At 44.8% G+C, this 136,666-nt stretch overlaps 1 protein-coding gene across 2 annotated transcripts; it reads right to left on the bottom strand.

Annotated features, from left to right (window-relative positions):
• Positions 1-27,535: 27,535 nt before the first annotated feature.
• Positions 27,536-117,380, bottom strand: LOC138851408 (uncharacterized). Of its 2 annotated transcripts, none has more exons than XM_070080499.1 (3): positions 114,437-117,380; positions 96,155-96,315; positions 27,536-27,831 (listed from the first exon to the last, which is right to left on the bottom strand). In XM_070080499.1, exons 1-3 carry the CDS (start codon positions 116,815-116,817, stop codon positions 27,680-27,682), a joined length of 2,694 nt encoding a protein of 897 aa, XP_069936600.1. In that variant the 5' UTR covers positions 116,818-117,380; the 3' UTR covers positions 27,536-27,679. The 2 variants fall into 2 exon arrangements, with proteins under 2 accessions (XP_069936600.1, XP_069936601.1); XM_070080500.1 differs by lacking the exon at positions 27,536-27,831 and adding an exon at positions 39,543-40,109.
• Positions 117,381-136,666: the final 19,286 nt, after the last annotated feature.

A 136,666-nucleotide genomic window follows, 5' to 3' on the forward strand; every position in this document is an offset into this window, starting at 1 on the left:
GCAGCTATGTGACAGGTGTGGCTAGCAGTGATGTGTGTCAGGTGTGGCTAGCAGTGATGGGTGGAAGGTGAGGGAAGCAATGATGTGCCTGGTGTGGTTTACAGTGATGTGTGGCTAACAGTGATGAGTGACAGATGTGGCTAGTACTGATGTGTATCAGGGGTTGCTAACAGTAATGAGTGTCAGGTGTGGCGAGCAGTGATGCTAGGCAGGTGTGGGTAGCAGTTATGTGTCAGATGTGGCAAGCACTGATGAGAATCAGGTGTGGTGTGGTTAGCAGTGATAAATGACAAGTGTGGCTAGCAGTGATGTGTGACAGGTGTTGTTAGCAGTGATGTGTGTCAGGTGTTGCTAGCAGTGATGTTTGTCAGGTGTAGCTAGCAGTAATGTGTATCAGGTGTGGCTAGCAGTGATGTGTGTCAAGTGTGGCTAGCAGTGATATATAACCGTTGCAAGGTGGCACCAGCAGTGATGTGATGAGATTAGGACCAGCAGTGATGTGCTGAGGTTATCACCAGGAATAATGTGATGAGATTATCACTAGCAATGATGTGATAAAGTTATCGCCAGAAATGCTGTGATGTAATCACTAGCAATGATGCTAAGAGGATATGATCAGCAGTGATGCGATGAGGTTATCACCAACAGTGATGTGATGAGGTTATCACCAGCAGTGATGTGATGAGGTTATCACCAGCAGTGATGTGATGAGGTTATCACCAGCAGTGATGTGATGAGGTTATCACCAGCAGTGATGTGATGAGGTTATCACCAGCAGTGATGTGATGAGGTTATCACAAACAGTGATGTGATGAGGTTATCACTATCAATGATGTTAAGAGGCTAGGACCAGCAGTGATGTGATGAGATTATCAACAGCAGTGATGTGATAGGTTATCAACAAGAATGATGTGATGAGGTTAGCACCAGCAATGATGTGATGAGGTTATTCCAAAAATTACTGTGATGAGGTTATCACCAGCAGTGATGTGATGAGGTTATCACCACTAGTGATGTGATGAGGATAGCACCAGCAGTGATATGATGAGGTTATCACCACTAGTGATGTGATGAGGTGAGCACCAACAGTAATGTGATGAGGTTATCAAAGCAGTGATGTGATGAGGTTAGTACCAGCATTGATGTGAGGAGGTTAGCACAAGCAGTGATGTGATGAGGTTATCAAAAGCAGTGATGTGATGAGGTTGGCACCAGGAGGGATGTGATGAAGTTATCAAAAGCAGTGATGTGATGATGTTAGCACCAGCAGGGATGTGATGAGGTTAGCACCAGCAGTGATGTGATGAGGTTAGCATCAGCAGTGATGTGATGAGGTTAGCATCAGCAGTGATGTGATGAGGTTATCAAAAGCAGTGATGTGATGAGGTTGGCACCAGCAGGGATGTGATGAGGTTAACACCAGCAGTGATATGATGAGGTTAGCACCAGCAGTGATGTGATGAGGTTAGCATCAGCAGTGATATGATGAGGTTAGCACCAGCAGTGATGTGATGAGGTTAGCATCAGCAGTGATGTGATGAGGTTAGCATCAGCAGTGATGTGATGAGGTTGTCACCAGCAGTGATGTGATGAGGTTATCATAAGCAATGATGACGTTACCACCAGCAGTTGAGGTTAAACAAAATGCAAATGTAGTATATGCAGACTCTGCAAAAGCTTTTGGCAAGTGTGACCATGGTGTAATAGAACACAAAATGTGAGATAAAGGAATAACGGGAAAAGTTGGTAGATGGATCTATAACTTCCTGACAAATAGAACACAAAGAGTAATAGTAAACATAGTAAAGTCCCAGGCAGCCACGGTAAAATACTCTGTTCCACAAGGCCTGGTCACAGACCGGGCCGCGGGGGCGTTGACCCCCGGAACTCTCTCCAGGTCTCCAGGTAAACAGTACTCGCTCCCATTCTATTACTCATCCTCTTTTCTGACATAGACAGAGATGTAAGCCATAGCTTCATGTCTTCCTTTGTGGATGACACCCGGATCACCATGGCAGTCACCTCCATCGAAGACACCGCGAGACTCCAAGCGGACATTAACCAAATCTTCAGATGGGCAACTCAAAGCATTATGAAGTTCAATGAGGAGAAATTTCAACTACTCAGATATGGAAAACTTAAAGAAATTAAAATGTGTCAAGGTATACCACAAATTCTAACCATACAATAGAGCGGAAAAGTAATGTGAAGGACCTGGGAGTGATAATGTCAGAGGATCTCGCCTTCAGAGACCACAACAATGTATCTATGTGGCATGCAAAGAGTACATAACCTTTATTCGGCGTATGTACACACCCTCATTTACAGGCTATCTCCTCCAACCAGCGAACCAGGGGACTAAGGGTTGGCGATGGGGCCCCGTCGTTCAACCAGTACCCAGGTTCCAGCCAATGAGAAGATGGTTTTGGCAATAGCGGAGGTTATGTGGGTACCACTCTCCTGTCTGCCCTTGGTTGAAGCATGGTCTGCTCTCTAGTGGCTTCTATTCTGCCTTGCTTACCGTGGAGTGCACTAATACCTATTATTGTACATAGTGTATATAGTTTACCTGGAGTTTACCTGGAGAGAGTTCCGGGGGTCAACGCCCCCGCGGCCCGGTCTGTGACCAGGCCTCCTGGTGGATCAGAGCCTGATCAACCAGGCTGTTGCTGCTGGCTGCACGTAAACCAACGTACGAGCCACAGCCCGGCTGATCCGGAACTGACTTTAGGTGCTTGTCCAGTGCCAGCTTGAAGACTGCCAGGGGTCTGTTGGTAATCCCCCTTATGTGTGCTGGGAGGCAGTTGAACAGTCTCGGGCCCCTGACACTTATTGTATGGTCTCTTAACGTGCTAGTGACACCCCTGCTTTTCATTGGGGGGATGGTGCATCGTCTGCCAAGTCTTTTGTTTTCGTAGTGAGTGATTTTCGTGTGCAAGTTCGGTACTAGTCCCTCTAGGATTTTCCAGGTGTATATAATCATGTATCTCTCCCTCCTGCGTTCCAGGGAATACAGGTTTAGGAACCTCAAGTGCTCCCAATAATTGAGGTGTTTTATCTCCGTTATGCGCGCCGTGAAAGTTCTCTGTACATTTTCTAGGTCGGCAATTTCACCTGCCTTGAAAGGTGCTGTTAGTGTGCAGCAATATTCCAGCCTAGTGTACATACTTCTGTTCTAAATTGGTGAAGGATAATATAAGTCAAAAGTTTTTCTGCTGTGTTTATTTTGCTCCATTTACACCCATGATAACAGGCCTTTGGGACTCCTGGGTTGTAATATGGGTAGCCTGTCCGAGAGCTGGAGCTGGACTTAGAGAAACAGTTGAGCTTAGGGTGAATCTGGAAGCAGGAACATTGTGTAGCTTGCTGTCTGGCATTGCATTAGCTTTGCCAATGCTTTACAAACTTTGCGTGTCAATTGCTTTGCTATGGTCAGCCTCGCTATTGTGTGATCGTTCAACAGCTCGCTACTAGCTTGTTCGGTGTGAAGATTTTGCAGTGAGCTTTGCTACTGCATATCCACCTTGTAAGCATATGGGTATTCTGCAATCATACTGTGCATAGCAAATAACTTATACATTTGGGTATGCCACCTAGACGAGTCAGACGTCTGGTGTCGGCATATACCTTGTTTAACTTGCCTAAATTGTCTCTACAGCGTTGTTGGCAAATTGCTCGTTCCTTTGGCATTGATTACGAACGCACTCTCACAGTTGCGCAACTGCGTTCACTGATCACCGACAAACTTCAGGAAGAAGAGATGGCACATCAGACTCCTCCCTCTGCGGGAGCTAGGAATAAAATCCTATGTTCATGCAGGAGGAAGATGATATATCAATGGAGCAAAATCGTCAGTCTCGTGCAGCAGGGTTGTCTGGAGGCGAATCAGCGGCGTTGGCACTTGAATTGGCGAAAATCAATCTTGAGCAGACTAGGGAACAGAGAGCATTTGCAAAAGAAGAGTTTGATAGGGAAAAAGAAAGAAGGCAGTTTTTGCAAGTTGTAAATGACTTTAGTTTGCAGAAAGCAGTACAGCTTGTTCCCCGTTTCAATGAGGCAGAACCAGAACAATTTTTCGAAGCTTTCGAAAATCAGGCTCGAGCCTTGAGGTGGCCAGAACAGAATTGGGCATCGTTGGTTCACACAGCATTGTTTGGTAAGACACAGGAATTTACATCGGTGTTAAATGACACTGAATTTTCCAATTATAAAGTGGTGAAGACCACAGCTTTGAGAGCATATACTTGTATCCCAGCTAAGTATAGGAAAAATTTAAAGTTAGGCAGATGACAGCCTGGCCAATCCATGGTTGATTTTGTGCAACAGCAGACTAAAGCTTTTACCAGCTGGTATAAAGCAAGTGGTGTTGCTACCTTCGATGATCTTGTGCAGCTTATTCTGCTGGAGTCTGTGGGACCAGAGGTTCGAGTCTTTCTGCAGGATCATGACTTAACCACTGCATTGGAGGCAGCCAGGTTGGCTGATACCTTTGAAACTAACCGCTCCTTGTCAGAGCTGTCCCATCTCTCTTTTCAACAGCCTACCATGAGCAGAGATTGTCAACCTTGGAGGATGAAGTGCCAGCCGGAGGGAGAACATCTACGTCAGCCAACTAAGTCACCTGGTGAGCTACGCTTCTAAACTTATGGTCCACCTGGTGAGAGACAAACTGCTCAAGATGGTGGAACTCGACAACAGTATCCAGAGAGACACCAGCCATAGTGACACCAGTTGCAACGTCAGCAGGGAGTTAAGGGCAAGCCTGTCGTCTGCTACCTGTGCAATAAAGTAGGTCACATCCGTCCCAACTGCCCCCACAAACCCCAACCCATTGGGAAAATCTCTAATATCCCTAGTAACATGTCCCTGAGAGAAGTAGAAAAAGGGATGGCCCCTTATTATTGTAAGAGTCTTATTTCCCTTCAGGAAAACTCCAAAACAACTGAAGTCAAAACCTTTAGAGATACTGGAGCATATTGCTCACTTATAAGAGAGGGAATATTACCCCTTTCAAAGAACACCTTAAATTCCTCTGTTTTGTTGGAAGCATTTGCATAAAATTTATGTACAGTGCAATATTACAGTGGGTACTTGACTGGGTGTATCCAAGGGATTCCCCATGAAAGATGTCATGTTATTTGTTGGTAATACCACTGCTAGTGTATGTCCTGAACCCATAATGATTAATTCTTCTCCGGTACACAGTCTCCGGTGTTGGCCATAACTCGGGCAACATCCCAAGGGTTGTCTGGCGAGAATATTGACCTATCCTTGGACGACGCCGATCTCGGAATAGCTACTTTGTTTTACGAGGAAAACTGACCAGGGCCTCGTAGATCAAGTGAACAGACCCAGATCAAGCCTTCCTATTCCATGGTTACAGAATTGCCAGATATCTCTGTTTCCATGCCCGAGGGACTGTCCTTCCAGGAGGAATGACGAAAGGATCCTTCTTTAAATTTCACTTTTCAGGCAGCCATGGGTAAATCCTCTTTGGATCATCCGGTCAAGTATAAACTTAAAAACGACTATTTGATCCGCACTGAGACTGGCAAGGAGATAGAGGGCCAGCAGTTGTCTGACAGGTTAGTGGTTCCAACAAAGTTTACACCTCAACTATTGAATATAGCTCATAATACGTCATTAGGGGGTCATTTAGGAATTACTAAAATATTATATAGAATCACAAAAGAATTTTATTGGCCAAAATTAAGGCAGGATGTGAAGAATCATATCTGGTGCTGCCGAGAATGTCAGCAAGTAGGGAAACCTGGACATTCATTAAACCTGTACCTCTCCACCCTATACCTGCTTATGGAGAACCTTTTGCAGAATTAATCATAGACTGTGTAGGTCCACTACCTAGGTCAAAGTCGGGAAATCAGTATTTATTTACCATTATGGATAGAGTAACTAGATACCCTGAAGCACTTCCCATGCGCAGTATTAATACTAAAGCTATTCTCAAAGCTTTAACCAGATTTATTTCTTGTTTTTTCATTCCTAAAACTACTCAAAGTGATCAAGGTACTAACTTCACTGCCAAAGCATTTAGGGAAGCTTTAACTATCATCCTCGGTCCCAAACTGCCTTGGAAAGATTCCATCAGACGTTAAAAACCATGATGAGAACTTTTTGCATGCATTTTCCTACAGACTGGGATGACTCACTACCTTTGTTGCTGTTCTCAGTATGAGAAACGGTGCAAGAGTCTACTGGGTATAGTCCGTTTGAGCTGATCTTTGGGCACAATGTACGAGGTCCTCTTCGGGTGCTCAAAGAAGGATGGATGGGAGAAGACGTTAGCTCAACACTCTACAACCCGTCTTCAAGGTTGCAGGTGGCACGTCAGTTAGCCAAGGCTAACCTAAAGGCAGCTCAAAATAAGATGAAACAGAGGTATGACAGAAATGCACAATTCCGCTCCTTCCATCCAGGAGACAAGGTGTTGGTGCAGGAACCTATACCTGGCCACACCTTGAAAGCTAGATTTACGGGACCTCTGCAGATTGTAAGTAAATTATCTGATATAAATTATGTGGTAGCTCCCCTTGATAAGACCTCAAAAACTTACCACATTAATCAATTAAAATCTTTTCATACACCAGATAAAGTCCCAGTAACGACTCTGTCTTCTATCTCTGAGGACGACTCTGACTCTTTGCACTCTATTTCTGAAATTAATATCAAACTTCCAAACTCTGTCCTCCTCAAGGACCCTAGCCCTTTAATGGTGGGGCTATCTGAAATTCAAGCAACAAGTTTAACTGCACTTCTACAGTCATACCCTGGTATTTTTTCGGATGTGCCGAAAAAATGTACGTTAGGTTATCATGATGTAGATGTGGGAAACTCTAAACCTATTAAACTCGCCCCCCTACAGAGCTAATCCTGAAAAGCAGAGGCTACTTCAGCAGGAGGTAGAATTTCTGTTAGAGCATGGGTTAGTGGAGAAGTCATCTAGTCCATGGGATTCACCGTGCATCCTTGTTAAAAAAGCTGATGGAGGTTTTCGTATGTGTACAGACTACCGTAAGGTGAATGAGGTCACAATCACAGATGCTTATCCTCTTCCTTGTCTGGATGACGTAATCGACTTTGTGGGTAAGGCTACTTTTGTGTCCAAGTTAGATCTCCTTAAAGGTTACTATCAGGTAACTTTGATGGATAAGGCGAAGAAAATCTCTGCCTTTGTAATTCCAGGAGGTCATTATCAATATACAGTTATTCCCTTTGGAATGAAAAACTTCCCCTCTGCATTCCAGAAACTTATCCATCAGGCTATTAAAGGACTTAAAGGCACGGCAGCATACCTGGATGATATTGTTGTGGTGTCTGATACTTGGGATCAACACCTATTTAGACTAAAGGCTATTTTTGAAACCTTTCAGTGTTCCATTTAACTGTTAATTTTTCTAAGTCTTCCTTTGGCCAGGCCACTGTTACTTTTCTAGGCCATGAAGTAGGTAGTGGTAAAGTTGCACCTAAATTTGCTAAAGTTCTTGCCATTAAAGATTATCCAGTTCCACATGATAGGAAATCTCTTCAACGTTTCCTAGGCATGATAGGATTTTACAGAAGATTCTGTAAGAATTTTTCAGATATTGTAGCCCCTCTTACCTCTCTTACCAGTCACAAAGTTCCCTTTATTTGGACTTCAGTTTCTCAAGCTGCTTTTGATAAAGCAAAAAAATTATAATGTACTGCACCCATTCTTTTGTCTCCAGACTTCTCCAAACCTTTCTCATTATAGGTTGATGCTTGTGAATCTGGGGTTGGGGCAGTACTGTTGCAAAACGGGGACGAGGAGTTGCAGCCTGTAGCCTTCTCTGCCAAGTTCCAGCCGCATCAGAGGGCTTACTCTACCATTGAAAAAGAAGCCCTCGCGCTGGTACTGGCTTTGGAGCATTTTGATGTTTATGTGGGCCAGACTTTGCAAGTGGTCACTGTCTACAGTGATCACAATCCTCTAGTATATCTCCAAGCTATGAAGAACCACAATACAAGGCTCATGAGGTGGAGTCTAAGACTGCAACCCTACTCTCTCAGAATTTTACATATTGCCGGCAAAGAAAATATGTTGGCAGACTCTTTATCTTGAGTCTAACAATGTTACCATATTATAATTATAATTGTATATTAGGTTAGGATGTGTTAAGTTACTTGTGGTAACCCCTTTCAAGCTCCTTTTTTATGTCTCCTTTTGCGTTTTTTTTTTTTATTTAGGGGACGTGGGTTACAGTCTGCCCATGTCTTGGCCCTAAGTTAGCCCGACTGTCTGCTGTCTCACTCTGAGTTTAGGGTTTGGCTTTTTGTCACGAGAAAAGTTGAGCTCTAAGAGTTGGATGGTTGAGAGGAAAGGCAGTCCCATTATTTTGTGCCATGGCATCACGGTTACCACTGGGAGGTGGGAGCCTAATCTTGAGCCTTCTCGGGGTGGGGATGTGGCATGCAAAGAGTACATAACCTTTATTCAGCGCATCTCCCCCAACCAGCAAACCAGGGGACTAAGGGTTGGCGATGGGGCCCCGTTGTTCAACCAGTACCCAGGTTCCAGCCAATGAGAAGATGGTTTTGGCAATTGCAGAGGTTATGTGGGTACCACTCTCCTGTCTGCCCTTGTCGTTCCCATTCTAGAGCTGGTTGAAGCACGGTCTGCTCTCTAGTGGCTTCTATTCTGCCTTGCTTACCGTGGAGTGCGCTAATACCTATTGTTGTACATAGTGTATATAGTGCGCATACTTCTGTTCTAAATTGGTGAAGGATAATATAAGTCAAAAGTTTTTCTGCTCTGTTTATTTTGCTCCCTTAACACCCAGGATAACAGGCCTTTGGGACTCCTGGGTTGTAACAATCTACCTCATCTCCTAGGAAAATGGTAGGATGGATAATGAGAACCTTTAAAATTAGTGAATACAAATCCATGATGATTCTCTTCAAATCGCTTGTTCACTCTAGGCTGGAGTACTACTGTACACTAACTGCCCCTTTCAAGGCTGGCGACATTGCAGACCTGGAAAGTATACAAATAACTTTCACGGCACATATAAACATGATACAGTACCTATATTACTGGGAACGGTTGAAGGTCCTTGATCTGTATTCCCTGGAATGCAGGCGAGAGAGATACATGATAATATACACTTGGAAGGTCCTGGAAGGATTGGTACCAAACCTGCACACGAAAATCACTCCATATGAAAGCAAAAACTAGGCAGGAGATGCATCACAAGTACATTGAGAGACAACACAATAAGTGCCTGGGGCGCAAGACTGTTCAACTGCCTCCCGACACTGGACAGGCACCTAAAGTCAATATCTGACCAATCGGGCTGTGGTTCGTACGTCAGTTTCTTGCGGCCAGCAGTAACAGCCTGGTTGATCAGACCCTGATCCACCATGAAGCCTTGACTCAGACCGAGTCGTGGTGTTGACCCCCGAAACCCTCTCCAGGTAAACTCCAGGTAACAATGACGTGATGAGGATATGACCAGCAGTGTTGTGGTGAGATTGTCACCAGCACTGATGTTATGACGTTATCACCAGTAGTGATGTGCTGAGGTTATCCCCAGGAATGGTGTGATAAGGGTATCACCAGCAGTGATGTGACGAGGTTATCACTAGCAATGAAGTGATGAAGTTATTACCAACACTGATGTGATGAGATCATCACCAGCATGATGTGATGAGGTTATTACCAGCAGTGATGTGATGAAGTTATCAGCAACAATGATGTAACGGCAGCGGCAAGCGGCAACAGGAACCTTGTCCTCTATTTTTACTTCTACCTGAGGTTTCCAGCAGCCATGTGATGGCCTAATAAAGACCCACATAACACTAACATGTGTGGATACCCAGAATGATATATATCAAATGCAGATATCACCAAAAAGTACACAAATTACCAACTAATAGGACTCGTATTACCACCTCCTACCCCACTGCCACTGAAGTGATACTCCACAACATTCACCCATCGCCTACTATTTATCCGAAGCAGCAGCCAATGGACAAGGGTCAGAGCATTAAAAGAAGATCCAGTAACCAGCTAAGGAGCCCTAACATCAAAGGTGAGACCAGTAATATCACAAGGAAAGCTTTTTGTACTGCCAGCCAGGACACGACTCTCATCACCCACCTGCATCACCACAACACACGACAGACAACAATAAACATGGCCACCACCACAGTCCAAGATAACTCCTTCCTTGGATTTTATGTGAAGAAAATTACCGACCCAGAAATAACTAAACTCCTTATGATTCAGAACCACACACTCACCAAACTAACCCAGGAAATCCAGGAACTAAAAGCTTCCAATGCTCAGCACCTCAGCAAGATCACTGCTCTAGAACATAAATTGTTATATCTTCGAAAATGGTCATCCTGTGTTATTTAACTATTGTTAGACAATATGTTCATCACTTAATATTATAGCGCGAAAGTCCCCGTTTATAGCTAAAATGGAGACTTTCGGCGTTACATTATTATCTGTTAATATATGAAAAATACCATGGTATTATCACTATTATCACTATTATCACTATTTTGTTATTATCACTATTTTATTATCACTATTATTTTACTATTATTGTTAGGTAGGATTTCTTGTGTATATAGAGTTTAAGTCTCGGAACCATCCGGTGAATTGTTCAATTGTTTATGTCCGGCTGGCTGACGTGGCTCAGCTGATCCAACCTGACGACACGTCAACAGACTGGCAAGTAGTCAGTCTGCTCCCTGCTCTAGCCCTGACAACTGATCGTATATTGGCTCTTACGGTGTACAGTTGAATGGTTTTGAGAATTGGACTCTAGAGCTGACTCACTTTGTTCCTCATTACTCTGAAAGATTCTTTTGATATTTATATTCTTGGTCAGTTCAGTAATCCATAGAGATACTTTACGGCCAGATTCAAAGGTCTTGTTAAATCTTGTACCTTTTGTATTTTGAGTTTACAGTCTTGTTAAGAAAGAGACGTAAATATTAATGAGGACTTAATTACAGGAAGAATAATTAAACTTCCTTATTAATATGACATTTCCATGATTTGGAACTAAATGTATATGGTAAATTTATTGCACAAAGTATTAAGTTACATTAACTACAAAGAGAAGATAAAGTATTGTATTTAAATACTTTAATAAATTTGAATATTATTCTATGGAGTTTCCCAGTTGAAATTATTTCCCCTAGACTCTAAAATACCTTTAAATAACTCGGATCCAAAAATCTTGTTGCATAAGAAATAAATGGTAACAGGCCACATTCTGAAGTTCTTTAAAAAATTTCTTATTCGCAACAAATGGGGTACCCGTCCGGGATCTCTGTTGTTCTAAGACATTGATCAAAAGAACAATATTAAAGTTATATACTGGGAATTTATCTTTAGTTAATTTCAAAATATTGATCATGGAAGATCACATTAAAGAGTTATTTGAAGATTTAACATTGTCAAAGCTGGACTCCTTGAAACTTCAAACGTGCTGGCAGATAGCCCGTAAATTGGGAGTACCATACGATAGATATTACACAGCCAATACCGTAAGGGCAATAATTAGAAACAAATTGTTTCCAGGGGCCTCTAACCATCATGTAGCAGGAGATTCTGACTCTGAAAGTTTAGTTTCTCAAGTAAGCTACCAGTCGAGATTCGAAGTATTAGAAGAACAATTTCAAAGAGTTGATCTTGAAATTGAATCAGATAGATTAGGTCCCGCTTTGGCCTCTAGTAAAGTAGATGAAGTATTGCAGGGTGCAGCCGCTGTTCGGCATTCGCCCGTTACTGAAGGAATTCCTATTAATGGTCAGCCTGGCCCTCACCAAGGTGCACGTCCAAAGGAATATCCACATACCGCCAGTTCAATTCCCTCATTTTCGATACCATCGGGGCATATTTCTCAAAGTCAGTTTGAGAAATTAGAGAGACTATTTATTTTACAGACTGCTCAAATTGAGGCTCAGCGTAAATTAAATGAAGAAGACTTTCAAAGGGAAACGCTCCGCTATATAAGACAACAACAACAAGGTAATGTGAGTGAAAGATGTACTGAATCCTCAAATGATTCTTTCAATATACAAAAAGCTGCATCTATGGTTCCAAGGTTTAATGAAGGAGATTTAGATACTTATTTTGAAGTCTTTGAGAATCAAGCACGTGCTATGCGCTGGCCCCGACAACACTGGGCAACCTTATTACATACTTCGTTGTCTGGTAAAGCTCAAAGTTGTACGGCTACGTTACCTTTTGAGAAATATGTGGATTATGATTCCGTTAAGAAGGCTATCCTAGAGGCTTATGATCTCCTCCCAGTAAGTTATCAAAAAACCTTTAGAGCATTAAAACGCCAGCCAACTCAGTCGTATGTAGATTTTGCACGTGAAAAGAAAATCGCTTTTGAGAGATGGTGTAGAGCTTCTAACTGTAAATCTATGGAAAGTCTTTCCCAATTGATCCTGCATGAGGATTTCTATAATAATTTACCAGAAGACTTGCATAGGTATTTGATTAGTTGCCCCATAGTAAATATACTAGAAACAGCCTCGCTCGCCGATAATTATGAAATATCTCAACAATTGATTGGCGAAACAAAAAGTAAGGAAACAGTGACTAAATATGCCCCTAAGAAAGGACGATCCAATCTTACAGAGATGCGTCGCATACAGAATCCTTGCCCGACCTCCTATGATGCCTCCACGCCCATTAATAATAAATTTAGATCTAACTCTAGGAAAAGTTCAAAACCACTAAGGCATAACAGTGAGTTGAACTGCACTTATTGTAATAAGAAAGGGCATTTAAGGAAACACTGTTATTGGCTAGAGAGGGATACCAGGAACGAGCGACTTCGTTTCCCAACTCAGGTAATATCTTCATCGACAACTCAAAAGAAACTGAACCCTAGTACCGAACAAGGTTCACAAGAACGAATCAGTAGTCATTCTAGATGACTCAATACTAAGTTTCAAAAAGATATTCACTCAGCTATGAGTCCCTACTTTGCTAAAGTGAAAGTTGGAATAGACGAGACTCAATTAGTTGAAATTAATTCCTTCCGTGATACTGGAAGTTATTTAACATTGTTGAAGCAGGACATACTTCCCGTAAGTGATATGACTCGCACAAAGCTAGATGTCTTATTAGAAGCCTATGGAGGCGCCATTATAAGAGTGCCTCTTCACAGGATATACATCCAAACACCAACCTATACTGGCTTTGTGTCGGTAGGTATATCCAGTGAAACTTTTCCTATTCAGGGCGTTGACTTACTCATAGGCAATGATCTAGACTATCCGGGTATAAGCCGAGAGCCTCTAGTTATTGATAATTCTACTGACATTAACTATGCCATAGAAGCTCGAAAAGAGGCTCCTACCTTATTTCCTCTCAATGTTATAACTAGAGCAATGTCTAGAGCGCCTCAAAATCCTTTATCAACTGAAGTCCTAAGTGAAGGCGAAGATTTAGGTCTCGATTTATTGTTCAGCCGATCCTTACAACCCGGATCTTCAAATCTGAAATATTCTATGATCGGCCCTTTTCAAGATTCTGATATTAAAATGCTATCGAAAGAAGATTTAATAAGGGATCAGTTCCTTGATCCATCCCTAGAGAAATTACGAGAGATAGCTATTACAGAAGACGACGCCCAAGACCTGGACAATTGTTACTATCTTGCTAATGGTATATTAATGAGAAAGGAAAAGTCTCTTTTGTCTTCCGACGATCATCTGGCTACCAGCAAACATCTAGTAGTGCTACCTAGCACCTTTAGAGAATTGGCTATTAGTTTCGCCCACCATAGTCCCATGGGAGGACATTTGGGAGTAAAGAAAACGCTGGGCAAAATAGCCAAGCATTTTCATTGGCCCAGAATGAAGGAGACTGTGGAAAGCTATCTAAAAGGTTGTCAAGTCTGCCAAGTGACCGGCAAACCTTCGCACACACCTCCACCAGTTCCCCTCATTCCGATTCCCGTCAGTGGTGAGCCCTTCTCACGCCTGATAATAGATTGTGTTGGTCCGTTACCCAGGACTAAACAAGGGAATCAATATCTGTTTACCATTATGGATGTCGTTACTCGATATCCAGAGGCTATCCCTTTGAGAAAAATTAATTCTCGCATCATTGTTCGAGCTTTGCAAAAATTTTTCTCACAGGTGGGGATTCCCCGAATAATTCAATCCGATCAAGGTTCAAATTTTACCTCTAAGATGTTTCGTGATGCCTTATCTCGCCTCGGAATTAAGTCCGTATTTTCTGTTGCTTATCACCCTCAGTCGCAAGGAGCCCTCGAACGATTTCATCAAACATTAAAATCAATGATGAGAGCGTACTGCGAGCAGTTTTCCAGAGATTGGGACGAAGGAATACCATTCCTCTTGTTCGCCTTAAGGGAAAGCGAACAAGAAAGCACTGGGTTTAGTCCATTTGAATTAATTTACGGACACCAAGTACGCGGCCCCCTCGCCGTACTAAAAGATTCATGGACCGGAAAATCAGAACCCTCGCTTAAAACAACTCCAACTCTAATGCAAAAGCGTTTGTCACAACTGAGGGAATTAGCCTCAAAAAACTTAGCTAAGGCCCAATCCAAGATGAAGCATTGTTATGACAAACACACACGCTCTCGTTTCTTCAAACCAGGTGACAGTGTGATGGCACAGAAATTCTTACCTGGACACGCTCTGCAACCTAGATACGAAGGTCCTTTGGAAGTGATTGAGCGGCTCAATGAGGTAAATTATGTACTACAAACTCCAGGAAAGAGAAAAGCAAAACGTACTTATCACATAAACCAACTTAAGGCTTACCACCCTAGTATCGTACCAGTTTCGACAGTTCTTCCTTTAGCTGAAACTGAAAATGTAAGTCTGCCCAGCATCTCTAAAGCGATAGAAGTACGTTTAAAAAATTCAGAGACATTGCAATCTCTTGATACCTTTCTTATGGACCTTGATTTGAAGAAAGCAAAAGATATCAAAGACTTGATATTACGTTATGAGGTTTTATTCGATGACGTCCCTAGGTGTTGTACATTGGGAATTCACGACATAGATGTACAAGGAGCAAAGCCTTGCAAACAGTCACCTTATAGGGCAAGTCCACTCAAACAAGAAACATTAAACAAAGAAGTAGAATTTTTGTTGTCCCATGGACTCATAGAACGGAGTAAAAGTCCGTGGGCCTCGCCCTGTATATTAGTTCCCAAGCCTGATGGAACTTCTAGAATGTGCACTGATTATCGTAAGGTTAATGCTCTCACGGTACCAGATGGTTTCCCACTACCCCGTATTGATGATCTAATAGACAGAGTATCAGGAGCCGCCTATGTCACCCGCCTGGATTTATTAAGGGGCTATTACCAAGTGCCGCTTACCCAGCGAGCCCAAGAAATATCCGCATTTACTATACAAGGCGGATTATTCAATTATCGTGTTATGCCCTTCGGGTTGTGTAACGCGGCCTCTACCTTTCAGCGCCTGATGAACCTGCTGACCAATGATTTAGAAGGAGTGGATGCATATCTAGATGATCTTGTTATATATAGCAATGAGTGGGAGCAACATTTAATTCGCCTGGAAACCTTATTTAAGAAGTTAGAAAAGTACAACTTCACCATAAATTTAGCCAAGTGTCAGTTTGGACAAGCCAAGATTAAATACCTCGGTTTTTGTATAGGTCAGGGTGAGGTACGTCCTGTTGATGTAAAAGTTAGGGCCATTGCCGAGTTTCCTATCCCTCAAGATAGAAAGTCTATACAGAGGTTCCTTGGAATGACTGGTTATTATCGACGTTTCTGTCCTAATTTTTCTCAGGTTGCATCTCCTCTTACTGAGTTAACCAGTAGTAAGATGAAGTTTTGCTGGACGAAAGATTGTGAGATAGCTTTTAATCGGTTGAAGCGGTTGCTTTCTTCGTCACCCGTATTGAAAAGTCCTGACTTTAATCAACCCTTCTATTTACACATCGATGCCAGCGGTTATGCTGTGGGGGCGGTGTTACTTCAGAAATCCCCCTCTACTGATATTTTGCATCCTATATCTTATTTTTCTTCAAAGTTGAAACGTCACCAAAAGAATTACGCCACTGTAGAGAAAGAAGCTCTTGCCCTAGTAATATCTTTGGAACATTTTGACATTTATCTGGGAACCTCCCCCCATAAAATTATGGTATTTTCTGATCACAACCCTTTAATTTATATTAATTCTATGAAATCAAAGAACACCCGGATCCTCAGGTGGGCTCTGAGGATCCAACCTTATCTGATTAGTATTCAACACTTAAGTGGATCCCTTAACATAATTGCTGATGCCCTTTCTCGCCCCTGAAAAAAAAAATGTATACCTTAAAATGTAAAGTTAAGAAATGAGTACTCTTAGAGCCTAATTTATATATATATTATATATTTTTGTTAATGATTTTCTTTTATATTGACAGTATGACTATGAAAGCCGTTTCGTTGATGGGACGAAGTATTAAGTCCACATGGATGACCCTGACAGTCATGTCCGAGACTCCTATTCTCGAATTGTGATGGAAGCCACTCCAGATAGTTCTTCCGGCCATTGTTCCAAAAGCTCATCCTCTGGCAAATAACCATGCTGATCGAGTTCTTTCTTCTCCATTCTTCCGTCGTACTACATGCCTTATTTACCAAGAGGACGCTTATTGTAAAGGAGATATTACCAAGGACGCTTGCAAACTCCCTACTGCGACCTATTGTCGTACTGGGGGGGGGGTGTTATATCTTCGAAATTGGTCATCCTGTGTTATTTAAATATTGTAAGAGCATATGTTCATCACTTAATATTATAGCGCGAAAGTCCCCGTTTATAGCTAAAATAGAGACTTTCGGCGTTATATTATTATCTGTTAATATATGAAAAATACCATGGTATTATCACTATTATTGTTATTATCACTATTATCGTTATTATCACTATTTTGTAATTATCACTATTATTTTACTATTATGGTTAGGTAGGATTTCTTGTGTATATAGAGTTTAAGTCTCGGAACCATCCGGTGAATTGTTCAATTGTTTATGTCCGGCTGGCTGACGTGGCTCAGCTGATCCAACCTGACGACACGTCAACAGACTGGCAAGTAGTCAGTCTGCTCCCAGCTCTAGCCCTGACAACTGATCGTATATTGGCTCTTACGGTGTACAGTTGAATGGTTTTGAGAATTGGACTCTAGAGCTGACTCACTTTGTTCCTCATTACTCTGAAAGACTCTTTTGATATTTATATTCTTGGTCAGTTCAGTAATCCATAGAGATACTTTACGGCCAGATTCAAAGGTCTTGTTAAATCTTGTACCTTTTGTATTTTGAGTTTACAGTCTTGTTAAGAAAGAGACGTAAATATTAATGAGGACTTAGATACAGGAAGAATAATTAAACTTCCTTATTAATATGACATTTCCATGATTTTGAACTAAATGTATATGGTAATTTTATTGTACAAAGTATTAAGTTAAATTAACTACAAAGAGAAGATAAAGTATTGTATTTAAATACTTTAATAAATTTGAATATTATTCTATGGAGTTTCCCAGTTGAAATTATTTCCCCTAGACTCTAACTTACCTTTAAATAACTCGGATCCAAAAATCTTGTTGCATAAGTAACATTATAAATAAATGGTAACAGGCCACATTCTGAAGTATCATATTATAACCAAGTCATTGCCATTTTTTATTTTTTTATATTATTTTTTATTTTCTTTTGCTACTTTAACTTGTGTATTTTTTGACCTTAGTGCAATTACAAGTGAGTCTGGTGCTATTTTTAATTTGTATTTTTATATTTTTAGTTTATACCTAGTTGTACTTTAGCTCATTCCAGCACAACACATAGACAACATCAACTTCATTATGTTTATTAGTGACTATACTCTATATGACCAAAGTGCTTTAGCTATATACTTGTCCAAACTTCCCACTACTACAGATATCAGTACTAGAACTCAACACACAATTCAGGATATAAATAGCCATAATTTAAACATAGAAGATGATTGATCACGTCGACCCTGATCTAAACCTCCATAATCTAACACCCAATCAAAACCTACTGGAAAGTAGCTGCCTTTAACACACAGCATCACAAGCCAGCACTATCCTAAGCAGTGCTAAAAGTCTATCAGTTCTTAACGACAACATCAGGTCCTTAAGCAAACACTATGATGACCTCCTGGCACTCCTTGAGTCGCTAAAGACACCTTTCTTCTGCATTATTCTTACTGAGACCTGGCTTAAGCAGGACACAATAGATATCTATCCTCTACCAGGATACACAGCAATCAACAACTGCAGACCATACCAAGTTGGGAGTGGTATTGCAATCTATTACTCTAACCAATTATCTTGTCTTAGCACCACTTGCTTTAGTGATGAATATGGGGAATACATTTTTGCTAATTTTACTGTAAAAAACCTTAAGACGCCTATAACAATCGGTGCCATTTACCGGATACCCCACACAAACATCCCAAATTTCAGTGAGAAATTAAAGGCACTAATAACAAACAGACAAATGAACAAGCACCACCTTATCTTAGCTGGAGACTTTAATATCAACCTTTGCCTACTAGATGATCAGCCTGTAACTGATTTCATCAACAATATGAACAACACACTTCTCATACCAACAATAACTAAACCATCCAGGCTCCTGATACAAGTGCAATCATAACAGACCACATATGGACCAATATACTAGCCCCCCTTAAATCAGGGATAATCACAGACAGCACTACAGACCACTACCCTACCTTCCTCTTAACAAACAATAGTAAACCACCACTAGAATACAACAAAGTTTCATTTAGACTCCATGATGAGGCCTCAATAAGGAAGTTCACAGCAGACCTAGAGGCTGTTGACTGGCCTACAGAATTCTCCAAGGCCAATGGTATTTGTGGAAATTACTGTATAAATTTTCCAGAAATATGGTAATTTATAGACAAATAGACGGCCTATACTGTATTTAATAATATTTGTCATAGAAAACGGAAAGCCTGCGTCTGGACAGGAGACTCGCCATCTTGGTTTTGAAATTTGTTCAAACGTTGGTGTAATGGGAAGAATTTTTCGTGCTCCAAAGGTTAAAATTGTGTTGACACCTCTCAAATAGGAGGCGAAATTGGTGGATGTGAATTCCTGCATAACTTGAGATATCAGACGACTGGACAAGACAGCTTCAGGAACCTCAGATAAGCTCTCTAGATTTGTGTGTAATTCTGGCCAGCATTATTTTCATAGATTTAGTTAGAGTGAGGTTTTCTGAGTATGATATACATTAATCTCCAGTCAAATTGGTGAGTGACATTTAAGATATATTTTCCTTCTGTTATGTAATTGTGTATATATATAACCATTTATTATTTTTAATATACAGTCCACAAATTTATATATTTACCAACATTCCTGGTGATGTATATTTCATTTAATAATAGGTCCAGAGCAACTTGTGGATATGACAGTGGTAGGTATCGAAGGGGGACACTTTTTGCGACCTAGGTGTCCCAAATTCCTACTTGTCTAACTGATAATAATTATCTTTGTTCATTTACTGTTATGTATATGATACATTCAGCTAAATGCAATTTTCCACAGTATTGACGATTGGACAGACATTTTTCTTAACAAATTACTTAGACTATACAACAAACATTGTCCTATAAAAACGAAACAGATCACGAATAAACGGCTAAGTTGCCCACGGCTAACCAGCAGCATTCTGAAATCCATTTATAAGAAACACCAATATGAAAAGCAATATAGACAAGGCTTAATACACAAAGATATTCTTAAACACTATTCATCAGTTTCCACCAAAGTAATAAAGAAAGCCAAACAACTGTATTACTCCAGCAGATTCACTGACACAATAGGAGATATAAAAAAGACCCGGAAAACACTCTCTCAGATTCTGGGCATCCACAAACTGAAAAAAAAAAAAACAAGAATATTGTCCTAACTAAACCTAATGAAACACCACTTCATCCCACTGAAACAGCTAATAAGATAAACGACTTCTTCTCAACCAGTAAAATCCCACGTACCAACGCCCATGCAAGGGACTGTCTAGATGGGAATTTCCCAAATTCCTTCTATCTTGTACCAACTGAGCCTACCAAAGTCACTGAGATTATAAAGTCACTTAAAAATAACTCAGGGAACCTGTTTCATGTCCCACCATTATTGTACAAGTGAGCAGCCCATGTCCTTTTGCATGCTAATTCATTACTAGCACCTTCCCGAAACTACTCAAGACAGCAAGGGTTGCACCAATACATAAAGGTGGTGACCCTACAGATGTAAACAACTATAGGCCAATATCAAACTTACCATTGCTATCCAAAATCTTCGAGAAACTCGTGCACAGGAGACTGTATTCATTTATAACGGGACAAAACATACTCATCCCCTGCCAATTTGGATTCAGGAAAAATAAAAGCACTAATGATGAAATTGTAAAAATGCTAGATCTGCTTTACACAGCATTGCAAAATAAGGAATATCCGCTAGGAATTTTTATTGACCTAAGAAAAGCTTTTGACACAGTAGACCACGGCATCCTACTCCACAAACTTGATCATTATGGTATAAGAGGTCATGCACTGGCATATTTCAAATCCTACCTTACTAATAGGTATCAGTACGTCACCATTAAAGACACAGCATCAACAACACGGCCACTTGCTACTGGAATTCCGCAGGGAAGTGTCCTTGGACCCCTGCTCTTCCTCATTTACATCAGTGATCTTCCAAACATATCCCAACACCTGAAACCCATTCTCTTTGCTAATGACACGACTTATGTCATATCTCACCCTAATCTTGCCACCCTCAACACCATTGTTAACGAGGAGCTGCTCAAAATATCAACTTGGATGACAGCCAATAAACTTACACTTAACACTGGCAAAACCTACTATATTATGTTTGGTAGCAGAGCAGGTGCTGCACAACTTAACATTAAGATCGACAGCACTCTAATTGCCAGACATAATGAGGGCAAATTTCTAGGCCTATACCTCGACAGCAACCCGAATTACAGCACCCATATCCAACACATATCAAAAAAAGTATCCAAAACAGTTGGGATCCTCTCCAAGAAACGATATTATGTGCTGCAAAATGCCCTTCTCACACTATACCATTCACTTATATATCCATACCTCACCTATGCTATTTGTGCTTGGGGATCAACTGTAGCAACACACCTAAAGCCAATAATAACTCAACAAAAAGCCGCAGTAAGAATAATCACTAAATCCCATCTCTGGCAACACTCCCCCCCTCTGTTCAGAACATCCACACTTACTACTGTGCAATCTACATATACAGGACCTTAATTCCAATATTAACCTTGACCTAAAATGCTTTCTTGATAGTTGTGACAGGACCCACAGGCATAACACCAGACACAAACATCTCTACGACATTCCCCGTGCCCGACTAAACCTTTACAAAAATTCAATGTATGTCAAAGGCCCTAAAATCTGGAACACCCTACCTGAAAACTCTAGAACTGCAGACACATTCATCACCTTCAAAACCACAGTTAGAAAACATCTTATCTCCCTGATACACCCCGTCAACTAACTACATAAAAACCACCTGGTGGTTCACACTTACACTCATTCACTCACCCATTTGACTATAAGCACAGAAATACGTATCTTAATCTTAAAATAATGATTCCTAACTAGTCATAAGTTTGCCTGTGATACTCCAATATAGAAACTAAGTATTGTGCCAAAACAAAAGCATTCACATTACTAAACTCACAAACTAGTATTTAGTCACACCAGCATTATTTACACAAACATTACTCACATCATTATCGACAGAGAACCAGATGATGCCATATATTCTTTATTACCACAGGCGGAGACTCGGAGTGCACTAAAATATATGTATATATGAAAAGGGAAGCAAGTGAAAAGAGGAAATAACTAAAATTTGAGAGAAAAGATAAACAGGGTTCAATTCTGTCAATGAAGAAAATATGTTGCCACCACCTGGTGTTCTAGCAGTCACATGTGAAAGGTGATAAAGTTCCAGTAGAAGAGGGAGACATGGAATTTGGGTTGGAGTAATAAATACTCAGTAGGAATAATACATAAAGTAAAAGGACACAAGTGCAACTAATATACTAAGCAACACAGACCCCAACTTATGCCTAGAACAGATTAACTCGGTAGCACTCGATGTATGCACAAGGCTTATTCCTCTAAGAAAAAGGAGGAGTAGATGTAAAACAGAAAGAGACAGGCGCTCCCTTTACAGGCGACGGAAAAGAATAACAGAGCGGCTAAAAGAGGTCAATATATCTGAAATGCGTAGGGAGACACTGGTCAGAGAAATAGCAAGCATCGAACTTAAGCTAAAAGAATCCTTTAGGAGTCAGGAATCGCGGGAAGAACTAAAAGCCATAAATGAAATCGAAAGAAACCCAAAGTATTTCTTCTCCTATGCCAAATCAAAATCGAGAACAACGTCCAGTATTGGGCCCCTACTTAAACAAGATGGGTCCTACACAGATGACAACAAGGAAATGAGTGAGCTACTCAAGTCCCAATATGACTCAGTTTTTAGTAAGCCGCTAACCAGACTGAGAGTCGAAGATCAAAATGAATTTTTTATGAGAGAGCCACAAAATTTGATTAACACAAGCCTATCCGATGTTATCCTGACGCCAAATGACTTCGAACAGGCGATAAATGACATGCCCATGCACTCTGCCCCAGGGCCAGACTCATGGAACTCTGTGTTCATCAAGAACTGCAAGAAGCCCCTATCACGAGCCTTTTCCATCCTATGGAGAGGGAGCATGGACACGGGGGTCGTCCCACAGTTACTAAAAACAACAGACATAGCCCCACTCCACAAAGGGGGCAGTAAAGCAACAGCAAAGAACTACAGACCAATAGCACTAACATCCCATATCATAAAAATCTTTGAAAGGGTCCTAAGAAGCAAGATCACCACGCATCTAGAAACCCATCAGTTACACAACCCAGGGCAACATGGGTTTAGAACAGGTCGCTCCTGTCTGTCTCAACTATTGGACCACTACGACAAGGTCCTAAATGCACTAGAAGACAAAAAGAATGCAGATGTAATATATACAGACTTTGCAAAAGCCTTCGACAAGTGTGACCATGGCGTAATAGCGCACAAAATGCGTGCTAAAGGAATAACAGGAAAAGTCGGTCGATGGATCTATAATTTCCTCACTAACAGAACACAGAGAGTAGTCGTCAACAGAGTAAAGTCCGAGGCAGCTACGGTGAAAAGCTCTGTTCCACAAGGCACAGTACTCGCTCCCATCTTGTTCCTCATCCTTATATCCGACATAGACAAGGATGTCAGCCACAGCACCGTGTCTTCCTTTGCAGATGACACCCGAATCTGCATGACAGTGTCTTCCATTGCAGACACTGCAAAGCTCCAGGCAGACATCAACCAAATCTTTCAGTGGGCTGCAGAAAACAATATGAAGTTCAACGATGAGAAATTTCAATTACTCAGATATGGTAAACATGAGGAAATTAAATCTTCATCAGAGTACAAAACAAATTCTGGCCACAAAATAGAGCGAAACACCAACGTCAAAGACCTGGGAGTGATCATGTCGGAGGATCTCACCTTCAAGGACCATAACATTGTATCAATCGCATCTGCTAGAAAAATGACAGGATGGATAATGAGAACCTTCAAAACTAGGGAGGCCAAGCCCATGATGACACTCTTCAGGTCACTTGTTCTATCTAGGCTGGAATATTGCTGCACACTAACAGCACCTTTCAAGGCAGGTGAAATTGCCGACCTAGAAAATGTACAGAGAACTTTCACGGCGCGCATAACGGAGATAAAACACCTCAATTATTGGGAGCGCTTGAGGTTCCTAAACCTGTATTCCCTGGAACGCAGGAGGGAGAGATACATGATTATATACACCTGGAAAATCCTAGAGGGACTAGTACCGAACTTGCACACGAAAATCACTCACTACGAAAGCAAAAGACTTGGCAGACGATGCACCATCCCCCCAATGAAAAGCAGGGGTGTCACTAGCACGTTAAGAGACCATACAATAAGTGTCAGGGGCCCGAGACTGTTCAACTGCCTCCCAGCACACATAAGGGGGATTACCAACAGACCCCTGGCAGTCTTCAAGCTGGCACTGGACAAGCACCTAAAGTCAGTTCCGGATCAGCCGGGCTGTGGCTCGTATGTTGGTTTGCGTGCAGCCAGCAGCAACAGCCTGGTTGATCAGGCTCTGATCCACCAGGAGGCCTGGTCTCAGACCGGGCCGCGGGGGCGTTGACCCCCGGAACTCTCTCCAGGTAAACTCCAGGTAATGAAAATGAAAAAAAAAACTTACAATAAACACAAATTGCAGGGGAATCTGAATTTGGACACCTACCATAAAAAATACATGCATCAGTACTGGGAACCAGTCACTTAAAATACAACTACAGCATGCTCATAATCAGACAAAAATTATGGCTCTCTCTCCACGGATCTCCGAAGAACTTGCCTTATAATGCAGTATCTGCTAACTTCCCTGATCTAGTTGGTCTTTATATTCCGTCTTCAGGTTAGCACAGGGACCTTCAGGTCATTAGATTACCTGCCAGGTTTGGTGGACTCTAATAAAAATCTGGTATTTCTTCTAGGAAGACCTGGATTGGTTGTCTCTAGTAAGTCTGGCTTATCTTCAGGGGTTCCTGGATGCTGCTAAACCTTGTTAACAGCAGATAGTAGCTAGTGATAGTACAAAAATGCTGCTTAAGGTGATGAAGGTGTTTAGTGGGACTTCTGTTTACCAGGTATTGTCGTCATGTTCCCTCAAAACTGTTTGAACACATCTCATTCCCTATCAACAACCTCTTTATAAAACTTTTAACAGTAACATCACTAGGCGAGAATGTTCAACCTTTAATATATTTCTCTACTTCATATACCTCTTTGACTGTAACAGGGATATTAGTAAATAATAAACAGATATTACAATAATAATAATAATAATAATAATAATAATAATAATAATAATAATAATAATAATAATAATAATAATAATAATAATAATAATAATTGTAATCATCGTAACAATAATAATAATAATATTAATCATTATCCTTCTCAATTAACCATTTGAAATTGTTCTGCATTATATTTCAATAACAACAATTAGTGTGAATGTCAAAACACTGCTAATCCATTAAATTATATTGGATTCATTTAGTAGACCTGAGTTACAGAACCATGAACATAATAAATAAGAAAATGGGTAAGAAATACACATTAATGACAGTCTTGAATGTTACACAACAGATGTTTATCACACTTTAACTTATGTATGACTCGAGGGGTAAATTATCTTTATTATATCACTCACACCAGCATCACTCACACCAGCATCACTCACACCAGCATCACTCACACCAGCATCACTCACACCAGTATCACTCACACCAGCATCACTCACACCAGCATCACTCACACCAGTATCACTCACACCAGCATCACTCACACCAGCATCACTCACAACAGCATCACTCACACCAGCATCACTCACACCAGCATCACTCACACCAGTATCATTCTCACCAGCATCACTCACACCAGCATCACTCACACCAACATCACTCACACCAGCATCACTCACACCAGCATCACTCACACCAGCATCACTCACACCAGCATCACTCACACCAGCATCACTCACACCAGCATCACTCACACTAGCATCACTCACACCAGTATCACTCACACCAGTATCACTCACACCAGCATCACTCACACCAGCATCATTCTCACCAGCATCACTCACACCAGCATCACTCACACCAACATCACTCACACCAGCATCACTCACACCAGCATCACTCACATCAGCATCACTCACACCAGCATCACTTACACCAGCATCACTCACACCAGCATCACTCACACCAGCATCACTCACACCAGCATCACTCACACCAGCATCACTCACACCAGCATCACTCACACCAGCATCACTCACACCAGCATCACTCACACCAGCATCACTCACACCAGCATCACTCACACCAGCATCACTCACACCAGCATCACTCACACCAGCATCACTCACACCAGCATCACTCACACCAGCATCACTCACACCAGCATCACTCACACTAGCATCACTCACACCAGTATCACTCACACCAGTATCACTCACACCAGCATCACTCACACCAGCATCATTCTCACCAGCATCACTCACACCAGCATCACTCACACCAGCATCACTCACACCAGCATCACTCACACCAGCATCACTCACACTAGCATCACTCACACCAGTATCACTCACACCAGTATCACTCACACCAGCATCACTCACACCAGCATCATTCTCACCAGCATCACTCACACCAGCATCACTCACACCAACATCCCTCACACCAGCATCACTCACACCAGCATCACTCACATCAGCATCACTCACACCAGCATCACTTACACCAGCATCACTCACACCAGCATCACTCACACCAGCATCACTCACAGCAGCATCACTCACACCAGCATCACTCACACCAGTATCACTTACACCAGTATCACTTACACCAGTATCACTTACACCAATATCACTCACACCAACATCACTCACACCAGCATCACACACACCAGCATCACTCACACCAGCATCACTCACACAAGCATCACTCACATCAGCATCACTTACACCAGTATCACTTACACAAGTATCACTTACACCAGTATCACTCACACCAGCATTACTCACAACAGCATCACTCACACCAGCATCACTCACACCAGCATCACTCACATCAGTATCACTAGCACCAGCATCACTCACACCAGCATCACTCACATCAGTATCACTCACAAGAGTATCACTCACACCAGCATCACTCACACCAGCATCACTCACACCAGTATCACTCATACCAGCATCACTCACATCGGTATCACTCACACTAGCATCACTCACACCAGCATCACTCACACCAGCATCATTCACACCAGCATCACTCACACCAGCATCACTCACACCAACATCACTCACACCAACATCACTCACACCAACATTACTCACACCAGCATCACTCACACTAGTATCACTCACACCAGCATCACTCACACTAGCATCACTCACACCAGCATCATTCACACCAGCATCACTCACACCAGCATCACTCACACCAACATCACTCACACCAACATCACTCACACCAACATCACTCACACCAACATTACTCACACCAGCATCACTCACACTAGTATCACTCACACTGCTCAGCACCAGGTACACCAGCTGTGAAAGATGATCATCACTGAAGGACTTACCCTTTTGGTGGTTGTAACTTGTGGACCACGTCACATGCATGACTCACACCAGCATCACTCACACCGGCATCACTCACACCAGCATCACTCACACCAGCATCACTCACACCGGCATCACTCACACCGGCATCACTCACACCAGCATCACTCACACCGGCATCACTCACACCAGCATCACTCACACCAGCATCACTCACACCAGCATCACTCACACCAGCATCACTCACACCAGCATCACTCACACTAGCATCACTCACACTGCTCAGCACCAGGTACACCAGCTGTGAAAGATGATCATCACTGAAGGACTTACCCTTTTGGTGGTTGTAACTTGTGGACCACGTCACATGCATGACTCACACCAGCGTCACTCACACCACTAAGGACCACCTCCACGAACTTCTGTGTTTTGGGCAGCGGCTGCAACGCTTCTGGTGTTACTTTTGCTGGTATTCTCACTGCTGTAGTGATGTGCCATAGTGTCATATCACATGATAACTTTCACTAAATCTACACCAATAACAATATCAACTTCACACGTACAGTGATTCTCCTCACTTTCAACACTCATGGTGTTTGTCATCACACACGCATCAACACCATGATTATACCATCCATAATGATACATCATTCTGGCACCACCCATCATGTCTCTTATCATACCCAAATTAAAAAGATTAATATCTCACCTTTATTACCACAACATACTCTCAGCACCTTCAATATCTATCATCATACGCACGCACCAACACCATGAGATCACACAGTAGTGAACACCACTGTGTTATCACCTACCATATATACTGTAGATGAATGGTTCAAAGAACCGACACGTTGATAAATTAGACACATGTGCAACTCTTGGGTATCTTTATTGAGGAAACGTTTCGCCACACAGTGGCTTCATCAGTCCATACAAAGGAGAATCTTGAAGAACAGGAGGAGAATGAGGTAATCAGTCCTTTGTATGGACTGATGAAGCCACTGTGTGGCGAAACGTTTCCTCAATAAAGATACCTAAGAGTTGCACATGTGTCTAATTTACCATATATACCATTGCACCAACATCAAAACAATGATCATCACACTTAAAGCAACACATATTACCCTCACCACGTCTCTCATCACACTCACACCAACAACATTATGTTAACCCCCCCTCCTCTCCCATCAAGTCTCTCATCACACTCACACCAGCAACATTATGTTAACCCCCCTCCTCTCCCATCAAGTCTCTCATCACACTCACACCAACAACATTATGTTAACCCCCCCTCCCCTCCCATCAAGTCTCTCATCACACTCACACCAACAACATTATGTTAACCCCCCCTCCCCTCCCATCAAGTCTCTCATCACACTCACACCAACAACATTATGTTAACCCCCCCTCCCCTCCCATCAAGTCTCTCATCACACTCACACCAACAACATTATGTTAACCCCCCCTCCCCTCCCATCAAGTCTCTCATCACACTCACACCAACAACATTATGTTAACCCCCCCTCCCCTCCCATCAAGTCTCTCATCACACTCACACCAACAACATTATGTTAACCCCCCCTCCCCTCCCATCAAGTCTCTCATCACACTCACACCAGCAACATTATGTTAACCCCCCTCCCCTCCCATCAAGTCTCTCATCACACTCACACCAACAACATTATGTTAACCCCCCTCCCCTCCCATCAAGTCTCTCATCACACTCACACCAGCAACATTATGTTAACCCCCCTCCCCTCCCATCAAGTCTCTCATCACACTCACACCAACAACATTATGTTAACCCCCCTCCCCTCCCATCAAGTCTCTCATCACACTCACACCAGCAACATTATGTTAACCCCCCCTCCCCTCCCATCAAGTCTCTCATCACACTCACACCAGCAACATTATGTTAACCCCCCTCCCCTCCCATCAAGTCTCTCATCACACTCACACCAGCAACATTATGTTAACCCCCCCTCCCCTCCCATCAAGTCTCTCATCACACTCACACCAACAACATTATGTTAACCCCCCCACCTCTCCCATCAAGTCTCTCATCACACTCACACCAGCAACATTATGTTAACCCCCCCACCTCTCCCATCAAGTCTCTCATCACACTCACACCAACAACATTATGTTAACCCCCCCTCCCCTCCCATCAAGTCTCTCATCACACTCACACCAACAACATTATGTTAACCCCCCCACCTCTCCCATCAAGTCTCTCATCACACTCACACCAGCAACATTATGTTAACCCCCCACCTCTCCCATCAAGTCTCTCATCACACTCACACCAACAACATTATGTTAACCCCCCCTCCTCTCCCATCAAGTCTCTCATCACACTCTCACCAACAACATTATGTTAACCCCCCCTCCCCTCCCATCAAGTCTCTCATCACACTCACACCAACAACATTATGTTAACCCCCCCCTCCCCTCCCATCAAGTCTCTCATCACACTCACACCAACAACATTATGTTAACCCCCCCACCTCTCCCATCAAGTCTCTCATCACACTCACACCAGCAACATTATGTTAACCCCCCCTCCTCTCCCATCAAGTCTCTCATCACACTCTCACCAACAACATTATGTTAACCCCCCCTCCCTCCCATCAAGTCTCTCATCACACTCACACCAACAACACGACCATCACACTTGTAGTGATTCAACATTTTATCTATTATGGAATAATAAACTTCTTTCAATATCTTTCTCAATTCCTCCATGCTCTAACATTGTCTTGGATCTCTGTACACAATGTACCTTAGGATAAACTGTTATGAGTATTTTACCACTTTTCATGTCTGGGATGATGATATTATGTATACAGTTCATATATCTATTCTTGTAAGTATTTATTAGGTATATAATTTGATGGGGGTGTTAGTTGATGGAAAGGAGAGGGAAACAGAGATTTCATGAATTGGGCAGGGAGGTATAAGATCTTTTAGGAGTGAGGCAGGGCCACATATTAGTTTTTGGAAATGCATGAGACTGAGTTAGAATGTAAGGGTGGTAAAGCAGAGAGCATAGATGGAATCAACACAAAAATGGTAAAATCAAAGAGTTAAATAATTTTTCGTGGTTTTGGTGCGTTTTTTTTTCAATAAATGGATAAAAAGAGAGAAGGTACCTAGGGACTGGCATAGAGCAAGCATGCAATAGTTCCTTTATATAAATGGAAAATTGTTGTGAAATAGAATAATAATTGTAAGGAAATAAACCTATTAAATATACCAAGTAAAGTGTATAATAGAGTATTTATTGAAATAAATAAGGGTTAGACAGGGAGAGGTATTACAGATTAACAAAGTGGTTTAGGAAGGGCCCGGGATGGGAAGAAAAAGTATTTACAATAAAGAATATAAATTAACAGTACTTAGCTAGAGGTAAGTGAGGTTTTGTTACATTTAGGGATTTGGAAGAGGCATATGATAGGGTGCATAAGGAAGCAGTGTGGCAGATGTTGCTTGTGTGGAACAAGTGGTAGTTAAATACGCTAAGGTATATGGGAGCTGAGTTGTCAGCAAACAGGTCTATGAAAAATGAAGTCAGGCATAGAACTGATGAAGAAAAAACGTGGGTGGTGCATATAGGTGTCTGCAGAGACTAAAAACCTTATCCATGTACACAAACTACAGTATGGGTGGGGACTGAACTCGCGACTGGTGAGTCGTAAAAATTTAGACCGGTGTGTTAGCCACTGGGCCAGCTGGCTACAATAAGATTCATCCAACTAAGTATATTTATACACCATAGGAAGGTTACCATTGACACCACTGTGACCACAAATGCACAAATGCTGGTGGGAAATTCATCTGTAAAAACTGCGTTTGTGGTCACAGTGTTGCCTTTCTAATCCTGTTTTTTATTCTCTCTTAAAATGAGCGAGTGGATACACCTATAAATTTTTCTTTTCTCTTCCAGTGGTGCATATGGTAACCTTCCTATTGTGTATAAATATACCTAGTTGGATGAATTTTATTGTAGTCAGTGGCTAACGCGTCGGTCTGAATTTTTACGACTCACTAGCCGTGAGTTCAGTACTCACCTGTACTGTGATTTGTTTGTAATCGTATCATTACGTTTTTGTGAGTTATCCATGTAGGCAAAAAGGGGAATATTCCAGAGTATATGAGTACCCGCATCCTTATATGGCTGTGGCTCGTACGTTTGTTTGCGTGCAGCCAGCAGTAACAGCCTGGTTGATCAGGCTCTGATCCACCAGGAGGCCTGGTCACAGACCGGGCCGCGGGGGCGTTGACCCCCGGAACTCTCTCCAGGTAAACTCCAGGTAAGGACAAGGCTGGAGGCAGTGATAATGTCGTGTCTGAAGTTATTGTGCTGTGTGAATATTATGCCGGAAATTAGCAGTTTGCAGATTAGGAAGTGTAGGGTTGCCATAAGTGTTACTCAAAAGATGGAGCAATGATTGTTGAGGGAGTTAAGAGAGGAGGAAGTGAAGCAGTACAGTAAGGTGGGAGTATAAATCTGAAGTTTAGGGAAGGAGGGATAAGTAAATGATAAATTTCGAAACCCAACTGGATTCTTCATCAGCAGAATGAACACTAAATGAAGGTAGGCACATGAAAACTTCCCACCTCTTTATCAGTTTTAGTGAATGTTATATCGCTCAAGTGTCTGCCAGCACAGGAGGAAAATAATTGAATCAGCATTAATTCGCACACACACACACACACACACACACACACACACACACACACACACACACACACACACACACACACACTCACACACACACACACACACACCACATCGACAGGAGTAACAGCATACTCAGTGTTCACGAGTTTTGAGCTCTTTCTAGCCTATCCAAGGATATTGAAGGGATCATCTAAAGTGTTAGAGCTCAGTGAACAAGTCGGGAAGTGAAATACAAGCTGCCTAAACCAGAAAAGGGAGGCGAGGGCTACAAATTACTTAAATAATTTTGAAAGTGAAATCAGTGCCAGAAGTGGGGAAAGAAGGCCTAGAGCCAGGCATAGACAGTGTTGCCACAATATGGAAAATTAAAATTACTGGATGAATCTCATTAGATTCATACCAGTAATTTAATAAAAGTAACAAAGATAATTATTCTTTATCAAGGTTACAGAGACATGTAGGAATTTCTGGACATCCTAGGTCGCAAAAAATGTCCTCCTTCGATACCTGCTCCACTCATATCTCCACAAGTCACTCTAGACCTATATTAATTTCAAATGAAATATTCATCACCAGGAATTCTGGTACAACATTAATATAAATATGTGGACTGTATGTTAAATTTAATAAATGGCAAAATATAAATTGAAGGAGAATTTATAATAATAACACTCACCAATTTGCCTGGAGATTACTTGGTGTGTCATACACAAACCCCTGCCTAGAATATGAAGAAAATACTGGCCAGAATTTCAACATAAATATAGACATTACTCAACTGGGGTAATTTTATCCTGTTCCCATCTAATTACGGAGTCCTGTCCAGTCATCTAATTCTCACGTTCTGCAGGACTGCAAATCCAACAATTTCGGCTCCTATTTGAGAGGTTTTAAACACAATTTAACGTCTAGAGTGATGAAAATTCTTCCAATTTTCACTAACGTTTCCACAGTTCAAAAAAAAACAATGGCGTCCCCCTTCCCCAGCGATGCTCACCAATCTCGCTGGTTCTTTATTTATTTACAAATTACAAATTTATTACCTACAATATATTGCATCAATTTACTTACAAAATACACTGTATTTTCGGAAAATATACAATATTTTCCACACTGTGGCCGGGCGGAGTTCGTTGCTAAACGACTCAAATTTCTCCTTCCTCTAGGAGATGATTCCAGCCAGTTCTGGCTTGAGTGGCTGTTTTTCTAGTAGGTCTTACTACAATTTCATCTTCCTGCATCACTTGGTCAGCGTTATCTTCAATATCACTCGTGTCATTTCCCTTTAGATTTTCATTTACATTTGATTGAATACCATTTAATTCCAAGGGAATCAATTTATTAATCGTGCGTAAACTTTCTTGGCCATGCCACAACACTTTGACATTCCAGACAACACCTTGTGCATCTGGGTACAATGTCAATACCTGGCTCAGAGGCCACAATGTTCGATGCTGTTCAGTATCAGTTAACACAATGTCACCTGGTTGAATGTTTTGTCGATTTACTGCCTCTGTCGCACCATAAAAGTGTTCACGTAGTGTAAGAAGATATTCCTTATGCCACACATTAGACCAATGATCAATTACTTTATTTAACATTTTAAATTTATCACTTAACACTGTCGCATCATTGTCATTTTCATCACTTTCTTCAGGATTATCTCTATAGACAGGGGCAGCTTCCAATTTCCTTCCACATATTAGGTGAGAAGGTGTTAATACATCTGTATCAGGTGTATCACTCATGTACGAGAGAGGCTGATTATTTATCCGATTCTCCGCCTCCACCAACACTGCACGGAATTCCTCCAAATTAATTCTCTTTCTCTGTAGTACTTTACATAACACCTCTTCACTGTGTCTATTAGTCTTTCGTACAGCCCCCCCCCCCTGCCAAGGGGCTCTAGGAGTAATAAACTTCTAGGTACACCTTCGCTGGTTTAACAGAGATTGAACATCGTTATTCTTATTTAATTCCATCAAGTGTTGAGCACCCACTACAAAATTAGTGGCATTATCCGAAATCATCAATCTTGGACAGGATCTCCTAGCTGCAAATTTTCGAAACAGCTGTATAAACTGTTCTGCAGACAAGTCCTGAGCCACTTCTAAATGAACTGCCCTAGTAGCAGTACAAGTGAACAAACACACATACACTTTCAGTGGAACACCATCTGAAGTACCTGTTAAAATGATTGGACCACTATAGTCTACACCTGTTACATCAAATGGTTTCACTAATTGTACACGCTCCTTTGGCAATGGTGGAGGACCTGGGTACATATAGGATCTGGCATCCACACGGCGACATATTACACAAGATTTAATCACCCTTTTTACACTTTGCCGTCCTTGTGGAATCCAGAAAGTTTCCCTAATACAATTTAAGGTATCTTGTACCCCACCATGCATTACATTTTTATGGGCACCCTTTCTTTTAAAACAATCAAATTTGTTAGATGATGAGTTTTGGATGCGGCAGTAAGATAGGGTGTTTAGCATAATCACCCAATTCAGCATTTTATAACCTACCTCTGCACCTAATTACATTATTCTCTAAATACAGCCCCAATTTCTCTATTATGGAACCTTTCACAATTTTTCTTTCCATCATCAATTTAATCTCATTTCCATAGATTTCTTCTTGTACCCTCTTTATCCAATATTCAAGAGGATGTGAAAACTTATATGAAATATTCATCTTGTTTAGAAATTTAAACACCAACTTAGTTACATTGATTAGTTTGGGTAAAGAAGAATACCTATTTATATCAATGGCTAAGGAAGGACAAACTATTGGAGCGGTGGTCACAGTAATTTCAACAGGAGCAATATACGCCTTTTGTACAGGCCAATTAGCTTTATTTACCAACCAGCTCGGTCCTTTAAACCATGATACAGCATTTACGAATTTAGCATAAGGTAAACCTCGAGACAAGAAATCAGCTGGATTCTCCTCACCAGGTATATGATTAAATGTTAACATATGCTGACCCAAACTATTATACTTCTCTTGCATCTGATTAATTTCAGCGACTCTGTTTTGTACGTACACAATTTTACTGTTTCCATTACGAATCCATTGTAAGGATACCTCATTATCAGACCAAATTACAGTGTCGCTAATATTTATCTCCTGCAACTTATTTCTTATATAATTAGCTAATTTGACACCTACATAAATGGCTGTTAATTCCAACTGAGGTAAGGTACGTGATTTAATTGGAGACACTTTAGCCTTAGACATAACAAGAGAAATAACACTATTACATTGAAGGTAAGCAACTGCTCCATATGCCAATTTTGAAGCATCACAAAAAATGTGGAGTATATTTTTCCCATCTGGATTGGCCACCTGGCGTGGGAACTCCAACATTGGAATTTTTTCATAATCACCAATTAATTCATCCCACCTGTTAATGAATTCCTCAGGTAGAGTTTCATCCCAAGCACATTTAAGCTTCCATGCTTCTTGTATTAACAATTTCCCTCTTATAGTAAGGGGTGACACTAAGCCTAGTGGATCAAAACATTTGGAAACTTCAGCAAGCAAGACTCTCTTAGTTAATTTATTGGGCATACTGTAATTATTAGGTTTTAACATTAACAAATCTCTCTCAGTATCCCAAGTTAATCCCAATACATTACTACATTTTGGTACTTCATCTCCAGGGTAATCTTTACTTATTTTGTCCTTTAATTTGGACGAATTACTATTCCATTCCCTCAGAGGCATATTTGCACTTTGCATTATTTTATTAGCCTCTCCATAAGTCATTAACAGTTCCTCTTCAGTTGACGTCACACCCAGGAAATTGTCCACATAAAATTGTTTGCTCATTACTTTACTCAATGGACTTCCCGTACGTTTAAGGTGTGCATTTATCGTCGCTTGAAGTAGGAACGGACTGGATGTAGCACCAAATAATACGCTCCTAAAGCGAAAGGTTTTCAGAGGGCTAAGTGGGTCACTAGGATTCTCAGGCCATAAGAAGCGGGTACAATCCCGGTCAGCCTCTTGTAAACCCACTCTTAGGAAAGCTTTACTTATGTCAGCCGTAAAGGCATAATTCTTCACCCTGAAATTTAATAAGATATCTCCTAATTTTTCCGTCAACGACGGACCTGTCATCAAACAGTCATTTAAACTAGGTACATTTTTGTTACTCCTGGCACTACAATTAAACACAATCCTCAGAGGAGTGGTCTTAGAATCCTTCTTCACTCCGTGATGTGGCAAATAGTGACCATAAATTTTGGCTTGCTCAGGAGGTACCTCTTCTATAAATTTATTAATTAATTGTTCAGTAATTATACAATTATAGGAAGTCAATAATTCTGGTGTCTTACTCAGTTCATAAAGCTGAGCCTTTAATTGTCCATATGCCATTCTGTAATTAGTGGGCAATTCTGGATGGTTCAGTCTCCACGGAAGTCGTACCCAGTATTGTCCAGATTCAAATTTTACATCTCTCAGGTACTGTTCCTGAGTAAAAGAATCGTCTGGACTTTCTTCATTTACATTTATTCCAATGCTGTCTAATTCCCACAATTTATGCACTGGCTCAACACCATCCTCTATGGAAGAATTATATTGGGGCACGATTTCATGAGTAAGACACACAGTGATAGTATTTATAGTTTCCTCTAGTCATGCATTATTATTACGAGGAATCCTACCATACATTACATGGCCTCCTGCAGTCTTTAAAAGGGTGACACCACATTTCTTTACCATACCCTTTACAAAGGAGGCATAATAGTCACTACCTATCAAAATATTTATTGGGCCTACAGAATCATCACTTACACCAGAAGGTGCTAAATTTACATTATGTGAAAGTCTTTCTGTAGCTTTACTAAGCCCTGTTGTAGATATTTTCTCTGGAAGTCTATCTACAATTACTGCATTAATACGTTTTTTCTCATTGCCCAAACTGACAGTTACATAAACAGTGTCATACAATTGAGCCCTTTTATCTGAGAGAAAACCAGATAATTTTAGAGTTGTAGGATCTCCCATCTGTACTTTCATCCCATTAAGACATTTACGTTTTATGAAAGTACGCTGTGATCCCTGGTCTAATAATGCAGTTACATTTTTTGATTTATGCCTTTTATCATCAATTTTTACCTGTAACACAGGTAAGGCTACTTCAGCAAAACCATCATTATTAACATTAGCAGCAATTTTTACATTAGCCACTGTTGTGTCAGGATTGTCAACATTATCATTATTATCAACATTATCATATAGACCCTTACACATGACTATATGGTGTCTTCCTTTGTGACATTGATAACAGTTGTTTAATTTGGCATGACAATCCTTTACATTGTGATTACCTAGACATCTGATACATCTGTCAAGTTCCTCCAATCTTTCAACTTTATCATTCCATGAATTGTATGCATTGCAATTCTTAGAAAAATGAGTACCCTTGCAGAAGAGACAATCTCTCTTTTCTTTGACTGGTTTCTTATTAACTGGGCTACTCTTAGGAGGGTACTTATTCTTCTTACCTTATGAAGAATCATTATTTCTTATTCCTGCTATTTGATATGTACCTATGTAACTCTTTTTAGGAGATGAATTTTGATTATTAACATTGAAATAATTTTTCCCTTTGTGAAACTTGACAGATACCTCAGAGTTATTATGTGTTGCATCTTTAAAATGAGTTGGTTGGCTGGTCTGCAACTGAACAATTAATTCTTGTAGACCTAGTCTTATTTCCTCCAGACCAAAATAACCTTTGTGATACTTGTTCGAGAGCCATTCAAGTGTTTTACAGCTTAATTTATTCTGTACAATGGCACTCAATAACCAGTCTGATTCCTTCAGATTATATTTATTACTTAAAGTTTTGAGAGTGCTCTCCAGTTTAACTCTAAACTGCTGTAAACCTTTGTAAGTGTGATCTGGAGATTTTAAATTAACAATGATATTCACTAGATCCAACCTACTTTGTTCTATATTACCATAAATGACCTTCAACAAGTCAACTGCTTCCTTGTAAGAGTCATCTACATTGGGAAAGGCTTGTATGAGTATGTGAGCATCTCCTCTTATCTATCCTTTGAGGTAAAATAATTTAGTAACACATGCTAGGTCACTCCTATCATGTACAGCTGCTTTAAAAATTGGCGAAAACTCCTCCCAATTTTCTCCAGGATTAAATACAGGTAAACATAATTCTGGGAGTTTTGGCAAAGACATCTTATTTATTGGAATAGATTGATTAACTGCCTGGTTTACACCTTTTAATTTATTCAAAGCCTGACTTTTACAAGAAAGAATTTTTTCTTCTAATTCATAATACTGGTTAATCATAAGATCCATTTCTGTCTCATCTGCACAATTTACTAACAAATCTCCTTCATATTTTTTATAATATAATTTGTATGAATCATATCTAGTCCCTAAAGCATCTAAATACAATTTTAAATCATCAGTATTCACAGTTTCCTGATTCATTAATTCCAAACATTTATTGTATGCCTTGGTTACTTGATCCTTTCTAGCTTGTAGTGATGCTTTCTTGGCTCTAAATTCCAAGGGCTTGTCCTCTACATTAATTTCCTCATATTCACCCATGGTGCAATGTATTAAATTCAACTCAATTAATAACACTGATTATGTATTTAATTATGTACTTTATAAAGGTAAACATTACAACTTACCTTTGAATAAACCCTAGCTACACTTGAGCTTAGCAATTACACATGTAAGGAAATTATAATAAAAATTTTAAATACACATTAATAAATCCTAGCTACAATTGAGCTTAGCAATTACACATGTAAGGAAATTCCTAGCTACACTTGAGCTTAGCAAACCCATCTCTCCCCTTCCCCCTAACCATCTATCCCCCCCTCCTGTCCCCCCTCCCCCTAACCATCTCTCCCCCTCCCCCTAACCATCTCTCCCCTCCCCCTAACCACCTCTCCCCCTCCCCCTAACCATCAATCCCCTAACCATCTATCCCCATCCCCTAACCATCTCTCCCCCTCCTGCTAACCATCTCTCCCCTCCCCCTAACCATCTCTCCCCTCCCCCTAACCATCTCTTCCCCCTCCCCCTAACCATCAATCCCCTAACCATCTATCCCCCTCCCCTAACCATCTATCCCCCTCCCCTAACCATCTCCCCCCTCCCCCATCCCCCTAACCATCTATCCCCCTTCCCCTAATCATCTATCCCCCTACCCCTAACCATCTACCCCCTCCCCCTAACCATCTATTTCCCTCCCCCTAACCATCTCTTCCCCTCCCCCTAATCATCTACCTCCTCGCAACTCCCACACACACACACACACACACACACACACACACACACACACACACACACACACACACATGGTGGGTGCAGACGTGGGTACACAAGGCTCCGAGAACCTTCGTGTTTTTGAGGCGTGCAATAACCGCTAGCAGTAATCAGTGGTAGTGACAAAGTCAGTGAACAAACCTACGAGTGATAACTATAGTTATTAGTTGAAAAAATTCGAGGGGAAACCTAAATTCAGTATTTTCTTTTAAAAGTGCCAAACCGTTGTGGATCTACTAGGCACTGTTGCCACACAGATACAAACATAAAAAGATCAAAGTGAGTGTGGAAACGGGTGATCAAGAATTACCAGCGTTTGGTTAACAAGTGAAATGTGGGGCACCGTAATGTGAGAGTGAAAAAGTTAATAAGCAAAAGGAGAAAGAAAAAATAAAATATACAACAAGGGAAGGTGGCAGTAGGCCTACTGAAGCAGTGACGTCACAACAGTTTGTATGCCATTATACATATAAAGTGTAACACCGAATGTGAAGTGTATTCTGTAATAAGTGAAAAGTGAAATCACTTGAGGAACGCGGGATGCATGAGCATATATGGTTATAAACATCACGGGTGAAGGAGTTACAAAATAGTGATAGAAGGCCTATGTACGACGACTACGTCATCAGCTTCTGGCAACTTGTCATCACACCGCTGTCAGCGCAAGTATTTCACCTGTTGAGGTTGCATTTTGCAAGGTTGAGTCTGGTCCTGCATCACTGTTAGATACTGGTCACTCACTCCTGCAAGCCATTACCAGAATTAGAGTAGAAATAGCATAGAGGAGAGTGCAAGGAGTAAAGCGGTAGTGAGGGATAACGTCAGACACTTAAGCTGAGACAAGCTAAATTTTACAACCTAGCTACTTTCTGAATTTTAGAAGTAGAATCGATAAGTGTTACAAGTATTGGTAAGCTTAGAATTACTGGTATCTACCGGTATTTATTAGCAGTATGAATACTTAGAAGTGGGGGCACACACACACAAACACACACACCATACATCACACACACACAACACACACACACACACACACACACACACACACACACACACATACACACACACACATACACAAACACACACACACACACACACACACACACACACACACACACACAACACACACACACACACACATCACACACACACACACACACACACACACACACACACACACACACACACACACACACACACACACACACACACACACACACACACACACACACACACACACACACACACACACACACACACACACACACACACACACACACACACACACACACACACACACACACACACACACACACACACACACACACACACACACACACACACACACACACACACACACACACACACACACAGGAACAAGCACTTGTAAGCTGTAGTACACACGCAAACACACACATACACAGGATTTCACACCGTCCTGTGAACTGACCATCTGAACCTTGCTCCTCTCCTAGGTAGAGACCTATCTCTACCTTTCTCACTCTTTACCTATATCTCTCTCTCTACCTATCACTCTCTACCTATCTCTCTCTCTCTCTTCCCTCTCCCATCTCTCCGCTCTAACATCTCTTACCTCTCACACCTTCCCCCCCTCTAACATCTCTCCCCCTCTAACATCTCTCCCCTCCCATTATCTCTCCCCTCTCCCTTTCCCCATCTCTCTCCCCTCCTCCCCTCCCTCTCCCCCTAGCCTCTCTCCCCTCTCGCTCTTCCATCTCCCCCCTCTTTCCCCTCTCCCCCCTCTCTCCCCCTCTCTTTGCCCCCTCCTCTCCCCCTCTTCTCCCCTCTCTCTCCCTCCTCCCTCTTTGCCTCTCTCTCTCTCTCTCTCTCTCTCTCTCTCTCTCTCGCTCTCTCTCTCTCTCTCTCTCTCTCTCTCTCTCTTGCTCTCTCTCTTCCCCATTTTCCCTTCTAACTCTCCCCCTCTCCTACTCTTCCCTTCACTCTCTCTCCCCCTCTCTCTCTCACTCTCACTCTCTTACCCTTTTTCCTTCTCACTATTCACCACTCTCTACCTTCTCTCTCTCTCTTCTCTCCCTCTCTCTCTCTCTCTCCATCTCTTCCCATTTTCCCCTTCTCACTCTCCCCCTCTCCTTCCCTTCCCTTCTCTCTCTTTCCCCCTCTCACACTCTCTCTCCCCCTTTCCCTTCTCACTCTTCCCCTCTCTCTCTCCTTCTACCTTTCCCTTCTCTCTTCTCTCACAAAAAAAAAAAAAAAAAAAAAAAAAATGGTGGGGACTCGCAGGAACCAAGGATCAGATGAGAATGGTTCTGGTAGGGAGGAGTGGATGGAGGAGCAGTGGAAAAGGATGGAACAAGAGTGGGAGAGAAAATTAGGAGAGCTTTCTGAAAAAATGGAGAAAGAGCTCTCTGTGAAATTGGAAAAGAGGTTGGAGAAGGAGACAAAGAATTGGGAGGCACAAGTCGAAACTGCAGTAGCCAAGATAAGGGTCCTAGAAGTTGAGATAAATAGGCTGAAGCGAGTTACAGGGGCAGTGACCAGAGAAGACACAGCATATGAAGCTGCGAGGCCGAACAGGAAGGAAGGAATTATGAATTATGCTAAGGTCATATCAGCCTGCCAAGGAGGACCAAGGAGTGAAAGGGAAGAACAGCTGGTTGCAGATGGAGAGGGTGATAGGTCGAATGCTGAGGCACAACCATGCTATCAAGAGCCACTGGAAAAATCAAGGGAGAAACTGACCACATACAGGCAGGATCCAGAGTCACAGAGGGTGAGGCAATGGGAGGAGGAAAGGGCAAAATCAGTGTTTATCCATGGGCTTCAGGAGAGAGAGGAAAGGACACACACTGAAAGGCAGCAGGAAGAAAGAAAGGAGATTGAGAAAATCATCACGGAAATAGGTGAAGAGATGGACGAGATTGTAAATTTTCAGAGAATAGGGGGGTACTCGAAGGGGAGAAACCGACCAATCAAGCTGATTCTCAGGACGGAAACAGTGCGGAACAGGATCCTCCAAGAGAAACCACGATTGAAATACTCGGAAGAGTACAAGAGGGTGTTCCTAGACAGAGACAGAACAAAATCAGAACGACAGCAGCTGAGGGAGAGGACAAAAAAGCGAAAGGAGCTAGGAAAAGAGACAAGGATGGAACCAGCAGAGGTCAGTCAGAGCAGAACAGAACAGCAAGGGCAAGCACACACACAACTATTCTCAGAACCATACAACCTATCACACCATCCCAACACACACTACAATCCATACCCACAGCCTCCACCCAACACCGAGCTATAGAATCCCACAGTATGCCACCAGGTCTCCCACCCTCACAGGCCCCCCAAACCACAGTGTTGGAAAGGAAACTGAAGGTATGGTACACAAACGCTGATGGAATAACAAATAAGTGGGAGGAGTGGCATGAAAGAGTCAAAGAAGCATCACCGGACATCATAGCTCTCACAGAAACCAAGCTTACAGGTATGATAACAGATGCCATCTTTCCAACGGGATACCAAATCCTGAGGAAAGACAGAGGGAACAGGGGGGGTGGAGGAGTGGCATTGCTGATCAAAAATCGCTGGAATTTTGATGAGCTGGAGAGAGGAGACAGCGGAGAAGAAAGTGATTACATAGCGGGAACGCTTCACTCTGGAGGTCCCAAGGTGGTAATAGCAGTGATGTATAACCCACCACAGAACAGCAGGAGGCCAAGGCAAGAGTACGACGAGAGCAATAGAGCGATGGTTGACACACTGGCTAGAGTGGCCAGAAGAGCTCATGCATGCAGGGCAAAGCTCCTGATCATGGGTGACTTTAACCACAAGGAGATCGATTGGGAGAACTTGGACCCACATGGGGGCCAAGATACATGGAGGGCTAAGATGATGGAGGTGGTACTGGAAAACTTCATGTGCCAACACGTAAGGGACACTACAAGAGAGAGAGGAGAGGATGAACCAGCAAGGCTGGACTTAGTATTCACCTTGAGTAGTGCAGATATCGAGGACATCACATATGAAAGACCCCTTGGGGCCAGTGACCATGTGGTTTTAAGCTTCGAATACACAGTAGAGCTACAAGTGGAGGGAGAAGCAGGAAGGCCAGGACGAATGAAGCCAAACTACAAGAAAGGGGACTACACAGGAATGAGGAACTACCTGAACGGGGTTCAGTGGGACAGAGAACTGGCAGGGAAGCCAGTTAATGAGATGATGGAATATGTAGCAACAAAATGCAAGGAGGCTGAGGAGAGGTTTGTACCCAAGGGTAACAGGAATAATGAAAAAGCCAGGATGAGCCCATGGTTTACCCAAAGGTGCAGGGAGGCAAAAACCAAGTGTGCTAGGGAATGGAAGAAATATAGAAGGCAAAGGACCCAGGAGAATAAGGAGAACAGTCGTAGAGCCAGAAACGAATATGCACAGATAAGAAGGGAGGCCCAAAGACAATATGAAAATGACATAGCAGCGAAAGCCAAATCTGACCCGAAACTGTTGTACAGCCACATCAGGAGGAAAACAACAGTCAAGGACCAGGTAATCAGGCTAAGGAAGGAAGGAGGAGAGACAACAAGAAATGACCGTGAAGTATGTGAGGAACTCAACAAGAGATTCAAAGAAGTGTTCACAGAGGAGACAGAAGGGACTCCAGAAAGACGGAGAGGTGGGGCACACCACCAAGTGCTGGACACAGTGCACACAACCGAGGAAGAAGTGAAGAGGCTTCTGAGTGAGCTAGATACCTCAAAGGCAATGGGGCCAGATAACATCTCCCCATGGGTATTGAGAGAGGGAGCAGAGGCGCTATGTGTACCCCTAACAACAATATTCAATACATCTATCGAAACAGGGAGATTGCCTGAGGCATGGAAGACAGCAAATGTAGTCCCAATCTTTAAAAAAGGAGACAGACATGAAGCATTAAACTACAGACCAGTGTCACTGACATGTATAGTATGCAAAATCATGGAGAAGATTATCAGGAGAAGAGTGGTGGAACACCTAGAAAGGAATGATCTCATCAACAGCAGCCAACATGGTTTCAGGGACGGGAAATCCTGTGTCACAAACCTACTGGAGTTCTATGACATGGTGACAGCAGTAAGACAAGAGAGAGAGGGGTGGGTGGATTGCATTTTCTTGGACTGCAAGAAGGCGTTTGACACAGTTCCACACAAGAGATTGGTGCAAAAACTGGAGGACCAAGCAGGGATAACAGGGAAGGCACTACAATGGATCAGGGAATACTTGTCAGGAAGACAGCAGCGAGTCATGGTACGTGGCGAGGTGTCAGAGTGGGCACCTGTGACCAGCGGGGTCCCACAGGGGTCAGTCCTAGGACCAGTGCTGTTTCTGGTATTTGTGAACGACATGACGGAAGGAATAGACTCTGAGGTGTCCCTGTTTGCAGATGACGTGAAGTTGATGAGAAGAATTCACTCGATCGAAGACCAGGCAGAACTACAAAGGGATCTGGACAGGCTGCAGACCTGGTCCAGCAATTGGCTCCTGGAGTTCAATCCCACCAAGTGCAAAGTCATGAAGATTGGGGAAGGGCAAAGAAGACCGCAGACGGAGTACAGTCTAGGGGGCCAGAGACTACAAACCTCACTCAAGGAAAAAGATCTTGGGGTGAGTATAACACCAGGCACATCTCCTGAAGCGCACATCAACCAAATAACTGCTGCAGCATATGGGCGCCTAGCAAACCTCAGAACAGCATTCCGACATCTTAATAAGGAATCGTTCAGGACCCTGTACACCGTGTACGTTAGGCCCATATTGGAGTATGCGGCACCAGTTTGGAACCCACACCTAGCCAAGCATGTAAAGAAACTAGAGAAAGTGCAAAGGTTTGCAACAAGACTAGTCCCAGAGCTAAGAGGTATGTCCTACGAGGAGAGGTTAAGGGAAATCAACCTGACGACACTGGAGGACAGGAGAGATAGGGGGGACATGATAACGACATACAAAATACTGAGAGGAATTGACAAGGTGGACAAAGACATGTAGACAGCCTGTACTGTCAGAGCACACAGCCTAGCCGTCTGCTCTGACTAGTTCATATTTCGCGGCATTCAGTGCTGCCCTCTGTAGGCCTACCTAGTTCAGCGGGAAGCACAGCCCACCCTCTCTCACTCCTCGACCGACCGACTTGAGATACACAAGTGCTCCCCCTCCACGGACTGGCTTGCGGTCACTCCCTCACACTGCCCGTTGTGTACTCACTCCTACCCGATTAAAGCCAATCTAGTCCACGGCCGTATCATTGCTACCTACGCTACCTTCATCGGCACTAAACCGCTGTTCAGCAGTAAGAACAGCAATAACAGTGGTGACAGCGGAGTCAGCGGCATTGTGAGCCTCTTCAGGGTGGAGGGGTCAACACCATCGGTCGACGCCAGTCAACATCATCCGTCGTCATCCAACGCACCTGCTGGCCTAAAGAGTTATCTGTTACTCCCAGCGTCTTGACGGGACCTGAGATAGATCTTCGTCCTAGATTTTTCCCACAAAATCTGGACATAGGCGTCACGGCGTCATCTCCAGCCTTAGCAGTCACGTGTTCACCTCATCACCCTCTCTACAGCCCTTCAACACTCTCCAGCACCATTCTCCTGCCTCCTACAGCGTCCCTACGCCCTTCTCAGCTACAAGAAGTAGAGGTGAGGTCGTTTAGTGTGTTGGCTTCGTGTGGCTCCACGCGTGACCACGAGGCAGCTCTGGGGTTGGTTTATACCCTAATCAGCGTGTAAACACACCAGCCCTCTCTACAGCCTTCTCTGCTACGCAACGACGTCCATCTCGCCGTCCATGTGTGTTGTGTTCTTCCCAGTTTCCTCCAAGAAGTTCTACCTGGCTTAACCACGTGGGAACCCAGTTGGCTTAGCCCCTAAGCCAGCAAAGTTCAGCGTCTACAGCAGCTCGTGACTCATCATAGTGTCTACAACTACTCAGCGTCTACGTATCTCCAGCCAGTGCAGTTTTTTTTTTTTGTGTTGCCCAGTTTAAATTTTTTTTTTCCCTTTCCCTTGCTGTTTTATTCCCAGTTCATCACCAGTTCTGTTTTCCCCAGTGATTTGTTACAGTAAAACTTACTCGTCCCAGTTCAAAGTTTCACTTAAGCTTGTTTTTAGCACGTTCGAGTAGTGCAGTAAATGTTTTGTTCTCCGTGTGCTGAAGCCGCAGTCAGTCAGCGCGCCCAGACACGCTTGCCAGTGTAAACAACCATACACAGCTGTGGTTCACGCCGGGTATCCACGTCTTCTAATATCTTATACCTCCACAGAGTTACCCCGGTCCTTCCTGTTCTTCCCAAGTCCATTCTGATAATTTTTTCTACGACATTGAAGCCCCATAGCAGTATACAAATGCTACGAGGCGTGTAGTGTTACTAGAGCATCACTGAAAGTTTCAGGACCTGCAGCACCCGTACCTTCGTCCATCTGCACTCAAAGTTAAGTAAACAGTGACTTACCTAGCATTTCCTAATATTTTGTGACATTATTTAACTGTCCTGCACCAATACAGTTAGTTACTGAAGCCATACTTCAGTAAATTGTTCAGTGTCATCAGTGCACATTTTGCCACTTACCTACAGCTTCTTAAATTTTGTAAATTTATTTTTGCACTCCTACATTTTAAATTCCAGTATTTTATTCTGCTTCTTGCACCTCAGTTATTGATTTAAATTGTTCAGTGTTAACCATTTATACAATTTACCTCTCACATACAGTTTTCATGTAATTCCTGTGTGCTGTTATTTTGTTAGTTGCACCTGCAAGTTAGCCACAGATTGTTGACACCCCTGCACTGTTTTGTTTGTTAGTGTTTTTTCCTTTTAATAAGTGTAATCTTCAAGTACTTAAGTATTAGTTTATTCTACCTGCAGTGATACAATCTGTGCCTAGCCCATTAAACTTTTCTTCTGTTTCCCCATTTATTTGCTCTACATATATTCTATGTTTTATCTGTGAATATTCACCTATGTGCATTGCATTTTGCTATTTTGTATACCCAAGTCATTGAGTGTATTTTTGGGAACCTGCTTATTTACCATTAATTACCAAAATTCCTTGTGAAGTTAATTAATTTTGACCTTGAGATTGTGCAATTTTTTTCTTTTTGCCAGTGTACACCCTGCTAACACCAGTTAACCTTTGCCATATTCTTGAATTTAATAATTTGCATTTTTATTAATTTTATTTTGTGTGCAATATAGCAATTCTGGATACAGTGTATTTTTTTTTCTGTGATTTTTGGCACTATTCCATACTCTGATATCTTTTCTGTGCCAACTTCCCTTGTGCAAGTGAATTACCCTTTTTTTTTTTGCGTTTCAATTTGCAACTGCTAGCACCCGCAATCTTTTTAAACTGTGCTTGCAGCACAGTTTAGTGTTGTGTAGTACCTGATTTATTTTGATTTTTGTGCAATTTTTGCTACCAGTGTTTACAGTTCAACTCCTTTTCATAAATTTTGTTGCCAGATTCCTGGTGAAATTATTGACTATCCTTAGCTTCATTTTGTGCACTTCCCTGTAGTACATTCACTTGCATACATCTCTTATTTTGTGTTCAGAGTGTACCACTATTTCCCTTTTTATTGTTGTTTTGCTCAAATTATTTCTATCACTAAGCAGTTTACCTAGTACTGTGGTGCTGAGTTCTCTTTGACTCTGTTTTGAATTGTAGCCAGTGCATACCATTTCTTGCTCTGACCTGTTTACCCTCTTCGTGACCTACTTGCATTTGAACAATTGACGTCATGACTAAGACACGCAGTGGCCATGCCGTTAGTCCAGATTCTGCTGGTGCCAGCAATGGTGCCTCAGCCAGCGTGAACACGCGGCAGGGCATCGAAGCCCCAGCGACAGTTGGTCAACTTGTGGCTCAAGCCTCGACCACCAGTGGGCCGGCTCATCGTCCATACCCGACCCTTATTTTTGACGGTCGTTCAAATAGTTTAGAGCCATGGCTGCAGTCAGTCGAGACGACTGTTCAGGCTCTATTTGATAGTCCAACGGATACACAGTACATTCGTGCTGCTGTTGCAGCAGTGGATCTCACCCAGGATGATATAGGTGCCTTTGTGCAGCTCAAGCGCGTTTGTAAGATTCAGTCTTGGGATGAACTTAAGGAGGAATTTAGGCGTTATTTTCGGCGTAGTCGCCAACGCCATTACATTGACATCGTTACCAGCGTCTTGGCCGAATGTCAATACCGGCACGAAAGCCCCCTGGCTTGCATTTGCCGGTTCGAGCAAGCCGCCACGGACTTTACTGATGCCATCAACTCCACTAAGTGGGTGGATGGTGATGGCCGTATTGCTGCTAAAGACATCATCCCCATGCTGGCTGTCGGCATCATGCGGAGGGATGCCGCCCCTAACCTCTGGGCTGCCATTGATGCGCTAGGACTCGGCCCTCAGCACGACGTCCTGGGTGCATATGATGCCATCGACTCGCTCAAGCCGCCTTCCGAGCAAGGCAAGGTTTGCCGCTTTGCGGATGATCCCCTACCCATCCTTCCGGCGCCGTCCACAGTGACCCCGCGGTCGCAGCCGGAAGTCACTTTTGCTGCTGCTGTCAGACAGCCAGCCCACAAAGTTTCTAACCCCAGTCCCACTAACACGCGCCTAAGTAAAAATATTGACCACAGTAACAACAGTCAGTCTCATACAAAAAGGCAGTCATCGACTTCCTGGACCAGGGCGAAACGTCGCCAGCAGACACCACCCCCAACCTCACCCGCTAAGCGTGTAGTGACTTGTTTCAACTGTGGCAAACGAGGGCACTACCGATCGGAGTGTTACAAACCTAAGTCCCCGCAAAGTAACCAAAGTAACCATAACAGTCCCCATGCTCAGTATCCCAGTAACCATAACCGTCCCCATGCTCAGTATCAAGGTAACCGTCACCGTCCCCATGCTCAGCTCGCGAGGGAGTCTGTATTTACCACAATACTTCCAGTCATACCTCCCATGAGTGTAACAAGCTGCGAAGTATGCTGTCAGCTGAGTGGAGCAAGCAGTCGTCGCGCAATGCACGTGCTCGTAGAAGCCCTTCCACTAGTTCGGGGGAAGAGGCGCGTCCGCAAAACCAGCGAAAGACATAGTAACCCTGTCGGAGTCGCTGTATTCCGTCCCTGTCCGCAATGCATTCGCCGCCCTGGGCAGTGATACGCTTGCCGACAGTGAGGAAACCGAGTGTCTTGACGTTGTTGCCGAGACTCGTACCGTACCTTCCAGGTCGAGCCTCGTCAACAAGTGTCGAGCCTCGAGCAGCTGTGACTCCGGGGATCTCGTCGGCCTGTCATGCCTTCATGTTCGGTATGACAACCCATGTGGACCGCTCATCGAGTCCACTGTCCACCATAAGCCTGTTCAGCTTTTCCTAGATACAGGTTCGGTGGTTAACATTGTCCGCTCCACTTTTTTCCGAGACATTGGCCTTCACGCGGCCATGTTGACAGAGCCGTCTGCCATTCAGACCTTGAGAGGAGTCTCAGGTAATCCGCTGACGGTTCGCGGTCGCACAACGCTAGAATTTGTGGTCCAGGGTCACAAGCTGTCCGCAAAATTCTTAGTCGTAGATGGTATTGTTTTCCATGGTGACCTGCTCATAGGGTTCAAAACCATGGCAGATCTTAGGATCCGTTTAGATCCAGCTGAGTGGAAAGCGGAATTCAACGGAGTGGATGTGCCCTTCTGGGGCGTGCGCTTAGGATCCACTACGTGCTACTCTGTCTCAGAGTATGCACAGTGCCTAGAATCGTTGGAAACCGGTGGTTTCCATAGCACATTCTCCCCGGGGTCGGTCTCTTGTCCTGATCGACCTCGTAGTAGAGCTCGTTGCCCATCACCTCCTGGCCATCAGCGCTTAGTTACCAGTGAAACCCAGTCTGGGGACGCCCAGTCTAACCTTCACTCTAACTCTGACGCTGTTGTAGAGACCAGCAGTTGTCAAGCCGCAGTATCCCTGTCGGCAGGCGACTGTCTGACTCGTGTCATGGCATCAGCGAGCAGAGTTACTGCTTGTACAAAGTATGACGTCACTTTGTCAGCTAACTCGCTCACTCCTGTTACGGTGTACGTGAGCAGAGCTTTTGAAGGAGACCATGTGCTGGTTGACAACGACACATGCCGAGTCAAGGGCCTCTCCCTTGAACCATCCTTGCACACAGTGCAACGTGGTAAGTTGCAAGTCCTTGTTGTCAACATGCATAGTCGAGAATTTCCCCTGCGGAAGAATACCTCACTTGTCGACCTTGTCAGATTCCCTCTCCCGGTGAGAGTGGAGGGTGAAGCCCCAGCTGACTTCCTTGTGAGTGCAGTTCTCCCAGGCGAGTCTGCTGCTGACTCTTCCAACACCCGGCCAGTGCAGGAAGATGATCTAGCTTTGACAGACTATCCTGAAGAGGTCCCAAAACTTCTCCAGGTTCTCAATCGTGCACGTTCTGCAGTTGCACTAGATGGTGAGTCAATGGGTTTGACCCCACTGATCTCTCACCGTATTCCACTTGACAAAGGTACTAAACCCATTTATGTACCTGCGTATCGCCTGCCACATGCGCAAAGAGTCTTCGCCGAAGAACTCATTACACGGATGCTCCGTGATGGAGTTATTGAGGAGTCCACTTCCCCGTGGAATGCTCCCCTTATTCTGGTTCCCAAGAAAGACGGAACCTGGCGCCCTGTTATCGATTACAGGAAACTGAATGCATGTACCATCCCAGACCGCTTTCCATTGCCAGTTCTGAACGACCTGTTGCAGAACATCGGCGATAATAAGGTCTTTTCAACTCTTGATCTTCTTCAAGGGTTCTGGCAGATCCCCCTCGATGATGAGAGCAGAGAGTTGACAGCTTTCTCTACGCCAACTGGTCATTACCAGTTCAGGAGGATGCCCTTCGGCTTGCGCGGAAGCCCAATCACGTTTAGTCGTTTGATGACGACAATTTTCCGTACCCTCCTAGGTGGCACGCTCATGGTCTACCTGGATGATCTCATAGTCATGTCGCAAGATGTCCCGTCACATCTTGAGAAACTTGACAGGGTATTGGACAGGCTAGCTCAGGCAAATCTTAAGGTAAAGCTCTCCAAATGTCATTTCCTCCGGAAGGAAATAAAATTTCTGGGTCACGTAGTGACTCAGAATGGCATAAAGACGGACGAGTCTAAAATCTCGGCCGTGCAGAAATTCCCCAGACCCATGACGGCGGATGCAGTCCGGTCCTTCATAGGCCTGGCGGGTTTCTACCGCACCTTTATCGCAGGTTTCTCCACCATTGCTGCACCCCTGACACGCTTACTCAAGAAGGATGCCCCTTTTGAGTGGACGTGTGATCAGGAACGAGCTTTTGTCATTCTTAAGAACAAGTTAACATCAGCCCCAACCCTTAGATTCCCTGATTTCACCAAGGCATTTACCTTGACGACTGATGCCAGCAAAGTTGGCATCGGTGCAGTCTTGTCACAGGAATCTAATGGTAAGCAACAGCCTATTGCCTATGCTAGCCGTGTTCTTACTAAAGCGGAAGTCAATTATTCAGTGACAGAGCTAGAAGCTTTAGCCATTGTATGGGCCCTGAGTCATTTTCGGGATATCATCTATCATTATCCTATCAAGATTTATACAGATCATTTACCCTTATTGGCCCTTTTTGCGAATAAGAACCTCTCGGGAAAGCATGCTCGGTGGTCGCTCACGTTCAATGACTACAACCCTGAAATTTGCTATGTCCCAGGTAAGCAAAATGTTGTAGCTGATGCCCTGTCGAGACATATAGCATTCGTGAGTGTCGGCAATTCGTTCTCTGTTGAGGATCTCGAGAGAGCCCAACGACAGGACCCTGTGTGGTCTCCAGTCCTTCGTTTCCTGACCAAGGAGGACGTTGACTTACAGGTCAAGTCTCCCGTTCCACTGAAGGATTTGGTGGTCAACCAAGGAGTACTGTGCCGTGTTGCACAGCTGGTGGACCCCGGCAGAACCATATACCAACTGGTGATACCAGAGTCCATGATACCAGCTACTCTTAGGTTGATCCACAATGTCCCAGGTGTAGCGCACCCCGGGAAGGACCGCAGTATCAAACAGGCACGAATGAAATATTTCTGGCCTAAGATGGCAGCGGACATTGCCAAGCATGTACACCAGTGTGTTGTTTGCCTACAGCACAAGGGTACCATTACAGGTCCTAACCCCATTCTAAAGTATCCCATTACAAAGGAGCCCTGGGAGAGAACTTCTGTCGACCTGTTGACGAACTTCTCGACCTCGGAGAAGGGAAATAAGCACCTGCTTGTAATGGTAGATAACTTGACGCGGTACAGTGAATTAGTACCCATTCCTGATAAAACCGCCGAAACGGTCGCTAGTGCTTTCCGTGAGCATGTTGTTCTTCGTCATACTTGCCCACGTGTCCTTCTGTCAGACAATGGGTCTGAGTTTATAAATGGCATAATGCAGGATCTTTGCTCCAGATTCAACATTCATCAAGCGCCAGTAGCTCCACGCCACCCTGCGAGTAATGGTCTTGCTGAACGTACAAATCGCAAAGTCCTGGAGGTGCTCAGAGTAACCGTTAACCCAAGTTGTACTACATGGGATGAGGCTATCCCAGATGTTCAGTGTACATTAAATTCCTCCCTCAACAGCTCGATCGGTGAGACACCTCATTTTGCTTTGTATGGCTATGACAAGCGCTTACCATATGAAATTCTGTTTGCTCCACCTAGACCTACTTACGATACTGATAACCCCAGTGTAGTAAAGATGAGGACAACGCAGCTTGTCTTCCAGCGGGTACGAGAGAACCTTATGAAAGCTACTGATAGGTTCACGTCTGAGCGCAATGCCCGCGCCAAGGAAAGCAAAGTGGAACCAGGTTGCAAAGTTATGTTGCTCAACCCAGTGCAGACCCCAGGTATGCACAAACTTGTCCCAAAGTTTGTGGGTCCTTACCGTGTCCTACGACAGCTCCGTGGCAATAAGTTCGAGGTGAGGGAGATTGCTACGGGAACTATCAAGGAAGCCCACCTTGATCACATGAAGTATGTGGACCATATGCAGGCCGAAGCAGAGCTGGAGGCGCGTGCGTTGCAACGCCACGATCAGACTAATGTTAGGGACAAACCGTCTATCCCTTCTCCCACTACTACTGGTACGGAAGACGGCCCAGTAAGGCTCCATACTTATGGCCTGCGACCCAGGACAACAGTACATTTCTGTGACATTGACGTACCTACTGACTTGTCTGACTCCTACGCTAGTTATGCTAATTGTTTGCTTGCAGAAATGGGTATAAATGCACACACATTGTATAGCTAGTCGATAATGGAGTCAGGGTGGACAACATCATGTAATTATGTAAATACTTTTAGAAGGGTACCCAGAGTGTAATGAATTCCATGGATATAGTATTATTGTAGGTATGTGCACCAGTGTTTTTATAATATATAAAAAAAAAAAAAGCCTGTATTACGGTCAGGGCAGTGCTGCCCTCTGAGTCACATGTCACACCTTAGGAAATGCTACTGTCAGTCATTGTTTGCAGATGTGAGGGTGCAACAACGTTAGTAGACGAGTGGTCAACTGATGTTCAGCCCTGCGGACAACCTGTATATAGAAGATTTTAGTTCCAGTGCTGACGTCTCCGGACTCTCTACTCGATGAAACAGAGCGGGCAAACCAGTTTTCTCTTCCCCTGGATGGGACAGTTTTTTTTTTTTTTTTGCCTGTTGCATTTTTATGTCCATTTTTTATTTACTAGTGAGCGAAAGCCAGTCCCTCTCTGGGGTAGCTAGTGTAATTCCTTTATACCTATGGGCCCACCAGTATTGTCGCGTCGGGACGACGCGAGGTGCGTGGCCGAGCAAATGTAGACAGCCTGTACTGTCAGAGCACACAGCCTAGCCGTCTGCTCTGACTAGTTCATATTTCGCGGCATTCAGTGCTGCCCTCTGTAGGCCACCTAGGTCAGTGGGAGGCACAGCCCACCCTCTCTCACTCCTAGGCCGACCTTCTTGATAGACACAAGTGCCCCCCCTCCACGGACTGGCTTGCAGTCACTCCCTCACACTGCCCGTTGTGTACTCAACTCCTACCCAATTAAAGCCAAACTAGTCCACGGCCGTATCATTGCTACCTACGCTACCTTCATCGGCACTAAACCGCTGTTCAGCAGTAAGAACAGCAATAACAGGATGGAATAGCGAATAAATATGAGGAGTGGCATGAAAGAATCAGCGAGAAATCCCCAGACATCATAGCAGTCACAGAAACGAAACTCGCTGAGATAATAACAGATGCAATCTTCCCACCGGGATATCAGATCCTGAGGAAAGATAGGAGTAGAGGGGGAGGAGGGGTTGCACTGCTCATAAAAAAACCGATGGGGATTTAAGGAAATGAAAGGCTTGGACATGATTGGAGAAAGGAACTATGTATTAGGTACAATTCAGTCTGGAGAACATAAAGTAGTCTTTGGAGTGATGTATAACCCAACAAAGAACTGCAGGAGGACAAGAGAGGAGTACAAAGACAACAACAGAGTGATGATTGACACACTTGCTGAGGTGGCAAGAAGAGCTCACTCGAGCAGAGCAAAGTTACTGATAATGGGCTATTTCAACCACAGGGAGATTGACTGGGAAAACCTGGAGCCTCATGGGGGTCCCAAAACATGGAGAGCCAAGATGAAAACCTCATGCATCAACATGTCAGGGACACTACCAGAGAGAGAGGGGAGGATGAACCAGCAAAACTGGATCTTGTGTTTACCCTGAGCAGTTCAGACATTGAGGACATCACTTACGAGAGGCCCCTTGGAGCTAGCGATCACGTGGTTCTGAGTTCTGATTATATAGTAGAGTTGCAAGTGGAGAAGGTAACAGGAACATAATGAGAAAAGCCAAACTATGAAAGAGGGGACTACACAGGTATGAAGAACTTCCTGCAGGAGGTTCAGTGGGACAGAGAACTCGTAGGAAAATCAGTAAACGAGATGATGGAATATGTAACAACAAAGTGCAAGGAGGCAGAGCAAAGGTTTGTTCTCAAGGGAAATAGAAATAATAGGAAGACCAAAGCGAGTCCTTGGTTTCCCCGAAGGTGTAGGGAGGCAAAAAATTAAGTGCACCAGAGAATGGAAAAGGTACAGGAGGCAAAGGACCCAGGAAAATAAGGAGATAAGTAGAAGAGCCAGAAATGAGTATGCACAGATAATGAGGGAGGCCCAGCGACAGTATGAAAACGACATAGCATCGAAAGTCAAGTCTGACTCGAAACTGTTGTATAGCCACATTAGGAGGAAGACAACAGTCAAAGACCAGGTTATAAGGCTGAGGAAAGAAGGTGGGGAACTTACAAGAAATGATCAAGAGGTATGTGAGGAGCTCAACATGAGATTTAAGGAAGTATTTACAGTGGAGACAGGAAGGCCTCTGGGGGGACAGAACAGAGAGGGACACCAGCAAAGAATATACCAACAAGTGTTGGTTGACATACATACAAATGAGGAGGAGATGAAGAAGCTGGTAAGGGACATCGACACCTCAAAGGCAATGGGACCAGACAACATCTCCCCATGGGTCCTTAGAGAGGGAGCGAATATGCTGTGTGTGCCACTTACCACAATCTTCAACACATCCTTGGAAACTGGGCAACTACCTGAGGCATGGAAGATGGCAAATGTAGTTCCCATTTTTAAAAAAGGAGACAGAAAAGAGGCACTCAACTATAGACCTGTGTCACTGACGTGAATAGCATGCAAAGTTATGGAGACGATTATCAGGAGGAGAGTGGTGGAGCACCTGGAACGGAACAAGAATATAAATGCCAACCAGCACAGATTAATGGAAGGCAAGTCCTGTGTCATAAACCTTCTGGAGTTTTATGATAAAGTAACAGAAGAAAGACATGAGGGAGAGGGGTGGGTTGGTTGCATCTTCATGGACTGCAAGAAGGCCTTTGACACAGTTTCTCACAAGAGATTAGTGCAGAAGCTAGAGGATCAGGCACATATAAGAGGAAGGTCACTGCAATGGATCAGAGAATACCTGACAGGGAGGCAACAACGAGTCATGGTACGTGATGAGGTATCAGATTGAGCACCTGTGACGAGCAGGGTCCCACAGGGGTCGGTCCTAGGACCAGTGCTATTTTTGGTATATGTGAATGACATGATGGAAGGGTTAGACAGATGATGATGTGAAATTAATGAGCAGAGTTAAATCAGATGAGGATCATGCAGGACTTCAAAGAGACCTGGACAGACTTGACATATGGTCCAGCAACTGGCTTCTCGAATTTAACCCCGCCAAATGCAAAGTAACGAAGATCGGGGAAGGGCACAGAAGACCGTAGATGGAGCATAGGCTAGATGGAGAAAGACTGCAAACCTCACTCAAGGAGAAAGATCTTGAGGTGAGTATAACACCGAGCACGTCTCCAGAAGCACACATCAACCAGATAACTGCTGCAGCATATGGATGCCTAAAACCTGAGAACAGCATTCCGATACCTTAGTAAGGATTCGTTCAAGACACTGTACACCGTGTACATGCAGCACCTATTTGGAACCCGCACTGCACTTGATCAAACACATCAAGAAATTGGAGAAAATGCAAAGGTTTGTGACAAGATTAGTTCCAGAGCTAAGGGGGAATTTCCTATGAAGAAAGGTTAAGGAAAATCGGCCTGACGACACTGGAGGACAGGAGGGTCAGGGAAGACATGATAACGATATATAAAATACTGCGTGGAATAGACAAGTTGGACAAAGACAGGATGTTCCAGGGATGGGACACAGAAACAAGAGGTCACAATTGGAAGTTGAAGACTCAGATGAGACAAAGGGATGGTAGGAAGTATTTCTTCAGTCAGAGAGTTGTCAGGCAGTTGAATAGCCAAGAAAGTGATGGAGTGGAGGTGGGAACCATACATAGTTTTAAGACGAGGTTTGATAAAGCTCAAGGAGCAGGGAGAGGACCCAGTAGCAACCAGTGAAGAGGCAGGGCCAGGAGCTAAGACTCGACCCCTGCAACCACAAATACATGAGTACTCCCTGGCCTGTACATTGGCCTGTACATTGCAGAGTCACTTGCTTGCACAGAACTGCTAAATGCCTCAAATGATGTAGTGGAAGTTTTAGCAGTAAAGGTCGAGAACCAAAACCTAGTCATTGTGGTAGTCTACAAGCCTCCGGATGCAACATCCCAGCAATTCCAGGAACAGCTGTTAAAAATTGACCACTGTCTGGAAAATCTTCCAGCTCCTGCACCCAACATCTTGCTCCTGGGGGATTTCAACTTAAGGCACCTAAAATGGAGGAATATAGCAAATAATATTGTTGCAGTAATAACACCAGGAGGCAGCTCTGATGAAAACTCACACTCACACGAGCTTTTAAATCTCTGCACAAAATTCAATTTAAACCAGCAAATAATAGAGCCTACTAGACTGGAGAATACACTAGACCTCATCTTCACTAACAATGATGATCTGATAAGAAATGTCACCATATCAAAAACAATATACTCAGATCACAACATAATTGAGGTTCAGACATGTATGCGTGGAGCCCCAGACCGACATAATGAGACTAGTCACGAGGGAGCATTCACCAAATTCAACTTCAATAACAAAAACATAAAGTGGGACCAAGTAAACCAAGTCCTAACCGATATAAGCTGGGAAGATATACTAAGCAACACAGACCCCAACTTATGCCTAGAACAGATTAACTTGGTGGCACTCGATGTATGCACAAGGCTTATTCCTCTAAGAAAAAGGAGGAGTAGATGTAAAATAGAAAGAGACAGGCGCTCCCTTTACAGGCGACGGAAAAGAATAACAGAGCGGCTAAAAGAGGTCAATATATCTGAAATGCGTAGGGAGACACTGGTCAGAGAAATAGCAAGCATCGAACTTAAGCTAAAGGAATCTTATAGGAGTCAGGAATCGCGGGAAGAACTAAAAGCCATAAATGAAATCGAAAGAAACCCAAAGTATTTCTTCTCCTATGCCAAATCAAAGTCGAGAACAACGTCCAGTATTGGGCCCCTACTTAAACAAGATGGGTCCTACACAGATGACAGCAAGGAAATGAGTGAGCTACTCAAGTCCCAATATGACTCAGTTTTTAGCAAGCCGCTAACCAGACTGAGAGTCGAAGATCAAAATGAATTTTTTATGAGAGAGCCACAAAATTTGGTTAACACAAGCCTATCCGATGTTATCCTGACGCCAAATGACTTCGAACAGGCGATAAATGACATGCCCATGCACTCTGCCCCAGGGCCAGACTCATGGAACTCCGTGTTCATCAAGAACTGCAAGAAGCCCCTATCACGAGCCTTTTCCATCCTATGGAGAGGGAGCATGGACACGGGGGTCGTCCCACAGTTACTAAAAACAACAGACATAGCCCCACTCCACAAAGGGGGCAGTAAAGCAACAGCAAAGAACTACAGACCGATAGCACTAACATCCCATATCATAAAAATCTTTGAAAGGGTCCTAAGAAGCAAGATCACCACCCATCTAGAAACCCATCAGTTACACAACCCAGGGCAACATGGGTTTAGAACAGGTCGCTCCTGTCTGTCTCAACTATTGGATCACTACGACAAGGTCCTAAATGCACTAGAAGACAAAAAGAATGCAGATGTAATATATACAGACTTTGCAAAAGCCTTCGACAAGTGTGACCATGGCGTAATAGCGCACAAAATGCGTGCTAAAGGAATAACAGGAAAAGTCGGTCGATGGATCTATAATTTCCTCACTAACAGAACACAGAGAGTAGTCGTCAACAGAGTAAAGTCCGAGGCAGCTACGGTGAAAAGCTCTGTTCCACAAGGCACAGTACTCGCTCCCATCTTGTTCCTCATCCTCATATCCGACATAGACAAGGATGTCAGCCACAGCACCGTGTCTTCCTTTGCAGATGACACCCGAATCTGCATGACAGTGTCTTCCATTGCAGACACTGCAAGGCTCCAGGCGGACATCAACCAAATCTTTCAGTGGGCTGCAGAAAACAATATGAAGTTCAACGATGAGAAATTTCAATTACTCAGATATGGTAAACACGAGGAAATTAAATCTTCATCAGAGTACAAAACAAATTCTGGCCACAAAATAGAGCGAAACACCAACGTCAAAGACCTGGGAGTGATCATGTCGGAGGATCTCACCTTCAAGGACCATAACATTGTATCAATCGCATCTGCTAGAAAAATGACAGGATGGATAATGAGAACCTTCAAAACTAGGGAGGCCAAGCCCATGATGACACTCTTCAGGTCACTTGTTCTATCTAGGCTGGAATATTGCTGCACACTAACAGCACCTTTCAAGGCAGGTGAAATTGCTGACCTAGAAAATGTACAGAGAACCTTCACGGCGCGCATAACGGAGATAAAACACCTCAATTACTGGGAGCGCTTGAGGTTCCTAAACCTGTATTCCCTGGAACGCAGGCGGGAGAGATACATGATTATATACACCTGGAAAATCCTAGAGGGACTAGTACCGAACTTGCACACGAAAATCACTCACTACGAAAGCAAAAGACTTGGCAGACGATGCAACATCCCCCCAATGAAAAGCAGGGGTGTCACTAGCACGTTAAGAGACCATACAATAAGTGTCAGGGGCCCGAGACTGTTCAACTGCCTCCCAGCATACATAAGGGGGATTACCAACAGACCCCTGGCAGTCTTCAAGCTGGCACTGGACAAGCACCTAAAGTCGGTTCCTGACCAGCCGGGCTGTGGCTCGTACGTTGGTTTGCGTGCAGCCAGCAGCAACAGCCTGGTTGATCAGGCTCTGATCCACCAGGAGGCCTGGTCACAGACCGGGCCGCGGGGGCGTTGACCCCCGGAACTCTCTCCAGGTAAACTCCAGGTACTCCCCTCCCCCTAACCATCTCTCCCCCTCCCACTAACCATCTATCCCCCTCCCCTAACCATCCATCCCCCTCCCACTAACCATGTATCCCCTTCTCCCTAACCATCTCTCCCTCTCCCTCTATCCATCTCTCCCCCTCCCCCTAAGCAGCTACTTCCTCGCAACTCCCCCACCACAACACACAAATACACACACGAACACACACACACATACACACACACAGGGCAGGGGGGGGAGGTGGGGTTGCTCTGCTCGTAGAAAACAGATGGAAATTCGAGAAAATGGAAGGAATAGATGAGACGGGAGAAAGAGACTACATAGCAGGTACACTTCAGTCTGGGGAACACAAAGTGGTCATTGCAGTGATGTATAATCCACCACAGAACTGCAGGAGGCCAAGAGAGGAATATGAAGAGAGCAACAGAGCAATGGTGGACACACTTGCTGAGGTGGCAAGAAGAGCTCACTCCAGCAGAGCAAAGTTGCTGGTTATGGGGGATTTCAACCACAGGGAGATTGACCGGGAAAACCTGGAGCCACATGGGGGTCCCGAAACATGGAGAGCCAGGATGTTGGACGTGGTGCTGGAAAACCTCATGCACCAACATGTTAAGGACACTACCAGAGTGAGAGGGGAGGATGAACCAGCAAGATTGGACCTTGTGTTCACCCTGGGCAGCTCAGATATTGAGGACATCAAGTATGAGAGTCCCCTAGGAGCTAGCGACCACGTGGTTCTGTGCTTTGAATACATAGTAGAGCTGCAAGTGGAGAGAATAACAGGAGTTGAATGGGAAAAGCCTGACTATAAAAGAGGGGACTACATAGGGTTGAAGAACTTCCTGCGGGAGGTCCAGTGGGACAGAGAACTGGCAGGAAAGCCAGTAAATGAAATGATGGAATATGTAACAACAAAATGCAAGGAGGCAGTGGAAAGGTTTATTCCCAAGGGCAACAGTAACAACGGGAAGACCAGAACGAGCCCCTGGTTTACCCGACGGTGTAAGGAGGCAAAAACAAAGTGCAATAGAGAATGGAAAAAGTACAGAAGGCAGAGAACACATGAAAATAGAGAGATCAGTCGCAGAGCCAGGAATGAGTACACACAGGTAAGGAGGGAGGCCCAGCGACAGTATGAAAATGACATAGCATCGAGAATCAAGACTGACCCGAAACTGTTGTATAGCCACATCAGGAGGATGACAACAGTCAAAGACCAGGTGATCAGATTAAGGACAGAAGGTGGAGAACTCACAAGAAATGATCAGGAGGTATGTGAGGAGCTGAACAGGAGATTTAAGGAAGTTTTTACAGTAGAGACAGGAAGGGCTGTGGGAAGACAGCACAGAAGGGAACATCAAGAGGGAATATACCAACAAGTGTTGGATGACATACGAACAACTGAGGAGGAGGTGAAGAAGCTCTTAAGTGACCTTGACACCTCAAAGGCGATGGGACCGGACAACATCTCCCCATGGGTCCTTAGAGAAGGAGCAGAGATGCTGTGCGTGCCTCTAACCACAATCTTCAACACATCCCTTGAAACTGGGCAACTACCTGAGAAATGGAAGACAGCTAATGTAGTCCCCATATTTAAGAAAGGAAACAGAAACGAGGCACTAAACTACAGACCTGTGTCTCTGACATGTATTGTGTGCAAAGTCATGGAGAAGATTATCAGGAGGAGAGTGGTCGAACACCTGGAAAGGAACAAGATTATAAATGAAAACCAGCATGGGTTCATGGAAGGCAAATCTTGTATCACAAACCTCCTGGAGTTTTATGACAAGGTAACAGAAGTAAGACACGAGAGAGAGGGGTGGGTAGATTGCGTTTTCCTAGACTGCAGGAAGGCCTTTGACACAGTTCCCCACAAGAGATTAGTGCAGAAGCTGGAGGATCAGGCGCACGTAAAAGGGAGGGCACTGCAATGGATAAGAGAATACCTGACAGGGAGGCAGCAACGAGTCATGGTACGTGAAGAGGTATCACAGTGGGCGCCTGTTACGAGCGGGGTCCCACAAGGGTCAGTTCTAGGACCAGTGCTATTTTTGATATATGTGAACGACATGATGGAAGGAATAGACTCTGAAGTGTCCCTGTTCGCAGATGACGTGAAGTTGATGAGAAGAATTAAATCGGACGAGGATGAGGCAGGACTGCAAAGAGACCTGGACAGGCTGGACATGTGGTCCAGCAACTGGCTTCTCGAATTCAATCCAGCCAAATGCAAAGTCATGAAGATTGGGGAGGGGCAAAGAAGACCGCAGACAGAGTATAGGCTAGGTGGACAAAGACTACAGACCTCACTCAGGGAGAAAGACCTTGGGGTGACCATAACACCGAGCACATCACCGGAGGCACACATCAACCAAATAACCGCTGCAGCATACGGGCGCCTGGCAAACCTGAGAATAGCGTTCCGATACCTTAATAAGGAATCGTTCAAGACACTGTACACTGTGTACGTTAGGCCCATACTGGAGTATGCAGCACCAGTCTGGAACCCACACCTGGTCAAGCACGTCAAGAAGTTAGAGAAAGTACAAAGGTATGCAACAAGGCTAGTCCCAGAGCTCAAGGGAATGTCGTACGAGGAAAGGTTAAGGGAAATCGGACTGACGACACTGGAGGACAGAAGGGTCAGGGGAGACATGATAACGACATACAAGATACTGCGGGGAATAGACAAGGTGGACAGAGATAGGATGTTCCAGAGAGGGGACACAGGGACAAGGGGTCACAACTGGAAGCTGAAGACTCAGACGAGTCACAGGGACGTTAGGAAGTATTTATTCAGTCATAGAGTTGTCAGCAAGTGGAATAGCCTAGCAAGTGAAGTAGTGGAGGCAGGAACCATACATAGTTTTAAGAAGAGGTATGACAAAGCTCAGGAAGCAGAGAGAGAGAGGATCCAGTAGCGATCAGTGAAGAGGCGGGGCCAGGAGCTGAGTCTCGACCCCTGCAACCACAATTAGGTGAATTAGGTGAATTAGGTGAGTACACACATACACACACACTCACACACACACATACACACACACACATGCACACACACACACACACACACACACACACACACACACACACACACACACACACACACACACACACACACACACACACACACACTCTCTCTCCTAATCCTTCTCCCCCTATCCCTTCTCCATCTCCCCCCTCACCTTCTCTTCCTTCTCCTCCTCCCTCTCCCCTCACCTCCTAGGCCTGCAAGTACACTAAAGGTTGATCCTACCCAACTCACACGCTCCACACACTCTAACACACACACACACTCTCTCTCTAACTCACTCACATTCAATCACACTCTCTCTCTTTTTATATCCCACTTTCTCTCCCTCTTCATCTTCCTTCTCATCCTCCCTGCTCCTTCTACTCCCCTCCCCATATTGTTCTTCCCCCTGGCCCCCTTAGTCTTCCCCCATCTCTCTTCCCTCTGCTGCTATCCCCCCTCCAGTTCACCATCCTTTTCCCCTCCCTGCTGCCTCCTTCTTCTTCCCACAACAAACACCCCCCCTCCACACAGCACTCTTGGCATAAGCTCTTCCTTCTGTGGAAAAGAAACATGGGTCACCAGAAACCCAGATGGAGAACTAGAGGAATGGTGGATGAAGAGAGGGGTGGACCTGGTAGAGAAGACTGGGAGGCAGAAGTCACGAGAAGAGAGGAGTGGGGCAGGAGGCTGGAAGATCTCTACAAGAAAATGGAAGAGAAAATAGCTGAGGAGAGCAGGAAATGGGAATTACAAATCACAGAAGCTGAAGCTAAGATACAGAACTTAGTAGAAGAATTAAAAAGTCTGAAACAACCTAAAGAACCAAAGGACAGTACAGCCATGACACCAAGACCTGCTACATCAGTCACCGATGAGGGGACAGTAGGGAACAAAGGAGATATACTGTATGCGATGACTCTATTGGACCCAATGGGGGCCTGGGAAAAGGCAGGGAGAACAGCAGGAACTAATGAGGGGACTAAAGACAATGAAGGAGCTAGGCTATACACAGAGGCTCTAACGGACAACTGCCATGTCCAGGAATAGATAAGCACAGGGGCACCAGATAGGGAAGAGACAGTAGGAAGCAATGCGTCAATATCAGGAACTAATTTGTATCAGAGGATGCTCAGGGAAGTACAGCGGGAGGACGAAAGGGAGAGGGCCGTTTTTGTCTATGGGCTCCAAGAAGTAGATGGGGAAACTTACGAGGCAAGGAAACAGGAGGAGAAAAAAACAATTGAAAGAATCATGAAAGCAATAGGAGAGGACATGACCCAGCTGACAAATTTTCAGAGAATTGGGTGGTTTGCAAGAGGAAAGAAGCATCAAGTCAAAGTGATTTTCAAGGCAGAGCCAGCTCAAAACTGGATCCCGCAAGAGGAATCACACCTAAGGGGGAAGAACATAAGAACATAAGAATGGAGGAACACTGCAGAAGGCCTACTGGCCCATACAAGGCAGGTCCTTATCAAAATGACCTCTACCCAAACCTACTCAAGAATTAACTCCCATACCCAATGACACCAATCAAACCCAGCCCCTCCCACTCATATATTTGTCCAGTCTCTTCTTAAAGCTACCCAAGGTCCTAGCTTCTATCATCCTACTGAGAAGATTGTTTCACGCATCCACAACTCTGTTAGAAAACCAGTACTCACCTATGTCCTTTCTAAATTTAAATTTGTTCAATATAAATCCATTATTCCTGGTTCTTACCTGGTTCGACACCCTCAGTACTTTATTAATGTCTCCCTTGTTTATGCCCGTCATCCACTTATTCACTTCAATGATATCTCCCCTCATTCCACGTCTCTCCAGAGAGTGGAGATTTAAGGCTTTAAGTCTTTCTTCATACAGGAGATTCCTTACACAGTAAATCATTTTAGTCATTCTTCTCTGTATGTTCTCTAATGAGTCTATGTCCATCCTGTAGTAAGGAGACCAAAACTGAGCAGCATAATTTAAATGAGGCCTCACTAGTGATGTATAGAGCTAGTGATGTATAGAATCCATTCTTGTCTAAACGAGAGGCCGTTCTTGTCTAACTAATTTATTAACTTTCCTCAATAAAGCTTTTCAGGCTGTTGATTATAATAAAGAATTTGAAATTATTTACTTAGATTTTAGTAAGGTTTTTGATAGAATTCCGCACCAAAGACTGTTAAAGAAAGTGGCAGCTCATGGCATTGGGGGAAAAGTGCTGTGATGGATCGAGTCATGGCTCACGAGACATGAAGCAGAGTATGTCATAAATGAGGTTAAATCCGAGTGGGGATCTGTAACAAGTGGCGTTCCACAGGGATCAGTCTTAGGCCCGTTGTTGTTTATAATATATATATCAATGACCTTGATGAGGGAACTACTAGTGATAAGAGCAAATTTGCCGATAACACGAAGATAGGTAAAATAACTGATTCAAACGTAGATGTCACGGAACTTCAGGAGGATTTAGACAAACTCAGTTCCCGGTCAGAAAAGTGGCAGATGCAGTTCAGTGAAGCTCAGGAGTGTCCATAACCCTGTGACCTGTACTTAGCTCAGTGGTGACCTGTCCTGAGCTTGAGTGGTGACCTGTACTTAGCTCAGTGGTGATCTGTAATTAGCCTGAGTGGTGACCTGTACTTAGCTCAGTGGTGACCTGTACTTAGCTCAGTGGTGACCTGTACTTAGCTCTGTGAGAACGTGTCTCGTGTGTCTCTGTGAATCTGAACCAGGATGCCCTTCTTGAGCAACTCTACCAGCAGCTAAAAGAGGAGCTTAGGGTTGCTAAGCTGGAGATACGGCGATTAACAGAGGAGAACAAGAGGATTCGTAGTAATCCTGTTGAAGTCCTCAGGTTAAGAGAGGAACCTGGTCAGTGGCTGCACAACATGGAACCAAGCGGGTTGGAGACTGGGAGATGTCACAATGAAGAACCAGAAGACTACTGTGGAAACTTCCAACCCATTTTCGGTGCTACCTGACGAATGTGGGATGTCTACTGGGAACGTCACAATGAGCACCAAGGAAGCATTGGCAGATGTGAGTGTAACATGCCCAGAAACCCCAACGAAGGCCATCGAGAACGTCACAACGAATTCCACGAGTGAAGGTAAGAACATTGTTTTAGTTGGAGACAGTCAGGTTAAGTTTATGGATAGGGCATTTTATCTTAGGGACAGGAAGAGGAGGCAGAGGGTATGTTTTCCTGGGGTTGGGATGGGAGATATTGTTAGCCGTCTGGACGACATCATGAAAGGTAACGAGAGCAATCCTATTATCTGCCTCAGTGCAGGAGGCAATGATGTTGGCAGACTTAGGAGTGAGGACCTGATTAGCAGGTATAGGTCAGCAATAGAAATAATTAGGAAGATGGGTGGGAACCCTGTCATATGTGGCATTTTGCCAAGGAGAGGAGTTGGAAATGAATAGTTGTCCAGGACAATTGGTGTCAATTGCTGGCTGGACAAATACTGTAAGGAAAATGCAGTAACATTCATTGACAACTGGGACCTCTTCTTTGGCAGAAATGACATGTATGACAGGGATGCGGTACACTTATCTAGGTCTGGGGTGGGGGCACTGGCAACTGCAGTGGAGGGAGCTATTAAGACTTTAAACTAAGAATCGTTAGTGGCATAGGTTATGGCGGGAAAACAGTGAAGTCCCAGTGTAGTAATATTATGAGTTCTAGGGGAACTAGTAATAAGCAGAACGAGGTAGATATTGGAAAGCCAGTGGCACTAGGTGACAAGGACAGTAATAGGTTTAGTAGAAAAACAGAAATGAGCAGGAAGGGTAAAGAGAAAGGAGGGTTTTTCAATGTATATTATGCTAATAGCCGTAGTGCTAGGAATAAGATGGACGAGTTGAGATTAGTTGCTAGTGCAGGTAACATTGATATATTTTCCATAATTGAGACGTGGTTTAATTAAAAAACTCGGGATATGCCTTCAGAATGTCACATTCAGTGTTTTAAATTGTTCCAAGTAGACAGAAGTATCGGGAAGTGGTGTGGGGAGCCACTGTATGTCCGAGATCACTTGAACTATTGCATAAAAATGGGTATTAAGTCTGGAGTAACACATACAGAGTCTATTCGGATAGAATTTTCATAGGGGCATAAAAAATTGATCTTAGGTGTGATATACCGTCCCCCAAACTTAGATAGGGACCAAGGGAGACTACTAACGCCATCACTTTAACCAATATTACCATCATTACTAGCATTATTACTAGCACCATCACTAGCACTATCACTAGCATCATCACTAGTACCATCACTAGCACCATCACTAACACCAACACTAGCACCATCACAAGCACCATCACTAGCACCAACACTTGCACCATCACTAGAATCATCACCAGCAGCATCACTAGCACCATCACTAACAGCATCAATAGCACCATCACTAGCATTATTACTAGCACCATCACTAGCACCATCACTAGCACCATCACTAACACCAACACTAGCACCATCACTAGCATCATTACTAGCACCATCAATGGCACAATCACTAGCACCAACACTAGCACCATAACTAGCACCAACAATAGCACCATCACTAGCAGCATCACTATCAGCATCGCTAGCACCATCACTAGCAGCATCATTAGCACTACCACTAGCATTATTACTAGCACCAACAATGGCACCATCACTAGCGTATTACTATCACCATCAATAGCACCATCACTAGAACCAACACTAGAACAATTACTAGCATCATTACTAGCACCATCACTAGCACCGTCACTAGTACCATCACTAGCACCATCACTAGCATCATTACTAGTACCATCACTAGGAGCAGCACTAGCACCATCACTAGCAGCATCACTAGCACCATCACCAGCACCAACACTAGCACCATCACTAGCGCCAACAATAACACTAACACTAGCACCATCACTAGCATCATCTCTGGCATCAATACTACCATCTTTACTGGCATCATTACTAGCACCATACCTAAAACCATCACTAGCATTATTACTAGCACCATCATTAGCACCATCACTGCCACCATCAACAGCACCATCACTAGCACCAACACTAAAAAAATTACTAGCACTATCATTATCACCATCACTAGCTCCATCACTAGCACCAATACTAGCATCATTACTAGCATCATTTCTAGCACCATCACTAGCGCCATCACTAGCATCATAACTAGCACCATCACTAGCACCATCACTAACACAAGCACTAGCACCGTCACTAGCATCATTTCTAGAACCATCACTGGTGCAATCACTGGCACCATCACTAGCACCAACACTAGCACCACCACTAGCTTCATTACTAGCACCATCACTAGTATCATTGCACCATCACTAGCACCATCACTAGCACCACTACTACCATCATTACTGGCATCATTACTACCACCATACCTAAAACCATCACAAGCATTATTACTAGCGCCATCATTGGTACCATCACTGCCGCCATCAATAGCACCATCACTAGCATCAACACTAATAAAATTACTAGCACTATCACTATCATTATCACTAGCTCCATCACTAGCACCAATGCTAGCATCATTACTAGCATCATTACTAGTACCATCACTAGCGACATCACTAGCATCATCACTAGCACCATCACTAGCACCATCACTAACACGAACACTAGCACCATCACTAGCATCATTTCTAGCACCATCATTGGAGCAATCACTGGCACCATCACTAGCACCATCATTGGAGCAATCACTGGCACCATCACTAGCACCAACACTAGCACCAACACTAGCACCAACACTAGCACCAACACTAGCACCATCACTAGCATAATTACTAGCACCATTACTACCACCATTAGCATCATCACTAGTACCAATGCTAGCACCATCCATATCATTATTACTAGCCCCGTCTGTAACACCATCACTAGCATCATTACTAGCACAGTCTCTAGCACAATCACTAACACCATCACCAGCACCAACATTAGCACCATCTCTAGCATCATTACTAGCACCATCACTATTACTATTACTAGCACCATCAATAGCACCTTCGTAGTGATGGTGTTAGTGATGCTGCAAGTGATGCTGCTAGTAATGATGCTAGTGATGGTGCTAGTGTTGATACTAGTTATTATGCTAGTGATTGTGCTAGTGATGATTCTAGTGATGGTGCTAGTGGCGCTGCTAATAATGATGTTAATGGTGCTAGTGATTGTGCTATTGATGGTGCAAATGATGGTGCTAGCGATGGTGCTAGTAATGATGCTAGCACCATAGCACTATACGTATCTAACACCATAACTATCATCATTACTAGCACCATCACTAGAATCATTACTAGAAATGTCACTAGCAACAACACTAGCACCATCATTAGTACCATCACTAGCACCAAAACTAGCATCATTACTAGCAGAATCACTAGCACCATCACTAGCAACATCACTAGCATCATTACTAGCACCAAGAATAATATTAACACTAGCACCATCACTAGCACTAATACTAGCATCTTTAGTAGCATCATTACTAGCACCATACCTTGCACCATCACTAACAACATTACCAGCACCATCAGTAGCACCATCATTAGCATCGCTACTAGCACCATCACTAACATCATTACTAGCACCATAACTTCTATCACTGTCACCATCACCAACACCAAAACTACCACCATCATTAGCATCAATACTAGCACCATCACTATTACTATCACTAGCACCATCAATAGCACAATGATTAGCATCATTACTAGCACCATCACTAACACCATCACTAGCACCAACACTAGCACCATCACTAGCATCACTCCTAGCACTATCACTAGCACCATCACTAGCACAAACACTAGCACCATCACTAGCATCATTACTAGCAGTATCACTAGCACAATCATTAGTACCGTCATTAGCATCATTACTAGTACCATCACTAGAATCATTACTTGCACCATTACTACAATCAGTACCACCATCACCAGCCCAAACACTAGCACCATCACTAGCATCATTACTAACACCGTCATTAGCGCCATCAATAGCACCATCACTAGCATCGTTACTAGCATTATCACTAGCAACAACACTAGCACCATTACTATCATCATTACTAGCAACATCACTAGCATCATTACGAGAAACGTCATTAGCACCAACATTAGCACCATCATAAGCAACATCACTAGCACCAATACTAGCATCATTTTTAGCACCATTACTACCTCCATCACTAGCACCGTCGCAAACACCATCACTAGCACATTCACTATCATCATTTCTAGCAACATCACTAGCATCATTACTTACACCATCACTAACACCGTCACTAACACCATCACTAGCACCATGGTTAGCACCATTACTAGCACCATCGCCAACATAATTACTAGCACCATCACTAGCATCATTACTAGTACCATCACTAGCACCATCACCAGCATCATTACTAGCACTGTCACTAGCACCATCACTATCATAATTACTAGCACCATCACTAGCATCATTATTAGTGCCATTACTACCATCATCACTAGCACCAACAATAGCACCATCACCAGCTTCATTACTAGCACCATCAGTAGCATCATCACTAGCGCCATCACTAGCATCATTACTTGCACCATCACTAACACCGTCACTAGCACCATCACTAGCACCATGGCTAGCATCATTACTAGCACCAACAATAGCACCATCTCCAGCATCATTACTAACACCATCACTAGCATCATTACTAGCACCATCACTATCACCATCACCAGCATCATTGGTAGCACTAACACTAGCACAATCATTAGCACCATCACTAGCATGATTTCCAGCACAATCACTAGCATCATTACTAGCACCATTACTAGCACCGTCACTAGCACCATCTCGAGCACCAACATTAGCACCAACACCATCATCATTACTTGCACCGTCAATAGCATCATTACTAGCACCATCATTAGCACCATCACTAGCACCATCACTAGTACCATTAATAGCACCATCACTAGTATTATTTTTTAGCACCATTACTACCTCCATCACTAAAACCATCACTAGCATAACACTAGAACCATCACTAGCATAACACTAGCACCATCGCAATCATCATTACTAGCACGCTCACTAGCCTCATCACTAGCCCCATCACTAGCACGATCACTATCGTCATTCCTACCATCACTAGCATCATTACTTGTACCATCACTAGCACCATCACTAGCACCATCGCTAGCACCATTATTAGCACCATCAGTAGCACCATCAATAGCATCACTACTAGCACCATCACATCATTCCTTGCACCATAACTAGCATCATTACTAGCACCATCACTAGCACCATCACTAGGATCATTACTAACACAATCAATAGCACCATCACCAGCATCATTACTAGCACAATCACTAGCACCATCACTAGTATCGTTACTAACACTAACAATAGCACCGTCACTAGTATCATAACTAGCAAGATCAGCAGCACCATCACTAGCACAATCACTAGCACCATCACCAGCATCATTACTAGCACCATCACTAGCACCATCACTAGCACCATCAATAGTACCATTAATAGCACCATCACTAGCATCGTTTCTAGCACCATTACTACCTCAATCACTAGTACCACCACTAGCACAACACTAGCACCATCTGAAGCATCATTACTAGTATGCTCACTAGCCCCATCACTAGCACCATTACTATCATCATTCCTAGCACCATCACTAGCATCATTACTTGTACCATCACTAGCACCATCACTAGCACCATCGCTAGCATCATTATTATCACCATCAGTAGCACCATCAATAGCATCATTCCTAGCACCATAACTAGCATCATTCTAGCACCATCACTAGCACCATCACTAGCATCATTACTAGCACCATCACTAGCATCATTACTAGCACCATCACTAGCATCATCACTAACACTAACAATAGCATAGTCACTAGCATCATTACTAGCAAGATCAGTAGCACCATCACTAACACCATCACAGGCATCATCACTAGTATCATTACTAGCATCAGCACTAGCACTATCACTAGCACCATCACTAGGACCATCACTAGGACTATCACTAGCATCATTACTAGCACCATCACTAGCATCATTTCTAGCACCATTACTAGCACCATCACTAGCACCATCATTAGCACCCCACTAGCATTATTACTAGCACCATTACTACCATCACTAGCACCATCACTAGCACATCAACACCTCCGTCATTAGCGTCATTACTAGCAGCATCACTAGCACCATCACTAGCACCATCACTAGCACCAACACTAGCACCATCTCTATCATCGTTACTAGCACCATAACTAGCAACATCACTAGAGCCAACTCTTACACAATCACTAGCATCATTACAAGCAGAATCACTAACACCATCATTAGCACAATCACTAGGATCATTCCTAGCACCATCACTAGCATCATTACTAGCACCATTACTACCAACACTAAGATTATCACTAGCACCGAAACTAGCACCATCACAAGCATCATTACTACTATCGACACTAGCTCCATCACTAGCACGAACAATAACATCAATATTACCACCACCACTAGCATCGTTACTAGCTTCATCACTAGCAACAACACTAGCAACATCTCTATCATCATTATTTGCACCATCAATAGTATCATTACTATCACCGTCACTAGCATCATTACGTGCAGCATCACTAATACTTTCTCTAGCATCATCACTGGCAGCACCACTAGCACCAACACTAGTATCATCAGTATCACCATCACGAGCACCATCACTACCACCAATACTAGCATCAATTCTAGCATCATTACTAGCACCATCAATAGCATCATCACAACACCATTACTAGCACAATCACTAACACCAACACTAGAACAATCACTAGCATCATTACTAGCACCATCACTAGCACCGTCACTAGTACCATCACTAGCACCATCACTAGCATCATTACTAGTACCATCACTAGGAGCAGCACTAGCACCATCACTAGCAGCATCACTAGCACCATCACCAGCACCAACACTAGCACCATCACTAGCGCCAACAATAACACTAACACTAGCACCATCACTAGCATCATCTCTGGCATCAATACTACCATCTTTACTGGCATCATTACTAGCACCATACCTAAAACCATCACTAGCATTATTACTAGCACCATCATTAGCACCATCACTGCCACCATCAACAGCACCATCACTAGCACCAACACTAAAAAAATTACTAGCACTATCATTATCACCATCACTAGCTCCATCACTAGCACCAATACTAGCATCATTACTAGCATCATTTCTAGCACCATCACTAGCGCCATCACTAGCATCATAACTAGCACCATCACTAGCACCATCACTAACACAAGCACTAGCACCGTCACTAGCATCATTTCTAGAACCATCACTGGTGCAATCACTGGCACCATCACTAGCACCAACACTAGCACCACCACTAGCTTCATTACTAGCACCATCACTAGTATCATTGCACCATCACTAGCACCATCACTAGCACCACTACTACCATCATTACTGGCATCATTACTACCACCATACCTAAAACCATCACAAGCATTATTACTAGCGCCATCATTGGTACCATCACTGCCGCCATCAATAGCACCATCACTAGCACCAACACTAATAAAATTACTAGCACTATCACTATCATTATCACTAGCTCCATCACTAGCACCAATGCTGGCATCATTACTGGCATCATTACTAGTACCATCACTAGCGACATCACTAGCATCATCACTAGCACCATCACTAGTATCATAACTAGCAAGATCAGCAGCACCATCACTAGCACAATCACTAGCACCATCACCAGCATCATTACTAGCACCATCACTAGCACCATCACTAGCACCATCAATAGCACCATCACTAGCATCGTTTCTAGCACCATTACTACCTCAATCACTAGTACCACCACTAGCACAACACTAGCACCATCTGAAGCATCATTACTAGTATGCTCACTAGCCCCATCACTAGCACCATTACTATCATCATTCCTAGCACCATCACTAGCATCATTACTTGTACCATCACTAGCACCATCACTAGCACCATCGCTAGCATCATTATTATCACCATCAGTAGCACCATCAATAGCATCATTCCTAGCACCATAACTAGCATCATTCTAGCACCATCACTAGCACCATCACTAGCATCATTACTAGCACCATCACTAGCATCATCACTAACACCAACAATAGCATAGTCACTAGCATCATTACTAGCAAGATCAGTAGCACCATCACTAACACCATCACTAGCATCATCACTAGCATCATTACTAGCATCAGCACTAGCGCTATCATTAGCATCATCCCTAGCACCATCACTAGAATCGTTACTAGCACCATTACTACCATAACTATTACCATCTCCAGCACCATCACTAGCACCATCACTCTCATCATTACTAGCACTATCACTAGCACCGTCAATAGCACTATCACTAGCACCATCACTAGCATCATTACTAGCACCATCACTAGCATCATTACTAGCACCATCACTAGCATCATTACTAGCACCAATACTTCCACCATCACTAGCATCATCACTAACACCAACAATAGCACCGTCACTAGCATCATTACTAGCAAGATCAGTAGCACCATCATACTAGCACCATCACTAGCATCATTACTACGATCATCACTAACACCATCACTAGCACCATCACTAGCATCATTACTAGCATCAACATTAGCACTATCATTAGCACCATCCCTAGCATCATCCCTAGCACCATCACTAGAATCGTTACTAGCACCATTACTACCATAACTATTACCAGCTCCAGAACCATCACTAGCACCATCACTCTCATCATTACTAGCACCATCACTAGCACCGTCAATAGCACTATCACTAGCACCATCACTAGCACCATCACTAGGACTATCACTAGCATCATTACTAGCACCATCACTAGCATCATTTCTAGCACCATTACTAGCACCATCACTAGCACCATCATTAGCACCCCACTAGCATTATTACTAGCACCATTACTACCATCACTAGCACCATCACTAGCACATCAACACCTCCGTCATTAGCGTCATTACTAGCAGCATCACTAGCACCATCACTAGCACCATCACTAGCACCAACACTAGCACCATCTCTATCATCGTTACTAGCACCATAACTAGCAACATCACTAGAGCCAACTCTTACGCAATCACTAGCATCATTACAAGCAGAATCACTAGCACCATCATTAGCACAATCACTAGGATCATCAATAGTATCATTACTATCACCGTCACTAGCATCATCACTGGCAGCACCACTAGCACCAACACTAGTATCATCAGTAGCACCATCACGAGCACCATCAATAGCATCATCACAACACCATTACTAGCACAATCACTAACACCAACACTAGCACAATCATTAGCATCATTACAAGCACCATCACTAGCACAGTCACTAGCACCATCACTAGCACCAACACTAGCACCATCACTAGCATCATTGCAACACCATCACTAGCACCATCACTAGCATCATTACTAGCCCCATCACTAGCACCATCACTGCCAATATCACTAGCTCCAACACTAGCACCATCACTAGCATCATTGCTAGCACCACTAGCTCCATCACTAGCACCATTACTAGCAACATTAATAGCACCATCACTACCACCATCACAAGCATCATTTTTACCACCACTACTAGCACCATCACTAGGATCACAACTAGCACCTTCACTCGCACCATCACTATCACCATGACTAGTATCAACACTAGTACCATCACTATCATCACTAGTGTCATCATCAGTCTCGGCTGAGTGGTCGAGGGGAGTAGACGTGTGCTGGGGGGGATCTGGACCTACTAATTTGCAGGCCTACCCAATTCTCTCGACTGATAAGTCATCATTAAAACTCATACTGTTGGAAGACAACTTCAGTGTTGTTAGAACTCTTATGTGCGAGTTGTGACTGGGGATATACCTAGTGAAACACTGGAAATAGTTTTCCGTTTTGAAAAGGCCCTCACAGGCCTCTGCTTCCCCTCTGCCTTTCATTTTACCTCAGCCTTTCGCCTCTATCAACATACAGTGTAGAGGTGAATTTTGGTAGTCCACTGCTACTCGTGCCTCTGAAAATGTGCACAACTCATCCCTTTACCAACCTGAGGAATAACGACGAGTATGTAGTCCTACGTGAGTTGGTAACGCAGGTGTGCACACACTGAAAATTAATCTTTCATTCCAAGACAGCTTGTGGAAATTATTTAATTTCCGAAGCTATGGTGCCTAATAAGTGTTTAATGTGTTGATTTGGGTCAAAATGTATTTGTATTTTGAATGGAACCAACTGGGTTCCCGCTGCGCCTGCGCAGATGTGCTGGGGGGATATAGGTCGAGTTGGGGCACGAGGGGCGGGAGTGTTTTGAATGGAGTGAGGAGGCTGTGAAAACCTGGGATCAGGAAATTGGCGTTCACGGCAGCCTAAGGATTAATATGGGCCTCACTTCATAATAGGAAGTGTCGTAATTGTTCCTGGTGAAGAGTGAGGGAACGTGATTTACGGGACCACCGTAAAAAGGTGGTAAAATTAGTGAATAATGGTTCGACCGGGTGTGACTGGTGCGCGGCCATGGTGTGTGTCCAGGGGAAATACCCGTGAGTTAATCCTCACTCATCGGCCTCAGATCTTAATGGAGTGACCTCTAATGTGTATAATAATTATGAGACGTTAAATCGTCTTGTGAATGGTAATGTAATCAGTGATAATAACATTAAGTTAAGAGAATGCGGGATGTGAAATAAATCGCCCTGCTCCGAGTGCACGCGTGATTCTCGTACCGAGGATAGTGAAGTTTTATGGAATCACGACTTCTAAACCGGGACAAACCAACGGATACCTCGTCCTGCTGGAATAAGAACCGTGTCGGTGTAGCAGGACATCGAAATGAGATGGTGAATGGAGGAAATAAGGAGTATCAATCACCCACAGTTAAGTAACCCTTCTAGTTATAGCAGACTGATACTGGCCAGTTAGGTATGTTGTAATTGGATAGGTTATGGGTGATCCAGCTACATCAAGTGACCACCAGAGAATATCTGGTAAGTGGTGGGATTATGTACAAGTGTTTTTCCTTGATGGATATATCCATGTGTAACCCCCCCCTCTTCATTCAGTTAAACTAATATAATCTGTACAGTCCACAATTAATTAGTAGCACCGTACTTGTGGGTGGTATCCAATTCATACTGGTCTTGGATAGATATGGATAAGATTGTGAGGTCGAAGGAACCACCTGCCATGACCAGGGGTGGTTAAGTTTTCTCACGTGTCTACACGGGGTGACTACGGTAAACATATGGTTGTCTCCCAATGAGTTTACTTGTATGCATGTAATGTTGAGGCACATAATGGTAATCACCCTATAAAATTTTCCATATCTGCCCGCTGGTCCTTCAAACCGGATGCAATCAGTAAAAAATTAATTGAATTAATTACTTAATAATTAAGTGACTGATTGAAGGAAGTGGGTATAGGGTACACAAATTTAATCGGTCGTGTGGTGGATGATAATTAGCCCAATTAATTACTAGCACATGGGTGGCTAGGATTTATACAAGAGTAAAGTGCAAGAATTACTCTCACAAGGTGTCTACTTAAGTTGTATAATTGGTGATTATTAATTCCCTAACCATGGCTGGGTCTGAGGAAGTTAGTGCGGCTGGCAAGTCCATGGATGCCAAAGCAAAGAAAGCGTCACTACAAGCTCGGAAGGGTCATGTTACTAAATCATACAACAAGTGTATGGAGTTAATGAGACAAGAAACGGTAAACCCTGATGAATTAAAGCTACACCTAGATGCCTTAGAAAATAGATATGAGTCATATAAATTGTGGTATAAGGACTGTGAGAGCGATCTTCTGGTGAATTGTGCAGATGATGCTGAAAGGGAGCGGCTGCTGGATCAATATTATGAAGTGGAGGACAACATTGTGTCCTGCAAAACTAAGGCTTTGGAGAAGGTAAAGGGTGTAAACAATGTTGTTGGTCAACCTAGTAAGGAAAATCAGAGGTGTCTACCAAAACTCCCAGAATTATGCATGCCTGTGTTTAATCCGGGAGAAAACTGGGAGGAGTTTTGGTCTATCTTTAAAGCAGTCGTACATGATAGGAGTGATCTTGCAAGTGTTACCAAATTATGCTATTTAAAGGGACAAGTAAGGGGAGATGCGCATGTTCTCATACAAGCATTCCCAAATGTAGATGACTCCTATAGTGAGGCAGTTGACTTGTTGGAGGTCACTTACGGTAACTTGGAGCAAAGTAGGCTGGATCTAGTAGCTAATTTGGCTAGTTTGAAGACTCCAGATCACAACCGCAACAGCTTACAGCAATTTAGGATCAAACTAGAAAGCACTCTTAAGACCTTGAGTAATAAATATGATCTGGAGGGAGCAGAGTGGTTGTTGAGTGCCTTGATTCAGAATAAATTGAACCACAAGACAGTAGAGTGGCTATCTAACAGATATCACAAGGGTTACTTCGGGTTGGAAGAAATAAGAGTGGGCCTGCAGGAGCTAATTGTCCAACTGCAGACCAGCCAACCCATTACCTCTAGGAATACCACGTCTACAGACCCCAGTGCACCTGTCAAGTTCCACAAAAGGAAACTTTATCCCAATATCAATAATCATAAGTCACCTACTAAACGGGGTTACGTAGGCACATATCAAGTGACAGGGGCCAGTAATAGTGGTTCTCCACATCAAAGCAAGAGGAGGAAGTACCACAATAAGGGTAGCCCAGTTGATAAGAGGTCAGGCAAAGAAAGGAGAGATTGTATCTTCTGCAACGGTACTCATTTCTCTAAGAACTGTAATGCCTATAATTCATGGGATGTTAAAGTGGAAAGATTGGAAGAGCTTGCTAGATGTATCAGGTGTCTAGGAAATCATAATGTAAGGGATTGCCGTGCTAACTTGCACCATTGTTATCAGTGTAACAAGGGAAGACACCACATAGCTATGTGTAAGGGCGGATCTAATCGTAATGATGGTAACAATAGTACTGATAGTGATAATAACCCGGACACAACAGTAGCCAACGTAAAGATTGCAGCTAATGTCGGTAATGATGGCCTAGCTGAGGTAGCTTTACCTGTGTTGGATGTGGTGATTAATGATAAACGGCGTAAATCCAAAACTGTAACAGCATTACTGGATCAGGGATCACAACGTACCTTCATAAAACGTAATTGCCTTAATGGGATGAAGGTACAAATGGGAGATCCTGCTATACTCAAGTTATCTGGCTTTCTCTCGAATAAGAAGGCCCAGTCATACGACACTGTTTATGTAACTGTCAGGCTGGGCAATGAGAGAAAACGTATTAATGCCGTAATTGTGGATAGGCTCCCAGAGAAAATATCTACAATAGGGCTTGGTAACGCTACTGAAAGGCTTTCAAGTAAGGTAAATTTGGCACCTTCTGGTGTAAATAATGATTCTGTGGGGCCAATAGATATTTTGATAGGTAGTGACCATTATGCCACCTTTGTAAAGGGTATGACAAAGAAATGCGGAGTCACCCTTCTAAGGACCGCAGGAGGTCACGTGATGTATGGCAGGCTTCCTCGTACTGATAATGAATGACTGGAGGAAGCCATAAATACAGTTACGGTGTGTCTTACTCATGAAATATCACCCCAGTATAAATATACTTCAATAGAGGATGAAGTTGAACCTGTGTATAAATTATGGGAATTGGACAGCATAGGGATCAATGTAAATGAAGAAAGTCCAGATGATTCCTTTACTCAAGAACAATACCAGAAGGATGTTAAATTTGAATCTGGACAATACTGGGTGAGACTTCCGTGGAAGCTGAACCATCCAGACCTACCAACTAATTACCGGATGGCGTATGGACAATTAAAGGCTCAGCTCCACGAACTGAGCAAGACACCAGAACTGTTGACTGCTTACGATGATATAATTAATGAGCAGTTAAATAATAAATTCATAGAGGAGGTACCTCCCGAGCAAGCCCAGATTTATGGTCACTATTTGCCACATCACGGAGTGAAGAAGGATTCTAAGACCACTCCTCTGAGGATTGTGTTTAATTGTAGTGCCAGGAGTAACAAAAATGTACCTAGTTTGAATGACTGTTTGATGACAGGTCCGTCGTTGACGGAAAAACTGGGAGACATATTATTAAACTTCAGGGTTAAGAATTATGCCTTTACGGCGGACATAAGTAAAGCTTTCCTGAGAGTGGGTCTGCAGGAGGCTGACCGGGATTGCACTAGGTTCTTATGGCCCGAGAATCCTAGTGACCCACTTAGTCCCCTGAAGACTTTTCGCTTCAGGAGTGTATTGTTTGGTGCTACCTCCAGTCCGTTCCTACTCCAGGCAACGATAAATGCACACCTTAAGCGTACGGGTGGTCCACTGAGTGGAGTAATGGGTAAACAATTTTATGTGGACAATTTCCTGGGGGTGACGTCTACTGAAGAGGAACTAATGAGCATATATGAAGGGGCTAATGAAATAATGCAAGGTGCAAATATGCCCCTGAGGGAATGGAACAGTAATTCGTCCAGTTTAAGGGCTCAAATAAATAAAGACAACCCTGGAGTTGAAGTGTCTAAATATAGTAATGTGCTGGGACTGACTTGGGACACAGAGAGAGACTTGTTATCGTTAAAGTCTAATAACTACAGCATGCCCAATAAATTAACCAAGAGAGTCTTACTTGCGGAAGTTTCAAAATGCTTCGATCCACTAGGCTTAGTGTCCCCACTTACCATAAGAGGAAAATTGTTGATACAAGAAGCATGGAAGCTTAAGTGTGCTTGGGATGAAACCCTACCTGAGGAATTTGTTGAAAGGTGGGAAGAACTAATAGGTGAATATGTAAAATTACCAATGTTGGAGTTCCCACGTAATGTGGCCAGTCAAGATGGAGAAAATGTACTCCACATTTTTTGCGATGCTTCGAAATTAGCATATGGAGCAGTCGCTTACCTTCAATGTAATAGTGCCATTTCTCTTGTTATGTCTAAGGCTAAGGTGGCTCCAATCAAATCACGTACCTTACCTCAGTTGGAATTAACGGCCATTTATGTAGGTGTCAAATTAGCCAATTATATAAGAAATAAATTGCGAGAGATAAATATCAGCGACACCGTAATTTGGTCTGATAATGAGGTATCCTTACAATGGATTCGTAATGGTAACAGTAAGATTGTGTATGTACAAAACAGAGTCGCTGAAATCAATCAAATGCAGGAGAAATATAACAGTTTGGGTCAGCATATGTTAACCTTTAATCACATTCCTGGTGACGAGAATCCGGCTGACTTCTTGTCTCGAGGCTTGACTTATGAAAAATTTGTGAGTGCTTTATCGTGGTTTAAAGGGCCAAGTTGGCTGGTGGACAAAATTAACTGGCCGGTGCAAAAGGCACATATTGCTCCTGTCGAAATTACGGTGAGCACCGCTCCAGTCAGTAGTCCCTCCTTAGCCATTGATATGAATAGGTATTCTTCCTTACCCAAGCTGATTAGCGTGACAAGGTTAGTGTTTAAATTTATAAGTAAGATGAATATCTCATATAATTTTCCCCATCCCCTGAAATACTGGCTACAGAGGGTACAAGAAGAAACCTACAGGGATGAGATTAAATTAATGATGGAAGGAAAAATTGTGAAAGGCTCAATAATAGAAAAGCTGGGGCTGTATTTAGAGGATGATGTAATTAGGTGCAGAGGCAGGTTACAAAATGCTGAATTGGGGGAATATGCTAAGCACCCTATCTTGCTGCCCAAAACTCATCACCTGACAACCTTGATTGTCTTTAATGCCCATAATAACGTGATGCATGGTGGGGTACAGGATACCTTAAACTGTATTCGGGAAACCTTCTGGATTCCACAAGGACGGCAAAGTGTAAAAAGGGTTATCAAGTCGTGTGTAATATGTCGCCGGGTGGATGCCAGAACCTACATGTACCCAGGTCCTCCACCATTGCCCAAGGAACGTGTGCAGTTGGTAAAACCATTTGATGTGACCGGAGTGGACTATAGTGGGCCAATCATTTTAACAGGTACTTCAGATGGTGTTCCCTTGAAGGTGTATGTATGTCTATTTACTTGTACAGCTACTAGGGCTGTTCATCTAGAAGTGGCTCAGGACTTGTCTGCAGAACAGTTCATACAGCTGTTCCGGAAATTTGCAGCTAGGAGATCCTGTCCAAGATTGATGATCTCAGATAATGCCACCAATTTTGTAGCGGGTGCTCAACACTTGATGGAATTAAATAAGAGTGATGATGTACAATCTTTGTTGACCCAGCGAGGGTGTGTCTGGAAATTTATTACTCCCAGAGCCCCTTGGCAGGGAGGATTGTACGAAAGAATGATAGGTACAGTGAAAAGATGTCTTCGTAAGGTGCTACACAGGAAGAGAATTAATTTGGAGGAATTCCGTGCAGTGTTGGTGGAGGCAGAGAATCGGGTAAACAATCGCCCTCTGTCATACATGAGCGACACTCCTGACGCGGAGATCCTGACTCCCTCTCACCTAATATATGTTGATAAATTAGACACATGTGCAACTCTTGAGTATCTTTATTGAGGAAACGTTTCGCCACACAGTGGCTTCATCAGTCCATACATAGGAGAAACTGATAAATTAGACACATGTGCAACTCTTGGGTATCTTTATTGAGGAAACGTTTCGCCACACAGTGGCTTCATCAGTCCATACAAAGGAGAATCTTGAAGAACAGGAGGAGAATGAGGTAATCAGTCCCTCAACCTTGAGTCGATGTGGTCAGTCCATCAATCTTGAATAGAATACGGCATACGTGCTGAGAAGGAGCTTATAAACCGTTGGCAGGAGAGGTGCAGCAGTCATAGGTCGTGTAACATTTGTTCAATGTTGAAGTAGGTCGTGCCCAAGAATTAGGCAAGCGAAGAATTCCCAAGTATTAAGATCCCAAGAAGTTGCAGTGTCTGACAGGTTTGTAGATGAATGGTTCAGAGAACCGACATGTTGATAAATTAGACACATGTGCAACTCTTGGGTATCTTTATTGAGGAAACATTTCGCCACACAGTGATCAATAAAGATACCCAAGAGTTGCACATGTGTCTAATTTATCAACATGTCGGTTCTCTGAACCATTCATCTACAAACCTGTCAGACACTGCAACTTCTTGGGATCTTAATACTTGGGAATTCTTCGCTTGCCTAATTCTTGGGCACGACCTACTTCAACATTGAACAAATGTTACACGACCTATGACTGCTGCACCTCTCCTGCCAACGGTTTATAAGCTCCTTCTCAGCACGTATGCCGTATTCTATTCAAGATTGATGGACTGACCACATCGACTCAAGGTTGAGGGACTGATTACCTCATTCTCCTCCTGTTCTTCAAGATTCTCCTTTGTATGGACTGATGAAGCCACTGTGTGGCGAAACGTTTCCTCAATAAAGATACCCAAGAGTTGCACATGTGTCTAATTTATCAAAATCTATACAGTCCACAATTAATTAGTAGCACCGTACTTGTGGGTGCTATCCAATCCATACTGGTCTCGGATAGATATGGATAAGATTGTGAGGTCGAAGGAACCACTTGCCATGACCAGCGGTGGTTAAGTTTTCTCACATGTCAACACGGGGTGACTACAGTAAACAATATGGTCGTCTCCCAATGAGTTTACTTGTAAGCTTGTAATGTTGAGGTACATAAAGGTATTCACCCTATAAAATTTTCCATACAGCTAGTCACCTCTGTCTACCTGAGAAATACCGACGAATCTCCCATCCTGCATGAGTTTGTTATCCAGACCTGAGGCCTGCCAGATGAATCAGACTGTGCCACTTGTACAAAATGTGTTATATCTCTAACTGAGGAAGATGACCTGTTATTCTTCTATGCACTGAGTGTTTCTGGGAGGAATGCTGCATAGTTGGAACACAACAAGAGTGGTTAAGAACAAATTAACGAACATTGCAGTACCTGGTAACTCCTTTGGAGACGGCTTTTTAACTGTAACAAGCCAGAGGTTCATCTATAAACATAGAAACTTTGTGCTGATTTGTTTGTCCACAGAGTGAAAATTTGTCTGTCATTCCTAGACGCGTGTGCTAGCTGTGTTAAGTGCTGCGGATTTGGAGTAATTAACAAGTAGTGCAATATTGGTAACTCTCGAGACGACTGTGGCCCCGTGAATGACCTTGAAAATCGCACTGCGACCCGCAGGCCACTACACCCATATTGCCTGTGTCTAGCGAGGTGAACATCCCTTCCTTGTCCCTTCTATTCACCGGTATCGTTTAGCCCATCGCCAGTGTGAAACTCCTGTCAGCTATGAGTATAGCTGATGGTGTTGACGTAGATGATGGTGAAGGCAGATTTGAAACATATTTTAGTAAACAGGCTCGGAAAAAAGAACGAGGCTTCCAGAGAAAGCTTGCTGAAAGCAATACAGTGGGCGCACACCCTCCCAAAGCTGTCAGGTTAGATTTCCCTAACAACACTGATCAAGAGACCAAGTGTAACTGGTTTTTCGAAGCTAGTGTAGACAATCATGAGAAAACGATCAAGTTTGTCCACGATGAGGATAACTACGTCTTTGTGCCTAATGATTCAGCATTTATAGACAAACTTCTCACTCGCGAATATGCCAACATCAAACTCCGAGCTGCCCCACCAAGGGCACCTAAAGTGCTTATTGTCATCTACAACGTCAACAAGCACTTGAATCCTCAATATCTGGCGTCAGAGCAAGTTGCAAGCCCTCGTCGACTTTCCAACGGTCTGATATTACCTGAGTGGACTGGCTAGGGGACTCTGCCACGCTATATTCACTCCCACGCAGCCCTCAACAGACGCTATTACATTGCATTGTACAGACCTCCTCAACGTCGATGTTATAAGTGTCAACGCTGGAGCCACATTGCCAGGAAATGCCCATCTAAGTCACACTGGTGTGCAGTGTGTGCCAATGCTCATCCTTCTGAACGGTGTTATGATATGATCAAACAGCAACAGACTGTTGCTAAACAATGTATCAATTGTAAGACCTCAGGAGTCACAGCAGCTCATGCTGACTGCAGTGTGAGGGCTGATCGCATCACAGCCAACTGCACCTCTCCCTGTACCCCTCATTATGACCCCCCAGGACTACCAGGTACCTCGAGTCTGAATACTGGCTCATGCCTGCCCTCAGACAATGGGGTTGAGCACCTCACCTGGGGAGCACGTCAACAGACCTCCATCACGTCGGCTGTCAATACCAGCCTAACTGAGTCAGCTGACAGTCAGCCAACGAGCTCAGCTGACCGGGACTTCACGTCTCCAGATGTTCCAAGTCTTGCTCCTGTGGTAACAACCTGATGTCGCGCATAAAAGTACTGGAAACACAACAATTTCTCCTGAAACAACAATTTGAACAACACAAGGAAAGATGTGTAGAGTGTACCAATAACAAGATTGTCACAATTTGTGAAAGCAAGTGTAAGGCTGCTGAACAAGGTGGTGGTGGTGTTCTTAATTACAGTAATGACGAATATAATACTTGTGTTGATAATTGTAGTGAGCATCATAATGAAGGCTATGGTGTCAATGATGTTAGTAATAGTGATGACTGCAATATAAGTGGTGGTGAAGAGTGTGATGAGGGCAATGGTGTCTATAATGTTAGTAATAGTGATGAGCGTAATATAAGTGGTGGTGAAGAGTGTGATGAGAGCGGTGGTGTCTATAATGTTAGTAATAGTGATGAGCGTAATATAAGTGGTGGTGAAGAGTGTGATGAGAGCAGTGGTGTCTATAATGTTGGTAATAGTGATGAATGTAATATAAGTGGTGGTGCAGAGTGTGATGAGGTTAACCATATAGACATTAATGTTGAATACAATACTGTTGATAAATGTAATGAACACAATGTTGGTAGTGGCGTTGGTGATGACAGTTGTAGTGTTGCGTGTAATGTTAGTGGAGGAGGGAATGTGAGTGGTGGTGTCACCTATCATACATTCACACATAAACAGCGTCATGCTCTGGGTATACAAAGACTCCCACGAGGCCTTACAACTGGAGGTGCACTTATAAAACTCATGGACAAGGGTAGCACTGTTGACATTGATAAGGTCTGCTATTTATATGAAAAATTTTTTCATTATGCTGAGAAACTCAACAAGATCCCAGGACTACTATAATGGATCAAAACTCGTATAAACTTTCTATATTAAGCTGGAACATTGCATCACTTAGAAAAAGACTTCCTGAACTTCATCATAAAGTAACCACCGAACCCATTGATGTTGTGTGTCTACAAGAGTGCAGAGTCCCTGAAAAATCCCAACCCCCTAAATTACCATCATTTGTTGCATATAACCTCAAATCTACTAACTCTTGTGTTCTATATATTAAAAAATCACTTCCCCATCAACTTCTTGCACATAAGAAAACAGAGGGGCTACGATATCACGGTGTTAGGATTTATATAGGGAACTCTGCTCTCAACATATTTAACTTGTATGCTCCTGCTGATAAGTTTAATTACTTGGAGCTCCCAACTTGTGCTCATTCTGAGCCTACTCTTATTATTGGCGATTACAATGCGAGACACAAAAGCATTGGAAACTCACAGTTTGGTAATCGTAATGGCAATCAACTGTTGTCACTCTTAAACAGTCATGATAATGTCCAAATTGTAGGTGACCTTGAACCCACACATATCTATGGAGGCATCCTTGATCTGTGCCTGGGCTTCAACATTACTTCTGCCAGCTGCGAGTCTTCCATTGTAACAGATATAGCGTCTGATCATTTCGCTAGGCTAACCTCACTAGATATTGGTAATACTATCCTTCCTGGTGGGATATTCAAACGGAAACGTTTTAATGTTCCCACTGATCAGCATGATGACTTTGTTGCACATGTGACTGACTGGTATAATTCCTATGAGTGTTCCTCTGTAGAGACCTTTAACCCAACAAACTTCCATAATAATCATACCATACCTGGAGGTTACCTGGAGGTTATTCCGGGGATCAACGCCCCCGCGGCCCGGTCCATGACCAGGCCTCCCGATGGATCAGGGCCTGATCAACTAGGCTGTTACTGCTGGCCGCACGCAGTCCAACGTACGAGCCACAGCCCGGCTGATCCGGCACTGACTTTAGGTATCTGTCCAGCTCTCTCTTGAAGGCAGCCAGGGGTTTATTGGCAATTCCCCTAATGCTTGATGGGAGGCTGTTGAACAGTTTTGGGCCCCGGACACTTATGGTGTTTTCCCTTAGTGTACCAATGGCGCCCCTACTTTTTATTGGGGGCATTTTGCATCGCCTGCCCAGTCTTTTACTTTCGTAGGGAGTGATTTCTGTGTGCAGATTTGGGACCATTCCTTCCAAGATTTTCCAAGTGTAGATTATGATATATCTCTCCCTCCTGCGTTCCAACGAGTACAAGTCAAGTGCTTCCAAGCGTTCCCAGTAGTTAAGGTGCTTGACAGAACTTATACGTGCAGTAAAGGATCTCTGTACACTCTCTAGATCTGCGATTTCACCTGCTTTGAATGGAGATGTTAATGTACAGCAGTATTCCAGCCTAGAGAGAACAAGTGATTTGAAAAGGATCATCATGGGCTTGGCATCTCTCGTTTTGAAAGTTCTCACAGACATTACTACTCCCAGGTCCCTTACATTATTTTTCCGCTCTATTGTATGGCCGGAGTCAGTAGTATACTCTGTTCTAGTTATTATCTCCTCCAGTTTTCCATAACGGAGTAGTTGGAATTTGTCCTCATTGAACATCATATTGTTTACCGTTGCCCACTGGAAAACTTTGCTGTTCAATATTCTAATTAATGCATTACTTAATGCTATGCCTAGTCAGCCCCATCATTATGTGATTAGTTTTGCTGATGATATAATGATTCACACCACCGGATTCTCCAACACCCAAAACATTCTTAATCATGTACTAGCCTCGTGTCAGGACCTGGGGTTGATAATCTCTACTGATAAAACAAAGATACTCAATAGGCGTCCTCCTCGACAGAGAGGCACAGTTCGTCAGATCCAATTGCATGATGGGTCTCTTCTAGAATATGTAAGCAGATACAGGTATCTAGGCTTTGAGGTTCCACTACTTGGACCTGTTGTAACAAGACTTTGTCGCCAATACAAAGAAAGACTAAGAGCACTTAGAGTTGTGGCAGGGCTTCACCCCAGGTATGGTGCTAATGTTAAAATTGTGAAAATGATGTATCTTGCTTATATTAGATCATTGGTTGATTATGCTGCGCCACTACTTGCTCTTGTGTCTGACTGGAAGCTTGGAGGGCTGGAAAAACTGCAGAACGAAGCAATGAGGATCATTTTAGGATGCCCTCGTACTGCCAAAATTTTAAATATGCAAAAAGAACTTGATATTCCAAGCATCAGAGATCGTGTTACTGAAAGAAATATCCTAATTGGGGTTAATATGCTCAGGCAAGCTCATTCAAACCCCTGCACAGAAGCCCTCCAAACTTTCCTCAGCACTGGTGAACACTCCTCCAGATGGATCGAAAAAACTGGAACCGACCTCCGCATGAATCAGATACATGATCTATGTCAAGTAAGGCAACAGCGGCACTTCTCCGCTCCATGGAATATTACCCCATTCCAAACTACCATTCCTCCATTTCCCCCCAAACTACTTCTTAAATCACAACCAAAACTTCGCCTTGAAGCCAAACATGAGGCCTTAAGCTGTATTGATAACTTAGTCACACAGCACACACTCTCGCAAATTATTTACGCTGATGGTTCTGTTCACCAATCCACTGGTGCAGCTGGTAGTGCTGCTGTTGTCGTACAGAGTGATGGCTCTCTTAAAGAAATTGGAGCACGCATCAATAATTGGGCCTCTACCCTTCAGACAGAACTGTTTGCCATACTCCTTGCACTGAAATGCATCTATGTATCAAAGATTGACAGTTTAATTGTAACTGATTCTCTGTCATCCATAAATGCTCTCAACTCATTAAGCATAAATTGTGGCATGCTTGTGTCAGAAGCCAGACACAGGTATGGTAGGATTGTGGACAGTGGAGTCAGAGTGCACATGCTGTGGATTCCATCTCACATTGGTCTTCAGATGCATGATAGAACTGATAAATTGGCTAAGCTGTATGCTTTCAAAGAGGGAGTAGATTACAATCTTGGCTTGTCAGGTAGTAGTTTGAGAACAATAATACGAAAAGAACTTCAACTGAATTTTATGGACTTAAGGCTCAGGGAGATTGACACCAGTGAGTCCATCTATCATCATTCTATCATGCAGGAGGAGCCACATGTCTATGGTGCATCCAACAAAATAAGCAGACTCTTGGATGTCACTACCGCCCGGCTCCGGCTGGGTTACAAGTATCTTTGGCAGGTTAAATCACCACCACCAGATGTAGACCAAACGAAATGTAAACTTTGCCAGATGGACTATTGTCACACCCTGCGTCATTATGTACTGGAGTGCGATAAAATTAATGAATTTAGAAACAACTCACTCAGAAGTGTTCAAGAAATGGCTAAGTATTTTATCCACAGTGGTATATTACAGACCATTCTGGAGAAATACCCTGACTTTGCTAGCTGTAAATAAAGCATTACCACATGTGTGTGTGTGTGTGTGTGTGTGTGTGTGTGTGTGTGTGTGTGTGTGTGTGTGTGTGTGTGTGTGTGTGTGTGTGTGTGTGTGTGTGTGTGTGTGTGTGTGTGTGTGTACTCACCTAGTTGTACTCACCTAGTTGAGGTTGCGGGGGTCGAGTCCGAGCTCCTGGCCCCGCCTCTTCACTGATCGCTACTAGGTCACTCTCCCTGAGCCGTGAGCTTTATCATACCTCTGCTTAAAGCTATGTATGGATCCTGCCTCCACTACATCGCTTCCCAAACTATTCCACTTACTGACTACTCTGTGGCTGAAGAAATACTTCCTAACATCCCTGTGATTCATCTGTGTCTTCAGCTTCCAACTGTGTCCCCTTGTTACTGTGTCCAATCTCTGGAACATCCTGTCTTTGTCCACCTTGTCAATTCCTCTCAGTATTTTGTATGTCGTTATCATGTCCCCCCTATCTCTCCTGTCCTCCAGTGTCGTCAGGTTGATTTCCCTTAACCTCTCCTCGTAGGACATACCTCTTAGCTCTGGGACTAGTCTTGTTGCAAACCTTTGCACTTTCTCTAGTTTCTTCACGTGCTTGGCTAGGTGTGGGTTCCAAACTGGTGCCGCATACTCCAATATGGGCCTAACATACACGGTGTACAGGGTCCTGAATGATTCCTTATTAAGATGTCGGAATGCTGTTCTGAGGTTTGCTAGGCGCCCATATGCTGCAGCAGTTATTTGGTTGATGTGCGCTTCAGGAGATGTGCCTGGTGTTATACTCACCCCAAGATCTTTTTCCTTGAGTGAGGTTTGTAGTCTCTGACCCCCTAGACTGTACTCCGTCTGCGGCCTTCTTTGCCCTTCCCCAATCTTCATGACTTTGCACTTGGTGGGATTGAACTCCAGGAGCCAATTGCTGGACCAGGTCTGCAGCCTGTCCAGATCCCTTTGTAGTCTGCCTGTGTGTGTGTGTGTGTGTGTGTGTGTGTGTGTGTGTGTGTGTGTGTGTGTGTGTGTGTGTGTGTGTGTGTGTGTGTGTGTGTGTGTGTGTGTGTGTGTGTGTGTGTGTGTGTGTGTGTGTATGTGTGTGTGTGTGTGTGTGTGTGTGTGTGTGTGTGTGTGTGTGTGTGTGTGTGTGTGTGTGTGTGTGTGTGTGTGTGTGTGTGTGTGTGTGTGTGTGTGTGTGTGTGTGTGTGTGTGTGTGTGTGTGTGTGAATGTGTGTGTGTGTGTGTGTGTGTGTGTGTGTGTGTGTGTGTGTGTGTGTGTGTGTGTGTGTGTGTGTGTGTGTGTGTGTGTGTGTGTGTGTGTGTGTGTGTGTGTGTGTGTGTGTGTGTGTGTGTGTGTGTGTGTGTGTGTGTGTGTGTGTGTGTGTGTGTGTGTGTGTGTGTGTGTGTGTGTGTGTGTGTGTGTGTGTGTGTGTGTGTGTGTGTGTGTGTGTGTGTGTGTGTGTGTGTGTGTGTGTGTGTGTGTGTGTGTGTGTGTGTGTGTGTGTGTGTGTGTGTGTGTGTACTCACCTAGTTGTACTCACCTAGTTGAGGTTGCGGGGGTCGAGTCCGAGCTCCTGGCCCCGCCTCTTCACTGATCGCTACTAGGTCACTCTCCCTGAGCCGTGAGCTTTATCATACCTCTGCTTAAAGCTATGTATGGATCCTGCCTCCACTACATCGCTTCCCAAACTATTCCACTTACTGACTACTCTGTGGCTGAAGAAATACTTCCTAACATCCCTGTGATTCATCTGTGTCTTCAGCTTCCAACTGTGTCCCCTTGTTACTGTGTCCAATCTCTGGAACATCCTGTCTTTGTCCACCTTGTCAATTCCTCTCAGTATTTTGTATGTCGTTATCATGTCCCCCCTATCTCTCCTGTCCTCCAGTGTCGTCAGGTTGATTTCCCTTAACCTCTCCTCGTAGGACATACCTCTTAGCTCTGGGACTAGTCTTGTTGCAAACCTTTGCACTTTCTCTAGTTTCTTCACGTGCTTGGCTAGGTGTGGGTTCCAAACTGGTGCCGCATACTCCAATATGGGCCTAACATACACGGTGTACAGGGTCCTGAATGATTCCTTATTAAGATGTCGGAATGCTGTTCTGAGGTTTGCTAGGCGCCCATATGCTGCAGCAGTTATTTGGTTGATGTGCGCTTCAGGAGATGTGCCTGGTGTTATACTCACCCCAAGATCTTTTTCCTTGAGTGAGGTTTGTAGTCTCTGACCCCCTAGACTGTACTCCGTCTGCGGCCTTCTTTGCCCTTCCCCAATCTTCATGACTTTGCACTTGGTGGGATTGAACTCCAGGAGCCAATTGCTGGACCAGGTCTGCAGCCTGTCCAGATCCCTTTGTAGTTCTGCCTGGTCTTCGATCGAGTGTGTGTGTGTGTGTGTGTGTGTGTGTGTGTGTGTGTGTGTGTGTGTGTGTGTGTGTGTGTGTGTGTGTGTGTGTGTGTGTGTGTGTGTGTGTGTGTGTGTGTGTGTGTGTGTGTGTGTGTGTGTATGTGTGTGTGTGTGTGTGTGTGTGTGTGTGTGTGTGTGTGTGTGTGTGTGTGTGTGTGTGTGTGTGTGTGTGTGTGTGTGTGTGTGTGTGTGTGTGTGTGTGTGTGTGTGTGTGTGTGTGTGTGTGTGTGTGTGTGTGTGTGTTGTGTGTGTGTACTCACCTAATTGTACTCACCTAATTGTGGTTGCAGGGGTCGAGACTCAGCTCCTGGCCCCGCCTCTTCACTGATCGCTACTGGTGTGTGTGTCTTCTTAAAACTATGTATGGTTCCTGCCTCCACTACTTCACTTGCTAGGCTATTCCACTTGCTGACAACTCTATGACTGAAGAAATACTTCCTAACGTCCCTGTGACTCGTCTGAGTCTTCAGCTTCCAGTTGTGACCCCTTGTCCCTGTGTCCCCTCTCTCTGTGTGTGTGTGTGTGTGTGTGTGTGTGTGTGTGTGTGTGTGTGTGTGTGTGTGACTCAACAATCAATATTTGCACCAATAACTCACTACAGTTGTGACCGGGTGTGGAAGTGTGAATTGCTCATTACTCTAAAATTTGTTCATGATTGTAGCCATGTATAAACGTAAGTAACCATTCAGTACAGTAACTTGTGATTCATTACCTTTGTAACTTGTGAGTTCATTACCTTGTACCTAGTTCAGCCATCAAAACTTTGGGGCCCAGTCCCTGGACCCATTATGTACCTCTGTAATCTGTAAATACCTTTGTAACTTGTCATGATTGTGACTAGACCTACCTGGAGTTCATTACCTTTGTAAATTGTGAGTTCATTACCTTTGTAAATTGTGAATTCATTACCTCTGTAACTTGCTCAGCTATCAAACTTTGAGGCCCAGTCCCTGGACCCATTATGTACCTCTGTAATCTTTTGACTACCGCCCACAGGATGGGTATGTGGTGCATAATAAACATATTAAACTAAACTAACTAGTGTCACCATCACTAGCACCATCATTAGCATCATTATTAGCAACGTCATTAGTATCATTACTAGCACCATCACTAGCACCATCACTAGTATCATTATTAGCATCATCACTAGCACCATCACTAGCATCATCATTAGCATCATTACTAGCACCATCACCTGCATCATTACTAGCACCATCAGTAGCACCATCACTAGCTCCATAACTAGCACCATAACTAGCATCATTACTAGCACCATCACTAGCGACATCACTAGCATCATCACTAGCACCATCTCTAGCACCAACACCAGCACCAACACTAGCACCTTCACTAGCATCATTATTAGCACCATCACTAGCACCATCTCTAGCACCATCCCTAGCACCAACACTAGTGTTACGTTAGTATATCTTATTACTTTGATAGTAAGGTTCTCACTACATGTTCTAGTGTGTGGTAGCTTCTTACTTAATGGCCTTATCTGTCTAGGGTAATACTTACATCATGACTGATCATCCTTAGTGTCTCTGATATCCTTCCACCAACCCTCTTCACAGATTATTTAAACTACTACTATAAAAATATAACTGTATTCTAAATAGATATGTACAGAATATATAATTACAGCACTCACATATTCAAAACATAAGTCTACACACCCCTACCTGTTCTCCCACATGGTGCACCTCAGCAACTTTGCCCTTCTCTCTTCATGACTAATCTCTGGGCTAATCAGTGTTTTGACACACTTTAGTCACCCTGGGTATGGTGGCCACAACTTAAGCTATAAAACTCACCCCTGGAGCACACATAATGCCCAAAAGAAATAGAAGAAGGACCAAGAGGTCCTGCCAGCTTGAAGTCCATCAACAGAGAGAGAGAGAGAGAGAGAGAGAGAGAGAGAGAGAGAGAGGGAGGAGCCTAGCTAAGCTCCTCCCACACCTACCGAAAACAAAAGACTGTTGCCAAGCACAATTCCCTTGTTAACACAATTCTACCACACCTTAATTTTACTTTCACAAAAAGAATTACAACTTTATAAACTACTTATTTAAATTGTGTGTCTGTGTGTCTATAGTATAACCTATTACATTGAGAAAAACGGGCTTGACTCAGCTGCCTCTCAGTCATAAGAGTGATCTGCCCTTCAGAGCTGAGTCCCCATCAGTTCAATATAATTAGGTATCCCAGAGTAACTTACAGATACATAAACACATGTTGGGTCCCATAGTCCCATAACAACTAGCACCATCACTAACACCATCACTAGCATTATTACTAGCACCATAACTAGCATCAACACTAGCACCATCACTAGCACCATCATTAGTATCATCAATAGCATGAATACTAACACCATCACTAGCATCATTACTAGCACCAACATTAGCACCATCACTAGCATCATTACTAGCACCATCACTAGCACCAATTCTAACACCAACACTAGCACCAATTCTAACACCAACACTAGCACCATCACTAGCGCCATTACTAGCACCAATACTAGCATCAACACTAGCACCATCACTAGCTGCATCACTAGCACCAATACTAGCACCAACACTAGCGCCGTCACTAGCACCATCACTAGCAACAACACTAGCACCATCACTACCATCATCACTAGCACCAACATTAGCACCATCACTAGCAACAATACTAACACCAACACTAACTCCATCACTAGCACTATCACTAGCATCAACACCAGCACCATCACTAGCACCTTCACACAGAATAAGAGACAAAACACAGTTCACGTCTTGCACCTCCACTAGTAACACAATTCGAACCACCAGTTTTTTACCAATACTTCTAACGAATTAGTAGCAAAATTATAACCCGCATTACAAAAAAAGCAAGACAGTTTACTCATACAACTACTAGTATTAAGAATAAAGCGTCCACTTGTGCCAGTAACAGCATCACATACAGTAACATACAATACACAGTCCCTCACTACCACTTCCATCACCAACAACATTACACACACATAAAAAAAAAAACATTTTATCTCTAGGACCACCATTTGTCAGCCACCACCACCAGTGGCCTCAGAACTCAGTTCTCCACGATAACCATCACTAACACCACCAGTGACATCAGAACTCAGTTCTCCACGATAACCATCACTAACACCACCAGTGGCATCAGAACTCAGTTCTCCACAATAACCATCACTAACACCACCAGTGGCATCAGAACTCAGTTCTCCACAATAACCATCACTAACACCACCAGTGGCATCAGAACTCAGTTCTCCACAATAACCATCACTAACACCACCAGTGGCATCAGAACTCAGTTCTTCACAATAACCATCACTAACACCACCAGTGGCATCAGAACTCAGTTCTCCACAATAACCATCACTAACACCACCAGTGGCATCAGAACTCAGTTCTCCACAATAACCATCACTAACACCACCAGTGGCATCAGAACTCAGTTCTTCACAATAACCATCACTAACACCACCAGTGGCATCAGAACTCAGTTCTCCACAATAACCATCACTAACACCACCAGTGGCATCAGAACTCAGTTCTCCACGATAACCATCACTAACACCACCAGTGGCATCAGAACTCAGTTCTTCACAATAACCATCACTAACACCACCAGTGGCATCAGAACTCAGTTCTCCACGATAGCCATCACTAACACCACCAGTGGCATCAGAACTCAGTTCTTCACAATAACCATCACTAACACCACCAGTGGCATCAGAACTCAGTTCTCCACAATAACCATCACTAACACCACCACGTACAATACTCAAAATAGTGAAACACTTACCTAGGTCATCAAGATACTCTAGTTGTGTTACGAGAGAGTGCAGCTGTGGCAGGAGGTGGCGAGCGTGGTCATCACTCACTATAGCTAAGTAGAGCCTCATAAGACTGGAAGGCAGCAGAGTCACATCACTCAGATGACCCCGAAATACCATCAGGTAATTCCTGAATCAGAATAAATCACTGATTAGCTCCAAGCTTGTGGCATGCTAAGACTATATTACATTTTATGTCATACACCCATATAGGCTGCCTCCCAGCTAGTGAGTCAGGTGCTAAACCTAGAACAATAAGTGAACCCGTCCTTATACCAGTACACCGGAAGCTCACCAAAGCTGTGAAGCGATGTGGGACACTTGTTAAGCATCTTTGACTGACTTGCCTTCCCTGATGGTCGCCACAGTTTGAACTCTGTTTTGTTCTTGCATTTGTCGCATTGTACATAATTGTAAATATTGCACATAACATATATACTCTGTAAACACCAGCTTATTTTGGGGAAGGAAATACGTTCACTTATTCTCTGCTGCTTTTTCGCTCATTCTTAAGTGGTTATAGCATTTCTGCAAGGTGTGCTGGCCATAATCTACACCTGAGCGTGTAACAGTTGTGAAGGCTTACTCAGCCCTGTAACAACTTCAGACAGTATTACTCAGGCTGGCTCCTCCTCAGGAAAATTAATGAATAGAAAAAGAAATAATAATTCACAAAGATAAACACTATTTATTAAATCAAACATAAAACAACAAAACATGAAAGGTATATCCTATTTGAAAGAAAAATGAAAAATGAAATGAATAAAATAACATTTGAACTCAACACTAATATCTACAATGGTGTCTGGTGTTGGTGACACTGTTGTTGAAACCGTAGCCGTTGCTGATGATAAGGGGGGGGGGTCGCAGGTGTTGGTGACCATCCACTGGCTAGTTCTTCACAGTATACCAGTGAGTATTCTATCCCGAAGACAGGAAAGCAGGTTCTTTACCGCTGCAATGCTGTGGAGTTACGTCCTGCAATTTCATACAGGTGCACAGGTAGTGAGATCAAATTGGCGAAGTCTCTGGACGTTAGTCCTACTCCATCCGTTCTACTCGTTGATTGTCAGGTGACCCTCTCTGACATCCAAGCTGGAAAGATAGACAGGTTACCCACTGCTTAAATAATCACTCTTCATGGTAGTGTACAATATTCAAAAGACGTGGTGATTATTACAACAGTCAACCTAGAGCAAGACTGAAAGGACTAAGTTTATTATTGGTCAAAAGTGAAGCTTTCAACCAATAAATCCACTAGAATACAAGGCAGGCATGTACTTACAGTAGAGTTGGGAGCTGTGAGTCTAGTGATTTACTGTTTAACCAGAGCCCCACACGTCACCTTTCGGGGGGGGGGGGAGAAGAGGGAGGGGACGGGATAGCGGGAGCTAGACTGACCCTACCTTAAACAAGTAGCCGGCAGACAAACTATCAATTGCAGGGAGGGGGAGAAAAGGCGGGAAAAACGGGAGCGTGACTTACCCTACTAGTAGCCGGCAGACAAACTATCAATTTCAGGGAGGGGGAGAAAAGGCGGGAAAAACGGGAGATTGACTTACCCTACCTTAACTAGAAGCCGGCAGTGAAACTACTGATACTATATATATTCCCTCTACACCTATCTATTGAACTTTTCCCTCACACTCCCCCATGCCAAGACTTATAGTCAAGGAGTATAAGAAGAATAGGCGAGGAAAAAGTTCTAACATGTGGAAGTCGTGTAAGGCAACAAATCTTCTACTGACTGTCACGACTTAACCAGTCAGAGAAATAATTGGATGAACCATTGATATACACAATATGGAACTTAAAAGCCTGGAGTGCCAATGTCCACCTCAAGAGGCGACTGTTGGTTCCCTTAAAAGTTTCTAGGTATATCAAAGGTTTGTGGTCCGTTTCTAAAATGAATTCTTTTCCCAGCAAATAAAATTTAAGTTTGGAGATACCCCACACAAGGGCTAAACATTCCTTTTCTATTGTGGAGTATCTTGTTTCTGCGGGAAGGAGTTTCCGGCTTAGGAAGCATACAGGGAAGGGAGTACCATCATGGTATTGTAGTAACACCGCACCTAAGCCAGTATTGGAGGCATCAGTTCTCAAACAAAATGTTTTATTAATATCTGGAATCTTAAGTATAGGGTCTTTCGCAAAGATACTTTTAATCTCATTAAACTTTTCCCGAGCTACGTCGGAAAGTTCAAGAGGTTCCTTCACAGACTTTTTAAGGAAGTCCGATAAGATGCCTGTAAGATCAGCAAGATTCGGGATAAACCGTGCATAAAAATTTACAGAACCAAGAAAGCTACGCATGAGTTTCTTGGTTTTGGGGAATTTAAATTCTAATAAAGCTTTGATCTTACTGGGGAGAGGCTGCAGAGTGTTATTAGAAAGTATCAGTCCAAGATATCTAATCTTGTTATACCCAAGGAAGCATTTCTTCGGCTTGGCAGTGAGGCCATGTGAGCGTAACCTACGCAAAACTGATGTTAATGTTTGGATATGTTCGCCCCACGTAGATGTCATTACGTAAATGTTATCAAAATAAACTGAAACATTTGGCATATTACCCAAGACCTTTCTCATCAGTCTTACGTAGGTAGCACAGGCAGTTACCAAACCGAAGGGCATAGTTCTATACTGCATCAGTCCTTGGTGTGTAGGAAAAGCGGTGTACTGCTTAGAAGAAGGATCTAACATTACTTGATGATATGCCTGTGCAATATCAATCTCTGAAAAGAAGGAAGCGTCATAAAATTTGTGTAGATCGCTATCTATTAAGGGCATAGGCTCAGCATCCCACCGAGTTATAGCATTAAGGCCTATGAAGTCAATAGCAAGTCTATATGAATTATCCTCCTTCTTAACCATGACTACTGGTGAACAATATGAAGATACTGAAGGTTCAATGATCTTTAGTTTTAATAATTTGTCTACCTCTCGGTCAAATGCATCCCTAAGGTGAACTGGAACTGGGTATAATTTACGTTTGATAGGATTGTCCGTCAATAAGTCAATCTTATGGACTACCGTGGAGGTAACACCTGGAATATCAGTAAAGACGTCTGAAAAGTTACTCACACATTGAAGTATTTCATGTCTCTTATGGTCATCCAAAGATTCATTAATATTAATGGTGGTTGCGTCCGAGTGGTCAACAGTCACCAAGTCATGTAGTTCTTCATCATAGTCTAAGTTAGAGGTGTCAATTATGCACACTTTACATTCTTCAGTTGTCTTATCAAGTTCGTGTGGAAAAACTAAGTCGAAGTTATTAAGGCAGTTAACCGAATTTCTTCGGTAATATTTCTTAAGGATGTTATGATAAAGCTTAGGTTTCCCTTTGACTTCTATGAGGTAGTCAACTTTCCCACAAATTTTTAATACTTTATATGGACCTTTCCATGCTACTAATAATTTATTTGACTTGATAGGCAAAAGTACAAGAACTCCATCACCTACTTTAAAATTTCTCCTCTGACTTTTGGAATCAAAATAGGTTTTGTACTGGTCCATTGACAAACTTAAGTTTTTCGAAACTATGTCAGAGGTCTCCTCAAGTTTGGACCTAAGGTCAAGGAGAAACTGGTAAGAAGACTGAACCTCAGCATTTACCTCCTCATTAGTCCATAAGTCATGAAGGATGGACAGTGGACCTCGGTCCTGTCTACCATAGAGAAGTTCAAAAGGTGAAAACCCCAAAGAGTCACTGGGAACTTCCCTCATGGCAAACAAAGCACAGGGTAGGTAACGATGCCACTCCTTAGGTTTAAGGGAGCAAAGTTTCCTTAAAATGGACTTGAGAATCGAATGCTGGCGCTCAATCCTCCCATTACAGCTGGGATGATAGGGTGTGGTGAAGAGAGGCTTCACTCCCAGAAGTTGGTATAGATGTTGCATTAAGTCAGATGTGAATTGTGTCCCACGGTCAGACAAAATTTCTCTAGGGATGCCCACTCTGGAGAAGATGGACAAAAGGGCTTCAGCCACCTCTGTAGTAGTTATGGTCTTTAAGGGTATGGCTTCAGGGAAACTCGAAGCATAATCAACCAATGTTAATATATATCTATGTCCCCCAGATGAAAGTGGAGATAAAGGACCAACGATGTCAATAGCTACTCTTTCAAACGGTACCGTAAAGATAGGCATTTTGACCATAGGTACTCGCCTGGTACCTCGGGAGGATGACAGTTGGCAAACTTTACACGATCTACAATAGTTAGTGACATCTGAGGACATTTTAGGCCAAAAATAGGTTTCCCTAATTTTATTTAAAGTTTTACGATGCGAGAAATGTCCGGCCACTGGCAGGTCATGAGCCATTTTAAGAACAGTCTCTCTGCATTGACTTGGAACAACTAAGATGGAATAGTCTATCTCATTTGAATTTAATTTGAATACTGACTTGTACAAGATACCTTTTATATATTCAAATTTATATGAAAAGTTTTTCCTTTGGATAACTTGATTTTGTTTAGCGGCATTATGGCAATTCTGAAGAGATGGGCAATTACGTTGTAAATTGACAAAGGAGTCCTTCGATATGTCTAAAGGCTTAAAGTCAGGGAAAATCAAAGGATGGACAGTAGGAGAAGCCTGGGCTTTGGTCTGAGCCCTAGTCAAGACATTTATGGTATCGGAGGTGATATCTTCACTTTCATCTAACAAGTGAACTTGTGATCCTACTTCCTCGCTTTCGAGAGTATCATCACTGGTTTTTAATCCCACATGAATCTCGCGAGACATTGTCTCATCTGAACTTTCGAGGGGCTTCTCTGACTCTACAGGAAGAGGATCTGAAACACTTATGTCCATCTTTGGTGATGAAAGGTCAACCTCAGAAGGAAGAAGGGCACCTTTTACATTACCTATTAGTACGGAGCAAGAAGTGATGGGAGCTAGTACGGCTTCAGACCAACCTGTGAACCATTTAGACCTAATGTAACAACGGATGGTTGGAAAAGTGTCTGTACGGCCCAAGTAGTCTGAAAGTATAGCAGAGGAATGAGTTTCTTTAAGGTTAGGAAACAGCTTATCAGAAATGACTATACATGTGCATCCAGTGTCTCGTAAAATGGTAGATACATTAAGTCCATTAACTGTTCCTGAACAGAAGGGTGCTTGGTCATTACAGTCTTTAAAACATCTTCCAACTTTTTGGACCTTCTTAGAAGGACAATCTGGACGTTTATGTCCCTTAACACCACACAAATGACAAACAGGAATAAAAGAAGTCATTTTACTTTCCACTAGAGGCTTTGATTTCTTAAGGTCTGATGAACCCTTGCCCTTAGGGTTCGATCCCTTTAGGTCTTTATAGGAATTGTGAGCCTCAGCATACAGGTCAGCAGCCTCAGCAACTTCCTCAGCTTTAATCAGGTTACGTTCTCTGATGAATGTTCGTATCTGGTGGGGAAGAGCTGTCAGGAACTGGTCAGCAACCATGAAGTCTCTAAGAGATTCATAACTGTGATCAATTCCTGAACTCTCTATCCAAAAGTCAAACAAACGAAAGAGTGTTACCTGTAGCTGCTGAAAGTTCTGGCCAGGCTGTAAGGTGGCATACCTGAAATCTTTCCTGTAAGAATTTGTGGTTTTTTGATATGCTTTAAGGATCGCCTTCTTCAGTAGGTTATAATTACATATAATATCCTGCGACAAAGTTGCATAGATATTCAAAGCGGTAACAGAAAATAACATTCCTAACCTGGTAGCCCAGGTGTCAGCAGGCCATTCACAGAGGGTAGCAGTATTTTCAAACCTGATAATGTAAAAAGTTATGTCTTCCCCCTCTGTGAAGGGAGGTAAATTAGGTGTTGGAATATGTGCACTAGCTGCACGTTGTTCCATTACTCCTTCATCTAATTGCTGTTGTGAGAAAGTTAACTTCTTATTCTCTAATTCAAGGCGAGTTTGTTCGAGCTCGCGATCCTTTTCTCTCTCTCTTAACTCATATTCTCTGTCCTTTGCTCTTTCCTCAAGTTCCCTTAATTTAACCTGTTCCTCACGTATCTTAGCTTGTTCCTCACGTACTCTAGCTCTCTCTTCACGATCAAGTCTATCACGCTCCTTTTTGTCTTCTCTTTCGATTCTCTCTCTCTCCTTTCTCTCTTCTTTTTCGATTCTCTCTCTCTCCTTTTTCTCTTCTCTTTCCCTTTCTAACTGTCTTTCTTGGATCTCTCTCTCAATTCTCTCTCTCTCCTTTTCTTCTTCTCTTTCCCTTTCTAACTGTCTTTCTTCTCTCTCAATTCTCTCTCTTTCAAGTCTTTCCTGGATCTTAGCACTAATGAAAGATTCTAAATTTTTCCCTGTTATTCCTAACTTACTTCCAGCGTTCATCCAAAACTGGTATTCATCCATACTTGCAAGAATAACTTAAACTATCAGGGGAAATGAAACGGGTATTAAAGAAAATGGAGGGTTCAATTCCTGCTCCACTCAAACTGTAAATAAACCAGAGGGCTCTATCCCTGCTTCAATTAAACAATATGTATTAATTAAAACAAAGGGTTCTATGCCGGCTCCGAGCAAACAGTAAGTAGAATGGGGTCCCTTGACCATCCAATCTTCTCACCAACAAATCAAGAGTGTCCTATGACAGTTCCCTTGATATAACGAAGAGCTCAATGAAACAAGTTGCCACTGGAAAATCTCGGGTCCCTAGAGTCTAATCCTCCAAAGTGTTTCAAGCTCACAAGAAAAAGTGGCAGAATTAACTATTATATCCTGCCTGACTTGACTTACAATAAATTGAGACTATAACAATCACCAAATCTTTTAAATACCTGTACCGTAGTCCTACCATAGAGAATGATTACTCATGGCTGGTGGTAACCGTCTGTGGTATGCGGCGTTGAAGTTCCAATGGTAGATTCGAGATGGAGTTGAATCTTGATTCAGTAGAGTTGATCCTGGCAAGGTCGCCACTTGTGAAGGCTTACTCAGCCCTGTAACAACTTGAGTCAGTATTACTCAGGCTGGCTCCTCCTCAGGAAAATTAGTGAATAGAAAAAGAAATAATAACAGACAAACATAAACACTTTATTATATAGAAAATATAAAATGTAAAACACTTAAATATGAAATATTAATCCTACATTAAAGAAAATGAAAAATGAAAAATATAAATGATAACTGAATTCAACGCTAATTTAAATGTATATAAAACGTGGGTGTCTGGTGTTGGTGACACTGTTGTTGAAATCGTAGCCGTTGCTGATGATGGGGGGGGGGTCGCAGGTGTTGGTGACCACCACTGGCTAGATCTTCACAGATTATTGCCGTGAGTATAATATCCCGATGACAGCAAAACAGGTTCTTTACCGCTGCAATGCTGTGGAGTTACGTCCTGCAATTTCCTACAGATGCACAGGTAGTTCAATACAAAATGGAGAAGTCTCTGGACGTTAGTCCTTCTCCTGTTCTGCTCGTTGATTGCCAGGTGACCCTCTCTGACATCCAAGCTGGAAAGATAGACAGGTTACCCACTGCTTAAATAATCACTCTCCATGGTAAGTCTGATACTTAAAAGATGTGGTGATTATTACAACAGTCAATATAGAGCAAGGCTGAAAAGACTAAGTTTATCATTGATCAAAAGTGAAGCTTTCAACCAATAAATCCACTAGAATACAAGGCAGGCATGTACTTACAGTAGAGTTGGGAGCTGTGAGTCTAGTGATTTACTGTTTAACCAGAGCCCCACACGTCACCTTTCGAGTGGGGGGGGGAAGAGGGAGGGGAAGGGATATCGGGAGCTAGACTGACCCTACCTTAACAAGCAGCCGGCAGTCAAACTATCACTTTCAGGGAGGGGGAGAAAAGGCGGGAGAAAATGGGAGCTTGACTTACCCTACCTTAACTAGTAGCCGGCAGAGGCAGCACTCATTCATACAGCATTATACGGCAAAGCACAAGAGTTTGGGTGATGATGAGTTTGTTAATTACGATGCTGTAAAGCAAATCAGAGCATTCTCGTCAAATGTTGGTGAGAATTTAAAACGAACATGAGCCAATTGGATCAGTCCTATGTGGACTTCGTTCGTACGCAATCTAGAACATTCATTAAGTGGTACAAAGCCAATGGTGTCACTGATTCTAGTGGATTAGTGCAAATGGTCTAACACCCTACTTTAGTCAGCTGGACTACAGGTTCGGGTATTCTTAGAAGACCATTCAGTGGCAACTTCATTAGAGGCGGCTAGGCTTGCTGACCCATTTGAGGCCAACTGCTCTTCGTCCGAACGGTCCTGTTCCTAGCAGCCTGATATGGACAGACATCATCAAGGATGAACCTGTGACTGGATTACAAATAGAGAGGCTGGAACTGAACAACTACGTCTTCCTCAAAGTCAGCATGGTGAACAACGATATCTGCCTCAAACCCGGTATGGTGAACAATGACATTTGCCTCAATGGAGCAAGAGACAAGAATCCCAAACCCATCACCTGCTATTCGCAAGCCTGGTCACATAAAGGCTACTTGTCCCAAGTTAGTTAACATAATGGCTAGTTGAACAGGCCGCTACCATTAGGGAAAAAAGTTGTGATACTCACTGAAACAAATCAGCAGGAAACAAATCTCTCTTAAGGAGAATGAAAGTCTCATTGAGGTATCCATCTTCAAGGATGCCGGGGCATAGTGGTACACTCTGTAATCACAATTTTACTACATGTAAACCAAACAATAACCAAATTTCTGTAAACTCAGCATTGTAATCCTTATAGAGAATAAACTTTGAATTTGAATTTGAATTTATTGTTCCTTCTTATAAAAAGGAGTATTTCCATTTTCTGAGGAGACTTCAGTGTTACTAATTTGTATTCTGTCACACTCTCTCAACATCAGCTTGAACTTCTTGGTTTTGGCCATTCCTTTGCCTCTTCACCTGCCTCTCACGCTGGCACTCACCTAATTAGCTCTTTTGCTTCCTTTCGTCAGCCTCACTCTCGTAATATTCCTGACCTGTTCACTTTTCGTGGCGCTCTCGTTCCTGTTCTTGATTGCTTGTTGTCTAAGAATTATCATCTTCCTCGCTAATATCAATGTGCCCTTTCTTCTCTTAAATCTAATACTAACATTGTCATTCTCTCTTCCGACAAAGGTAATTCGGTAGTTATCATTGCTCGCAAGGATTATCTCTGCAAAGCTGAAGTCTTGTACCTCATGTACCTACATTCCTCTCGTTTCCATCCCTCTTGATCGCATCAAGAGACCTTTCAGCAGGAAACTAACTTGTTCACCCTCTCCCAACCTGTAAGATGTTGGGAGAGGGTGATGTACCTCTTGATGATATTCTTAATTTTTTTCAGAGAGAAGGCCAATGAAGGATTACTTCATCTCCTTATACCTGCTGATGTCTTTCTTGATCTTATTTGCCTTTGTGTGGACTCAAATTCCTCTTTTTCCAAGGCATATATTCTCAAACCCTCAGTGTCGCTATGAGCTCCTCTTTATCTTCTGTTCTTGCTAACCTTCATATGGAATACTTGGAAAGTATTCTACTTCCTTACATTGATGTGCGCCCTTTCCTCTGGCTCCATTATGTAGATGACATTTTTTGCTCTTTGGCCCCATGACTCTGGTCTCTTCCAACCATTCCTCGATGCCCATAATAATTTTGCTCCTTCCATTAAGTATAAAGCTGAATGGGAATCAAATTCTTTGCTTCCTTTTCATGATATTCATGCCCATTTCTCAGATAAGGTTTTGTTTTTTCTGTGTACCACAAGCCTATGCACAGTGGCATGCACATTCACTGCTTTTCTTATCATGCTTCCTCTGTCAAGAAAAGTGTTCTTATTTCTCTCTTTTTCCGTGCCCTCCGCATTATTGATCTTCAGTTCCTTGAGTCGGAAATTTCCACTCCTTGTAATTCATTCTCTCGTCTTGGCTACCCTTCCCATTTCATAAACTCTGCCTTTTTAAGTGCTAAAAAGGACTTTCTTCTCTCCCAAACTCTCTACTCTACACTCCTGTTCTCTGACTTCCCTATATTTCCAGTCTTTCTAATCTCAACTCTAACAGTTCCTTAGACATCAAACTTTTCGCCAGACTAACATTCTTTGTATCAGTCTAGTTTATATCTCTCCTCCCACTATAGATGTTCCTGGTGTCTACTCTATTTAATGTTACTCTTGTCCTCTTCAGTACTTTGGAGAAACTGGACGTTCTCTTTCTGACAGACTCAAAGAGTACAAAAATAGTGTTAGGCTTTCCGACACCAACAATGCTCATTCTGTCACGTCAGAGATCACAGCCATCCTATTGACTAGTCTTCTGCTAAAACTGTCTTCCCTACTTCCAACTTTCACAGTTACCGTCTGGTTGAATCCTCCCTTATACACAACTTCCTTGTATGAATCTTAGTCCTGGCTTTGTCTCTGTAGATGCCTTCCTTTCCCATTACAGTGTCTAATGCTTCTAACTTCAGAACGCCCGTGACTTAACTTGATTCTTTTTTCTCCTCCTACCTCTTCTCCTTTTTCTTTTTTTCCTTTTTCATCTATGGGTTTTCTTTCTTCTACTTTGGGCGTTTGGTCCATTATATTCCTTCCCTCTTTGGCTAATCCGAATTTTGGGTGGTGGGAAATACTGTAATCTACTTTATCTTCATCCCCCCAAAAATATAGTTGGCAAGTCTTTGTTATTTAGCAAAATATCGGCCTGTTTCCTCCACAAATAAAAACATATTTGGGATATTTCAAAAGTCTCATTGCCAGCTTGTAAAACATTCATTGTTGTGCCTTCGCTATGAAAGTCCTTTCAGTCCATTCAATATTAACAGTAATACGGTATGAAGTAAGTCAATAACTTGCTTCCACGATATTCAGCGAAAAAGCACCCAATTGAGTTTTCTTTTTTCAGTTTTTTTTGCATACGATCCGAGTGATCTTGTATAGTTAGCCCTTGCTACAGTCCGTTTTCTCTAATGTTACAGTCCCCAGTGGGACAAAGGAGGTAAAAACTTCCCTCTGCCCGACACTACTTTGTCGCCAATACAAAGAAAGGCTGAGAACACTTAGAGTTGTGGCAGGTTTTCATCCCAGGTGTGGAGCTAATGTTAAAATTGTGAAGATGATGTATCTTGCTCATATTAGATCATTGGTTGACTATGCGGCGCCACTACTTGCACTCGTGTCTGACTGGAAGCTTGGACGGCTGGAAAAACTGCAAGAATTTTAAATATGCAGAAAGAACTTAATATTCCAAGCATTAGAGATCGTGTTACTGAAAGAAATATCATTATTGGGGTCAATATGCTTAGGTTAACCCATTCAAATCCCTGCACAGAAGCCCTCCAAACTTTCCTCAGCACTGGTGAACATCCTTCCAGATGGATCGAAAAAACTGGAACCGTCCTCCGCATGAACCAGCTACATGATCTATGTAAAGTTAGACAACAGAGACATTTCCCTGCTCCATGGGATATTACCCCATTCCAAACCACCATTCCTCCATTTCCTCCCAAAACTCTTCTTAAATCACAACCAAAGCTTCGTCTTGAAGCCAAACATGATGCCTTAAGCTGTATTGATAACTTAGTCACACAGAACACTCTTTCACAAATTATTTACGTTTATGGTTCTGTTCACCAGTCCACTGGTGCAGCTGGTAGTGCTGCTGTTGTCATACAGAGTGATGCTCTCATAAAGAAATTGGAGCACGCAACAATAACTTGGCCTCTACCCTTCAAACAGAACTGTTTGCCATACTCCTTGTACTCAAATGCGTCCATGTATCTAAGGTTGACACTTTAATTGTAACTGATTCTCTGTCATCCATAAATGCTCTCAACTCATTAAGCATAAATTGTGGCATGCTTGTGTCAGAAGCCAGACACAGGTATGGTAGGATTGTGGACAGTGGAGTCAGAGTGCACATGCTGTGGATTCCATCTCACATTGGTCTTCAGATGCATGATAGAACTGATAAACTGGCTAAGCTATATGCTTTCAAAGAGAGGGTAGATTACAATCTTGGGTTGTCAGTTAGCAGTTTGAGAACAATAATACGAAAAGAATTTCAAATGAACTTTAATAACTTAAGACTTAGGGAGACTGACACAAGTCAGTCCATCTATCATAATTCCATGATGCAGGAGGAGCCACATGTCTATGGTGCATCCAACAAGATAAGCAGACTCTTGGATGTCACTACTGCCCGGCTCCGACTGGGTTACAAGTATCTATGGCAGGTTAAATCACCACCACCAGATGTAGACCAAACGAAATGTAAACTTTGCCAGATGGACTATTGTCACACCTTGCGTCATTATGTACTGGAGTGTGATCAAATTAATGAATTTAGAAACAACTCACTCAGAAATGTTCAAGATATGGCAAAGTATTTTACCTACATTGGTATATTACAGACCATTCTGGAGAAATACCCTACTTTGCTAGCTGTAAATAATGCATTACCGTGTGTGTGTGTGTGTATGTGTGTGTGTGTGTGTGTGTGTGTGTGTGTGTGTGTGTGTGTGTGTGTGTGTGAGTGTGTGTGTGTGTGTGTGTGTGTGTGTGTGAGTGTGTGTGTGTGTGAGTGTGTGTGTGTGTGTGTGTGTGTGTGTGTGTGTGTGTGTGTGTGTGTGTGTGTGTGTGTGTGTGTGTGTGTGTGTGTGTGTGTGTGGGTATGTGTGTGGGTGTGTGTGTGGGTGTGGGTGTACACACCTAATTGTACTCACCTAATTGTGGTTGCAGGGGTCGATACTCAGCTCCTGGCCCCGCCTCTTCACTGATTGCTACTGGGTCCTCTCTCTCTCTCTGCTTCCTGAGCTTTATCATACCTCTTCTTAAAACTATGTATGGTTCCTGCCTCCACTACTTCACTTGCTAGGCTATTCCACTTCCTGACGACTGTATGACTGAAGAAATACTTCCTAACGTCTCTGTGACTCGTCTGAGTCTTCAGCTTCCAGTTGTGACCCCTTGTTCCTGTGTCCCCTCTCTGGAACATCCTATCTCTGTCCACCTTATCTATTCCCCGCAGTATCTTGTATGTCATTATCATGTCTCCCCTGACCCTTCTGTCCTCCAGTGTCGTCAGCCCGATTTCCTTCAACTTTTCCTCATACGACATTCCCCTGAGCTCTGGGACTAGCCTTGTTGCTAACCTTTGTACTTTCTCTAACTTTTTGACGTGCTTGACCAGGTGTGGGTTCCAGGTTGGTGCTGCATACTCCAGTATGGGCCTAACATACACAGTGTACAGTGTCTAGAACGATTCCTTATTTAGGTATTGGAACGCTATTCTCAGGTTTGCCAGGCGCCCGTATGCTGCAGCAGTTATTTGGCTGATGTGTGCCTCTGGTGACATGCTCGGAGTTATGGTCACCCCGAGGTCTTTCTCCCTGAGTGAGGTCTGCAGTCTTTGTCCACCTAGCATATAATCTGTCTGCGGTCTTCTTTGTCCCTCCCCAATCTTCATGACTTTGCATTTGGCAGGATTGAATTCGAGAAGCCAGTTTCTGAACCACATGTCCAGCCTGTCCAGGTCTCTTTGCAGTCCTGCTTCATCCTCATCCGATTTAATTCTTCTCATCAACTTCACATCATCTGCGAATAGGGACACTTCAGAGTCTATTCCTTCCATCATGTCGTTCGCATATATCAAAAATAGCACTGGCCCTAGAACTGACCTCTGTGGGACCCCGCTCGTCACAGGCGCCAACTGTGATGCCTCTTCACATACCATGACTCGTTGTTGCCTCCCTGTCAGGTATTCCCTGATCCACTGCAGTGCCCTCCCTGTTACATGCACCTGATCCTCCAACTTCTGCACTAATCTCTGGAGACCTGGAGTTTACCTGGAGAGAGTTTCGGGGGTCAACGCCCCCGCGGCCCGGTCTGTGACCAGGCCTCCTTGTGGGGAACTGTGTCAAAGGCCTTCATGCAGTCTAGGAAAACGCAATCAACCCACCCCTCTCAATCGTGTCTTTCTTCTGTTACCTTGTTATAAAACTCCAGGAGGTTTGTGATACAAGATTTGCCTTCCATGAACCCATGCTGGTTTTCATTTATAATCTTGTTCCATTCCAGGTGTTCGACCACTCTCCTCCTGATAATCTTCTCCATGACTTTGTACACAATACATGTCAGATTCTGTTGTTGATTCTCGCCCTGGCAGGTCATAGCAGCTCTCCTTAGTGGCTAACGCGACGGGCTGGAGTTTTGAGACTCTATGACCGCGGGTTCAATCCCGGCCGGGGGTATGGTTTATTTGCAATCGTGTCATTACGATTTCTTGAGTCTTGCACAGTGTCCCTACGATCCCCGTTGGGGAGGGGAACCTCTACCATCTCCACGATGTCTCATCGTGTGAGAATTAAGCCCAAGTCTGCTGTCGTCGATGACGCCACGAAGCTTGAGCTTGCAGCTTCTCTCAACACTAGTCTTCACGCAAAGTTCTCCAAGATTACGTCACTGAAAGCAGCTTTCATCGTCACTTTACTCGATGATGCTGAAGCTGACAAAGTGCTTACACCTACTGCCATGAAGACCTTAGAAGACCGGGGCTTTACCATCTCCACGTCACCATACATGCTTGCAAAACGTTCAGTGTTTATAAAACGTCTTGACAGGCTGATCACGAACATGTCCATCCAGGAAATTAAGTCATCACTTGAGGACCTCAACACCTGGACCAAGATTGACTCTGTTGTGAAGATCCCCAACGCTTCCTCAATGCTCAAGGTCACATTCCTAGACCTTACCATGGCGATCAGAGCACTGTCTTATGGCCTGGCCATCTCTTACTACTACATCAACCCTCGGCAGATTGAATCTGAACGCTTCACGTACATAACACCTTGCTGGACATGTTACTCGTACAGTCACTCTACTGCCGACTGCCACGTGAAGAATAAGAAGATATGTTCCACCTGTGGGTCTGCAGGTCACGATTTTCGTTCTTGCACTTCCACTGCTGCTCCCACTTGCATCAACTGTAAGAGTGACCACCATACTCTTGCAGCCAAATGTCCAGTGCGTAAGGATATCCTCTCTAAGAAACTGAAGGAAGAGACAAAGAAGTCATCTGGAACCTCTCCTACATACGCTGCAATTGCCAAGATTCAATCAACAACATCCAAGATTCTACAAGCCACTCAACAGTCGTCTCCACCATCTCTCACTACCCAACCTCCACCTGATGATATCTCTACCAAATTCTATTACTGCATGATGTTTGCTCACATGCAAAATGCTGCAAAACCTGACTCTTTCAACACGACTATTAATGAACTTCTTGCACTTAACAACATGCCATCATTTAACTTCCCTGCAAGTCCACCATCAGCTGAGATTTTGAAAATAATCCTGAAGATCGTCAGTTTTGAAGCGCCAGATGACTTGAAGGAATTAATAATTGATAACGACCACGCATCCTCTTTTGAATCCTCCAATCAACATTCACCTGATAACATCCAAGACAGCACCACGCCTCCTATTCGTCGATTGGCTCGCCGTGTCGGCGCAAATATCATTCATTCGCCTCCACTCACCACTACACAAATGGACCAATCAGAAGCCACGATTCCACCACAGTCTTCTATACACTCTGTAGCGGAGACACCAACATTGAATGAACCTTCAATGCTGCAACCACCAACAAAAACCTCACCAGTCATCACTCGACGTATTAATACAGAAGACCAACACCGAGATCAACACCTGCACTGGAAAGACAACTTTTTATACGACTCCTGACCAAGAACCCACCATGAATGTCGACACTTTGTACGAGAAATTACTCGACAGAACAGTCAAGTTTACAAATCGTAAAGGAACCCACTGCTCCTTCACAGCACTCAAGATGATCTTTGACCAGTTACAAGCCGACCCAGCATTTCGACCCAAGATTACAAGACTACTCATCGTTTCCTCCCAACAACTGCACAACATAAGGAATGCCTCCAACACTGAAGAAATGATGTAACTCCTGATTCACACTTTAACGACACCTGACCAGTCAAGAAGCTAGCCTCCCATGACCACGCCTCCAGCTTCTGCCAGCCGCCAATCAACATCAAGAATGCAAGATGCAGATAGCTTGCCAGCCGGACGACTGAGTGTTCTCCTGTTTTTTGTCCTGACTCTTCTCTCTTCGGCTCAAGACATTCCTCTCACCGACTATTCTTCGAGCTGTCCCCACTTGCCCCTCGCCCCTAGTGGGTCCTTACCTGTGAGTCCTCCTGGTCTTTGACTGTTGTCTTCCTCCTGATGTAGCTATACAACAGTTTCGGGTCAGTCTTGATTTTCGATGCTATGTCATTTTCATACTGTCGCTGGGCCTCCCTCCTTACCTTTGCGTACTCGTTCCTGGCTCTGCGACTGATCTCCCTATTTTCGTGTGTTCTCTGCCTTCTGTACTTTTTCCATTCTCTATTGCACTTTGTTTTTGCCTCCTTACACCGTCGGGTAAACCAGGGGCTCGTTCTGGTCTTCCCATTGTTTCTGTGTGTGTGTGTGGGAGTGTGTGTGTGTGTGTGTGTGTGTGTGGGTGGGTGTGGGTGTGTGTGTGTGTGTGTGGGTGTGTGTGTGTGGGTGTGTGTGTGCGTGCATGTGGGTGTGCGTGCTTGTGTATATGCATGTGTTTGTACGCTCGTGTGCATATGTCTGTGCGTGCACCCTCGTATGTGTATGTGTGCGCGTGCGCGCTCGTGTGGGTATATGACCCACTTAATATTTGTATTTATAATTCATTACAATTGTGACCAGGTGTGGACGTGTCAGTGGCTCATTACTTTGCAATTTGTTCATGACTATAACTATGTATAGGAGTGAGGCTGATTCATTACCTTTGTAACTTACCATGATTGTGACCAGATCTACCTGGAGTTCATTACCTTTGTAACTAGTTCAGCTATCATAACTTTGGAGTCCAGTCCCTGGACCCATTATGTACCTTTGTAATCTTTTGAGTACCGCCCACAGGATGGGTATGTGGTGACTACCGCCCACAGGATGGGTATGTGGTGACTACCGCCCACAGGATGGGTATGTGGTGACTACCGCCCACAGGATGGGTATGTGGTGACTACCGCCCACAGGATGGGTATGTGGTGACTACCGCCCACAGGATGGGTATGTGGTGACTACCGCCCACAGGATGGGTATGTGGTGACTACCACCCACAGGATGGGTATGTGGTGACTACCGCCCACAGGATGGGTATGGGGTGCATAATAAACATATTAAACTAAACTGCCTGACCACTCCCAGACCGGCATATTATGTCATTTTTTGTTAATCCTGGAGCACTTATTATGCTTCTGTGTTATTTATATTATGCCTTAAATTGTGATATGTAAATAAACTTTAGTTCGATGAGCAACTTTGCCGCAGATCTTGCCAAAACGAGTCAGTACTTGTCTCAGAAGGCTTCTGATTGGCTCTCCTACTACATAATAGCTCGTCAATTATTATATTAGAAAGAATAATAATAGAAATAATTAAAAAAATAATAGAAATTATTTAAAAAAAAAAAACTCAAAATTCACTGCACGTGAGTACATATGATACAGGTAGTGACGTCACTCTAAATATTATAATGAGTATAATTCGTTGTAGAAGTATCGTACGACATTGAGACGTACACCAATAATGTTGCCAGATTGTAAAATTATTTTTCTATAAGCTTAACCTATTTATCATTCTTTCTCCATATTTTCTCGACTATTATTCTGCTCCACACATGTCACCCGCCCCATAGCTTCCCTGCACTGCTTCTCTTTCTTAGCCGTTTGACTGACTCCTCTACCACTGCTACCTCTATACTTCCTTTCCTTCTACCTCTCTTGTCCCATCCCTGTCATCTGGTCTATTTATACTGCCAACAACATCAACGCCAGCAGCATCAACATCAACAACATCAATACCAACAACATCAACAACATCAACACTAACAACATCAACACCAACAACGTCAACACCAACAACATCAACATCAACAACATCAACATCAACATCAACACCAACAACCAACACCAACAACATCAACACCAACAATGTCAACACCAATTACATTAAGAACAATAATAAATAATCAAAACAATAAACATGTTAGTTAACACCGTTAACATAAACATCAATAGCTTCTTCACTTAATCTGACTGACTGCGAGAGTAGCATGCCCATCTAATAACCAGCAGACGGAGGATCGAGTTTCCACTAGTTCTTGTGCTGATTCACACATACAGATTAAATACTTCACATAAATATAAGAAAAATGAATAACACGAACAACTCACTTAGGCTGTACACGTTGCAGGATCTTGTCGGACGTGGTGACTGCATCATCATGAAGATAATGGTGGTGCAGGGCCAGTCCTATGCAGTGATGATTGTACGAGGTGAGAACATCCAGCAGGTGAAGCAGGTCGGACACATCATCAGGTTCACTCATGACATCAATGTGCACCTCAGATGGTTCGAGGTGAGGAAAAAGAGCTTTGCAACACAACATCTGGTTCTCTTTGATGCAAATCGGCTTTTCAGTATTGATGAAACGAGCTATTTCCCTAGTGATATTTTTATTGCATTTGGTGTTCTCAATAAGGTGCAACCACTGGTCCACATTGCAAGCGTCAGATAGGTTCATATTAGCCTCACGCACAAGACGGACAATTTCCTGCGTGGTGGCTACAGGCACCTTACCAAGTAAGACGGGAAGCAGCCCGGCCACATGCACAAGAACATTGTTATACTTGGCCATGTTTACCATGGTTGTCCTGACACTCTGTTTTAACATTTCCTCTATGCTGACATGCAGTGCAGAAGACTGTAAATGGTCCTTGAGTGTCATCACAATATGGAGAGCACTGAAGTAGTCATGAATTCCCTGGTGAGGTGCTGAGTACCGCTCCTCGACACCTTGCCACGTCCTAATTGGCTTCAAACTCATGAATGCAGAAAGTATCTCATTGTAAGGTAAATCATATGCATTACAAGCAGATATCAGTTGTTCTTCTGCTGCTTCATCAAGGGTGAGCTGATGACGCGAGAGGCTCTCCAGTGATATCTTGTATAACATCCTTAAAATTATTTGAACCTTCTCCTCTAGGTGATTTTCACTTATATCTTTATTTTTCAATCTATTTAATAACTTTCTGTGACGTAGACGATGTATTTCCTGGTAGAGTTCTGTTTTAGTGATGGTCATTGTGTTTACGTCATCTGGACGTTGGTCCCAGGAGTAAACAAAATATGTTAAATTACTTGGCAATCTTAAGTGTTCTTGAAGATCTTCAAATAACTTGATCTTATTTACTAATTTTTCAGTGTTTCTGTTACTCATCGTGTGGCGAGTTATCTCTTGGTGAGTCAGACGCACAAATTCCTCCAAATATTTTTTTTTTATGCCAAGTAATTCAGCATATGTTACTTCATATTCTTCAGGGATCATCATCATGAACATTTCGACTGTTTCAGGTCTTGAGGTACACATAAAAGTTAAACAAGTACAGTTCCGGAATTCTTGTAAAAGACTTTTGACTAATTCTCTAGAATTGTTATTCAGTTCATCCAATCCATCAATGAGTATTAGGACCTTACAGAGTTTTATTATTCTAGGCAGAAGATTCCTGAATTTTGATGAAACATCTGGTATTAGGCAGTCTAGGAGATCCTGGTAGGACTTTCTGGTTGAGTCTCCACACTGTACCCACAAGAGGAGTTCGTAATTGACTAAATCTTTAATTGCTCTTTGACCACCCTCTGACCATTCCTGTGTTAGTAGCTTCAGTAGAGTAGTCTTTCCACTCCCTGCCATACCTTCAAGTACAAGTATTTTAGGTGGTGCACAGGAATCACGATTTTGTGTCTGAACAAGGCTGAGAAGATCTCTATAATCTATATGTTCACCTTCACCTCTCCGTTTACCTTGTCTAACTTCAATATCGACAAAAATATTGTCTACTTTAAGTGGAAGGTCAGTACTGAAAAAAGACACTGGGTTGATATAAATTATATTTTGGAAAAACTTCTTCAGTTCATAACAACTATCATTAATGACAATCCTTCTTATATCATCACTAGAATACCTTATTATGTCTTCCTCTCCGAGTATTTCACTTATGATGAGGTCCAGGTTATTATTCATCTGATTGATTTCCATGTCCACTTCAGCCTCGTCTCGCCCATACCGCTCTCCTGATCTTCTGAGACATCCAGTTAATGCCTCACGAAGTTTTCTTATGATACGAAAAAACTCTTCATCAGGAATTGCAGAGTGATTATGAAGAATGTCGTTCCTAATGTTCTTTACAGCAGTGATGTAATACTCCATTTCCACACTGGGAATGATCCATTTTGGATCATCCAAATGAGCTACATTCTCACAGGCTAGTTTGATACTCAGAACAAGCAAAGGCATATCAAACTTTGTTCCATCTGGACTAGAATCAATTAATTTCATTTGCCTTTTGTAAAACGTTCTGTATTTTCTTGAAAGACTTAAGTAGTTTGCTGATGATGTTTGAGGCAAGTTATTTAAGTATTCATCCAGCCTCATATTACAAGGTTTACCCGGGGTTCCCCAGCAGAATATTTTATACAGTACTTGACTGCCACACAGATTCATAGCTTTAAAGAGCCTGCATACATTATTATCCTCTTTAGATATTAAAGCCATGGCACATTACATGAAACACTTCTGATATAATTTTGTCCACGACGGAGCTCCAGTTGCTTCTGAAAATAATGCTGCTCGTGGAGATTTATTGCTTCAGTAAATAATACTGCTGAAAGAACTCCTGATGTTTCAGTAAATAATGCAGCACACAGAGTTTCAGGTTTGTGCACATAATGCCACTAAAGGAGCTCAAGATGCTTCAGCAGATAATGGTGCTGATGAAGTTCCTGTCGCTTCAGCAGATAATGGTGCTGATGAAGTTCCTGTCGCTTCAGCAGATAATGGTGCTGATGAAGTTCCTGTCGCTTCAGCAGATAATGGTGCTGAAGGCTCTTTTGTTGCTCCTGAAATTAATGTTGCTCATCGAGCTACTGATATTTTTGCAAAAATTGTTGCTGACAGAGACGGAGTTCCTCATACGTCTGCAGAAAATATTGCAAAAAAGTTCCTGACTCTTCTGCAGACATTATGGCTGATTTACCATTTAATGCTGTTGAAGTTTGAGCTGGTAACGAAGTCCATGGTGAGACTGTCCATAATATTTCTTCAGAACACAATTACAACTGAAAAAGTAAAAGATTTGAATGAAATATAATATTTCATGTGAAAATAAAAAACATGATTAATATTTTAAATGACAAAATAAAACATTTATAACATGACAAGTGATATAAAGAAGAACGTATTATATTGCAAATAATTAGATGAAAATGTGTAATATTCAAAGTAATGCACAAAACTGCAGAGAAATAAGACAACATAAACAATGTAAAATATTATAAGTGACAGAATGAAATATTTGTGGAAGTAAAAGTAACCCACAATATCATAGATAACTCGCGCCTACAACCAACCTTGTACAACATGGTGAACTTACACAACATGATTAAGTTGCACAACATGGGTCACTTATACAACATAGGAAACTTAAACAACATGGGGAACTTGTACAACATGAGGGAGTTTGCATAACATGGGTAACTTACACAACATAGGGAATTTGTACAACATAGGGAAGATGTACAACATGGGGAGCCTGCATAAAAAGACGAATTTGTACAACATGGAGAACTTGTACATGGGGACCTTGTATGACATGGGGAACTTGGGGAATTTTTACAACATGGGGAACTTGAATAACACGGGGAACTTGTACAACTTGGGGAACTTGTACAACATGGGGAACTTGTATAACATGAGGAACTTGCACAACATGGGGAACTTGTACACCATGGGGAACTTGTACAACATGGGGAACTTGTACAACTTGGGGAACTTGTACAACATGGGGAACTTGTATAACATGAGGAACTTGCACAACATGGGGAACTTGTACACCATGGGGAACTTGTACAACATGGGGAACTTGTACAACTTGGGGAACTTGTACAACATGGGGAACTTGTATAACATGAGGAACTTGCACAACATGGGGAACTTATACAACATGGGGAACTTGTACAACATGGGGAACTTGTACAACATGGGGAACTTGTACAACATGGGGAACTTGTACAACATGGGGAACTTGCATAACATGTGGAACTTGTACATCGTGGGAACTTGTATAACACTGAGAACTTGTACATCATGGGGAACTTACACATTGGGAACTTGTACAACATGGGGAACTTGTACAACATGGGGAACTTGTACAACATGGGAACTTGTACATCATGGGGAACTTACACATTGGGAACTTGTGCAACATGGGGAACTTGTACAACATGGGGAACTTGTACAACATGGGGAACTTGTGCAACATGGGGAACCTGTACAACATGGGGAACTTGTGCAACATGGGGAACTTGTACAACATGGGGAACTTGTACAACATGGGGAACTTGTGCAACATGGGGAACCTGTACAACATGGGGAACTTGTGCAACATGGGGAACTTGTACAACATGGGGAACTTGTACAACATGGGGAACTTGTGCAACATGGGGAACCTGTACAACATGGGGAACTTGTGCAACATGGGGAACCTGTACAACATGGGTGTTGTAAGGGATTTAGGGGTATTTTTATTCATTGGAAAAACTTCAGAATTTGGCCTATTACGAATATTACCTCTCAGGCAACACAGTATTGAACCAAAAGCTAGTTTAATACATTTTTAGAGTCTATGAGTATTTCTACTAGGAAACTCAATCCAATAATATTAAAATCTTATTATGTTTAAATTTAAAGTACTTGAATACAATACTTTTGTCTTCTTTTCTTACATAAAATTATAGCTTAATATTGTATGTAAAATAATTTTATTCTAAGTAAACTATAAGTAATGAATTTACAAAAAATATGTATAAAGTTAAATCATATGCAAATATCACATTAACAATGAAGATTAATCTTTAACACTTTACAACTTAAGTCTTCACCAACATCGAAGTCTTCACCTCAACAAGACAAAGTCTTCACCTCAACAAGACAAAGTCTTCACCTAAACAAGACAAAGTCTTCACCTCAACAAGACAAAGTCTTCACCTCAACAAGACAAAGTCTTCACCTCAACAAGACAAAGTCTTCACCTCAACAAGACAAAGTCTTCACCTCAACAAGACAAAGTCTTCACCTCAACAAGACAAAGTCTTCACCTCAACAAGACAAAGTCTTCACCTCAACAAGACAAAGTCTTCACCTCAACAAGACAAAGTCTTCACCTCAACAAGACAAAGTCTTCACCTCAACAAGACAAAGTCTTCACCTCAACAAGACAAAGTCTTCACCTCAACAAGACAAAGTCTTCACCTCAACAAGACAAAGTCTTCACCTCAACAAGACAAAGTCTTCACCTCAACAAGACAAAGTCTTCACCTCAACAAGACAAAGTCTTCACCTCAACAAGACAAAGTCTTCACCTCAACAAGACAAAGTCTTCACCTCAACAAGACAAAGTCTTTACCTCAACAAGACAAAGTCTTCACCTCAACAAGACAAAGTCTTCACCTCAACAAGACAAAGTCTTCACCTCAACAAGACAAAGTCTTCACCTCAACAAGACAAAGTCTTCACCTCAACAAGACAAAGTCTTCACCTCAACAAGACAAAGTCTTCACCTCAACAAGACAAAGTCTTCACCTCAACAAGACAAAGTCTTCACCTCAACAAGACAAAGTCTTCACCTCAACAAGACAAAGTCTTCACCTCAACAAGACAAAGTCTTCACCTCAACAAGACAAAGTCTTCACCTCAACAAGACAAAGTCTTCACCTCAACAAGACAAAGTCTTCACCTCAACAAGACAAAGTCTTCACCTCAACAAGACAAAGTCTTCACCTCAACAAGACAAAGTCTTCACCTCAACAAGACAAAGTCTTCACCTCAACAAGACAAAGTCTTCACCTCAACAAGACAAAGTCTTCACCTCAACAAGACAAATTCTTCACCTCAACAAGACAAAGTCTTCACCTCAACAAGACAAAGTCTTCACCTCAACAAGACAAAGTCTTCACCTCAACAAGACAAAGTCTTCACCTCAACAAGACAAAGTCTTCACCTCAACAAGACAAAGTCTTCACCTCAACAAGACAAAGTCTTCACCTCAACAAGACAAAGTAGTCAGGGCTAGATCAGGGAGCAGACTGCTTCACTGCCAGTCTGGTAGTCAGGGCTAGATCAGGGAGCAGACTGCTTCACTGCCAGTCTGGTAGTCAGGGCTAGATCAGGGAGCAGACTGCTTCACTGCCAGTCTGGTAGTCAGGGCTAGGTCAGGGAGCAGACTGCTTCACTGCCAGTCTGGTAGTCAGGGCTAGATCAGGGAGCAGACTGCTTCACTGCCAGTCTGGTAGTCAGGGCTAGATCAGGGAGCAGACTGCTTCACTGCCAGTCTGGTAGTCAGGGCTAGATCAGGGAGCAGACTGCTTCACTGCCAGTCTGGTAGTCAGGGCTAGATCAGGGAGCAGACTGCTTCACTGCCAGTCTGGTAGTCAGGGCTAGATCAGGGAGCAGACTGCTTCACTGCCAGTCTGGTAGTCAGGGCTAGATCAGGGAGCAGACTGCTTCACTGCCAGTCTGGTAGTCAGGGCTAGATCAGGGAGCAGACTGCTTCACTGCCAGTCTGGTAGTCAGGGCTAGATCAGGGAGCAGACTGCTTCACTGCCAGTCTGGTAGTCAGGGCTAGATCAGGGAGCAGACTGCTTCACTGCCAGTCTGGTAGTCAGGGCTAGATCAGGGAGCAGACTGCTTCACTGCCAGTCTGGTAGTCAGGGCTAGATCAGGGAGCAGACTGCTTCACTGCCAGTCTGGTAGTCAGGGCTAGATCAGGGAGCAGACTGCTTCACTGCCAGTCTGGTAGTCAGGGCTAGATCAGGGAGCAGACTGCTTCACTGCCAGTCTGGTAGTCAGGGCTAGATCAGGGAGCAGACTGCTTCACTGCCAGTCTGGTAGTCAGGGCTAGATCAGGGAGCAGACTGCTTCACTGCCAGTCTGGTAGTCAGGGCTAGATCAGGGAGCAGACTGCTTCACTGCCAGTCTGGTAGTCAGGGCTAGATCAGGGAGCAGACTGCTTCACTGCCAGTCTGGTAGTCAGGGCTAGATCAGGGAGCAGACTGCTTCACTGCCAGTCTGGTAGTCAGGGCTAGATCAGGGAGCAGACTGCTTCACTGCCAGTCTGGTAGTCAGGGCTAGATCAGGGAGCAGACTGCTTCACTGCCAGTCTGGTAGTCAGGGCTAGATCAGGGAGCAGACTGCTTCACTGCCAGTCTGGTAGTCAGGGCTAGATCAGGGAGCAGACTGCTTCACTGCCAGTCTGGTAGTCAGGGCTAGATCAGGGAGCAGACTGCTTCACTGCCAGTCTGGTAGTCAGGGCTAGATCAGGGAGCAGACTGCTTCACTGCCAGTCTGGTAGTCAGGGCTAGATCAGGGAGCAGACTGCTTCACTGCCAGTCTGGTAGTCAGGGCTAGATCAGGGAGCAGACTGCTTCACTGCCAGTCTGGTAGTCAGGGCTAGATCAGGGAGCAGACTGCTTCACTGCCAGTCTGGTAGTCAGGGCTAGATCAGGGAGCAGACTGCTTCACTGCCAGTCTGGTAGTCAGGGCTAGATCAGGGAGCAGACTGCTTCACTGCCAGTCTGGTAGTCAGGGCTAGATCAGGGAGCAGACTGCTTCACTGCCAGTCTGGTAGTCAGGGCTAGATCAGGGAGCAGACTGCTTCACTGCCAGTCTGGTAGTCAGGGCTAGATCAGGGAGCAGACTGCTTCACTGCCAGTCTGGTAGTCAGGGCTAGATCAGGGAGCAGACTGCTTCACTGCCAGTCTGGTAGTCAGGGCTAGATCAGGGAGCAGACTGCTTCACTGCCAGTCTGGTAGTCAGGGCTAGATCAGGGAGCAGACTGCTTCACTGCCAGTCTGGTAGTCAGGGCTAGATCAGGGAGCAGACTGCTTCACTGCCAGTCTGGTAGTCAGGGCTAGATCAGGGAGCAGACTGCTTCACTGCCAGTCTGGTAGTCAGGGCTAGATCAGGGAGCAGACTGCTTCACTGCCAGTCTGGTAGTCAGGGCTAGATCAGGGAGCAGACTGCTTCACTGCCAGTCTGGTAGTCAGGGCTAGATCAGGGAGCAGACTGCTTCACTGCGAGTCTGGTAGTCAGGGCTAGATCAGGGAGCAGACTGCTTCACTGCCAGTCTGGTAGTCAGGGCTAGATCAGGGAGCAGACTGCTTCACTGCCAGTCTGGTAATCAGGGCTAGATCAGGGAGCAGACTGCTTCACTGCCAGTCTGGTAGTCAGGGCTAGATCAGGGAGCAGACTGCTTCACTGCCAGTCTGGTAGTCAGGGCTAGATCAGGGAGCAGACTGCTTCACTGCCAGTCTGGTAGTCAGGGCTAGATCAGGGAGCAGACTGCTTCACTGCCAGTCTGGTAGTCAGGGCTAGATCAGGGAGCAGACTGCTTCACTGCCAGTCTGGTAGTCAGGGCTAGATCAGGGAGCAGACTGCTTCACTGCCAGTCTGGTAGTCAGGGCTAGATCAGGGAGCAGACTGCTTCACTGCCAGTCTGGTAGTCAGGGCTAGATCATGGAGCAGACTGCTTCACTGCCAGTCTGGTAGTCAGGGCTAGATCAGGGAGCAGACTGCTTCACTGCCAGTCTGGTAGTCAGGGCTAGATCAGGGAGCAGACTGCTTCACTGCCAGTCTGGTAGTCAGAGCTAGATCAGGGAGCAGACTGCTTCACTGCCAGTCTGGTAGTCAGGGCTAGATCAGGGAGCAGACTGCTTCACTGCCAGTCTGGTAGTCAGGGCTAGATCAGGGAGCAGACTGCTTCACTGCCAGTCTGGTAGTCAGGGCTAGATCAGGGAGCAGACTGCTTCACTGCCAGTCTGGTAATCAGGGCTAGATCAGGGAGCAGACTGCTTCACTGCCAGTCTGGTAGTCAGGGCTAGATTAGGGAGCAGACTGCTTCACTGCCAGTCTGGTAGTCAGGGCTAGATCAGGGAGCAGACTGCTTCACTGCCAGTCTGGTAGTCAGGGCTAGATCAGGGAGCAGACTGCTTCACTGCCAGTCTGGTAGTCAGGGCTAGATCAGGGAGCAGACTGCTTCACTGCCAGTCTGGTAGTCAGGGCTAGATCAGGGAGCACTGACTTCTTCACTGCCAGTCTGGTAGTCAGGGCTAGATCAGGGAGCAGACTGCTTCACTGCCAGTCTGGTAGTCAGGGCTAGATCAGGGAGCAGACTGCTTCACTGCCAGTCTGGTAGTCAGGGCTAGATCAGGGAGCAGACTGCTTCACTGCCAGTCTGGTAGTCAGGGCTAGATCAGGGAGCAGACTGCTTCACTGCCAGTCTGGTAGTCAGGGCTAGATCAGGGAGCAGACTGCTTCACTGCCAGTCTGGTAGTCAGGGCTAGATCAGGGAGCAGACTGCTTCACTGCCAGTCTGGTAGTCAGGGCTAGATCAGGGAGCAGACTGCTTCACTGCCAGTCTGGTAGTCAGGGCTAGATCAGGGAGCAGACTGCTTCACTGCCAGTCTGGTAGTCAGGGCTAGATCAGGGAGCAGACTGCTTCACTGCCAGTCTGGTAGTCAGGGCTAGATCAGGGAGCAGACTGCTTCACTGCCAGTCTGGTAGTCAGGGCTAGATCAGGGAGCAGACTGCTTCACTGCCAGTCTGGTAGTCAGGGCTAGATCAGGGAGCAGACTGCTTCACTGCCAGTCTGGTAGTCAGGGCTAGATCAGGGAGCAGACTGCTTCACTGCCAGTCTGGTAGTCAGGGCTAGATCAGGGAGCAGACTGCTTCACTGCCAGTCTGGTAGTCAGGGCTAGATCAGGGAGCAGACTGCTTCACTGCCAGTCTGGTAGTCAGGGCTAGATCAGGGAGCAGACTGCTTCACTGCCAGTCTGGTAGTCAGGGCTAGATCAGGGAGCAGACTGCTTCACTGCCAGTCTGGTAGTCAGGGCTAGATCAGGGAGCAGACTGCTTCACTGCCAGTCTGGTAGTCACTGCTAGATCAGGGAGCAGACTGCTTCACTGCCAGTCTGGTAGTCAAGGCTAGATCAGGGAGCAGACTGCTTCACTGCCAGTCTGGTAGTCAGGGCTAGATCAGGGAGCAGACTGCTTCACTGCCAGTCTGGTAGTCAGGGCTAGATCAGGGAGCAGACTGCTTCACTGCCAGTCTGGTAGTCAGGGCTAGATCAGGGAGCAGACTGCTTCACTGCCAGTCTGGTAGTCAGGGCTAGATCAGGGAGCAGACTGCTTCACTGCCAGTCTGGTAGTCAGGGCTAGATCAGGGAGCAGACTGCTTCACTGCCAGTCTGGTAGTCAGGGCTAGATCAGGGAGCAGACTGCTTCACTGCCAGTCTGGTAGTCAGGGCTAGATCAGGGAGCAGACTGCTTCACTGCCAGTCTGGTAGTCAGGGCTAGATCAGGGAGCAGACTGCTTCACTGCCAGTCTGGTAGTCAGGGCTAGATCAGGGAGCAGACTGCTTCACTGCCAGTCTGGTAGTCAGGGCTAGATCAGGGAGCAGACTGCTTCACTGCCAGTCTGGTAGTCAGGGCTAGATCATGGAGCAGACTGCTTCACTGCCAGTCTGGTAGTCAGGGCTAGATCAGGGAGCAGACTGCTTCACTGCCAGTCTGGTAGTCAGGGCTAGATCAGGGAGCAGACTGCTTCACTGCCAGTCTGGTAGTCAGAGCTAGATCAGGGAGCAGACTGCTTCACTGCCAGTCTGGTAGTCAGGGCTAGATCAGGGAGCAGACTGCTTCACTGCCAGTCTGGTAGTCAGGGCTAGATCAGGGAGCAGACTGCTTCACTGCCAGTCTGGTAGTCAGGGCTAGATCAGGGAGCAGACTGCTTCACTGCCAGTCTGGTAGTCAGGGCTAGATCAGGGAGCAGACTGCTTCACTGCCAGTCTGGTAGTCAGGGCTAGATCAGGGAGCAGACTGCTTCACTGCCAGTCTGGTAGTCAGGGCTAGATCAGGGAGCAGACTGCTTCACTGCCAGTCTGGTAGTCAGGGCTAGGTCAGGGAGCAGACTGCTTCACTGCCAGTCTGGTAGTCAGGGCTAGATCAGGGAGCAGACTGCTTCACTGCCAGTCTGGTAGTCAGGGCTAGATCAGGGAGCAGACTGCTTCACTGCCAGTCTGGTAGTCAGGGCTAGATCAGGGAGCAGACTGCTTCACTGCCAGTCTGGTAGTCAGGGCTAGATCAGGGAGCAGACTGCTTCACTGCCAGTCTGGTAGTCAGGGCTAGATCAGGGAGCAGACTGCTTCACTGCCAGTCTGGTAGTCAGGGCTAGATCAGGGAGCAGACTGCTTCACTGCCAGTCTGGTAGTCAGGGCTAGATCAGGGAGCAGACTGCTTCACTGCCAGTCTGGTAGTCAGGGCTAGATCAGGGAGCAGACTGCTTCACTGCCAGTCTGGTAGTCAGGGCTAGATCAGGGAGCAGACTGCTTCACTGCCAGTCTGGTAGTCAGGGCTAGATCAGGGAGCAGACTGCTTCACTGCCAGTCTGGTAGTCAGGGCTAGATCAGGGAGCAGACTGCTTCACTGCCAGTCTGGTAGTCAGGGCTAGATCAGGGAGCAGACTGCTTCACTGCCAGTCTGGTAGTCAGGGCTAGATCAGGGAGCAGACTGCTTCACTGCCAGTCTGGTAGTCAGGGCTAGATCAGGGAGCAGACTGCTTCACTGCCAGTCTGGTAGTCAGGGCTAGATCAGGGAGCAGACTGCTTCACTGCCAGTCTGGTAGTCAGGGCTAGATCAGGGAGCAGACTGCTTCACTGCCAGTCTGGTAGTCAGGGCTAGATCAGGGAGCAGACTGCTTCACTGCCAGTCTGGTAGTCAGGGCTAGATCAGGGAGCAGACTGCTTCACTGCCAGTCTGGTAGTCAGGGCTAGATCAGGGAGCAGACTGCTTCACTGCCAGTCTGGTAGTCAGGGCTAGATCAGGGAGCAGACTGCTTCACTGCCAGTCTGGTAGTCAGGGCTAGATCAGGGAGCAGACTGCTTCACTGCCAGTCTGGTAGTCAGGGCTAGATCAGGGAGCAGACTGCTTCACTGCCAGTCTGGTAGTCAGGGCTAGATCAGGGAGCAGACTGCTTCACTGCCAGTCTGGTAGTCAGGGCTAGATCAGGGAGCAGACTGCTTCACTGCCAGTCTGGTAGTCAGGGCTAGATCAGGGAGCAGACTGCTTCACTGCCAGTCTGGTAGTCAGGGCTAGATCAGGGAGCAGACTGCTTCACTGCCAGTCTGGTAGTCAGGGCTAGATCAGGGAGCAGACTGCTTCACTGCCAGTCTGGTAGTCAGGGCTAGATCAGGGAGCAGACTGCTTCACTGCCAGTCTGGTAGTCAGGGCTAGATCAGGGAGCAGACTGCTTCACTGCCAGTCTGGTAGTCAGGGCTAGATCAGGGAGCAGACTGCTTCACTGCCAGTCTGGTAGTCAGGGCTAGATCAGGGAGCAGACTGCTTCACTGCCAGTCTGGTAGTCAGGGCTAGATCAGGGAGCAGACTGCTTCACTGCCAGTCTGGTAGTCAGGGCTAGATCAGGGAGCAGACTGCTTCACTGCCAGTCTGGTAGTCAGGGCTAGATCAGGGAGCAGACTGCTTCACTGCCAGTCTGGTAGTCAGGGCTAGATCAGGGAGCAGACTGCTTCACTGCCAGTCTGGTAGTCAGGGCTAGATCAGGGAGCAGACTGCTTCACTGCCAGTCTGGTAGTCAGGGCTAGATCAGGGAGCAGACTGCTTCACTGCCAGTCTGGTAGTCAGGGCTAGATCAGGGAGCAGACTGCTTCACTGCCAGTCTGGTAGTCAGGGCTAGATCAGGGAGCAGACTGCTTCACTGCCAGTCTGGTAGTCAGGGCTAGATCAGGGAGCAGACTGCTTCACTGCCAGTCTGGTAGTCAGGGCTAGATCAGGGAGCAGACTGCTTCACTGCCAGTCTGGTAGTCAGGGCTAGATCAGGGAGCAGACTGCTTCACTGCCAGTCTGGTAGTCAGGGCTAGATCAGGGAGCAGACTGCTTCACTGCCAGTCTGGTAGTCAGGGCTAGATCAGGGAGCAGACTGCTTCACTGCCAGTCTGGTAGTCAGGGCTAGATCAGGGAGCAGACTGCTTCACTGCCAGTCTGGTAGTCAGGGCTAGATCAGGGAGCAGACTGCTTCACTGCCAGTCTGGTAGTCAGGGCTAGATCAGGGAGCAGACTGCTTCACTGCCAGTCTGGTAGTCAGGGCTAGATCAGGGAGCAGACTGCTTCACTGCCAGTCTGGTAGTCAGGGCTAGATCAGGGAGCAGACTGCTTCACTGCCAGTCTGGTAGTCAGGGCTAGATCAGGGAGCAGACTGCTTCACTGCCAGTCTGGTAGTCAGGGCTAGATCAGGGAGCAGACTGCTTCACTGCCAGTCTGGTAGTCAGGGCTAGATCAGGGAGCAGACTGCTTCACTGCCAGTCTGGTAGTCAGGGCTAGATCAGGGAGCAGACTGCTTCACTGCCAGTCTGGTAGTCAGGGCTAGATCAGGGAGCAGACTGCTTCACTGCCAGTCTGGTAGTCAGGGCTAGATCAGGGAGCAGACTGCTTCACTGCCAGTCTGGTAGTCAGGGCTAGATCAGGGAGCAGACTGCTTCACTGCCAGTCTGGTAGTCAGAGCTAGATCAGGGAGCAGACTGCTTCACTGCCAGTCTGGTAGTCAGGGCTAGATCAGGGAGCAGACTGCTTCACTGCCAGTCTGGTAGTCAGGGCTAGATCAGGGAGCAGACTGCTTCACTGCCAGTCTGGTAGTCAGGGCTAGATCAGGGAGCAGACTGCTTCACTGCCAGTCTGGTAGTCAGAGCTAGATCAGGGAGCAGACTGCTTCACTGCCAGTCTGGTAGTCAGGGCTAGATCAGGGAGCAGACTGCTTCACTGCCAGTCTGGTAGTCAGGGCTAGATCAGGGAGCAGACTGCTTCACTGCCAGTCTGGTAGTCAGGGCTAGATCAGGGAGCAGACTGCTTCACTGCCAGTCTGGTAGTCAGGGCTAGATCAGGGAGCAGACTGCTTCACTGCCAGTCTGGTAGTCAGGGCTAGATCAGGGAGCAGACTGCTTCACTGCCTGTCTGGTAGTCAGGGCTAGATCAGGGAGCAGACTGCTTCACTGCCAGTCTGGTAGTCAGGGCTAGATCAGGGAGCAGACTGCTTCACTGCCAGTCTGGTAGTCAGGGCTAGATCAGGGAGCAGACTGCTTCACTGCCAGTCTGGTAGTCAGGGCTAGATCAGGGAGCAGACTGCTTCACTGCCAGTCTGGTAGTCAGGGCTAGATCAGGGAGCAGACTGCTTCACTGCCAGTCTGGTAGTCAGGGCTAGATCAGGGAGCAGACTGCTTCACTGCCAGTCTGGTAGTCAGGGCTAGATCAGGGAGCAGACTGCTTCACTGCCAGTCTGGTAGTCAGGGCTAGATCAGGGAGCAGACTGCTTCACTGCCAGTCTGGTAGTCAGGGCTAGATCAGGGAGCAGACTGCTTCACTGCCAGTCTGGTAGTCAGGGCTAGATCAGGGAGCAGACTGCTTCACTGCCAGTCTGGTAGTCAGGGCTAGATCAGGGAGCAGACTGCTTCACTGCCAGTCTGGTAGTCAGGGCTAGATCAGGGAGCAGACTGCTTCACTGCCAGTCTGGTAGTCAGGGCTAGATCAGGGAGCAGACTGCTTCACTGCCAGTCTGGTAGTCAGGGCTAGATCAGGGAGCAGACTGCTTCACTGCCAGTCTGGTAGTCAGGGCTAGATCAGGGAGCAGACTGCTTCACTGCCAGTCTGGTAGTCAGGGCTAGATCACGGAGCAGACTGCTTCACTGCCAGTCTGGTAGTCAGGGCTAGATCAGGGAGCAGACTGCTTCACTGCCAGTCTGGTAGTCAGGGCTAGATCAGGGAGCAGACTGCTTCACTGCCAGTCTGGTAGTCAGGGCTAGATCAGGGAGCAGACTGCTTCACTGCCAGTCTGGTAGTCAGGGCTATATCAGGGAGCAGACTGCTTCACTGCCAGTCTGGTAGTCAGGGCTAGATCAGGGAGCAGACTGCTTCACTGCCAGTCTGGTAGTCAGGGCTAGATCAGGGAGCAGACTGCTTCACTGCCAGTCTGGTAGTCAGGGCTAGATCAGGGAGCAGACTGCTTCACTGCCAGTCTGGTAGTCAGGGCTAGATCAGGGAGCAAACTGCTTCACTGCCAGTCTGGTAGTCAGGGCTAGATCAGGGAGCAGACTGCTTCACTGCCAGTCTGGTAGTCAGGGCTAGATCAGGGAGCAGACTGCTTCACTGCCAGTCTGGTAGTCAGGGCTAGATCAGGGAGCAGACTGCTTCACTGCCAGTCTGGTAGTCAGGGCTAGATCAGGGAGCAGACTGCTTCACTGCCAGTCTGGTAGTCAGGGCTAGATCAGGGAGCAGACTGCTTCAGGGAGCAGACTGCTTCACTGCCAGTCTGGTAGTCAGGGCTAGATCAGGGAGCAGACTGCTTCACTGCCAGTCTGGTAGTCAGGGCTAGATCAGGGAGCAGACTGCTTCACTGCCAGTCTGGTAGTCAGGGCTAGATCAGGGAGCAGACTGCTTCACTGCCAGTCTGGTAGTCAGGGCTAGATCAGGGAGCAGACTGCTTCACTGCCAGTCTGGTAGTCAGGGCTAGATCAGGGAGCAGACTGCTTCACTGCCAGTCTGGTAGTCAGGGCTAGATCAGGGAGCAGACTGCTTCACTGCCAGTCTGGTAGTCAGGGCTAGATCAGGGAGCAGACTGCTTCACTGCCAGTCTGGTAGTCAGGGCTAGATCAGGGAGCAGACTGCTTCACTGCCAGTCTGGTAGTCAGGGCTAGATCAGGGAGCAGACTGCTTCACTGCCAGTCTGGTAGTCAGGGCTAGATCAGGGAGCAGACTGCTTCACTGCCAGTCTGGTAGTCAGGGCTAGATCAGGGAGCAGACTGCTTCACTGCCAGTCTGGTAGTCAGGGCTAGATCAGGGAGCAGACTGCTTCACTGCCAGTCTGGTAGTCAGGGCTAGATCAGGGAGCAGACTGCTTCACTGCCAGTCTGGTAGTCAGGGCTAGATCAGGGAGCAGACTGCTTCACTGCCAGTCTGGTAGTCAGGGCTAGATCAGGGAGCAGACTGCTTCACTGCCAGTCTGGTAGTCAGGGCTAGATCAGGGAGCAGACTGCTTCACTGCCAGTCTGGTAGTCAGGGCTAGATCAGGGAGCAGACTGCTTCACTGCCAGTCTGGTAGTCAGGGCTAGATCAGGGAGCAGACTGCTTCACTGCCAGTCTGGTAGTCAGGGCTAGATCAGGGAGCAGACTGCTTCACTGCCAGTCTGGTAGTCAGGGCTAGATCAGGGAGCAGACTGCTTCACTGCCAGTCTGGTAGTCAGGGCTAGATCAGGGAGCAGACTGCTTCACTGCCAGTCTGGTAGTCAGGGCTAGATCAGGGAGCAGACTGCTTCACTGCCAGTCTGGTAGTCAGGGCTAGATCAGGGAGCAGACTGCTTCACTGCCAGTCTGGTAGTCAGGGCTAGATCAGGGAGCAGACTGCTTCACTGCCAGTCTGGTAGTCAGGGCTAGATCAGGGAGCAGACTGCTTCACTGCCAGTCTGGTAGTCAGGGCTAGATCAGGGAGCAGACTGCTTCACTGCCAGTCTGGTAGTCAGGGCTAGATCAGGGAGCAGACTGCTTCACTGCCAGTCTGGTAGTCAGGGCTAGATCAGGGAGCAGACTGCTTCACTGCCAGTCTGGTAGTCAGGGCTAGATCAGGGAGCAGACTGCTTCACTGCCAGTCTGGTAGTCAGGGCTAGATCAGGGAGCAGACTGCTTCACTGCCAGTCTGGTAGTCAGGGCTAGATCAGGGAGCAGACTGCTTCACTGCCAGTCTGGTAGTCAGGGCTAGATCAGGGAGCAGACTGCTTCACTGCCAGTCTGGTAGTCAGGGCTAGATCAGGGAGCAGACTGCTTCACTGCCAGTCTGGTAGTCAGGGCTAGATCAGGGAGCAGACTGCTTCACTGCCAGTCTGGTAGTCAGGGCTAGATCAGGGAGCAGACTGCTTCACTGCCAGTCTGGTAGTCAGGGCTAGATCAGGGAGCAGACTGCTTCACTGCCAGTCTGGTAGTCAGGGCTAGATCAGGGAGCAGACTGCTTCACTGCCAGTCTGGTAGTCAGGGCTAGATCAGGGAGCAGACTGCTTCACTGCCAGTCTGGTAGTCAGGGCTAGATCAGGGAGCAGACTGCTTCACTGCCAGTCTGGTAGTCAGGGCTAGATCAGGGAGCAGACTGCTTCACTGCCAGTCTGGTAGTCAGGGCTAGATCAGGGAGCAGACTGCTTCACTGCCAGTCTGGTAGTCAGGGCTAGATCAGGGAGCAGACTGCTTCACTGCCAGTCTGGTAGTCAGGGCTAGATCAGGGAGCAGACTGCTTCACTGCCAGTCTGGTAGTCAGGGCTAGATCAGGGAGCAGACTGCTTCACTGCCAGTCTGGTAGTCAGGGCTAGATCAGGGAGCAGACTGCTTCACTGCCAGTCTGGTAGTCAGGGCTAGATCAGGGAGCAGACTGCTTCACTGCCAGTCTGGTAGTCAGGGCTAGATCAGGGAGCAGACTGCTTCACTGCCAGTCTGGTAGTCAGGGCTAGATCAGGGAGCAGACTGCTTCACTGCCAGTCTGGTAGTCAGGGCTAGATCAGGGAGCAGACTGCTTCACTGCCAGTCTGGTAGTCAGGGCTAGATCAGGGAGCAGACTGCTTCACTGCCAGTCTGGTAGTCAGGGCTAGATCAGGGAGCAGACTGCTTCACTGCCAGTCTGGTAGTCAGGGCTAGATCAGGGAGCAGACTGCTTCACTGCCAGTCTGGTAGTCAGGGCTAGATCAGGGAGCAGACTGCTTCACTGCCAGTCTGGTAGTCAGGGCTAGATCAGGGAGCAGACTGCTTCACTGCCAGTCTGGTAGTCAGGGCTAGATCAGGGAGCAGACTGCTTCACTGCCAGTCTGGTAGTCAGGGCTAGATCAGGGAGCAGACTGCTTCACTGCCAGTCTGGTAGTCAGGGCTAGATCAGGGAGCAGACTGCTTCACTGCCAGTCTGGTAGTCAGGGCTAGATCAGGGAGCAGACTGCTTCACTGCCAGTCTGGTAGTCAGGGCTAGATCAGGGAGCAGACTGCTTCACTGCCAGTCTGGTAGTCAGGGCTAGATCAGGGAGCAGACTGCTTCACTGCCAGTCTGGTAGTCAGGGCTAGATCAGGGAGCAGACTGCTTCACTGCCAGTCTGGTAGTCAGGGCTAGATCAGGGAGCAGACTGCTTCACTGCCAGTCTGGTAGTCAGGGCTAGATCAGGGAGCAGACTGCTTCACTGCCAGTCTGGTAGTCAGGGCTAGATCAGGGAGCAGACTGCTTCACTGCCAGTCTGGTAGTCAGGGCTAGATCAGGGAGCAGACTGCTTCACTGCCAGTCTGGTAGTCAGGGCTAGATCAGGGAGCAGACTGCTTCACTGCCAGTCTGGTAGTCAGGGCTAGATCAGGGAGCAGACTGCTTCACTGCCAGTCTGGTAGTCAGGGCTAGATCAGGGAGCAGACTGCTTCACTGCCAGTCTGGTAGTCAGGGCTAGATCAGGGAGCAGACTGCTTCACTGCCAGTCTGGTAGTCAGGGCTAGATCAGGGAGCAGACTGCTTCACTGCCAGTCTGGTAGTCAGGGCTAGATCAGGGAGCAGACTGCTTCACTGCCAGTCTGGTAGTCAGGGCTAGATCAGGGAGCAGACTGCTTCACTGCCAGTCTGGTAGTCAGGGCTAGATCAGGGAGCAGACTGCTTCACTGCCAGTCTGGTAGTCAGGGCTAGATCAGGGAGCAGACTGCTTCACTGCCAGTCTGGTAGTCAGGGCTAGATCAGGGAGCAGACTGCTTCACTGCCAGTCTGGTAGTCAGGGCTAGATCAGGGAGCAGACTGCTTCACTGCCAGTCTGGTAGTCAGGGCTAGATCAGGGAGCAGACTGCTTCACTGCCAGTCTGGTAGTCAGGGCTAGATCAGGGAGCAGACTGCTTCACTGCCAGTCTGGTAGTCAGGGCTAGATCAGGGAGCAGACTGCTTCACTGCCAGTCTGGTAGTCAGGGCTAGATCAGGGAGCAGACTGCTTCACTGCCAGTCTGGTAGTCAGGGCTAGATCAGGGAGCAGACTGCTTCACTGCCAGTCTGGTAGTCAGGGCTAGATCAGGGAGCAGACTGCTTCACTGCCAGTCTGGTAGTCAGGGCTAGATCAGGGAGCAGACTGCTTCACTGCCAGTCTGGTAGTCAGGGCTAGATCAGGGAGCAGACTGCTTCACTGCCAGTCTGGTAGTCAGGGCTAGATCAGGGAGCAGACTGCTTCACTGCCAGTCTGGTAGTCAGGGCTAGATCAGGGAGCAGACTGCTTCACTGCCAGTCTGGTAGTCAGGGCTAGATCAGGGAGCAGACTGCTTCACTGCCAGTCTGGTAGTCAGGGCTAGATCAGGGAGCAGACTGCTTCACTGCCAGTCTGGTAGTCAGGGCTAGATCAGGGAGCAGACTGCTTCACTGCCAGTCTGGTAGTCAGGGCTAGATCAGGGAGCAGACTGCTTCACTGCCAGTCTGGTAGTCAGGGCTAGATCAGGGAGCAGACTGCTTCACTGCCAGTCTGGTAGTCAGGGCTAGATCAGGGAGCAGACTGCTTCACTGCCAGTCTGGTAGTCAGGGCTAGATCAGGGAGCAGACTGCTTCACTGCCAGTCTGGTAGTCAGGGCTAGATCAGGGAGCAGACTGCTTCACTGCCAGTCTGGTAGTCAGGGCTAGATCAGGGAGCAGACTGCTTCACTGCCAGTCTGGTAGTCAGGGCTAGATCAGGGAGCAGACTGCTTCACTGCCAGTCTGGTAGTCAGGGCTAGATCAGGGAGCAGACTGCTTCACTGCCAGTCTGGTAGTCAGGGCTAGATCAGGGAGCAGACTGCTTCACTGCCAGTCTGGTAGTCAGGGCTAGATCAGGGAGCAGACTGCTTCACTGCCAGTCTGGTAGTCAGGGCTAGATCAGGGAGCAGACTGCTTCACTGCCAGTCTGGTAGTCAGGGCTAGATCAGGGAGCAGACTGCTTCACTGCCAGTCTGGTAGTCAGGGCTAGATCAGGGAGCAGACTGCTTCACTGCCAGTCTGGTAGTCAGGGCTAGATCAGGGAGCAGACTGCTTCACTGCCAGTCTGGTAGTCAGGGCTAGATCAGGGAGCAGACTGCTTCACTGCCAGTCTGGTAGTCAGGGCTAGATCAGGGAGCAGACTGCTTCACTGCCAGTCTGGTAGTCAGGGCTAGATCAGGGAGCAGACTGCTTCACTGCCAGTCTGGTAGTCAGGGCTAGATCAGGGAGCAGACTGCTTCACTGCCAGTCTGGTAGTCAGGGCTAGATCAGGGAGCAGACTGCTTCACTGCCAGTCTGGTAGTCAGGGCTAGATCAGGGAGCAGACTGCTTCACTGCCAGTCTGGTAGTCAGGGCTAGATCAGGGAGCAGACTGCTTCACTGCCAGTCTGGTAGTCAGGGCTAGATCAGGGAGCAGACTGCTTCACTGCCAGTCTGGTAGTCAGGGCTAGATCAGGGAGCAGACTGCTTCACTGCCAGTCTGGTAGTCAGGGCTAGATCAGGGAGCAGACTGCTTCACTGCCAGTCTGGTAGTCAGGGCTAGATCAGGGAGCAGACTGCTTCACTGCCAGTCTGGTAGTCAGGGCTAGATCAGGGAGCAGACTGCTTCACTGCCAGTCTGGTAGTCAGGGCTAGATCAGGGAGCAGACTGCTTCACTGCCAGTCTGGTAGTCAGGGCTAGATCAGGGAGCAGACTGCTTCACTGCCAGTCTGGTAGTCAGGGCTAGATCAGGGAGCAGACTGCTTCACTGCCAGTCTGGTAGTCAGGGCTAGATCAGGGAGCAGACTGCTTCACTGCCAGTCTGGTAGTCAGGGCTAGATCAGGGAGCAGACTGCTTCACTGCCAGTCTGGTAGTCAGGGCTAGATCAGGGAGCAGACTGCTTCACTGCCAGTCTGGTAGTCAGGGCTAGATCAGGGAGCAGACTGCTTCACTGCCAGTCTGGCAGACTGCGTCACTGCCAGTCTGGTAGTCAGGGCTAGATCAGGGAGCAGACTGCTTCACTGCCAGTCTGGTAGTCAGGGCTAGATCAGGGAGCAGACTGCTTCACTGCCAGTCTGGTAGTCAGGGCTAGATCAGGGAGCAGACTGCTTCACTGCCAGTCTGGTAGTCAGGGCTAGATCAGGGAGCAGACTGCTTCACTGCCAGTCTGGTAGTCAGGGCTAGATCAGGGAGCAGACTGCTTCACTGCCAGTCTGGTAGTCAGGGCTAGATCAGGGAGCAGACTGCTTCACTGACAGTCTGGTAGTCAGGGCTAGATCAGGGAGCAGACTGCTTCACTGCCAGTCTGGTAGTCAGGGCTAGATCAGGGAGCAGACTGCTTCACTGCCAGTCTGGTAGTCAGGGCTAGATCAGGGAGCAGACTGCTTCACTGCCAGTCTGGTAGTCAGGGCTAGATCAGGGAGCAGACTGCTTCACTGCCAGTCTGGTAGTCAGGGCTAGATCAGGGAGCAGACTGCTTCACTGCCAGTCTGGTAGTCAGGGCTAGATCAGGGAGCAGACTGCTTCACTGCCAGTCTGATAGTCAGGGCTAGATCAGGGAGCAGACTGCTTCATTGCCAGTCTGGTAGTCAGGGCTAGATCAGGGAGCAGACTGCTTCACTGCCAGTCTGGTAGTCAGGGCTAGATCAGGGAGCAGACTGCTTCACTGCCAGTCTGGTAGTCAGGGCTAGATCAGGGAGCAGACTGCTTCACTGCCAGTCTGGTAGTCAGGGCTAGATCAGGGAGCAGACTGCTTCACTGCCAGTCTGGTAGTCATCTGGTAGTCAGGAGGAAAGCTAGAATCAGGGGGACCAAGACTGCTTCACTGCCAATCCTGGTAGTCGGGGCTCGGATCGGGGGCAGACTCAGGGCTACCACTGGCTGGCCAGTCTGGTAATCGGGGCTAGATCCGAGGCAACTGCTTCACTGCCAGATCTGAGTTAGTCGGAGAGACCCAGGGGCTAGAATCAGGGGCAGGAACTGCTTCACTGCCCAGTCTGGATAGTCAGGAGGGCTAGATCCAGGGAGCAGACTGGCTTCACTGCCAGTCTGGTAGTCAAGAGGGGCTAGATCGATGGAAGCAGACCTGCTTCACTGCCAGTCTGGTAGTCAGGGGCTAGATCAGGGGAGGCAGAACTGGCTTCCACTGGCCGAGTCCTGGTAGTCGGGGCCTGAATCAGGGCAGACCTTCCTGCCAGGGTCAACCATTAGTCGGGGCTGAATCGGGGGAGCAGACTACTTCGCCGAGATCTGGTAGTCAGGGGCTAGATCGGGGAGGAACAGACTGCTTCACTGCCAGTCTGGTAGTCAGAGGGCTAGATCGGGGAGC

The sequence above is a fragment of the Cherax quadricarinatus genome, unplaced genomic scaffold (assembly GCF_038502225.1).
Source record: "Cherax quadricarinatus isolate ZL_2023a unplaced genomic scaffold, ASM3850222v1 Contig535, whole genome shotgun sequence".
Lineage (NCBI taxonomy): Eukaryota > Metazoa > Arthropoda > Malacostraca > Decapoda > Parastacidae > Cherax > Cherax quadricarinatus.

Excerpts from the sequence above, each read along its gene's own strand:
- LOC138851408 (XM_070080499.1), bottom strand. The coding sequence starts at position 116,817 with ATGGCTTTAATATCTAAAGAGGATAATAATGTATGCAGGCTCTTTAAA. Across the intron at positions 96,316-114,436 it reads CTGCAACGTGTACAGCCTAA|GAATTACCTGATGGTATTTC; the intron begins GTGAGTTGTTCG and ends ATTCTGATTCAG. Across the intron at positions 27,832-96,154 it reads AGAGTATCTTGATGACCTAG|CAGTGAGAATACCAGCAAAA; the intron begins GTAAGTGTTTCA and ends ACATCACTACAG.